This window comes from Mytilus trossulus, chromosome 14 (genome assembly GCF_036588685.1).
Source record: "Mytilus trossulus isolate FHL-02 chromosome 14, PNRI_Mtr1.1.1.hap1, whole genome shotgun sequence".
NCBI lineage: Eukaryota > Metazoa > Mollusca > Bivalvia > Mytilida > Mytilidae > Mytilus > Mytilus trossulus.
In genome coordinates this window covers 54,524,893-54,669,071 of record NC_086386.1, presented here as the reverse complement: position 1 = coordinate 54,669,071, position 144,179 = coordinate 54,524,893, and the positions used below count along the sequence as shown (strand labels likewise).

General features: G+C 32.0%; 2 protein-coding genes across 5 annotated transcripts; one reads left to right on the top strand and one right to left on the bottom strand.

Moving 5' to 3' along the window:
- Positions 1 to 56,011: 56,011 nt before the first annotated feature.
- On the bottom strand, positions 56,012 to 65,697 carry LOC134695750 (transcription factor AP-4-like). Its single transcript, XM_063557157.1, has 5 exons — positions 65,291 to 65,697; positions 63,307 to 63,460; positions 59,420 to 59,567; positions 58,254 to 58,450; positions 56,012 to 57,067 (listed from the first exon to the last, which is right to left on the bottom strand). Exons 1-5 carry the CDS (start codon positions 65,377 to 65,379, stop codon positions 56,675 to 56,677), a joined length of 981 nt encoding a protein of 326 aa, XP_063413227.1. The 5' UTR covers positions 65,380 to 65,697; the 3' UTR covers positions 56,012 to 56,674.
- Positions 65,698 to 73,408: 7,711 nt separating this feature from the next.
- LOC134695865 (zinc finger protein GLIS1-like) lies at positions 73,409 to 125,905 on the top strand. 4 transcript variants are annotated; one of them, XM_063557322.1, is made up of 9 exons: positions 73,409 to 73,480; positions 77,588 to 77,646; positions 96,648 to 96,809; positions 110,698 to 110,788; positions 115,445 to 115,577; positions 117,103 to 117,506; positions 118,018 to 118,253; positions 120,521 to 120,639; positions 123,554 to 125,905. In XM_063557322.1, the coding sequence occupies exons 4-9, from the start codon at positions 110,777 to 110,779 to the stop codon at positions 124,234 to 124,236; spliced, it is 1,587 nt and encodes a 528-aa protein (XP_063413392.1). In that variant the 5' UTR covers positions 73,409 to 73,480; positions 77,588 to 77,646; positions 96,648 to 96,809; positions 110,698 to 110,776; the 3' UTR covers positions 124,237 to 125,905. The 4 variants fall into 4 exon arrangements, with proteins under 4 accessions (XP_063413392.1, XP_063413393.1, XP_063413390.1 ...); XM_063557320.1 differs by having other exon boundaries at positions 73,416 to 73,506; XM_063557323.1 differs by lacking the exon at positions 96,648 to 96,809.
- Positions 125,906 to 144,179: the final 18,274 nt, after the last annotated feature.

Genomic DNA, 144,179 nt, shown 5'->3' with positions numbered 1-144,179 from the left:
GGAGTTTGCAGTTGTATGTGATTCTGGCCTGTTTTGAGCCTAACCAACACAGGGGTGGATGTAAAGGGGTAGCAGAAGCCACTAAAATCAGTAAAACATTTAAAACTTCAAAAACAATTTCACCGCAATCCGCATGACAATTTTATGCATAAAGTGCCTCGAGTTCTACAGTCAAATTCTATATCCACTCCTAAGCTTGTAACGTGTACTCTTTTCATGACTGCAGTCTTAGTCCTGACTTTCTTTGAGGCGAACCAAATTTGCACAATATAACTTTGCATATATGTTAACTGAACAGTCACTCGTTAAAAAAATGTTCTAAAACTTTTGACAGTGGTCTGGACATTAGTCAATGGCGAGTATGCATGCACCGTCTCTCCCTTCTCTCATACAAATATCTACTATACAAAGAAAAAACAATGAAGATCTCATTACAGTAATGGAATGTCAATATATATACGAAGGGCAGACATACTTGAATATCAATTTGTGAACTGGAGCGAACACATTGATGATGTTTACAAGGTGAACGACATTACTATTATATATATAAATATATATATCGCCAGATGTCCATTTGTTTATTTGTGTGTATACATCTTAATACGTTCTGAAAAGTAGCTTCTAGTATATTTTGATGAATGCAAGCTAGGTCCGCAAATTAAATCAAATAAATGAAAAGACAAATTTTAGTTGATTTATGCTAGCTAGACCGTGTTGAGGGACTTGATGGAGTTCGTAGAATAGAGAATAAAGGACGGTGCTTCATAAAATGGGCCCAAACAAAAAATAGAGACAAATAGGACAAACAATTAAGGAAGAGAAACAATTGGTGCAAACATATGAAGATAAGAGAATAATGGGGTAATTAGATAAAGAATAGAGAAAATGGACTAAAAAACGTAAGAATACAGAAACGAAGGAACCAATCCAGACTCATGTGCTGTTCGTTGATGTTTATCTTTCTTCATCATAGCAGTCGGTTTTTGGGGTTAGTCAGATCTTTTGTACTGTCTGTTATTTTTTTTAATTCCTGTTATTCATAATGTATTAGGGTAAGGAAAATATGAAATTGATATTCGTACTTATTTGTCAAGGACAAACATGTTTGCAAGTGCATTTCAGAAATTCAAGTTTGTCTCTCAGCCTACCTCTAACAAATTGTCGTTGTTTGCAAAATATTCTACATTTTATAAAGAAATCAAAAATATTTAAAAACAATTGTTGTCGATTCCTATATCTAGTTTATTTTTGATTGACATGTTAACTATCAAATTATTGGTCATGAGAACATTCAAACCTATAAGACATTAATTGTGTTTTAGCTATGTTGCCTGTTAACTGCGGATTTCTTCGAATTAAATAGTGCTATCCAGAGGCGATTGTAGGGGGGACAGGAGGCCCGGGCCCCCCTTTTCTTGAAAAAAATTTGGTTGCTCATATAGGGAATCACTTAAGCGTGACCGGAGCGGGCCCCTTGTAGGCAGTCAGTGGGCCCCGACTTATCAAAATTTCTTGATCCGCAACTGCTATCAGAATGTATGTAGCGTCTTAGAATTTACTTTACAGTATTTTCTTTGCTTATAATTGCAGGTCGTACAGTGATCTGTTTATTTGTTTACATCAATGAAATTTGGTCTCTGCATGACGGATAGTTATCTCATTTGCATACATACCACATCACTTTATGTTTACTATAAAAAAAAAAAAAAAAAAAAAAAAAGAAGATGTGGTATGATTGCCAATGAGGCAACTATCCACAAAAGACCAAAATGACACAGACATTAACAACTATAGGTCATCGTACAGCCTTCAACAATGAGCCCAGTCCATACCGCATACTAGTATATCAAAGCAATAGTCCACCAAAAATACTAACATCGGACTTGCAAGATGCGATAATTTAGACCGTGTATGCGGTAAACGAGTTTAATAAAAAAAAAAATTGGTCATAAATTAATTAATTAAATGAATGTGACTTTTATATGTATTATGTCGCCAGAGGGGATAAAGTTGAAGTGACAAATCTCGTGATCGTCTTCCACTATCGTCATCATTCGCGTCATACTTTGCATGTGTTTATCCGCAACTCCGACATAAGAGTTCATGCATTCTAGTACCAGCTATTCTATGATTTGATCGAAGTGATTTTGGGGATTTTCCACACAGTAACATATTATACCCTGTTTGTGCTTATATTTTTTTTAGACGATAAGCGACACTACGGGGCGCCGAATGGGACTCTTGTGGTTTTGTACTCAAAATTCAATTTTGTACGGACAAAAGTGACTTTTGTTCAACAAAAATGAGTTCAGTTTAACAAAATTTGTATCATACTACAAATTTGAAATTTTTTCATACAAAATTATCTATCAGCGGACAAAAGTCACTTTTGTCATGACAAAATTCATTTTTGTTACACAGACTTGACTTTTGTTACCTAATTTGAAAATTGAGCGACAAAATTCAATTTTGTATTTAAATTAGTTTAGTTTGGTTTCTGTGAACTAATTTGCATACAAAATCGACTTTTGTTACACAAAATTGACTTTTGTTACACAAAAATTACTTTGGTACACAAAACTGACTTTTGTTACACAAAATTGACTTTTGTTACACAAAATTGACTTTTGTTACACAAAATTGACTTTTGTGAGACAAAATTGACAAAATTGACTTTTGTCTCAACAAAATTAACAAAATTGAATTTTGTCTCAACAAAATTGACAAAATTGAATTTTGTCTCAACAAAATTGACAAAATTGAATTTTGTCTCAACAAAATTAACAAAATTGAATTTTGTCTCAACAAAATTAACAAAATTGAATTTTGTCTCAACAAAATAGATTTTTGTCTCACGAAAGTCAATTTTGTCTCACGAAAGTCAATTTTGTCTCACAAAAGTCAATTTTGTCTCACAAAAGTCAATTTTGTCTCACAAAAGTCAATTTCGTCTCACAAAAGTCAATTTTGTCTCACAAAAGTCAATTTTGTCTCACAAAAGTTAATTTTGTTTCACAAGAGGCTTTTGTCATGACAAATATGAATTTTGTCTACAAAAATGAATTTTGTCATGACAAAAATGAATTTTGTCTACACAAATGAATTTTGTCATCACAAAATTGAAGTTCTCACAAAACAAGTCTGTAGCACATAGTTTTGTAAGACAAAAATGATTTTGTTATGACAGAATTGAATTTTGTACAAAACCACAAGAGTCCCATTCGGCGCCCCGTAGACACACGTATTTCATTTTCATTTGAAACTGCAAATACAGTGTTTTAACGCCACTTTTAAGCACCGTTTTTGGACTTTTTCGTGGCAACCACTTTTTATTGGTGGAGGAAAACGAAGTGCCCGGAGAAAACAAGCGACCTTCCATAGGAGAACTGTCAATCTTAGATCAATAAATATTGGAGTTGAGTGCACCTGCACGGGCGAGGTTCGAACTCACAACACCAGTGTTGACTGGCTAGTGATTACATAAGTAACTTCAAAGACCACTCGGCCACCGCGGCTCCATAAACTAAGTGTTTAGGCTAGTAAAGACATTTAGCTAACGCTTTTCGAACACAGACATTTCGTAACGTTTTACTAACTTTAACGTTTAATTTCATCGCATGTTATAATGAAAATAATTAAAGATGCATTGCCTAACGAACCAAATACAAGACTGTCCTACCGATATGTCATTATACATCAAGCTTGTGTTGCATGGCTAAGGTCTGACGGCGACCTTAAGGTGACTGACACTAGTATTAAGCAAACATGTCAAGTTTCCTATGATTTACAGCAATGTTTGGTACTAATGACCTATACATGGAGTTGTACTTAGGGATCTTTTGCTGAGAACATTGCACTCGTAGTTCGTATGTATGTTTGTTTTTGTTTTTAAATTTGATAAATACGAATGGCAGCCAATATACATTATGTTTGTCGAGAGTAAAGTTTCAAAAGCATTTTGTTTAAACATAGAGCTTCGGATTCATATCAAATTGTATAAATAAAATTTGTATATTTAAGAAAAATGCTAAAACGATTTTTTTTTATCGAAATGATGCTATCGCTTGTAATGTTTGTTCTTTGAACATTGTAATGTTTTTGTTATATTTTAATGAGATTGTCTTTAGATATCTGATATCCTTTTGAAATCAAACTAATCTTAAGTCTATGTGAATTTTGAGAAGTGTTTAATGCAAAGAATAAAGAGAATTTGAAACTAAAAAGATGCTACTGTCAACTCTAAATCTCTAGATATCTTGATGTTAGACATTAACTGTAACAAGAGTTAAGAATATATACTTCTTTAGCTTAAGCATAACTTAAATGTTTCAATACCAATCTGTAGAACGTGAATTCTGCAATACTAAGGCTATATACATTAATTGTAAGATATGAATTAAGTTGCTTCACTTCTTTTTCCATTTCCTTCTCATAATCTGTGTATAGCACATTCCTCAGGCAAAGTTGGTTGTTCTCTTTCAGCATTTTTGCGCAAAGCATATATGGAGTAGATCGTAATGGTATTATCAGTGGACTGGGAACTGATTGAGCTAACGAAAATGAATGGATGTGGCTAAGATTGACTCTTATGTGCTTCTGATAAAAAAATATCCTGGGACAGTTAAGTATAAAAAAGAAGATGTGGTATGATTGCCAATGAGACAACTGTCCACCAGAGACCAAAATGACACAGACACTAACAACTATAGGTCACCGTTATTTGTATCGAAAGTAGGACGCATTGATATGCGCAGTCATCTTTGATGTTGGCATCGGTTCAGGTACAGATTGAACTTCTTGATATAATATATATAGCAACCCGGAACACATATCATATTTTATATACCGTAGTGATACCCTGTATTAATGAGATGCAGTATGAAAATAGAGTGGTATGAACATCAATGAGACACCTCTCCAACAGATACCAAACTGACCTAGACCTTATCAACTTTAGGTCACTGTACGGTTCTCAACAAGGAACACGTGTTCCCCTTGGTAGGTTTTAAAGTATTTACCTTATAGAATGTAAACAGTAAACATGGAATACCTAAAACAAGCTCGGTCATCGTACCCGTATAGTATTAATTTGTAAAGTCAATGACAAGACAACTATTTGTATTGATTTCATATTTAATAAACAAACATGACAATTAACAAAAACTTAACAAAAACTGAAGTGTCGTGCTAATAGATTGTAAATTAATTTTGATCTTGATGAATGCCACTATGCTTATTTTAGAAAGGTTAATTTATCAGGGTCAAGTTTCTGTATAAAGGTGATTGACCATTACGTCTGTTTCATTGAATATCTATTTACAAGGGTATTGACCTAATTTTTTTGCTAATCGGTTATCATCTAATATTTATGTTATGATTTCATAAAAAATCATCGATATATAGATATTAATTATTATTTAGGAACTCTCCTTCTTAGTAAAATAGTAGCCATGGCGCCATGTTAATCCATGTTTAGTTTTTCACTATTTGTATTTATGCTTTCTGGTCACTTTTGATGGTCTTGCGCATAAAATGTAATCATAAAAACAAAAAATAGTTCTTTAACATGATATTTTGGAAAACAAGATTATAAGGAAGTTAGAATAATTTATATTTTAAGAGGGGCGGAAAGACCTTTTTTCGCGACGTCGTGATTTGGCCTCTGCAGTTTCGACTGGAATTCGTGATTGTGTTAGAGCCCTGTTTGATTTATTGTCCGACATGTTAATGACGGACGGACGGACGGACGAACAACGATAAACCATGATCAATAGGTTCCGTACGATAAAAGGGCGTTTCAAAATAAGAAGATGTGGTATGATTGCCAATGACACCTTTCTCCACCAGCGACGAAATGACATAGAGGTAAACGCTTATTATACTTTAGGATAAATTGAGAATGGAAGTGGGGAATGTGTCAAAGAAACAACAACCCGACCAAAGAGAAAATAACAGCCGAAGGCCACGAATGGGTCTTCAATGCAGCGAGATGTTCGCTACTGATATATATTTTTTGTTAACTTTTCCTTCAAATTTTTATTTCCACTTTTTTCGTGTATTAAATACAACAACAACAAACCAACTAAGCAACCCATAAATTATTTAATATATTTTGAAACCTATACATGTAAAAATATAAAGCTTGAGGTGAAATGTGTTTTTATACAGTTTCTTAACAATAATTTTTCCAATAATCTTATTTGAAAAATCAAGAAAGACGTTAAAATCTTTTTCTCCTTATTCTATGTGCTTTATCCTAGGAAAACGGATGTCATTTATTAAAATATCTTTTTTTCAATATCTGCAATTACCATCTTAATCACTTTCGAACACAACTGGGAAAATCAACTCTTAAGATTTTTAAATGAAGATAGATTCGTAGTGATGAGTAAGCAATGTTCTTTTGAATAAGATAAAAACTAATCTGGACTAATCTGATTGTTTTTTTCTCCATTTTCTTTTCAAAAGATTAGATCTGATGCAGCATACAGGCATTATCCGATAACACCTGTAGGGAATTGTCTTTTGAACGACAGGGTATTAAAAGATTTATCAAAATAGAGCAGGTTCGTCAGCGGAATTTGCATAGATCTGTCAACATTTGTTGCATATCGTTTTCGATCAATCAAATGAAATACTAAATAAACTTTAGTCAAACATTCTTGAATTCATCCGAGCCACATTCTATTAAGTTAAGTCAGTAGATGATTGGCTGGTGTAGCTCAATTTCTTAAGATTTTACTTATTATGTATTTGTAATTTTGATGTGTTTGAGCTTTTGATTTTCACATTTGATCAAGGCTTTCTGTTTTAAATTTTCCTTGTATTTCGCTATTTTTTTATTTTACTTTTTAATCTCTTTTATTGTTATGTGGAACGATTAAATTAGATTGGCACTTCGGTATTTTCCGTTTCTTTACAGCAGAATGCATTGAGTGTATAGGTAAAGGTAGAATCTTTGGTTAGCTTGCTTTTTAGCTTAACCGTGAAGTCATTATTAGGTTAGGTATACTTCCCCTTTTTGTATTTGTATCGTTCTACAGAAAGATAGATTAGTTTTCTGTAGGACTAGTATACTCTTAAAGATAGTTTACCTAACCTAATAATGACATCACGGTTCAGCTAGCAAGCAAGCTAACCAAATATTTTACCTTTACCTACACACTCAATGCATGCTGCTGTAAAAACAGATTTGGGCAACGAGAACTTGTAAAAGTCTTGCCATGAGTGTGACTGAATAAAAGTACACAATCTGTACCTACATTGTATATTGATTTGTAATTCGATAATAACATTTTCAATGGTATAGTTATACTGTTTGTGGTTGTCTAAGGAATTCGAAAACTATAAGCCGAAAGGACAGACCGTGTCATGACCAAAAGATAAAATACTTGTTTGCACAGATACCTCTAGATTGTAGTGAGTAGACGAGTCACATCAAAAGTGGGGTTGACATGAGTTGATCTGAAAGGGTAACCTTTTCCAATAATAGCTACCTTGATGTAACTCTTGACAAATTAAAATCCGGTGATAAAAAAAATCGTTTATAGCAGGGTCTCGATAGCGGATCCATGGGGAGGGTTCCAGGGGTTGGACCCCCTTTTTTGGACGATCAATGTATTTGAATAGGGAAATATAGTTGGAACACCCACCCCTTTTTGTCCTGGGTTGGGAACCCCACTTTTTAAAATGGCTGGATCCGCCACTGGATCCATTATTCCTTTATCCTTTTATTTTAGACAATTGTTCTCTCTTTTTCATTGGTATATTTTGCCCCTGCATCTCTTTTCTTCATATTTTAGCACCACGCTGTTCTCTTTTCCTTAAATATTTTTCTCGTTTCTTTTTCTTATTGTTTTGTCCTTTATCTGCACTTTTTTCATTATTCTTGACATCCGCACTGATCACGTGTATGTTTCAACCTAGGCTATCAATTTTTCTAACAACCAACGGAACATATCCGTGTATATATAGTGACAATATACAAATCTGACGATGTCTGCTCTGAACAATAATTATTGATCAAAACACATTCATAAAGGATAAATACGACTCATTCGTTTCTTTTTCATTTCAAACTTGTATGATTTGAATATAATGGGAATATTATTTACTCTCCATAAATTTAGTACAATGTTTGAAACTTTGCTAGTCTATCCACTAACTTAACCTCGAATAGATAAGATCTATATTGGTATCATTACATAATTTGTGTTGTCAATGGCACAGTGACATAATTTTAAACGCATGACTTTGGTACTACTTTTTGATTCAACATTTTGCTGTGTATTTTTTGCGTGATAGATCATGATTATATAGAGACTTTTAATTTCAGGCAACTTTCAATTCTTCACGCCGCTTTCAGTGTACTATTGAAATAAGATACGGAGTCACAGGAACTTGTCTCAGAATGCCCCCTCCCTTTATACACCTTAATATAAAGTTATGGTATTATAGAGGGAAAATTCTGAGACAAGTGTCTGTGAGAGATGTGGTAGGATCGAGCTTGAAACAAAACACAAAAGAAACATAATGACGCGAATTGAAGCAGCTATAGATACATATACGGACTTCAACAATGAGCAACACATATACCGCTAAGCTGGTTCTCGGTTGACTACTACACTTTGTTCATAGACGTTTGAGTGAAGCGAATACAAGCGGATTCCAGTTTAATATACCGCATATTAGTTTAAACATATTTTATTTTCGAATTTCCAAAAATAGATTAGACACAAGTTAGTATAAATATCGCCTTCCGATATGATACAATATTATCCAATAGAATTTCATAATATCATAGTACTCTATTACAGACCCCGACACGACTAAATGTGAACCAATTCAAACGAAAACAGACTAACTGATGCCGAAACAATAAAGAAAAACAAAGACTGAAGACATGAAAGCAACACAACCCCTGAATTTCGGGTTCGTTACCTAGGATAGACCCTTATGCAATATGTCGAGGTTAAACATGTTTATAAGTGCTGAACCTTCCACGAACTCTTTGGACTCACCCTCCACCCTACTGTCTGACCCCCTCCCCTTTTCCCACTAACTATTCTTCAACTGTCTCCATCTTTGCATGATCGACCGTCATTGTACATGTTTATACACAGCGTTACTCAGCGTTATTAGAATGCCAATCGTATCCATTATAAACCTAACTAAATATTGTTTGTTTTGTAAAATCATGCATTATTTTTAAAGCTATATCTCTTTTTTTCAGGTGACTAATTAATTACAGATCAGACGCTAAGATTTGTATAATCCATGTGGTTTATTAAATATTCAGGTGTTCTGTTACCTTTGGCAAGTAACACCAAGGCTGTCTTTACTCAACTGGAACACGTAGTAAAATCGACCGAGGTTATCTAAAGTTAGGTCTGACGCGGAGTCGCCACGTGTTAATATGCGGCATAAAAGTGCATACTATATATTAATAAGTGCTAGACCTAATTTTCAAATGAAAACCTTCAAAGGATTAACAACAATGATCATTCTTTAGTCTGGATAGAGACAATGCATGGATCAATTATTTGTTTGGAAGCATAAAAGACTTACTAGTACGGATCAAAGAGGCGATAACAATACATAGATATTGTAATACTATACTTTAGAATCCCGCCTAAAATCGCTTCTTAATGAGCTTAAAATTGTCGGTGAATTTAATCGGCTTTTTAGGGTGTTGAAAGCTAGACATAAGGTGATCCTACGCGTTTTGGGGTGTGGGGTATATAGGCGTTACGAAAATGGCGATAATCATGTTGGAAAAACAAATTTTGGATCTTGGTAAAATTACAAAAAAAAAGTGAAAAGTGAAAAAAAATACAGAAAAAAAAACGAATTTTGGAAATAAGCCCCCCTTGGCATCCCTCCTGCAAAGCAATGCTCGTCAATGGGCTTGTATTCTCAAATTAATTCCCTAGCTAATCTTAAGTGTAAAATAAAGCGCCAAGAGCTGTTGACATTTTATTATAATGACACATGTAACATTATTAAAAAGATATCTTCTTCTTATAGATAACTTGAAGGGTACAACGACTTGAAGTGTCCTTCGTATATAGTGATAACACTCAGTTGAATTGTCACTTCCAGGAAGTGAAGGATCAAAGTCCTTATAGGAACCCAGAAGTCGGTTATGCCTTTTTTCTCATGAAGTTATTATTTATCAGATCACTATACGACTGCCTGGTTCTTAATATTGCATGGCATTGATTTTGACAAATTAAATCGAATTTGCGATACTTTAATTTAATTAAAATAAATGTATTAATAGTGGATTGGGAAACAAGTTCTTGCAACTTATATTAATTCCTTCCACTTTGAGGGAGCGTGTGCTGCCTTGTAGCGATATTAGCCTGCTCTTTTCCAAAATCTATAAGAGTGTCTTTAACGTGCAAGAGATGTGACTCTTTCTTAACAAGGGTCAGCCAAATATCGTCTCCTTCCAACGGAATTTCATCATTTCTCAAGACCATACTCGCAAATAGTACAAAGGGAGAGCCGAAAATGCAGTCCTTGAAATTTTTCCCCGGAACAGGGATCGTACCAGGAACCTTTGAATTAGAACACCATGGCTTGCAATATTTGTATGCAGATAATATTTAGTGACCAGACAATCATACAATTGAATAGGACATTGAAACGGGTATAAAAGAAGATTTTCCCTTTTATGGTATGTCCTAAGAATGAAAATAACATACAGGGGCGGATCCAGCCATTTTAAAAAGGGGGGTTCCCAACCCAGGCCTAGGACAAAATGGGGGAGGGGTTCCAACCACATGACCTCATTCAAATCCATTGATCGTCCAAAAAAAGGGGGTTTCAAACACCCGGACACCCCCCTTCCTGGGTCCGCCACTGAACATATCGTTTGAGTTATTACTGTAACCACATGGTTGTCTCGTGGAAGAGTGCTGGTACTACTAGCCTTACATCGTTGGGTTGATCACCGTATGTGTCAAAATAAACAGTCCTAGATTTTATATTTTATGCTTAACATGCGACATTTAAGAGTTATACAGACTGATCGGCTCTGAGTCAGAATAGGTCCAGCGAGGGTGACAGACTTTCAGTAAGTACAGACTGATCGGCTCTGAGTCAGAATAGGTCCAGCGAGGGACAGACTGTCAGTAAGAACAGACTGATCGGCTCTGAGTCAGAATAGGTCCGGCGAGGGTGACAGATTATCGGTGCCTTCCTGCGTACTGTTCCCTTTCAACTAACCCGTTAAAAAATCAAACTCGGTGTCAATATATTAACAGAGTTAATGGTTTACTTTTTTTTAAATTGATATTGGGATGGAGAGTTGTCTCATTGGCACTCACACCCCATCTTCCTATACCTAATTAATATTCATATCGCATTTTCAGATGGCTGTCTGAATATGCATTTGATTAACCAATGCATGTAAAACAACATCATCTTTATAGCAAACCGGAATTGTTTATCAGTGTACGTGTACTGATCCGAAAAGGCAACGAAGCAGGTGTTACATGTATAGGAAGCAAATATGATCATCTAATGTTATTGATCAGGTGAAGATGTTTCAGATCCAATTACAAAAACGTATGTAATAATATATATAAGAAACGATTTATCACTTTAAAGACTACCAATTTGATATTTTAATTAAAACCAACTAAAAACAATATTTGTTTTATAGCTTTCAATTTATAAAGATGATATTGATGCCAGGCGCTACAACGCGTGTAAAATGACCGTTGAAGTTCATTATATTAATGCAATTCCCAGCACCTCCAGTTGATTTTTTTTGTGGTTCTAATGCCCTTATGTGTTTGACAGTTATATTTGAAGCACTAAAATTGAGAATGGAAATGGAGAATGTGTCAAAGAGACAACAACCCAACCATAGAAAAAAACAGCAGCAGAAGGTCACCAACATGTCTTCAATGTAGCGAGAAATTCCCGTCTCCGGAGGCGTCCTTCACTGTATATTTCTTACTGAAAATGCGTTAATCGAATTATTACTCGATGTTTACTGGCTTAAGGAACACGACGGATGTTATAGGTTGAGCATAGACTGCTCATCTTTCGGAGAACCCGAGTTTAACCCTGGATTTTGTTGATGTTCGTGTTGCCGAGTATTTGGTATTATTTGTAAAAAAATATGTATTGTTATTATTGGTATTGTCTGTTTTGTATGAATTATGCAGTGGCGGATCTAGAAGTTTTCATAAGTGGGGGCCCAATTTTGCCTAAGAGGGGGCCCGCTTTAGTCACGCTTCAGTGATTCCCTATATGAGCAACCATTGTTTTCCCAAATAGCCCCCCCTCCCTAAATCCGCCTCTGTTATGATTTTCAAATGCCCCTCTGGTTTCTTTTTTTAATATGATATACACAATATAAAATCAAACAACAGATTTTCCATGCTATTTTTCAACGTTGTGTACTTTTACCTGTTTCCTTTAATATGCATCAAACATGGTTATTTGCACACTGCAACACCTGCCAATTCAGTGCAAACATGTATTTCCTTTGATGTAGGCGTGTAATTTAAACATTAAAGCATATTGTTTTAATACAACAGGTACTTGTGAGTCATTAGTAAACTATTTTAATGCTGCATATTTTTTATGCTGTTATCGAACAATTCCATAGCTTGACTGACTTTCTACATACTGGCATGTCTGTTGCATGTATGAAAACAACACCTTGCATTATTAGAGAGTTTATACAAATACTGAAGAATGTGAACTTCGCATAAGAGAAAAAAACAACTTTCTTTTATTGTGTGCGGAATCGTTATTGTGATATATAAAATAAGAAGAAGAGGTATGATTGAAAATGATACAATTATCCCACAAAGTACAAATGGCGTAGATTTAAGAAACTGTAAGTCGATGTACGGCCTTCTACAATGAGCGGCCTTTAACAATGAGAAAACGCCATACCGCATTGTAAGTTGAATAGGTTTCGGTGTAACACAATGAAAAGCATTACAAATGGGAAAACTAACGGCCTGATTTATTTCGTCATGTGGTGTTTTGTGGAATTGTTTTTCATTGCGTCGTTTGTTCGTTTTATTTACCATTTCTTTGACATCTTTTCTGACTGATTAGTTTTAAATATTCCTTTAATATCTTCCAGTTGCGGATCCAGTGGAGGGAGTTCCAGGGGTTGGAGCGCTCCCTTTTTGGAAAAATCAACTTCTAATTATTACACGACTGGAAATCGAGCTTACGATATTTCGCATTCGAAGCAAGCGCGATATCATATCCGCTACACCACCGATCTGTTTTTTTTTAGTACAATATCTTTATGAAATGTGCGTCCATCCAAAACCACTGTAAGCCGAATATTGAAACTCTCTCCTCTATACACGGCCAATAAACGTGATATGATAAGATAAAAGTTCGAAAACAATGTATTGACGATTGAATTCTGTAATAATTTGGATCAATTTATCGATGAAAATGTCAGAGTGATCGATTCAAAACCTAAATGGCTATTTAGTCGATCCCTATCAATGCAAAAACTATGAATATTTTATGTACACTCTTGGGGCTGTTTATATAATTACAACGCATACCCTATTTAGCGTATCTTAGTTCCATCTAAGAAGATCAGCCTCCTGTGACACGATAAAACTGGTTAGTAATATTTCATGACGCTCTTGGGAAAAGCATTGCTACTATTTATGAAAGAAAAGAACAGCGTCGACTATATTACAAAGATGATAATAGTGAAAAGGACGAAAAAAAGGAATATGGCGCATGTCCGTAATTTTTGCTAATCCTATTGAAGATAAAATTAATAATGTATCGTATGCACTAGATTGACCGATGGGTTATTCTTATCCGTATTCCTTTTTTTATTCCTATTCTCTTTCTAATTGATTCTTATTATCATTTTTTATTCCTATTCTTATTCTCATTCTCATTCCTATTCTTATTCGTATTCCTATTATTATTCTCATTCTTGTTCTCATTCTTATTTAATCTATTTCCATGAGTATGCACTTATTGACTTAAAACACAACTTTCATTTGGCCTCAAAATGCATAATATGTACTTAGTGCAAGTAGGTTGATTTATGCACCAGTAATAATGATGAAGTATTGAATGATCCTCAATTATGTAATATTCATCTATTTTAAGTAAGATTTAAATTAATTGGTTCTCAAATAGTATTGATCGATGATTAAATGTTATACAGTATAAAACAAGTGCGACCGACTAACGGTAAGAACATGTCTTCATTTGAATGATTTGGTTCAAGTTGTATATCTAGTTATCCGCTTTATTACTTTATTCCTGGCTGCCCATTTGTACCATAAAATACAATATTTCACTTTATTAACTGCAACCAACCTCTAACATATCAACAAACTTAATTTTAAACAACAACTGCATTGTTCACCGAGCAACAAAACAAGCATGTCATCGATAAACGGAACCAGAGCAATCGATTGTCTGGCATTAATCGTTCTCTGTACAGACTGTATTTCGATGTTATGTTATTTGTAAAGGTATGTGTATTTGTCGCTCCTGTTACGCAGGAAAATTGCGTCTGAGTGTATTTTGAATAAACAGTTAAACAGTAAATAGTATGTTAGTCTCCTGTCGATGTTACCTAACTTTAAACAGGATTTATTTTTTGAAAATTTAGATAAACTTAATTCGAAGCCTAAATTTAAAAAAACGCAGCAATGTACATTTTGTCGTTTACGCATTCAAAAAAATATAAGAACCCCAGATTGCTTTTAACATGATTTGTACACACTTTATCTATTATCGGCACTGTGACCAAGTGGACCTCTACACGGATCACTAGTCTATTACATGACACCAAGGCTTCAGTGGCGGATCCAGAAATTTTCACAAGTGGGGGCCTGTTGACTGCCTAAGAGGGGGCCCGTTTCGGTCATGCTTCAGTGATTCTCTATATAAGCCACCAAATTTCCCCAGAAAAGGGGGGCCCGGGCCCCTGCACCCTAAATCCGCCTCTGGGCTTTCAATTCGAATACCGTTCGTAGAAAGGTGCATTCGATTATTATCATAATTAACTTGGATCGCCAGTTCGGTGGTTCTCTCCGGCTACTCCGACATTCTCAACACAGTAAGGACTAACCATCATTAAAAAACCAAAACAGCTGCAAGTTGTGTTGAACACAAACAATCAACCACTCTACATAAGCTCAAGGGTTGGCCGAACCTCGGGGATCGAACTGATCAGTCTGTAATTGAAGCCAATGTGATGGCGTTTCAGACGTTTCTGACCTAACCAACCATATCTTTTTTCACTGGTGACGGTCTTAATGTTCATCCCTTCATCCTGACAAGGTTACCTCACATATGTATTGCATGTTTATTTTGGCATATATATATACATGAAATATTTGTCAATGGGTATTAAGCAAAAAAAACAACACATTCCGATTATTAAACTAAAATACAAAAAAAATCGAATCCTACCTATCTGCACTAAATTTAACACACTGGTACAATTTAGAGACGGTATCTATTGCTGTATACTGGCATTATGCAAACATTTTTAAAATATTTCTATATTCAGGAAGTTTTTTTCACCTTGGACTTTATCAAATAATGCTAGTTTATACAATACACGAATAATGACTATTTTTGTGACAAATAATCTATAATTTCAAGGCTGTTGTTACTCGGGCTGAAACGAGAAAACAAACACGACCGAATTACGGTAAAGTACATTTTGCAGACGACAATCATAAAAATTCAGATTTATGTCATTGATTTTTATGCATGTGATTTGAAACAAAAACTTTATGTCAATATTTGTTAAGCTTTTATTTGAATTTCGATCTCGCGTTACCTAATGCATTTGACAACCTTTTAAAACAAAGTAAACAGATTTCTTGATGTAAAATAAACGATATAATATTAAATTGATTTAATGTCTAGAAAATTTGTAATTGAATTAAATTTTGTGTGAAAATAAACAATTAGACCGTAGTGACATGGAGATATTTGTATAACACATTTATCCATCTCGAGACCTAGACATATCATCTCGAATTTTCAACATTTTATCTAAAACTCTTGACATATATTTGGAGTTCTACTGCACTCCCAATATTAAATCTAGAGTACGTTCGACTTTTCCCTGCGCACCACATAATATCACAGTGATCGACATCTAATCGCCGGCGTTTGATTTTAAAGAAATGTGGTCCTTTATCTAACTTTAACGAAATAATGCAATCGGCCATCCTCGTGAAATTCCGATACTCGCCTTTTTTCTGTGAGATGGTAGAACAGAATCGACCGAGTTCAGACGAGTGCTTGTTAATATTTCGACCATTTGATATTTCATTTAATTAAAATAATTTCAATGCAAAAGATATATCTTCAGCAGTCCTGTGTTAGATAAGAAAATATATTCAAAGCGAAAAATAATAACCACAATCTGTAGTTTACCGAAATAATCAGGGATTCTACCACGATCATCATTTCTCTCTCTTTTTCTGTTTGAATCTGCAACAAGTTCAATATTGATCACGGTGATAACCATATAACGCGGGAATGGGGGACCGAAACAATAATTTTTGCTATGAATGCAACTAAACGTTTGACTTTAAAAATTTACTTAAATTAAAATTCTAGGCATGCTGCTGAGAATTGTATCCAATTTTAACAGTGCATTTTCACAAGTGTTACCAGGATGCATTTTATGGAAACAAATTAAAGTGTGTTTACATGAACTGTTAAGTGCAAACGTGTATAGATTGACAGTTTTGTAACATGATTTGCGATTGGTATTGCATTATTCACACGGTTTGAACGTTATGTTTTAACCAAAGGAAGAGAGGACGAATGATGGCTAATTGTTTTATTTTCTTTAAAAAAACATAAACAAAACTTATTTATCAGATTGATGTTATCATGTTCCATTTTTACATACCCAACAAAAGAACTTTCTAATGAGAAAATAAGATTAATAAGTTGGTCAACTTAATATAGACAATCTGGGCATACTTAACCTTTTTTTGTCTAATAACTAGAGTAATAATTTGTAATAAATGGAAACGTTGCTTCGTCTTTAAGACCAGTGTCAATATATATCAATATTCTTATCTTCGATCTATGTTGTTCAACAATTTATTCCTTATCTTCGATCTATGATGTTCAACAATTTATTCCTTATCTTCGATCTATGATGTTCAACAATTTATTCCTTATCTTCGATCTATGATGTTCAACAATTTATTCCTTATCTTCGATCTATGTTGTTCAACAATTTATTCCTTATCTTCGATCTATGTTGTTCAACAATTTATTCCTTATCTTCGATCTATGATGTTCAACAATTTATTCCTTATCTTCGATCTATGATGTTCAACAATTTATTCCTTATCTTCGATCTATGATGTTCAACAATTTATTCCTTATCTTCGATCTATGATGTTCAACAATTTATTCCTTATCTTCGATCTATGTTGTTCAACAATTTATTCCTTATCTTCGATCTATGTTGTTCAACAATTTATTCCTTATCTTCGATCTATGATGTTCAACAATTTATTCCTTATCTTCGATCTATGTTGTTCAACAATTTATTCCTTATCTTCGATCTATGATGTTCAACAATTCCTTCTTAGTCTGCTAGCTCTGCCATATACAGTTCCTACACTTAGGTTATATTTACCATGCATAGTTGAAAATATTTTTCGTTTCGATGCTTTCAGTAAACAATATAAAAAAGAAGATGTGGTATGATTGCCAATGAGACAACTATCCACAAAAGACCAAAATGACACAAACATTAACAACTATAGGTCACCGTACGGCCTTCAACAATGAGCAGAGCCCAAACCGCATAGTCAGCTATAAAAGGCCCCGATAAGACAATGTAAAACAATTCAAACGAGAAAACTAACGGCCTTATTTATGTAAGAAAAAATGAACGAAAAACAAATATGTAACACATAAACAAACGACAACCACTGAATTACAGACTCCTGACTTGGGACAAGCACATACATAAATAATGTGTCGGGGTAAAGATTAAATTCATGATGATCAGTTAGTTGCATTTAAGGAGACTATAGATCAACTAAGACCATATACTGAAACTGACTGCTGACTGACCAAGTTCATGATTGACACAACGGGTGCCACTTGTGGAGCAGGATCTGCTCACCCTTACAGAGCATAGTAGATCACCTCAATTTTTTTGATGGGTTCGTGTTGCTTTGTCTTTAGTGTCTATCTTGGGTTTGTGTACAATTTTTCGTCTGTTGATCTTTTTTCTCTGGTATATTTCGCCTCTCTTTTGTAAACACGCATACGCAAGACACAGATCGCAACAAGAGATGACCTTGACTTATATAGTTGAAAGCACCGAGTTTAGTTTGAAGCACTATTTATATGAGAAATGCATATACCTCACAGATAACGAACAATGTGTGTGAAAGTGTTTTTAAAACGCAATTGAAAATGAATTGTGCAAAGTACATTTTAGTTAAGGTGGTACCCAACACTTTTACTAAAATTAATTTTGCTCGTTTTATTTTCATAAAATTTTGTCAAAGGCACTTTAACAAAAACATAAAAAAAAATAAAAAAATTGAACCAACCGTTTTGTCAAAATATTTACATTGGTTATATAGCAATTTGACAAACACCAATTTTGATCATTGAGAAGCTTAATATTCCTTTTACAACACAACTTTATTAAAACGTTATGCTTCACTTTAAAGAGTTATCTCCCTGTAGTGTTAAGTACCACCTTAATACAAAAATAAACATCTTGGTCTTATAGAAACCGTTTGTCAATTTGTTAATACCTGTATCGTATTATGATCTGCCATCTAAAACATATATAAGAGGCTAATTAATAATACACTCATTTGCTAAAGGAAGACCAGCATGTATCACGTCTTTAGTTTTTTTTTAGTATAATAGTATAATCAGGGATTGGCTGAGGTCATGCCGACTTCTTGATTTTCAAAAGAAATTCCATTAAGTCTTCTGGTGCAGTTTTTAACCCGGTTAGTTATCCGGTTGATGTTCAATTTCATCAATACATTCACAACAAATTTCAAATCAAAAACAAAAAACATGAAGCTTACGGAAACGGATGAACTCCAAAAGGAACCGAGACCGAGTTCATATACGGACTAAACGTCTTCTGCTATATTTATCATTTCACATTCGCCTTACAATTTCACTCTTGTACTTGTATTTCAAATGTAACAAATGTGAAAAAGACATACTCTACTAATTTACAGATCAGACGACATTTTTCCATGTAATGCATTGTCGATATATATCATTAGATCATGACTTGAGGGTCCTACTACAATGCGCCCGGGAGCGCCCGGGTGAAGAAAATGCGCCCAAAGTAAAGAAAAAGCGCCCGGGGAAGAACAAATAGCGCCCCTTCCTGAGAAAATGAGGTCACCGACGTTTTTGGAAAGACCGTTAGTGGTGCTCAGTCTTATGTTTTTGCTCAGTCTTCAGTTTTCCATGCAGACTGTTATTTTTCTTTCTGTCGTGTTTGTATTATGCCATGACGTTGTCAGTTTGTCTTCGATCTGTTAATTTGCATATCCCTTTGGTGATGGAAGTGTTTAACGACATTGACCTGTTATACAGCCCTCGCATAGTCGGATCCCTTTGGTGTCTTCCTGTCTCTGTTGTGTAGCAAAATTAAGGTCTTGTTTGGTTATCTTTAGAGTGGGTCTCATTGGGGTCTAAGCGTGACGCGGGATTGACGATTTTTTGTAAGCGTGCCACGTCAATTTTTTGTGGCGTGAAAACTGGATAGGAGATCTTTCGGGACCCGGGAAATGACAAAAAAATAAGAATTGCTTTATACGTACATAGAGTAAGCGGGATACGGGAATCTGACAAAACAGTAAGCGGGATCCGGGATCGGAACCCCCCAAATGAGACCCCCTTTAGACGGGTGATTTATGAGATGAGTACTACAATTCTCTACTGTCTTTTCTATTATACAGAAATAAACTTCCCAAGGCTTTGATGAATTGATGTATGCATTGTTTTGATTCCGTTTGACATTTGCAATTATTATTAGTGATATTTCAGACTATCAGGAGATTAAAGATAGCACAAAACAATTAGATCACATTAGTTTTAATAATATTGAAATCGATCTGTATCAACAAAACTATGACAATGCTGCATCGTGGATCCTTTATTTCAAGCTGATGATTGTTATTCTTCCAGTTTACTTATTTTTAGTTAATTTCATTCGACAAATGGTTTTAGTCGGCATGTATTTGGAATATAGCAAGGTGCTCTCGACCGATGAAATTGTTGTAGGATTTGATGTCCTTATATACTAGTAGTGAATATAAATAAGGAGATTCTATTACCAATGAGACAACTCTACATCCGAAGTAACAATATATAGAAAGTGAACAATTATAGATCAAAGGACGACCTTCAACACGAAGCCTTGAAAGAAAGCATATAAAAGAGGGGCATAAGATACCAGACTGAGAGGTACAGTCAAACTCATAGATTGAAAATAAACTGACAACACCAGGTTTAACAAGAAGAAGACAAAAGACAAATTACAGTAAAGCATGCTTTTAGTTAGGGATTGTCCTATTGTGACGGTCGATTTACAGTTAAGACAAAGAATTAATATTTTTGAAAACTAGGCGATGTATAAAACTAGTTTAGAAGTTACAACTTCCCAAAGCTTGTTTATTAAGACAGCTAACGCTCGAAGCACATTTATTGAGACAAGACAACTAACATCCGAAGCACATTTATCAAGAGAGCTAACACTTGAAGCACATTCATCAAAACAACCTACACCCGAAGCACATTTATCAAGACAAAGAACACTCGAAGCACATTTATCAAGACAGCAAACACTCGAAGCACATTTATCAAGACAGCGAACACTCAAAGCACATTTATCAAAACATCAAACACTCGAAACGCATTTATTTAGACAGCTAACGCTATAAACACATTTATCAAGACCGCTAAAACCTGAGGCACATTTATAAAGACAGCTAAAACCCGAAGCACATTTATCAAGACAGCTAAAACCCTAAGCACATTTATCAAGACAGCTAAAACCCGAAGCATATTTATTAAGACAGCTAACACTCGAAGCACATTTTGAAGACAGCTAACACTCGAAGCACATTCATCAAGACATCAAACACTCGAAGCACATTCATCAAGACAGCAAACACTCGAAACGCATTTATTTAGACAGCTAACGATCTAAGCACATTTATCAAGACAGCTAAAGCTCGAAGCACATTTATCAAGACAGCTAAAACCTGAGGCACATTTATCAAGACAGCTAAAACCCGAAGCACATTTATCAAGACAGCTAAAACCGGAAGCACATTTATCAAGACAGCTAAAACCCGAAGCACATTTATTAAGACAGCTATAACCCAAAGCACACTAATCAAGACAGCTAACGCTCGAAGCACATTTATCAAGACAGCTAACGTTCGAAACACATTTATCAAGTTAGCTAACGCTTTAGGTACATTCATCACGACAGCTAACGCATGAATCATATGTATCAAGCAATCTATTAAGACAACTAACCCTCGTTCTTAATCACAAAGAAACAGATCACCCATCTAACTGTTTTATTTTGTAAATTTAAACAAAATGATAGTTATCCGTTTTTTTAATATTACATTTAGTTAAAAACAATAACTGTAACTGTCAAAACGATGAAAACCAGAGGTCCAAATAATGATATTGGCCTACGTTATGTCATCAGTAATGGTAATGAAATAAAAAAAAAATATCACATTAGTTAAATGGTTTTGAACTTCTTGCACGGAAACGATTTTAAGTGTCATCATTTCTAACCAATCAAGCAAGGACCATTACTCTTGAATGACACATTTTAAACTCATTAATTTCTATCTTGAATCAGAATTTGTAAAGCATTTGTTGAACGATTTAAAACAAATTGCGTGATACGAATGAAGTGGAAGAGGACGACTAAGCCTGGCATATTGGTTATCCTAGTTCTCGGTACTAAGTTCAAGGTATAATAGCTGATAGCCATACGTTATATTGGTATATATATGTGTAACATACTGAATATTGCGAACGGAACCAGTTTTCATGCTGAGGAAAACTGATCTGGATCAACTATGGGTTTTATAATAGTCTCATATATGATTTATTGTCAAGTTTCGGTAATCATTTCTAGAGTGTTAAGAATATAAGGTTCCATGCAACTACGGTGGGTTCATTAATATTCATTGAACACCATTTTTTTTGGATATCGTGGGTACAGAGGAACCACAGATTTAAATGTTCAACACATTACGAATTTTCTGAATGAATGCATGAAGACTTTGCCAAAACCACGAAATTAAATATACATGCAGGAATATGCAAGTTTTCCTCAAACCACGAAAATTGGTACCCACGAAAGTAAACGAATCCACAGTATCTCATGCAACATTTAACAAAGATTATTTTGACTATTTGTTGCAGGTCCCTTTTGGTCATATAGCTATTTTAAAACGTTTCTGCGCACTCAAATGTTTGGCTTTAAGTGTTTCATTTGAAGTTACATTGGCGGATCCAAGGGGCATGGTTCCGGGGGTTGGACCCCCTTTTTTTTGCCGATCAATGCATTTGAATGGGAACATATCGTTGGAGCCCCCCTTTTTTAAGATGGCTGGTTCCGTCCCGGAGCTCAATCCATTGTGGTCCGACGCAAGAAATCTATAAGCGTCCTCCCATGCATTTTTAAATGCAGGTTATGATACGAAGTCATATAACTTAATTGCAAAAAAGTGAAACCCTGACGGTTTAAAATGCAAATTAACATAACGAACCTTTGTAACATTAGTTTTAGTTCATTGAAACGTTTTCTGTAATCATTTCTAATGATTGTAGTGAAAAAGTAAACTCCGAAACAGCGGTTACGTCCTCTTTACTACGCTACGTTGACTTTGATAGTTTAACGAAGCAAAGTCACCACTGTTTCGGAGTTTGGTGAAAAAGTTCCAGTTCAGCCATGTTCCAAAACGTCAAAATCGCGATTTTTATTAAAGGGACATCACTCTAAACGGAGAACCACGTCCCGCAGGTCATTGACATGTACAAGTCCGTTAACAGTCGCTTTTCTGGTCCGGTTTTTTTCTGTCAAAGAACGAATGTCATGTGGCCCCTAGTTTTCCAATAAGAGAAGCTCATCCTTAACCGATATGAAATAAAACAGGTTTCAGTACGTTAAACTTTTACAATATGTTTGAAAACAGATTCGGCATATGTGGGAGATGCTTTGTGTTAGTGTGTATTTAAAGCGAAAACATGGAAATTTGAGTGCTTTCAATGAAATAAATTGTATACTGTGTACTGTTAAACATTTTAGACACGTACACTGCATGCGCAGATTCATTTGAATATTCGCTTCCTGTGGGATTAGCCTTAAATATACTAGTACGTCATTCCAAATCCCTTTTTTCTTGAGATTACCTACATGTACCATATTAACATTTGTCCTCATGCATATACTGGGAAATGACTCGTTCTGTATCCTCATATAATTACAACTGGAAATTATTAACGCCCCCCCCCCCCCCCCCCCCCCACCCACCACCCACCACCAAAAAAATAGAACACAAAAAACAAGTTAAACAAAAAGATACTCAACCAGATATCTACTAATCATTTCTGTAAAGGTCTTAACATAATGTCGGATCTAAAGCAAGGTTTAACCTTCAAGCGATATTCATTTTTTGTCAGTGTAATTGTCACATTCAAAACAAATAAATCAGATTTGCATTTTCCTTGAAGACAATTTTGTAAGTGCAAATGTATCCAGCACAAGGTGCTGAATGCACTGACTTTAATTCTTTGATTCAATATTACGCTTGCACTTTTGGTTTTCTTCCAAGATGAAAAGATATTTATTTGTTATAAGATCTACGTCTGGGGTTGTATTGTTATGACAACTGCACATCGATTTAGATCTAAGAATAGGAAAAATACTTTCATCAATATGATTTATAGTCTCTTGTGTGATGAAATATGATTCCTATAAATGTTGTCGCCTACATTTGCGTATGATATTTCGAAATAAACTTTTAAAAGCATACCAAAGAGCTATGAGCAATCAAATCTTGACTGGAAATAGAAGTTTGACAGATAAAATAGAATTATTAAGTCTCGCTGTAATTCAAATCCCATGTTAATCACGTTTATTATTTATTTTAAGTAAAATGTGTTTATCAATAAAATAAAAGTAACTTAAGCTTTACGACTGAGTGGTATCTTTCTTTTTCTTGAAACACTTTTTTGTTCTTCTGTTTTTGGTATAACATTCTAAAATTTGTAAGAATGTTTGGGCATAACATGATCTTTTACGTTATGATTTTGTCTATGAAAGTTCACGATTTTACCATCAAAAAGTTGTTAATGTTAAAATTTTGAATTGTGCAAGATACAATTGAAATATAGCATATTTATCGAATTATGAAAATTCAACATAGATATATACCAGCTAAAATTGTGTTCGACAAACGCGCATTTTGTCTTTGGTAAAATTTCAAAATCCAATATATATGTCGTGTACAAGTTGCGTTTTTGTACAGGTTATAACATGTACAAACATATTGTACATGTTATAACTTGTATAATGCAAAAATACAAGTTATAACATGTACAAAAGTACCTCATACATGTTATAACCTGTACAACATATTGCTTAAAAATGGTTCTAATTAACTTGTACAAAATTTAAGATAAATCTTAATGAAGTAAAATACACATTTAAATTCACCAATGCATAAAGAACAACAATAAATAGGCCATAACTTGTCTCTTTCTGTAGAGGACAATGATCACATAGTTACCGAAATATATGTTTCATGACTTATGTTGACAAACTGTGTTTTCATGTGATTGAATGTTTCATGTAGTCCATCATGGCTTAAATAAGTGTGACACTATTTACTAAAAGCTTGCATTTTCTCAATGACAATTACATTAGATACTAGTACATGTAACTAATTTTTAAGAACGATGCCTAATAATTTTGGGTAATACTCCTCCCTCTCGTTTTATAGCATGCAAAGACTAAAACAATGTCTTATATATGCTTACTCTGTAAAATCAAGAGAGAGCTGAAATAGTTTTCATTGGACCATGGTAAATATCTTTGGATCTACTCTTCAACATTTTTGGCCTTCAGCATGACTTATGTAAATTTGTAACTCAATTTTTTTTATAAACTATAAGATTATTTCATTAGGCGAATGTCATTTTTATGTTTTAAATATATATCCTATACTTTGAAAGCATGTATTTGTGTCCATTGGATATTGTCTGCTCCATTTAGGCGGGTTGTTATCTTTTAGACACATACCCCATTTCCATTCCCAATTTTAATTTGTAGGCACATCTGTCCTGGCTATCCTCTTATTTTTTTTTAGTGTCAACTAGAATGAAAGTATTTGACTATTGCCTTGAAAGTGGACACTCACATTTATAATTCATCAAATGAATATATGTCCATAGATAGTCATAAGAGAATCATAAGACACGTCCTAAGATATACATGAATCTTATGACAAGTCTTAGGAATGCTTCGTAATACCGACCCCTGGACATTAACTGTATCAAAAAAGGACAAAATACACTAACATGAAGGAATAATAAAAAAGTTATGAAAATATCATTGATGTCAATAACATCTGTTGTGATAAAGAAACATATCCTTATTTTTCGATTTTGTACAAGTTAAAACCATTTTTAAGCAATATTTTGTACAGGTTATAACATGTATGAGGTACTTTTGTACATGTTATAACTTGTATTTTTGCATCATACAAGTTATAACATGTACAATATTTGTGTACATGTTATAACCTGTACAAAATCACAACTTGTACACGACATATACATTCTTAAAATGCATATTTCAACTAAATTCCAATATTTGATTTGGCGTTCGTTTTTTCCTATACTTTGGGGCAATACGTTTTTCGGTCTGTGCGTCCATTCGTTTGTCTGTCCGTTCGTCCGGCAGTTCGTTCGGTCGCTCGTTGGTTCGCTCGTTAGTTCGTTTGTTCGTCCGTCCTTCCGGCCGCCCGTGGGTTCGTCTGCCCGTCATTCCCACTTTATGTTAAAGTTTTTAGCTAAAGTTTTTGTTCAATGTAATTTTTGATGAAATTGATGTCCAATCAACTTGAAATTTAGTACAAGTAAGAATGGAAAAAGTTAGAGAGCTATATATATATAGGAAGATGTGGTGTGAGTGCCAATGAGACAACTCTGAATCCAAATAACAATTTAAAAATAAGTACACCATTATAGGTCAATATACGGACTTCAACACGGATCCTTGGTTCACACCGAACAACAAGCTATAAAGGGCATCAAAACTACTAGCGTAAAACCATTCAAACGGGATAACCAACGGTCTAGTCTAAATAAAAAACGAGAAACACGTATATATTACATAAACAAAGACAACTACTGTACATCAGATTCCCGACTTAGGACAGGTACAAACATTTGCAGCGGGATTAAACTAGAAGATGCCTAAAGATATAGCCAAGTCCATCTAATGTCGACTTTGCCTGATTTTTTTTTTTTAACGTATTACATACTTACTGTTTTCAATATCAATGTGATTTCATATTATTTCTTTGTTTTCGATTTTTTTCTCCTTAACACAGATTTATATTTATAATTATCTATCTATATTTATTTATTTCTAAACAAACCAGATTACATTGGTTTTAAGATTATCTCGATCAGTTATATGCGTAAACCGACAAACATTATGTAGGTTCAAACAATATTTATTTTATTCAAATAAAAAATTATTTTTATCAGTTCTTTTAATGATCGCGTGACTGGAATGTTTCTCTAGTGTTTTAAGTGGACTGGTATTACTTTAAATAAAGAGACACTAATTTGTGATTATTATAGCCAGCAGTACTTTAAATTATTTAGAATTATCAATTATCTCTAACGTTTAAAATTGTTAACATAAAATAATCTTGTTGTCACCCTATCCCTTCGATTAGCTGATATTAAGCTATTGTTGACCTTCTCAACAATTCATCCGGAAACGATTCGTGTATCGTCCGGTGTTGTTTAATTAATGGCTGATCACGTTAAAGACAATCGTTAATGATTTAGGTTGTTTTATTGAATTTTAAATGTGTGAATTTTAAATTCTTTATTATGAAGACTGATTAAAATTTGATAAATGCCATAAATTTTCTTCATTAATCTTTAAAATTTAGTACATTTTTTAACTAACCATTGATGCATTTATGTTTAATTGGCCAACGTTATAAATGTTTATAAAACCGTGCTTTGAAAAAACGTGATATGATATCCTCCGAAGAATGATCAATAGTTGGTTTAACGCAATGAACACGTGGACAACTTCAGCAACTGGCCCAAAAATTATTTTGAGACCAACGTTTCTCTCATTTTCATGATTGTAAACATTCGTTCAGTGTATGTTCAATTGCGTTAATATGCTTTTTGATTGAGTTAAGCCATTCCAATTGATATTTTACAGTGTGTTGTGATGTTACACTGACTAATATTGTTTCAGGTAAGGGTGAATGTTGGTGCCTATTTTAACATTTAAACCCGCTGCTTTGTCCTAGATCAGGATCCTGGTGTTCAGTGCTTTTCGTTCCTTACTGTCGTTCATAAGTGTTTCTCGTTTTTTTATATAGATTAGACCGTTTAGTTTCCCCGTTTGAATGGTTTAACACTGTATGTTTTTAGGCCCTTTAAAGTTTGCTGGTCGGTGTGAGCCAAGGCTCCGTGTTGAAGACCGTACTTTGTTGGAGAATTGTCTCATTGGCACATAACACATCTTCTTATCTATTGCTTGAAATTGAAACATTTAATCATCAATTATGGACATGAATTTAAAACTGATTAACCAAAGAGAAAAGAAACCAGAATTATTTGTTACTTCTATTTCGGAATTATATGTAATCATCTCGTTTCTTCGGATCGTTGCTGACACTACTCGGATATGAGAATACTCTATATCTAATGCATACAACCTCTTCCTGTACAATTTGAAGGCGGGTGTTATATTCCTACGTACTGTGCCAATAGATTTTATTTCAATTGTTTAAATAGGAATTTTGATTGCCAATTATTACACCCACGCCATCATAATAAAACATTCCTCGTTTATATTCAATTTGTCTATCATAATGCATTTCCTGTATATAATTACTTAATTGTATGTAATAAACGTTTTTCTGTTTAATGCTGCTAAAACACTGTAAGTTCACTTTGAGTGTTAAATTATTCGGTAAACAAGAACTGATATAATATTTGTTGTGCTTTCATTATTTGACGATTTAGAACTGCATTGATATTGAAGAATACAATATTCTTATATAACCCGTCCGCTCTGAGCAACATCAACATAACAAATACAAAAGAACCGAAGTCGGCATACTAAATGCCAATCGGAAACAAACTGTGTTTTTTGTTGCATGCACTTCTTATTTTATTTATCTTAAGTTAAACCTTTTGTTTTAACGAGTTTGTTTTTACGTTTTACTGTTACACCAACTGTCCCATGTTAGGAGAGATCACACTAACATGATTAACCCCTCAACATTATGTATGTATGTGCCTGTTCCAAATCAGGATTCTGTTATCCAGTGGTTGTCGGGTTCGCTATCGCTCAGGGTAAATATTTGTCATAAAGGGCCAACCCGTGGTAAAATTGCGATATATTACAGCCCTCATGAATTATTTCTTAGTTAAACCGTTATAGTTTTCTCGTTTGGATTGTTTTACATTTGTAATTTTTGGTCTTTTTATAGCTGACTATATATATTCGGTTTCGGCTTTGTTCATGTTGGAGGCCGTACGATGAACTATATATCTGTTAATTTCTGTGTCATTTGGTCTCTTGTGGAGGGTTGTCTCTTTGGCAATCATACCACATCTTCTATATGTACTCATAGGAATTCAAAAAAACTTTACTATATTTTTTTCCACGAGTTAGAGAACTAAAGTTTTATACACAAAAATACCACGAAGTCGATTGAATAATATACTGAAGCGAATAAGGGACGACATCAAAAGATCGATGTAGGATAAAAAAAAAAAAAAAAACTTAAATCAAATAGTTTGGGGTGGTGGTTAAAATTCTGCAAGTTTTGTATATCTAAAATCGATTTTTACATATATCTCTATTGGTAAATCAATTTTTCCCAAATTAAGTTAAGAAGGGGGAGGGGGTGTCAGTGAAAAAACTATGTGAATTAAGTTTTTTTTTATCCTACATTGAACTTTTGTTGTACGTATTACAATGATCAATAAGTCAGTTGAGCCCAGGAGAAATAATTGAAGCCCAAGGGCAACAATTCATGTGCTTTATATAGAATACAACCATAAATGTTCAATGCAAAATGTCACTTTGTATCAAATTCCTGCAAATGGAAGTATGACTCCACAATAAATGTCTACTGTTTCAATTTCTGTTAAACTTTACTTGCTTTTTACCCATTTATTGATATGAATATCCAGGCTGTGAATTTTTTATGTATATATAAATTTTAGTTTTATGTAATCCCATGAACATAAACATATTTCTGTGTCATTTGGTCTCTTGTGGAGAGTAGTTTCATAAACAATCACACCACATTTTAAATATAACAAACTGAAAAATGTACATTTTTATATAAGAAGGAGCTAGAAAAATATTAGAATGAAGGAAAACGAAATTAATAAGTATTTAAGAAGAAAAAAACTCGTTCTTCAATTCAGCAAAATCTAATATCAAGAATTAAACAAGAATGTGTGTCCATAGATACCATTACCCGCTCAAACATGTTCTGTAAACTGCAAAATTTGGGTCGAAACCATTGGCCGACATTTTGTTGAAAACACACATCAAAATGAACATGCGTTCTAAGTTTTGGTCGTTTCAACCCCAACCTGATTTTAAACTACATCTACTCTTAACCAACTATTTATCATATGAACCCACTTCAATATAAAGCCTTGCAACGACTTTGTTTTGTTTCCACACTGTAAAAATGGTGTTTAGATCCTAAACACAATACTAAGCACATCTTTTCCGCACTTTTTTTTTTACATGTTTAGGTCTAAACGTGCATGTATCACGACAATGTGTTTAGGATTGTGTTTAGAATCGTTTAATCTTGATAAAAGTAAAAAGAAAAAGTAACGAATCACCATTAGGGAGCTACCATTTGATTTTTATGGGGGGGGGGGGGGCTAGGATGAAATTTGAAAAAAAATAGGCAGGACAGGAGTTCTGAGTAAAAAAAAAGGCAGGATGAGCATCTTGGCAAAAAAAAAAAGGCAGGATGACAATTTGGGTAAAAAAAGTCAGGATAAACTAGTAAAAAAAAGGCAGGACCGAATAGAGTAAAAAATAAAAAGGCAGGACAGAGATTACAACTAGAAAAAAAAGCAGGACAACATTTTTCATCCTAGCCCCCCCCCCCCCCCCCCCCCCCATAGAAATCAAATGGTAGCTCCCTTACTCATATCCCTGAGAATATTTGATCTACTAGTATATGATCTACATATATTTTATTTATGGTATGTTTATTTATATTATTGTATTACTATTCAAGGTTACAACTTAATTAATGATTTCTTACCTGATTCATCTTGTAACAGACACGAGGAATTTCATGTTTATAAGTATATATTTTTATATAAGTATAATCTTTTACTTTACAATAACAAAATATTTAAGGGTTTGACCATGATTTTTTTTTCAATCTTATTTTTTTGATGCAAGCAAACCATTTTTTTTTTTGTTTCAGCGCAACGTCTTTTTGAAATTTTGTTGGTTTTCCCGTTTGAATTGTTTTATACTAGACATTTTTTGGTGCCTTTAAAGCTTGCTGTTTGGTGTGAGCCATGATTCCGTGTTGGCCATTCTTTGATCTATAATGGTTAACCTTATAAATTGTGAGTCGGACTGACTTTGATGGAGAGTTGTCTCATTGACACTCATACCATACCATACCATATTGTTATATCTATCAACATTATATAAATTGTTTTACGACCAAACCATGCCCCCTACTCATTATCATATTCTCTTAAAACGAAAAGCGTTCATGCATTGCTACAAATAATGAACAGTACAAAACTATAGACTACAGACAACACATAAATAAACTCATGACCAAAAAGACACATACCAACGATCTCAAACTCATCGAATAGCACATTGTCTAGTTATAACCTGACTTGGTTCAGAAACAAGATGTTGAAAAGTTAGATATGTGCCCAAAAGCCGACACCTTTATGTTCAATGAACTTTGATAGGATGTATAAATCCTCAGACATGTCCGGTCGAAATTGGGACGTCGAATCTTCGGATGGCGCGTACCATACTATCTGTACGTTGAAAAATATGACGATACAGGCATGTGTCTCTAAAAAATTGTCATACAAACCTTTATATAGCATAAAGGTATTTTTTCAGATTATATATATACCTTAATCTAACATTGAAGTGTAAAAAAAAAAAACAGTTTGTGTCATTTATGAGCTCCTAGATTGCATATACTCAGAAAGGCATATTCCAACATACTCTATTATTTCCAAAGGAGGTATATGCAATCGATTAATGGTCAAATTGTTCTTTTCCGGAATAAACATGAAAAGTTCGCCACTGGACATATATACAGTATTTAATCAATCAACTGTGTGCAAACACGAACTGTACAAATGAATCTATATACTTATAAACGTGGTCATAAGCATGCATGAAGTATTTGCCACTGGACGTTAAACAACCTACAATCAATAATTCATGTATACATGGAAGACGGCGGCCAAGAAAACAAAACTGCATCAAATAAAAATGGGCGAAACCTTGAACGAAAATTACTCCGCGACACCTGCTTTGATCTTATATGATGGGATAAGATCAACGAGATGGGGTGATTAAGAATGAAGCAAACTTACAACAAAGATAAATATAAAGATAAAAGAAAAAGGAAAGACTGAAATTAACAATTTAGTTTTATACTAATTCTTTTATCATTTTCAATGGGGTCAAACGGGGTGAAAACTGTCAATGTCCGGTCACATTTTCTTAAGCAGACGACAGATGGGATGAGTGTTTCTATTTTTACGATTGATTTTCCTCATGATCAAAACATAAACTGATTAACCTTACGATTTAATTAGTTTTACCTGAAACAGGTGATCGATTTTCATTTCTTCTAAGAAATAATCGATACAGCCTTTCAAAGGAGCACCACAAAGGTCTTAAAATGTCTTACAGGTTTTAGCATTAATACAGAACCTGATCAGTACTAATATTCAAATGACTATACTTAACTAGCTTGTATAGAGTTTCATGAGGAAATTAAAAAGATTTAGCCAGTACGAAAGACAATAATATACAAAAATATAGAGCAATAATTGCTACATTTTCTTAAGAATCGAGGTAAAGTCCAAAGCGTCTTTTTTTGTAATAAGAAACGACCATAGTCTGTTTATAGTATTAATAAAACATTGAGTTTAAATTAGGAATACGAAATATTATAGTTTCGAGGACGTCTGCTCTGAACTAGTACATATTTCATTTAGGCGCCAGCTGAGGACCACCTTAGGTTGCGGGATTTTCTGGCTGCGTTCAAAATCCATTGGTTGCCTTCGGATGTTATATGATGTTTAGTCTGGTTGTTGTCTCTTTGACATATTCCCCATTTCCATTATCAATTTTATCTATGTTATTTGAACCCAGAACCCAGGTGTGTCTAGCAGAAATTCGATCGTATTGCCCTAAAACAATGAAAATATGTTTCTTAAACTAAATCACGTTCTTAAAAGATGCTATTTTGATTAATTCCAGGAATCTAGTGCTTAAACCAATTTACAAAAAATTTACATATATCCATTATCTGGTACAGCTTAGAACTAGTGCAAAATTTGCTTTTTATTTAAATCTGTAGATCAATGCATGGTCAAAGAATAAACATATTTTTTGTTGTTTCCCTCACATTAAACGTACGTATATAAAAGCTGTATGTGTATTTCAAATCATCAACAGTGGTTGCCTTCGTGTCGTTTAAATGAATAACTTAATATTTGCACCCTAGGTTCATAACATAGTATTGTCACCATGGTCACAGTAACCACCAATTTTTCTTCATAATCACAGAGATCGGCCACTGTACGATTTTAATGCATGATTATTTAGTTACGGTGCATGATGGTCATCTTTAATGTTGCTTGATTTGGAAGTTTATCGAGTTTCCTTTGCAGTAGTATGTTGAACTATATAGAGACACTCGAAATAAAATAACACGCAAATGTCCAATTATTTCAAAAGCCTTTGTGATCGCTTCGTCGGGGGTATATTACGGGAGATGGTGTGTTTGGTTCCGATCTGGGTCGAGGTGTGTTTGATTCCGATCTGGGTCAAATCATCGATCAAATAACAATTAAAGCCAAAGTTATCACAATCGCTAAAACAAATTTGTTCAAGTACAGTGACAAATCTTTAATGTAGACTTAATAATTCATTACGTATAGTGTTGAATTTACAACTCGGTTTACTACAACATAATGCATGCAAACGTTCTCGGCCTGAGTATTTTTCTTGACATATAAAGCAGCTACCAATTAATCAAAGGTCGGTGACGTCATAATAATCGTATTTTCTAAAGCATTGCCATTAATAATGAGGCATCCAATCCAATAGTTGCTTAACAGACACAATGTTGTAATCGTGACAACTCGGCCGATTCCGTACCTCATCTAACGAAGGAGAGAAGCGGAGCCACCCGATGATTGCCGATTGATAATGTTGCTCATTTCCCAAATTCCACCTTTTGTAATTTGTTCCTACTTCCTATCCATTTCCCCCAGATCCTACGTTTTTGCCAAATGTATCAAACATGATCCCGACTTTTTACACTTTATATCCAGCACCCCCTCCCTTCCCCTCCCCAACCCCCAATACTGAATATCCCACATACCAAAAAGCGTGTCACAAGCCACATTTGTAACTCATGTAGGAAGTCAAATTAATCTGAATCTACTCTTCATTTGAAAATTCCTTAACTCATTTCTAGAGTTGTAATATTGTATCGGCAACTCAAACCACTTAATTTGAATTTACTATTTATTGTCCCTTATGATATTTATGACAACAATTAATTTAAGCTACCCAAATACTATTTTTCTGACGTCTGTTATATTAATTTAATAAGAGCATGAATGATTTTAATTTCAATTCAATAGAGAATTTTATCTGATAATAAATTGCTTCCTGGAAAAAAGCTAATAGAACTATTGACTATTGCGCAGTCTTCTGCACAACTATATTCAGATTATGCAATGTCTGCCATCGATTTGGTTCCCGTTGGGAATTTGATTTAATTTGTAGTAAAACTGCAAAAAAAAAGTGAGAAGGCGTTATTTGTAGCAATATCGACCCTTGGCAAATAACTGCAATGAAACGTCGTATTTGTTGACGATGCAAAGTGCAATATCCCATACATATCAGAAAATTGGACCAAAAATCCATAATAAAATCATTTCAAATTACAATTATCATACCCAATATTTAATTTGACCATATTCCTATAATAACACTTTATATATCAAATATATTTTTTCCAGTAATCAGAATCGATAATAATGCATTATGAGCTTCCAAACCTTTTACTAATGTATGATTATTGATAAATATAGCTTTTAGAATAGTCGTTAGCGCTATGCCACATGTCAAACGGTCGTTCCATGCAAGTTCAGACAGCAACACAGATAATGGTTTACTAAACAAACATTATCGAATGCACTCTTAAATGCATTTCAAACGGTCGCTCCAAGTTCCGACAAACGCCGAGACAAAGGTCTACCAAATATACTCTAAAATGTTTCTGGTTTATAAATCCATGAACACTTATCAACGTTAAAGCTGTTTACACATATAGCTTCGATGGTCAAATTTAACGCCGTAAATGGAATTTCATCCTGTTCAAATAAATCAACGTAATATGTTTATATGCAATTTCCAGTAAGTTTATGAAAAGTAAATATGACTTAATTCGTTCACTATTATCAATATTTACTTAAGATTAAATCACAATTTGTTCATTATATAGATATACTCCAAATATTATATTATACTGATACTGACCACTCTTCGTTTTCAATCCGGGCAATAATGTAATATTTATTTGTCACTTGACAACTTCGTTAGAAACTGGAAATTCCAGGATTTTTTTGAAGTCATACGAATCGATACAAATATCTATAAAAAAAGAATTGAAAAGCAGAGGTCAAAAGGGAAAGATGAACGAAGCAACATTAATAAATAATACACAAGTTCGTTGGTGTGAAAAATAAAAAAGGGGCGTATGACCACAACTTTTCATTCTCTGTTTAGGCTGATGGTACATTGCTTCAAATAGACACCTGTGTGAGGTCAAGACCTTTTGTAAAAGGTGTTTGATTATGGAATATAGATTACCATGCATTCAACTGCTTAGTAATTACAACTGTAGAGACTTCGGTGTTATATAGGAATGATAGTCAGTGGCTTAGCTTTCATTACCAAATTTTTGATGAAATGAAACAAATTTTTGATGAAATGAAAATTAAGATCAGAGGTAAAAAGTACAACGTGTATTCATTACATTAAAGTAAAGATGTTTCCAAATTGTAATATTGATTCTGCTATCCTTTACACACGTATTTCTCATTATTTACAAAAGCTACTTAGTCTTGAAACTTTGTTTTATCAAAAAGTATATAGGTAGATTTAAATAATGTGGGTTTGGTGTCCGGTCAAATGATACCTTGCACAAGTATTTCTCATTATTTAAAAAAGCTACAAATTAGATTTGAAACTTTGTTTCATCAAAAAGTACATAGGTAGATTTAATTTATGTGGGTTTGGTGTCAGGACAAATGATACCTTGTAAAATAACTCAGTTTGAAACAAGAGAGCGGAGTGATACGTTGGGTGGACGCGATTGTAGACAGACACAGGGCATTCATATGGGAACTAACTGTGCCTCTCTTTCGTCTTTTTTTATATTCATATGAGGCGATCCTATCATTTTGTATCATGGAAAACATCAATAAACGTGAAAAGTTTCGGAATTGTATCATGGAAAACATCAATAAACGTGAAAAGTTTCGGAATTGTATCATGGAAAACATCAATAAACGTCAAAAGTTTCGGGAACATGTTTTGAATTTTAAAATCACCTTTTTTGTATAAAAGCGCTAAAAAGGTAGCCATGATTATCTATATTTTTATACGGGCCTGTCTTCATTTAAAAACCAAGAAATGACGTCTTATCCAGCTGTTTACAGCAGATTTCAGTGAGTATGTAGCTAATGGTAATATCTTTGGTTAGCTTAGTTGTTAGCTGAACCGTGAAGTCATTGTAATGTAAGGTATACTACCCTTTTTTAAAGTATCTTAGTCCTACAGAGATATATGGTTATCTGTTGGGCTAGTCTACTATTAAAGGAGGGGAGTTTACCTAACCTAACAATGACTTCACGGTTCAGCTAACAAGCAAGCTAACCAAAGATATTACCGTTAGCTACATACTGAAAGAAAACGTTGAACAATTCAAATTAAAACAAATCGAAAACAAACTGACAAAGCCACAAACGAAAAATAACCAAGAGACAAACAACAGTTAACCAAACACAACATAGAAAACTAACATGAAAGAACGGTTTATTATCAGGTGCTACGGAATGGCTAGCAGATCCTGCTCATCATGTGGCACCAATAAATAATACAAACATCCTGAAGAATATTAGTCGCGAATTATGTCACTGGGTACTTGAATTGTTTGTGTTACGCCCTCGAACCTTTTTTTTCACAATGAAAATAGTACACCTGTTTCTATGGCATTCGGCAATCCTCGGTAGATTCCGTTACTCTTCTTCTATAGATGAGGGTACGGAATCGGCCGAGTTGAGACGAATGGTTTCTGAGTGTCTAAGCGTTTTGAAACTGTGAACTTGTTCCGGGTGCTTTGAGTTCAATCAAGGTGTGTAAGTTGAATCGCATAAGGTTGAACAAACATATATTTATCATATGAACAAATACTCGACTTCAAGAGAAAGAAAGAAAAACAGTCAATAGCAAATAAATGTCTGTGCCAACTTTGCTGACGTAGATGTTTTCGGTTAAAAACTGGTGTCAGTTATGAACTGGTGCCCTGCCATTGTGTTACTGCCGTCTGGAGTTTCTTCACTTACAAATGTTTCGAAAACAAACTAAGTACAAAGTCAGCATATGGTATATGTGTTACTTGTACACTGACGTAATCACATCAATGATTTTTAGTTCACACGTACTATAATTATATTACTAAAACGTATATTATAATCAATTTATTATCAATGGCTATAAATGGATAAATAGATTGTTAAAATCTAATTCAGCGCTCCCATTGATCGGATTTATGGAAAGTAAATATTTGTCGGCACAGATAAAACATTTGTGGTTCGGTGTAAAACGTCATGTGTTTTAGACATTTAATCGTGATCTGGCCATATCTATGATACATGTTGACATAACCTCATATAACTCAACTAAGCCATGAATATGGCTATTTTTGTGAGATCAAAGTTCTATTGACCGTATTGTCACATTTCTTAAACCACCCACACAAAGTATTTATAAGGTAATAAAAAAATACAGTAAATATTTTTCAGATTTTTATAATTTAAACAAAAATATTGGCATTGATTACTATATAATTCTTTAAAAAGTATAACTGTGAATATGAAATAAACCTTTCTTTTCGTGTAGCCCACATCCGTTTTTTCTCTCTAAAGTAAAACTGTCACATCTAGAACATTCATACACTGGAATCCAGGCTCACTGCTCGACGAATTACATTCATTTCAAGTTTAAACGTTCGTATGTTTTTACAGTGTCTATGCTTTTCTCAATTTCTTAAGAAAACTCTTTTTGCGACTTGACCAATAACCGGAGAACAAAACAGAATTACAGGATACCATCATAGTACCCTTTGTATCAACATCTTTATTTAGTCGTCAGTAGGCGTGAATAAATATCTATATAACAACACCTATGTAACTAAAATAGTTGTTGTCCAGGTCATGTGCATCCTAAGGCAATATTGGACAGACAGGTAGCAAATATATTGACACGTCTTAGCCACAAATATGTATATATATATATAGACATATCTCGATTGTATTGATAAATACAAATATGTTATATAATCATATTTCAATCTTTTTTATAATATGATATCAAAGAAATTTTCTATATTTGATTGTTGAAATGAAGTTTATTTTTTTTTCTCGGTTTCACATGGAGGAAATTCCAAAGTTGTCGATGAAAGATATACTTACATGTTGATACTGACCTGATTTATAACATGCTTTTCTTAAATTAATTTATGAATTATTTAAGAACTAAGGTTTCAACTTCCCAATGCAAAGTTGACATTAGAGTTTTTTATGGTATATTTTGTTTATAAAGCTCGTCACATTTCCATGTATTTACAATATATACACCTTAGACTTTTACAATTTTTCGGTTTTACTGGTCCTTATGAATGGAAAATCAAGAAAAGCACTTATGACGAACCCAATTTTAAGTGTTGTTTTCATTTGATAGTAAGTATGTTGTTTAAATATAAACCGAGTGTTTATTTTCATGCCATAATACTGTCATTTCATCTTCGCTAGCGAAGGGTTACGATCCACTCCCGCTCTGAAGCGAAGATGCTGTCATATAGACCAATCTCATTTTTAGCAAAGCCTGTTCTCAAGAAAATTTCTAAAGTAAGTTTGCATACCATTATCCATGCATGGAATTTGCACTGTGTCTAAAAAAATAAAAGCGAGAGTGCATATATACAATATATGTACATTGTTAGAAATAATCAAATTTACTTGTGAGTGCTTTAGAAACAGATTAAGAAGCAAGGCTCGCCTAGCTTTTCTCCTGTTTCGAAGCCAGTTCTCTGTTATGTTACTTTAAAATATAGTACTTCTTTTGTGATACCTTGTGATATAGGGATACTGTTCTCGTGTGTGTTTAAGACTGTTGCTTTTCTAACTTTTTTTTTCAAATTCCATTTTGCTATAGATAAGCATGAAAATAAATACGTAGACTCTGTCTGTTTGTCTGTCTGTCTGTTTGTTTGTCTGGTAATGCTATAGATAAGCATGAAAATAAATACGTAGACTCTGTCTGTCTGTCTGGGAATGACACTCTCGTATTGTGAATGACACTCTCGTATTGTGAATGACACTCTCGTATTGTGAATGACACTCTCGTATTGTGAATGACACTCTCGTCTTGTGAATGACACTCTCGTATTGTGAATGAAACTCTCGTATTGTGCATGACACTCTCGTATTGTGAATGACACTCTCGTATTGTGAATGACACTCTCGTATTGTGAATGACACTCTCGTATTGTGAATGACACTCTCGTATTGTGCATGACACTCTCGTATTGTGAATGACACTCTCGTATTGTGAATGACACTCTCGTATTGTGCATGACACTCTCGTATTGTGAATGACACTCTCGTATTGTGAATGAAACTCTCGTGGCATCAGAATAAGGAAAAGAATCATAAACCAGAAGTTGAAGAAAACCATATAACATGGATAACATCTGCTATGTCGTTTTAGTTAAACATTTTTCTGTTGACTTCAGAGCATACTGTTGCAAAACATGTAAACATGATGTTACCCGTGCGAATTTGTGTTTCCGAGTTGTGATGAGAGCCTAGTAACTGTATTTATTTCTTTCTTATATGGTACCATTGTCCTTATATAGTCATTGGATGCCATCTTGCTGACTAGATGACATGCTTTTCCTATGCAATCGTTATTGTGAATTTTGTAACATGATTTGTTTGTTGATATGATGTTAAATTCTTATACTCTCTTTAAAGTTATTAAAGACTGAAATTCTCGTGTTTGATAACATGCAGGAGACATTTATTTTCAGTATCAAGGAAAAACAAGGAAATCAAGTTGACTTTGTTTTCATAAATTTATAGATTGTCTCTTAAATGTTGTTAGCTATAACAATGATGTTTTCATCGGGTCTTGGTGTTCTTAAGTTGTCAGTAGAAACTCATCTTTCATGTTTTTCTTGTAGTCAACAGATCCGATTTCTAAAATTCGAGACGACGCTGACTACATGTGCACTGCTCTACAGAGTACATTACACTGCAAATTGGTTATGTAATTCGAACAAAACATTGCTCATTCTGACGAATCAATTATTCCATAACTTTGTGATCAAGTGGAGTTCTTGGTAACATATAGAAGAGTATACAACGCGTCGGAAAATACCATTGCACAATTATTATCTGAATAAACATCAACATTACTACCATATACTCTTTCAAATTTGTAATGAATTGACATTTAATTCGAGTCACGTGGTCAATAGAAATAAAAAGGTTTTGTGAACGATTTTAAATTAGATTGTGTAAACGGAGAACTAATTACGGGCGACAGAAACTACTGAAAGTACAAGTACATGTGCTACTTATCATTCGGATTATGGACTTTCATTTGTATTTTTAAACGTGGTCTGATGTAAATAGATCATAAAAGAAGAAATATTTGTCTTTTCTAACGATTGATTTATTGCTCATCTCTAACACCACTAAAGTTGCGGGCCAAGATTTATCAGTGGAGTGTGGCACCGTTTAAGTTCACAATTCATCTAATTATGTACACAGCACCGCTATTTTGCATAACAGAAATTGATCTACAGAGAAAACCGCCGACCTTCGACAAAAAATTTCTTTCCTCCAGCGGGATCTCTCATATTATTTAAAATTTGTACTTTAAAAACAACCCTGTCTTTTGATCCTCCTTTATTGATACTTGTCACATAATATTATCTTTGTCTATTGTTCATCGCATTCCAAATTATTATGAAAATGTTTCGGGTTATTAGACGAACAATTGGAAAATATTCGAAAAATGACAAAAATGCGGCTGTACTGAAAAAGGTTTTTTAAACCATTTATCTTAATGTATGTTTTTAAATTATATGTAATAAAACATTTGCTTACAAAAGCATTTCGTGTGTTTTTACACTAATATAAATTATATAATCCTTATGTAAACAACTAAACGCAAATATACTGCTTGGCTAGTTTGTACTGGATTCAAACATGTACTGATATAACCGGCGGTCAATAAGATCAAATATAGTCTGACCGCGGTCAGTGGGTCATTCGAGTAGGAATATATGCATGTTATAAATGGTTGACCACGGACTTCCATTTTCACATGAAATTAATCAATTGATTTAATTCTATGCGATGTATGTGATATTAAAAGCTGTGAAAAAGAAATTAAAATGTCAATTCATTCTTACGTCAAATGCTCTCATAGTGAGAAACTCGATCGATATATCTAACAAGACACTTGTTGTAACTCCATTAGTCGAAAACGAGGTCAATGGCGTGGGCGTAATGATGCAGAAACTACAAGCAGCAGGAAATGAATAAAAACTTGAACAGATGTTTTCAAACAACCTGTTCTATCATTATATTTGAACTTATTCCAATTTTAGTTTTTCCGTACTCTTTTATATTATCTTGTTAGAAATGAATAAGAGGATGTGCATTTCGATTAAAGTGATTTTAACTAAATGGCAAAACTTCTATACTCTTCGGTAAATTGAAAATATAATTCTTTTGGATTTAAAACGCAAAAATTTAGACACATTTTTAAATGTACAGAAAATAAAAAAAAATAAAAAGCCTTTTGTTGTATTCACACTTTTCTTTTTCTTTTTTTGGAGGGGGGGGGGGGGGGTCGGGGAGGCCGGGTAGGTAAGGGGTTGGGGATTTAAGGGGTTGGGGATTTAAACGTAGAAGGAAAAAATGGCATTTTGCACATAGTTAAAGATCTTGGGTCCTACTAAAATGCGCCCGGGAGCGCCCGGGTGAAGAAAAAGCGCCCGGGGGAAATAAAAAGCGCCCGGAGAAGAAAATATAGCGCCCGGGGAACAGAAAAAGCGCCCGGGGAAAATATTTAGATATTTTATTGGCATGAGACAACTTTGTTAAGTTATGGACATTGATTTTTTTTTAAATTTTAGACAAGTAATTTGCAAATTCAGATAATAGACATTTGTTATAAAGCACAAAAACAGTATGAATATTTTAATTTTAACAATACTATATGAATACTATTTCGAAAGACTGATAATAAAATTAATGGATCACAGTTTATGCGGCAGATTTATAACATGTAAGACATCAAAAGACATGTTTAAACATGCAGTTTCGAAAATAATAGACCTCAAGCACCGATTATTTTTAATAACCGGCAATCATGATTCTTCTATATACTCTTATTTACATTTACTTACTTACTTATATACAATTTTGAAATTTAAAATGTAAAAGTACAACAACACTTTAGATGTAGCATCGTACATATCCCCATTTTTATTACTTAGGACAAAACAAGCAATGATTAGTTATTTTTTAAGGAAAAAAAATATTGTTATGAAATACTGTTATTTTCTTCTCCCGGGCGCTTTTTCTGTCCCCCGGGCGCTATATTTTCTTCTCCGGGCGCTTTTTCTTTTCCCCGGGCGCTTTTTCTTCACCCGGGCGCTCCCGGGCGCATTTTAGTAGGACCGAAGATCTTTGTAAAATAGGTTTGAACGTATCTAGGCCTATAGACTCCGATTTTTTTCACATCAAATAACAAATTACGTCATCAAAACATGCAATCCCCCTTTTTATCTCATCTTGCCCTATGGACCAGGTGAACTTTCCTCATCACTTGGCGTCCGTCATCCGTTAAACTTTACAAAAATATTCTTCTTAAAAACTACTGCGCTAAAATTAACCAAAACTTGGTGTATCTAGTTGTTGAGCCTGCGACTTTTGTCGCAGAAAGCTCGACATAGTGATTGTGATCCGGCGGTGGCGGCGGCGTTAGCTATCTTCTTAAAAAGCATTATATGTAATAAGGTGGAAGACCTGGATGCCTCATACTTTGTATATAGATGCCTCATGTTACAAAGTTTCCGTCAGTCACACGTCCAATGTCCTTGACCTCATTTTCATGGTTCAATGACTACTTGAAAAAAAGTTAAGATTTTTTGTAATGTTAAATTCTCTCTTATTATAAGTAATAGGATTACTATATTTGGTATGTGCATACCTTGCAATGTGCTCACGCCCGTCAAACAGTTTTCACTTGACCTCGACCTCATTTCATGGATCAGTGAACAAGGTTAAGTTTTGGTGGTCAAGTCAATATATCAGTTACTATAAGCAATATGTCTAGTATATTCAGTGTATGGAAGGCCTATCAGGTGTAAGATGTCCAACTGGTAGGTGTCATCGGACCTTGACCTCATTTTCATGCTTCAGTGGTTATAGTTTAGTTTGTTGTGTTTTGGTCTTTTTTTCTTATACTGTATGCAATAGATCTACTACATTTGGTGTATGGCATGATTGTAAGTTGTACATGTCTAGTTGGCAGGTGTCATCTGACCTTGACCTCATTTTCATAGTTCAGTGGTCAAAGTTAACATTTTGAGTTTTGGTCTTTTTTTCTAATACTATATGCAATAGGTAAACAATATTTGGTGTATGAAATTGTTTTATGATATTTATGTCAGTCGCGTAGGTTTCATTGGAACTTGACCTAATTTTCACGGTTCATTGCTCCGTGTTAAATTTTTGTGTTTTTGTCTGTTTTTCTTATACTGTATGCAATATATCTACTATATTTGGTGTATGGTTTATTGTAAGGTGTATATGTCTAGCTGGCAGGTGTTATCTGACCTTGACCTCATTTTCATGGTTTAGTGGTCAAAGTTAAAATTTTGAGTTTTTTTTTCTTTTTTTCTTAAACTATAAGCAATAGGTCAACTACATTAGCTGTACATGCCTGCCTGGCATGGTTCATCTGACCTCGACCTCATTTTCATGGTTCATTGGTCAATGTTTAGTTTTCTTGGTTTATGTTAAGTTTTGTGACAGTTGTGATAAAGCTTTATATCAATGATTAGTAAAGAAGGCGAGTCATTTCAGCGTGTGCACTCTTGTTTTATAAATGTGTCCGATGACCTGTCCAACCAACCAAGATGGCTGCAATGCCTAAAAATAAAACATACGGGTAAAATGTAGATTTCAACTTATATCTCCGAGACCAAAGCATAAGGAGCAAATTTCACATGGAGTCAAATTGTAGTTCAGATCAAGATCTATCTGCCCTGAAATTTACAGACAAATCGGACATTATTTGTTTGGTTGCTGCCCCTGAATTGGTAATTTTAAGGAAATTTTGCATTTTTTTGTTATTATCTTGAATATTATTATTATAGATAATTAGCATTAATTTTCAGCAAAAGTAAGATATTAACATAAGTCAACATGACCAAAATGGTCAATTGACCCCCTTAAGAAGTTATTGTCCTTTAGAGTAAATTTTTTTTAACAAGTTTTTGTATTTTTTTTATGTCTTTTACAAAAGTTTTTTCCTCTTGAAACAACTGATACAAATTTAACCAAACATGACCACAATCATTATAAGGGTATCTTGTTTTAAAAAAAATGTCCGATGACCCTGCCAACCAACATGAACGACATGTTTAAAAAAAAAAAGAACATGGAATAAAATGCAGTTTTTTTGCTGTATGTATCTCTGTAGCTCAAAAGTTTTAATAGTTACATTACTTCATGTATCAACTGTAAACAAAAATGTCAGGTGAGCAACACATGCTCCCTGGAGCCTCTAGTTATTTATTTGAAAACTTGTGAGAATTACACCCGTTAATACACATCTCTTTCATGGAGATTAGTATGAAAAATCGATTTTCTAAAAATTGAAGATCCATTGAAAAAGTTTAAATTTCCCATTCATAATACCACTTGATACGACCCAGTAACTTTCTTTCATACCAATGAGGCCATAGTTCCGTTATCTTACTCGTCTTATAAACTAAGTAAACATAACATTCAACTCTCAGGTGATTTTAAAGCGTCAAAGATTTTTAAACTTCACTTTTAAAATTGATTTGAGACGATTTACTCCTTTAGCAAAACGCAAAAAGGATTATTTAATGTGTGTTAACACCGATGCCAATCCCGTTCCTGGTTTGAAAATGCCATAAAAGTATTAGGTTCCCAAAACGCGTTGGAGTTAATAAAATTTGTGTCTCAAAGGGAAGCTGAATCGTGACCGAAAAACATATTTCAAACGTCTGAAATGTCATTATCATTAATAACTTATCAAATGGGGAAAATCGTTTATGAAAATGGGTTTTCAGCACACTTGCTTAAAACCGACAATAATTTCTTCTCAAATAATTAATATTACCATATATACAGTTACGTTTTTCCGACGTAGTAAACTAGGGAAAATAAAAAGCCAGATTAAAATATTAGAGAAAATCAATGATAATAGACAAAAAGAATATTGTTGTTCCACTGATCGAGATATAAAAAAAGGGGGATGGGGCTTATCTAAATAGTAGCATAAAATTGCAGGAAGATTTATCGCGGCCAAAACGTTATATTTTGACCTGACAAGGCTAGCAGGATCATGCATGTGCATTACTGTGCACAACTATATCTTGCATTTTGTGGGGCAACATCCAGTTCCATCCTATCGTTAAAAACTTTTTTTCACTTCTTACTGTAGGTCATCATATTTATTATTGAAATCCTGGCGTACCCCTCAAGAGAGCCAAGTGGTTGTCCACTTATTATTTTCCGCTAGGCTGATTCGTTCCTCACCACTTCAAATTGTTACTATGATATTATTTTCATATTCTACATAAAAATATATAGTCAACACATAAATAGAAGCACAACTTCCATTTTAAATTCATCTTTTCCCAAACATATTTATACAAACAACCACGGTCACTGTCATTCGATGCACACTGTTCAGTGCAAAACAATCAATGTGACTAATTATTCTTTATAATATATATATTGTGATTATACTAATTTTAGAAAATACCGTGACCCCTTATTTATTTTTAAGGTTTTTTTTTCAGAGATAAAAAATATATGTATGCCAATTTCTTTTGAATTTTGTGATGTCATTACAAGTATATGAATTTGGTGATGTCATTAAAAGTATATGAATTTGATGATGTCATTACAATTATATGAATTTGGTGATGTCATTACAATTTTATGAATTTGGTGATGTCATAACAATTATATGAATTTGGTGATGTCATTACAATTATATAAATTTGGTGATTTCATTACAATTATATGAATTTGATGATGTCATTACAATTATATGAATTTGGTGATGTCATTACAATTATATGAATTTGGTGATATCATTACAAGTATATGAATTTGGTGATGTCATTACAAGTATATAAAAAGAGTCTGAATACTACAATTCAACAATGTTAAATAAAACATAAAAATATATTTAGCGCTACTAATGCCTGATATCGCCGTTGAAGTCAGATTTGATATAATTTTGCAAATTTTCCGTGCCATGCTAAATGTATTATTTAGCATGAAAGCAATGAATATTAGCCTGAATTCATTCATATACGGTATTTCATCAAATATTAGTTTTGGCTATTCTAAGAGTCTTTTCCTTCTTTTTGAGGAAGAAAAATTCAAGCTTTGTCTAATTTCGATCAAAATTGCGATAATGTTGAGTATATATCCGGTTATGGTTAAGGACTTTATTTGTGTGTCTTTTTGTATTTTCCATTCATGTCGGCTTAAAAACAACTAGGTCAGTCAGTCATTTTCTATCTTCTTGACCCTAAAAAAACAAATTAGTACCTAGTGTCACCTCCCATAATCCGAGTTTATGAATGAAAAATCAACGAGCCAGAAAATGGCGGCCAGATTTGTATCACATCTGCTTGGTTCATTTTACACCAATCATCATAATCAACGAACTGCAAGATTTGTTGTTAAAAGAACTTTCTTTTTACTATCTGATTGTATCTATTTTATTTACTTTGTAACTACATAAACTGTACTTTTTTCTTTGGAAATTGTTTATCTCGTGTGCACATCGAGGATTACTCAGTAAATAGGATGTGTTTACCCTACAGCTATTTTTGTACTACAGGAAGCTTTTTCACTGTGATACTCATCTCAGGAACATAGAAATACAGTTGCGGATCCAAAATTTTGATCCGGAGTGGAGTTGGTGGGGGTAGTGGTGTTGAAACCCCTTTCACGATCAAACCTTTTGAATGGGACCTATGGTTGAAACCACCCATTATCCATTATCCTGCTTTGTAACCCAATTTTAAAATGACTGGATCCGCCCTTTGCATATATACAAATGTACATGTAGATTGACAATTATTTTTTTAAGTAAAAAAACTCGTATTGACTTGTAATGCCATGGCGAATCCAAGAGGAAAGGACTCCCAGTGGTAAAGCCACTGGAAACGAGTTTATCAGCAGGGGTTGATTGAGGGAGGGTGGGGTGGCAGCTAACTATTAGCTGAACGATAATAGAAAAATTCTTACAGCAAAACAAAAAATATTCTTCACAACTATTTTTAAGTATAATGCTGCACTAGTGCTACGACACTGGCTCGATCAGCCCCCTCTCCGTATGGTCGATAATGTATTACATTTGTCTGACTTGTGACTGCATGGTTTCTTCGCCTTCACCATTCAAACATATTTCAAATACCTGTAACACAGCTGCGCGGATGATGTACCGGATTTCATAGAAAAATTGTGAGCTGTAAGTGGTAAATACATTTCGACATCCTGTATATGAGAGAGCATGTAGTTGTTTCTAATTTTTCGAAAAATTATGAATGTCCAGTATACTAGTACTTGAAGAAATTGGCTTTATTCTGGGAAATGTTTTTTGTATGTTGATTAGTTTTTTTATTTGTTAGGAAAGTAATAAGTAACCGGTACTTGCAAAAATTGAAGTCTTGGTTGAAGAACTTTTTGTTGCTTAACAGCCATGGTCAGTGGCAAATAGTTCATGCATTTTAAAACTAGATCAACAATTAGATATTATAGACAGACTCTTCGGAATTGTCGTAGTCGATTGAAACGACACGCGTGCACGACAATTTGGACGGCCACTAAAAATGGAGAGCATGTTTAAAATTGTAGGGGCCTTTGATCTAATTATATAAGCAGCAATTGATATTATGATGTTTTGCTAACTTATAATTAAAATATGAAGTTTATTCAATCAAAAACAGTCAAAACAGCATATAAAAAATGAAGAAAATATGTTTTAAATGATATGCGTCCCAAGCGCTAAATAAATGTCGTCTTTGGAAACAGAAATCCTATAACCTTATATATGTACAAAAGAAATCTATAGAGTTGACCTTGAAATTGAGGTTTAAAATGTATATATTACAGCGCGATAAGGAGATGGTGACCTGACAAGACAGGGTGTTGCTAAAAAAGGTGACCCTTAAAACAGGTTTGATTGTAGAGTTAAGTAAGGCTTTTAAAGTTGTCTTTAGAACTATGGGCTTCCAATTATTCCCCTTAAAACACTGGCAGATTCAGAAGGGTGGTTCTGGGGGGTTGGAACACCCCCCCTTTTTTTTAGTATCAATGCATTTGAATTGGGACATATGGTTGAAACTCCTCTTTATCCTGGGTTGGGAATCCCCCTTTTGAAAATGGGTGGATCCGCCCCTAACATAGTAGTAAATGAATGAAGCTGCGGCTTTGGTCTACTCGACAAAAGGGAAGAGCCGCGACTACCACTTTTTGTTTTACTCATTCGACAAAAAGGAAGAGCCGGCTACCACTTTTGTTTTACTCATTCGACAAAAAGGAAGAGCCGACTACCAATTTTTTTTTTACTCATAAGTACTAAGGGTCAAAAGCTAAAAGACTTTTTTTTTATGATAGAGTTGATACACAATGCTTTAAAACAAATCGTCAAGTTTAAAAAAAATCCAATCTGAATATCCATGAAATGTTTGCCACTGGATGTGTAACAAACAGCATGTAATCAATCAAAGTTTGCATCAATGGATTTCTTTTGAAATAATATTGTACTGAGAGGTGTTCGTTATGTTCGGGGATTTGCAAGTACAGTTTTCGAAATAATGACTAAAATGCGCATGCAGAATTGCTTTGGTCATTGTTGAGGGCCATACGGTGACCTTAAGTTGTTAATTTCTGCGTCATTTTTGGTCTTTTGTGGAGAGATGTCTCATTGACAATCCGGCATACCACATCTTCTTTTCATTCTTATTTGGAAATCATACCTGGACTTCCTCTTTGTATGAAAATAAACTCACCATATACACCAGCCTCAAAATTTAAAGAGACGTGGAAAAACTACTCTTAAGTCAAATCCATTTGAATGATCATGCATTTTTCCATATAATGGTTGTTAACAAGATTCTTCTTTTTATTTGTGAAATAAATGTGTTCCTCTAAAAATTGGGGTTTAAATTATCAACGCCTATTTTAAACAAAATATTTGCCTATCTTTCAATATAACTGACCCACTAACCATATTATTACAATTAGATTAGCAAAATGAACGACATTGGCGGAAGTTTTATATTCAAGGTCAACAATGAAATGTTTACACGTCTCACAGCTGATGTTACCAGTCGATTTAGGTGAAGCGTTGAAGTTATTTGGTTCATTTAGCCAAAAATAGTGCGGCGTTATATGCGTTAGTCTAGGATAAATTACATAATTCTCGTTAATGAAGTTTTATTCGCTATAATGTTATGTGTGTAATGTAAATATTTGGAAAATACAGTTTTATAAAACAAATATTTAAAAAATATAAAAAGGACTAGGGCCATTTTTCTTATAATTTTTAAAATACAAATCACGTAAAAAATCGATGGAAATTAAGATGGCATAACCCTTTTTCCAATTTATATGCGGCCATAGAAAAGGCCTTGAAATGTCCTTACAAGGACAAGGATTGGAAATCAGTCATATAATCATATTTTAACGGTCTGGTACATATTGACCACAACACGTTAATTATCAGAGATCGTCTGCCGGCGGAGCATCTTGCAGACGACAGCGCAACTCAATCAGACGATAAAACCGTCTAGCGACTAACAAGCCATCTGCCCTATTGTGCTTTTAATATGGTATGGGAAGAATTTAATAATTGTTTACCAATATATTTTTCAATAATCAATATCATGGACGAGTGCCAGACGAGACGTAATTACTAAGTAATAAATTAGATACGTAGATATTGACAATAAACGTCCTTTCATTAGTTTATGTTCGTTTCTGACGGGACTTTATTGTTTCCTAAGCCCTTTCCTGATTGGGAGATTAAGAGTTCTAATGCTTCTCGTCATGTAAACAATTAAGGGGCAATAGTTGCATGTATTTACTTTAAGAAGAGTGTACACAGACACATTTATAGATGACTACGAGATTCATTACCTTTAGAAGGGGCTTATAATTTTGGAACTAAAGATATGGTTACCCCCCCCCCCCCCCCCACATTTAAAGTCCTAGGCAGTCTTTCCAGTGCGTTTTTTTTTGTTACTGAGGATGTAGATATTATTTAGATAGAAACCGGGGGACTGTTGGCAAAATTCAGTTTTTGCCCCTCCCCCTTTTTTGGGGTGATTTTTTTTATAGTACTAAAGATAATAACTGCTGTAAAAAGTGTTCAGCATGAAATTGTGCTGGGACACAGCTGCTACATCTGTCCTTTAATATTGGGTTATGTAATTGAGACTATGATACCAACTGTTTTTTAATCTTTCCTTTATATCCGATGCTTTATTCTGCGAACTTGTTACTCATGAGACTTTTTTCCCCTGTTTTCAAATAGGTATACTTAGTTACTTTGTTGTCGCTTTGACACATTCACCATTTCCTTTCTCAATTTTATACTTAGTTCCTTTATATTTATTAAGCCCAACATTGTCCGGAACATGTATTTCAGTAGTTGTAGAATATCATATTTGTTGTTTACATATATCTGGCACCCAGTTTTCTCGTTTCAGCTCATTGAGATTTGTTATGGTCGCTCCTTTTTAAAGCTTTTTAGGCAGTATAGATTTTGCTCATTGTTATAGACCATATCATCTTATTTTTATAATAAAAATTTAAGTTAACAAATTGTTGATTTATAGAACCTCTTTGGTCGGGTTGTTGTCTTTGACCTATTCCCCATTTCCATTCTCAATTTAATTTAGTTGTAGAAAGTCTATCTCCCCTATGTATGGCTCTTAAGACCACTCATCAAACTTTCAATCCTTGAAAATTTAAATATAGGCTTTTACAAAGACTGTTCTGTCACGAATTGTGAAAGAATGAAGAATAACAATATTCTCATAACACATTTTTTATTCATCCACTGCAAGATTACTCGCAGAAGATTATATAATAAAACATTTGCCGTATTCATTCAAATCTATGTTGAACAAACACCAATACTAAACAAATTAGCACTATTTGATACACATTTTCAGTGGCCTACAGTCATTAAACAAGTTGTGGCACACATTTTTACAACCAGACAATAAAAATCCATTACTGGTCAGTCATTTTAAAATTTTCTGTCATCTCTTAATTTTGTGAAAGAAAATTAAAAACAGAACACTTGCAACAATGCAGGTTTCCAAGTACAAATTAAACTCCAAATTTGTAGAACAAGAAACAAAGTCCAAATTTAATGCCCAACTTTAAACCTAGCACCCCCCTTAAAACATTGTCTGGTTGTAAAAACATGGAACACCTTAAGCACGAATCAGATAAGGAAAAATTCTGGAATATGGCAGAATGTTACACACTAGAAAAAAATGCTGTTTCATGAAGTCAATCTTATAGAGTCGATGTAGGGGAACAGAAATATAACACCATATAAGAATCAGGCAAACATAATGTCCGCACATTTGCATAAAAATTTGAAGTAAAAATTAATAATATTTTTGATACAATGAACAGTTATTCAGAGATTTTCTTTTCAAAAACTATTTTTTCATAATCTATAAATATTATTTTCTTATATCCTTATATTTCTAAATAGTCTGGAAGCATAATGCCCCCACCCCACATTATATAAACTCATCCCAAATGTTTAAAAAGAACAGAAAAAACATAAGTATATTCATTTTAAGCTATCTACCTTCCAGATTCTTAAATGGATTTTTTTTAACAATAGACCATGCATGGTATTTGATATTATGAAACACATAACTAAAAAAAACCCAACCAGTTTTCAATTAACCAGAAAACTTAAATCAAAAGCTTTCAGTACTTAATAAATTACTTTAAAAGGGTGTGCAGAAGATCCACTTCAAATTCTTTTGCAACTTAATTACATTAGAACTTCCTTAGAAACTTTATACCGTAAAAAATATTTCATTTGATGTATTGAAGGAAATGGCCAAATAAGGAAGAAAATTATTTAGAAATCACCATGATCTCATTTCGATTTTTAAACTAGGTATTATATAATTCTGAAAGTCCATCTACTAAAAGGAAATTTCCTTTGTAAGAAGTTATGTAATGGAGAATGGATTTACCCTGATGTTAAAAAAAATCCTTTAAACATATATGGAATGGAATTTTAATCTACAAAAATTTTGAAAGGTCAAATACTTGAAACAATATTTCTCTGGGTCACAATGAAAGAGAGATTTTCAGGAACAGATAAAAGTTATTACATTATATAAAATCCTAAGCTTTATATAGAATGCCTTTCAAAAACTTTACAAATTCTTTGTATGAATTTGTATCTATCCAATATGAAGTTCCAAACATTTTTTGACGTAGCAAAATTTTGTAAAAGAATTTTAAAAATTGAATAAGGTTTATAAAAGAAGTTCATTTGAAAATGAAATCAGTCAGTATGTCGCAGTTGAAATGGGAAGTTTCCAAATGAAATCTTTTGAAGATAATATACATATATCATAATATATATAACACTTATATATACTTTTTAAAAAAAGAAATGCATACAAAATTTATAGCATGTACAAATAAAGGGTAATGCTAGCACACTGTAGTTTCTGCTGCCTCCATTAGCAATTTTAAAACCTTGAATTGAGTCCATATTTTATTGTGTGTTCCAATGCCCAGATATTTTAAGCTATGAATTCAAACCCCTCTTATATGCCATTATCTGAAGAAAAAAATAGTAGTAGATTTCCCTCTCACCATATCCCTCCCAAGAAAAAGGTATTTATTTTTCATTTCATCAAACTACTTTCTCTTTTGTTCACATTTTCTTTAAATGCACCCCCCCTTTTTACTCTAAAAAAAAAATCAAACCAAATTAACAGTTTAACAATAAAATATGGACATATATTCAAGGTGTAATGCATTTTTTTATAATTACAATTTATACAAAATTATACACAAATAAACAAAGTAATTTTCTAAAAAAAGAAAACCATAACAACTGATAAATGAATAATTAATAAATAAACAGATATATATACAAAATGAAATATGAAATAATATAATGAAATCAATTACAATCAAAACAAATGTACATTTCAAACTGAAATTATCAATTCTCTCATATATTCAAAACAGAAAATTATCACAAAAACACTAATAAAAACTTATATAATGTAGGAACACAAAATACATATCATCTTCTTTAACATGTATAAAAGAAATATTTGTAATGTTGAGTTTGACATTTAGTTGAGTTAAGGAAGAGATGATTTTTGTCAGAATTATATTTTTTTTTGAAAGAATGGTCGCATTAAAAAACTTTGGAGCAGAATTTTTCCTTACAGTAACATTGGGAAAAATATCCAATATTGAAGATTTTGTGAGGAAATAAACTGGAAAGAAAAATATGAATTCATGCAAAAATTTATAAACTCGATGATCAATTCATTTCAGTTGCAACTTTATAGAAAATGCTTCTGGACGAAAAAATCTCTTTTTATTTTCATGCTTTGCTGAACACTGATAAAATATCAATGAATTTTAAATGAAGACCGGATTTGAACCCAGTGTTGACATTAGAACATCCCGATCAGCTGTTCTCACAGAAAAAAACCACCTGTGACATTTACTAGTTTTGTTTGATATTTTTCAATCAATTTCGTTGCATGTTCGCATGATCAATGGCTGTTTCCCATCAAAGCATCCTGGGAGATATATTTTACATTTGTCCTTGGAATTAATGTGCATTTATATTACAAATAATACAGTACAAGATTATGCAGTTAACTTATATTACATTAAACCTGTTTTATTAATGAATATTTGACACCAAATGTTACGTTTTTCCACTTACAAAATTACATGTCAGAATTGAAATCTTAGAGCATAAAATTTCACTATTTTGCAAAGTGCATAAAGGTGAAAGTTTGTTTACAATTATAAATAGTAACAATCAAAATTAAGGGGATTTCCAAAAACAATGCAAATTACATAACTTTACAAGAAGCACACCTTAACATTAAAAACTGCACTAACAAGTTGACACATGTACATAGTTTATAGGATTACGTCTTTTTACTTTAGGCTATTCCATGAAAAAGGAGAGAATTACTCATGGATTTTTTTTAAACAATTTTATTGTTGTCAAGGATCAACTAAAATTTTAACAATTTTATATTAAAATTACAAAATTTCAGTTCTCTAAGAGCGAACAGAAAGTGTTTAATTGAAGATTAAGAAACTTTTTACTTGCAATATAGATATTTTTTTTTTATTCAATTCTCTTAGGAAAAGTGACTAAAGACATAGGAACCTAATATTAACCCCAAATTTCAATCATTTTCTGGAGTAGCCCCTAAAACATAGTAAACATTTACCCCTTATAAGCTTATCATTTGCATATTTACCAATGAAAGAATGATACTGGAATGTATTAAATTTGATGATGATGGCTGAAAAAGTGGTACATGTATTATAGCACAACTGCTGAAACTTATAGAAGTCTTCAATGTACAACAGTGCATATCTTGTTCTAATTTTTTAACTGAATTTATATTTCAAAGTGAATTAGCAACAATCAATAGTGAAAATTACAAGATGTTCCCAATTACAAATTGTAGCAACTTATGTGTATGCTGGTTTTTCAAATTATAAATCAACTTTGAATAATTATGGCACCCTCAACGGAGTTGGGGTGACATCTTGTTATTCTACGTTTCTTTTTTTTCTTTTTATTTTTATTCTTCCACACATTTTGTCCATGCTATTTCTCGGAAATGGCTTGAACAATATTGATGAAACTATGCCATAATGTAGTCCACTATCTGAAATTGTGCAAACGGGGTATGGCACCGTCAAGATGGCTGCCGTTACCATGGAAACGAAACAAATGTGAAAAAATCCAGTTTTTTGTTTTGGTGAACTATTTGGATACTATTTAACTCAGAATCATTATATTTTAATACAATGTAGGTGCCCACTATATACAGGTTTTGGATGATTTTGGCACTCATTGGAACTACTATGTTGCCATGGAAACTACTCCAAAAAATTCGAGAAAATCTCAAAATGTTCCAAACTTAATGAAACTTCATAGTAACGATGAGCAACATTGGAAGATGTGGAATTTGGCGTTGGAATTTCCAAAATCGCTGTTGTTACCATGGAAACAATGCAAAAAGGTCAAAACTTTGAATTTTCACAGAACATTCTAGAACATCAATGTTTAATTTATTCTAGAGACATTAAATGGTATATGATTGTAGAGGGAAAAAATTGCAGTGGGGGTTTGACTTTGGAATATTCAAAATGGCCGCCGTTACCATGGAAACAGCAAAAATACAAAAAACTTCAAAATGCTTCAAATTTATTTAAACTTATAACAAATGTTGCAGAGCTAATGTAGACTTGACTTTTGAGTTTGGAATTTTCAAAATGGCCGCCGTTACCATGGAAACAGCAAAAATACAAAAAACTTCAAAATGCTTCAAATTTATTGAAACTTATAACAAATGTTGCTCAGCTAATGTAGACTTCACTTTTGAGTTTGGAATTTCCAAAATGGCCGCCGTTACCAATGCTACCGCTTACCTGGCAATAGGGGAAGGGTGCCATCCGCTATTGCTTGCAATGGCAAATCTAGTTGTCATAACATTTTCAATTTAAAGAGTACTGATTTAATTTTACAAATGTTATCTTCTTTAAATTGTTCACACCAAAAGCACATGTTGAAAAAAACCTTAACAAAATTAAGAAAGAAATGGAATGAAATGTCACACTGATGATAGTTAAAGCTATGAATGAAAATAGTCCTAGATCACAAGCATTTAAAAAAGAAAAAAACACAAGACATATATGTATGTACACATGTAAACTTGATCCATCAAATGTTCTACTTTTCAAATGTAATTCAGACAGTCTATTTTACACACAGCACTGTGATTTTTTTTTACCTTTGAACTTCCATGATTTCTATTTTATGTATATTAGTCAGACTTGTACATCAAATCTTTAAAATTAAAAAATGTTTATTTTACAGTAATTCCGTAAAACTGAACTCTATGTGCAGACAAGTATAAAAGAAGCATTTTATAACACTCTATTTATGTTTTGTAATTCATATGATCCAGCCGTCAGAGGTAATCTAGGAGAAAAAATGTTGAATCAAGTTCATTAAGTGTAATTTGAGCAAAACTTCCTTTTTCTTATGATTCAAAAATGTACAAAAAATGACAGTTAGCAACAGAAATGAAAATGAATCGGCAATGACATATTTACAAATGAAAACAATGAGGTGGATGAAGTGATCCTAGGATTTCTGAACTATAACACCGGGACGATATACATAATGTTCTAAATGGGGCGAGTGTAAAACTTCTGTGTGGTATTTAATGTCTATATGCTGTTGGGGTCGGTACGACATCGGTGAATCACTGTCCGAATTCACCATGTCTTCTTGGTCACTCGTAACACTGCTTTCTTTCTCATCCTCTTCGCTATGGGGAATGGAATGTTCATGCCGGTGTTCCTCAAAGCCTAGCCGATCACCTTCCAGATGACGAATAGCTTCTACAATCGTAGCAATGTTTCTACTTGACACAGATTCCTGAGAATCATGGTCTTTTCCAATAAGAACTGGTTTGTCCTCGTCTGTTTTCATCTCTATTTCCTCTTTCACATCCTCTGTGCTATCAACATAAACCTGGGAAAAAATAAAAACATGACCTTATTAAAATGCCTTAAATAATTATATCTTGCTGAAATGTCAGGCATTCCTAAATTACATTGTTATATCGGGGCCTTTTATAGCTGACTATGTGGTATGGGCTTTGCTTATTGTGAAGGCCGTACGGTGACCTATAGATATTAATGTCTATGTCATTTTGGTCTCTTGTGGACAGTTCTCATTGGCAATCATACCACATCTTCTTTTTTATATAAAATCTGACACTCGTCTGCATTAGTATATCTATATATAGATCCATTACAATGACTGACAGTTCAGTTTGCAGCACATTCAAAATAAAAAAAAATTTGACAGCTGAACATGTGCAGTAGTTGTACTGTACAACAAAAAAGTATGGTAAGGCCAAAAAAAAATATATGTCTGTTTCCTGCTTCCAATGCCAAAAAATCAGGGTCGGTAGGTCGGGATTTTTTTTTTGTTTTTTTTTTGCACTTCCTGTTTGATTTGCAGTCGGTTATATGTCATGTTTGGTTAGGGTCCTGTACCCTAAAATGATTTAATCCCTTTAAAGAAGCTTTAATTGAATAATCCTCCAAGTGCTGACATTTTTAAACTCGTTTATTGTGGCACATTTGTGCTGGGAGCAGCCATTCTTTGTTTGGGCATAGTAAAATACGGATCTGGATCGGAACCGAATTTTTTCCGGATTTGAATAAAAAGATCTAGGATCGGAAGTACAAGTATGATTCCTTTTAACCATATAATAATATACGCCCACTACTGTTTATTTATTTCAATATTCCAGATATTATAAACAATTACAGATTATCTCACAATCAGCTGACTATAATACATGTACATTGTATCTAAGTGCAGAAAGGTTATGGTACTCTTATTAAGCTTATGTACTGCCTAATTGATTTTGTTTATGATAAATAAACATACAACTAGCCATAACAATACTCTAATAACCATTACCTATCAATAGTGATTATCTATTGGGTCTGTCAATAAACAATTTACCCCTAGGCAAAGGTCACAGGACATTTGCCAACAAGCTATTTCCTCTAGATCTTTTTCATGGGTGGGTGGGTTATAAAAATAATAAGGAATTAAGGAACTGTATTTCAAAGGATGGTAGCCAAAACAAAACATAAATCCTCCTAGGAGAAAATTTGGATGATGTGATATATATACATACCACATTGTCGGTCTGCATTTGAACTATCTGCACTTGATTGGCAAGCTCTCTAATGTTGCTTGGGTATGAATGTTTCTCTAATTCTATGCGGAGTCTCCTTTCCCTTTCAAGCTGACATTTCATAGCCACCATTTCCCGACGGACATCATCAATGGACAACTCATCATAGTCAGCTGTGATGCCTTCATCTGAAGATTCTGAAAAATAAATGTACAGGTCTATAAATCTGGGATAATATTTATTAATTACTGAAAAATCATTTAAAAAATTCTATCGAAATCTATTTTGCACATATTAGTTTTAAATTTTGTACATGTATCATTATTTTCTTACGAGTGAATTTATCTTGCAGATTTGTCCATTATTAAACGTTGCAATAATAAATGCACACAAAAAAGAAGGTTCCATATTTCCATCAAGTCTGAATGTCATTGATGTCAATTCATTGTAAGGAATCAATGTCTGTGTTAAGTGCAAAATATTCCCGAAACCTAATTGTAGTTGCCCTAATTGTAGTTGCGGTATATCAAAAACATCCTCAACTTATCTTTTTTAAAATACAAGTGTCTACTACATTAATGTTTACATAAAGATGTTTTCAACCACACTCTATTGTTAATACAATGTAAGCATTTCCTTGTCGGTCAAGTATACAGTTTAATACAATGTAAATATTGTACACAAGGAAGGTAAGATAGAGTGTCAAGTCATTTTTTTTGTCAGCTACATTTTGCATTAGAGCTAGAGTACAAAATGAAGGTCATACTGATATGTACATGTTAACAATGAGAATGTATTTCTTCCCCTGGAATGCAAGCTTGAAAAGGTTGATTGTGAGTTTAGTGTCACTTTCAGCACTATTAACTCCATCACAAAGGGAGGTTTTATTAGTGGCCCAAGCCATATAGTCCCCCCCCCCCCGAGAGCACCACAACATTTGGCACAAATAACTGTAGTCAATAAAGATTGAAGTAGCAAGCACTTAAACATGCAGGCTTCAAACTCACAACCTCAGTGTTGACAGGCTACTTAGATCACTCTGCACTTCTTTCAGTAGACATTTATAAAAGTTTACATGTTATGGAATCTTCAGAAATATAATTCTTGATTGTTCAGTTCGGCATATATAACTTTTATGAATTCTGCAGCCCTTTTTATTTCCTTACCTGTATCCCTCTTCCAGCGCTTCCGAGGTGGAGAGCCAAATGCACTTCCAGTCAACATTTTCTGGAGTTGAGAATTCTCTGATTCAAGCCTGTCCTTCTCTCTTTTCAGATTCTGGATGAAGTCAGCAGTATGCTGAAGAATAGCAGCCTAAAAGAAACAAAAATAAATGAATGTATGATGTGTCAATTTGCACACACGATTAAATACTTTTTAGGCAATATTTTTTATAACATGTAGTTTTTGAATGTATTATCATTATTTTTACTGAGTTGTCAACATATTTGCCAAAAATAAAAATATCAAACATGTAATTTTTTTCAGTTTCTTTTATTTTTAATTTGAGGGGTGTTAAGAATGCTATTTAAACTTTCTTTTGATTTTCCTATTAAACTGCATGTGCACATGATAAAAAGTCAAACAATTGAAACATACACAGGGTTGGCAAAGTATTACCCGCCCGGGAATTCCCGGGTGGGAAAACCCGGGTTTTCCCGGGCTGGGCAATACTCCCAGAAATTGTTAATAGTGGGCAATACTGGGCAATATGATTTTCTATGCTTATTTTAACACTAAATAGTAAAGACTTGGTACAGTTTCATAGTATAACAGCTAAATATATACTATTTATATAGATAACCATTGACAGTCCTTTCTAGAAGATTGAAATGTAAATTTCATTCTCTTCTCTATTAATTCTATATATGTAGGCAGAACAAAAGATTTGTACATTTAAAGATACCTTTTTAATTACCAAGCATTGTTTTAATAATCCAAACTTAGAAACATGCATTTTATTGCAGTGTTTAAGTGACTTGTTAATTTTATTTGTTATACATTCATATTGCTCAGTGATATTGTTTGCCTTAAATTAGTGGAGAATAAAGGCTTTTTCCCCTGGAGAAAAATCCCAATTTGAAAAAAAAATGGCTTAAAATTATTCCCAAAAAGACAACTTTTTTCCCAAACAGTGCAGTCTTTGTAGTAATTGTGCATACATTCAAACTGAAAATCACTCATTTAAACATTTGTGATGCCTAAAATGACTATATTTGCAGATTTGAGGGTCTATTTATGTATAATCACTGACAATAAAAGGTCTTATTTCAAAGCAAGGGTTGACTCTTGAAAAGGAGTCTGTAAATTGAAGTTTCAGTCAAATTTGAGGTTTGTTTTTAATTTCCCAATTTGATGAAAATGACGCATATTTTCCCAATAAAAAAGGGTAGAGGTAGTTTTGAAAAAAGCCAACAATATCACTGTTGCTAAATAAACACCCTAAGGGGTCATGCCAATAAAACTTATAGAATTATAAGGGCTGATTATTGTTACATAAACAAATGTGTTCTAATCTGAATAATTACTAATCAATTAGTGACATTATTTAAATGTAATTTTTCTTACAAGTACAATTGTTAATTCTTAAACAATGTTAGATTAGGAGTTATATTTATTTGGAGAAAACAATTTTTTTTTTGCTCTATATTTACCATGTTTACAGTTTGCCAATCTAGACAAATGCTAGACAAACAAAATAGGGTATAAATATCTTATTATATGTTTAACATTTGTATTTATCACTGAATCCTCTTAAAAATTCAGACAAGTATTTTATATTACCCAGTATTACCCAGTATTACCCACTAAAACCCAGTAAAACCCAGGTTTTCCCAGTATTTCCCACTGGGCTGGGCAATACTCATAAAACCCGGGTTTTTGCCAACCCTGAACATACATGTCATGCATGTATATATTTCAGATTTTATAAAATATACATGTACAACTTCAATGATCATGATACTATGTATTTAATTTTGCCAATATAAATTGACATCTACATACAAATGTACATGTAGACTTAAATTTCTGGCTTTTTTGATCGACCCTGATTGCAACTGACATGTTAATTAAACAAGATAATATAGAGTAAGACCAGCTGTCAGATGATTAAATCAGGATAGATTTTTGTTTCACCTGAAACAAGATATAATCATAAACCGGTCAGGGGTCAGGTGAAACGTCTGGTCACTTCAGGTCATGTTTGTTTACATTTGCATGTAAATAAATGCACACAGACCAATATAATTCTGCATGCTAAATTTTATGTTTGTAGACATGCAGCACCCCTTTTGCTTTGTTTACATGTACGTTATGGTATCATCAAAATCTAGGCAAGCATCCTTGAAATTTGAAATTTGTTTATTGTAAGTTTAATTTTATTTATTTAATAAAATACAAATATATACATGTACAGTATCTACTAATGTTTTCAATTCCTATCGGGTTTTTTTTGCCTTTTATTTATGCACAACTTTATAAGTATTAATAAGTAAAACACAATTTTGCACATGATGCAGCAATTTTCAACATATTAAAAAAAATCTGCAACTTTCAGTTTTCGTTGTTTATTGTATATTTCCATTTAACATAGCTTTGTAACAGACAAAAGAAAATTATGCAAATACGAAATTTGTTAATTTCATTCAGTTTTTTTTTTATGTCCATATGTATTTAGAAAAAAAGTTCAGCCACCTTTTCAATTCCTTTTTTTATTACCACAAAACACATAACTATGTAGGAGGTAAACAAAAATTATGCAAATGATGTACAAAAATGTACCTGCATATGACTCTTCTACATGCATGGGTGGTTTCTATGTGTGTTATTACACCACAAAAATGTCAATTATGTTGAGCTACCTGAACACTCCTTAAAAATGTGACCTCAATTTACTTAAAAACAGCTGTTTTATATTTATATCATTACCCAGTTAATTCATAACAGTTAAAAAACAAAATAAAGAGACTCTTTAAAATTTTCATACACTGATTCACTTGTTAGAAAAGATTTATAATGCATATTGATAAACTTCCGGGATTTGCACTTAAGAACCGTTTGATAAGTGTAAATATAAACTTCTCCGTATATCTGCTGACCACAGATAAAATTTACCTATGTATATATGTATATATATATCATGTACCTTTTACCTTAGGAATTCAAGGAGTGTCAATAATCATAGCGTCACATGATCTCGTGACCCACTTAAAAAAATCTAATCAATGAGATTTAATATCAGGTCAAATAACTAAACCCTCTTACAATACAACTACAAATTGTGCAAAGCGAATGCAGAGAAATTTATAGGGATCAATAATTGGTTTTATTCTGTAGACTAGCCAATAACTTAAGCAGACGAATTGATCATCAGAAGGGACTGATTGTTGTGCACCGATCAAGGTTTACCACTGGCAACAGATGCAAAATTTTGGCAAGCTGCCAACAGAAATTCATTTCTCATACTATAAAAATGATCAGCTGATCATTGCTATTGATATTGAACAAAATCTAAACATTAGACCAAGTCAATGATCAAGGGTTGTTATATAAATTATTGATAATTGACTCCAATTTTTCCGCCCAACTTTTTTTTACTCTATAAATATTCCATTGACAATTTCAATTGCATTTTGTTTGTCAATAAATAATATGACCTTTTATAAATTGACACAAATATATGTACATACAGTGTACATGTTTGATAGTACTTATCTTGTTATTCTATTTATAAAATCTAATATTTATTTTATTGAAATTTTTCAAGTGGTCCCCCCCCCCTCTTTAATACACTTTTACATTTGCAGTTTGTTTAACGTCGCTTCCTCATATTTAAAAATAACAGTGGAAATGGAATACATGTAGGACAATTACTGTTTGAAGAATAAAAATTGTCATGTTGAAAACACATGTACAGGACTATTCAAAAAAATTTAATTTAAAGCTTCAGCATCAACAAATTAAAATAAATATTTAAAATATTTATGTGTGCTGAATCCTCCTTGTGCGCTTTAGCATACTAAAATGAAATTTATACAATAAGATACATTACCTTGCTCAGTTTTTCTCCATCGCTATGTGGTATGAGCGTTTTCAGTGACTGAAATCCAGCATTAATGCTTTGCATTCGTCTCCTTTCATTGCTGTTGGCAATTTCCCTTCGTACTTTCTTTTCACTTTCTAAATGACCATGGCCATCCTCCTGACTGTAAAAAGATCAAATACAAAGTTAAAATTTACATTTTACACATAAAATAACAAACTATGAACATGGCTAAATCTCTGTCACTTTGTGATGACCCTTAGTAAATGACAATGAATTTATCATCCTAATATTTGATATTTCACAATTTATACAATTTTTTTCATTTGCATATTTACCTAATATTATATTGTTCATAAACATACATGTACAAAGTAATATAACCATAATTTTGGAACTGACCTACAACTATGACAAACTTTTAAAGTGACTAGAGTACATTGTAAAAATTATCATTTCATTGTTTTAGCAGAAAGGAGCATGTGTCTCTCAGTAGCGGATCCTTAAATCTGCCTCTGTCTCTCTTACATGTGTATTTTAAAGGATCTCACCAGGTCTCAAGCAAATCTGCTTAAGGCAATATGTTTTCTAGAAGATACAAGTCTGAAGAGGTCATGAACTACAAAACTGTACTATTATCAAGATTTTAACATGCAGAATTATTAATAAATCGTTATCAGGTCTTTCTATTTAGACACATTAAAAAAATGTGTTGGTGAACAAATGCTTACTTTAACACATTTTATTTTTTAACTGAACGCTGATGTCTTTCAGCATCAAAATAGCAATTTGTATACATGTACTTGACATAATTTTTAACAAAACATATTGTTTTACGTTATTGTTAAGTCACAATGGTCTTCCCACTTCCTTCATTTATAACATGGTCTTCCTGTTGTTTAACGCTTTTGTGCGATAAGAAAGTGTGTTAAAGTAGGCCAAATATGGAGCAATATGTATGTAATCTTATCAGTAAAACATGGGAAATCAAACTGGTTGATGATGAGACGACTTTAATTTGTCAATTCACATGATTCACATGTTTTTTCTAAGGTTAAAGCAGTTAAATAAAAACACTTGAATCAATTGTTGAAGATGTTGATTTTTCCTTTCTTAACTTTAATGATAAGACAAATGAATTTCGAAATGTACATGTATATTTGTCTATTGAAACTTTTTCTTAAACAATAAGTTATTCATATTAACAGGAAACATGGACAATGCAGACCAACTTCAGTACCACCTTTGACCAATTTTTTTTTAACAAAATAATATTCCTATATATTTTTTTTTTTATTTCAACAGTAAAAATGTTAAATTCAACATTCAATGCATTGTCTGTGACCAATAATTTGTAAAACCTCCAAAATATTTTTAAGATAAAAACATATTTTTTTATATGTGTCTATGAACATATAATCTTTTATGTATATATTGCCGCAAAATGCAAGTGTTATGCTCATTAGTCCTGTGATTAAATTCCCATTAACGATTATCACAAGTTACAAATTGCAAAGTTTCAATAATCAGCTGATTGCCAGACATGAATGAGACAACTAAACCGACACCATATGGAAAGCTAAATATCTCGTAAAATTAAAATATCAAACGTAGAAAATTAACTCATGTCAAACAATATCATTGTCATTTACATAAATAACTCCGACAAAGATGTTATCAACTGCTTAAAGCAGTTTTGTAATTGACATTAATACACGTAACGCTAAGTAACACGAGTTATGTGCCCTTTGTTTTCTAAACAAGCCATGTGACCTGCCGGTCATAGACAAAGATGTATTTTCATCAAAATCAATGAAACAAACAATAAACATGAAAATCAGGGTATGCATTTCGAAACTATAGTATATTAGCCATCTTATGTCAGTATGTTCAAATACTAGGTCTAAATAATAAAAGAGAAATTTACAAAACAAGCACTGGTTACTCACGTCTACGCCAATGTTTATATTTAGCAAGCGTGCGTACAACTCACCTTCCATAACATTGGGAATATTCCTTGTCTTCGTTGCAATATTCCGGTAAAACTCTCCTTCTTTCACTATTCCTTGAATAAACTGACATAATATTCCACTTTTTGTAAAAATCCAATTGTAAATATAGGTTAAACTTGAATTATTTGTGATAGTACACCGACAGTTCACGCTCGGGTCGCCTTCGTTGAAGAAGAATGAGTAATAATTGGCGGGAAACAGCTGTAGGTCGATTCAAGGTGCGAGGCGACAGACATAAATTTTAATACACGTTACTTTACAACCAAGAATTTATTAAGATCGTACTGGATTTTAAGTTTTGAATCATTTGGGAACAAGGCGCACATTTGTTATTCCTTTATTTTGAAAATATTTCATAAAACATGGCGGATTATTTTACGACGCGGAAGAATCTAAAATTCCCAAGCCCATTCACTGTATGGTTGGCAAGACGCGCGAAACAAATCAACAGCTGTTTGGCAGTGTTCCAAAATGACAGTTGGGAGAATTAGAAATATTAAAACATGTTTTGCAATATCACACAAAAACTTCTTGTTCTAAACATATTATTAGTATCAAAATATATCGATTTTGTTGCAAAGAATCCTATGATATCACATTGAAAAGACAAAACTCACTTAGTATTCTATAAAACCAATAAATTTTCCGCCATGACAGCTATGAGGCTATTATGTCTGGAATGCAGACAGCTCCATGACATTACCTTATTCGTTGTTACTATATTTAAATGTCATCAGCTGGGAGTAAACGTTTTACAAGATCTGCTGATCTTTACCAGAAATGTATTTAATATAAATATTGCATATTTTGTCAATTTAAAAGGTTAAGCATGTCTAATTGTTTTTCACGTCATGTTAAGCATGCTGAGTGCACAGGATTAATTTGTCAAATGAAAAATATATATCCGGGAACAGTATTATAAATGATAGCTTTAATTATTATTTAATGAAAGGTCATCAAAGTAATCATGCTAGCTATTTGGAATATATTCACCGACTTAAAGTGTCAAATTGACCTACCGATGATTTTGCTGTCCGGGAAGCTGATATAGAATAATTTTAAATAGCGACAGTCGTCACTTTTTACTGTCAGGCGTGAAGCATGGCCAGAATTAGATGTTAGGGGACGGTGTGAGGAAAAGGGAATTCGATGACCTTGTTATATGTTGAAACAAATTTGACTGAATATTTTTCCTTGATACTTATTTAGGTGTTTGTTTTTGTTATCTTTTCTGAGTATCTTTTTAAGGGAAGAGGAGAGGAGTCGGAAAATCAATAAAAGAGAAACGGTTGTATGCATTCGTTTATATTTTTGTCAATTTATATCGTTTACTTATGCGTTGGAAGGATGCCTACCAAAATGTCACAAAAATGGCATCTTCGTTTTTTCTCTAAAATACTGAAAACAAGCTAGAATTAAGTTGTTACAAATCTTTAGAAATAAAGGAAAACTATATAAGAATATAATTGTTTAGAAAATTTAAGCGATAATCGAAAATTCTAAAACCAAAGGATACACAGACCATAAGATATTTACGAAATACTTGACATTTAACATGCATATTAATACTATTACAGATAGTTACAAAAAAGTATAGAGGAATGTAAATGTCAGCTTGTAAGTACACACATTTTCGTAAATCTACACGTTTAAGTACCCAAACTGAGTTATGGTGTTCGAATTGTCTATCGGAGGTCTACTACGGCTATAAAGTGATCATTGCTTCAGGTACAGGAGGTCGTGGGTGACGCCCCCCCCCCCCCCACCCCCCAAAAAAAAACACACACAAAAAACCCCTGGTATTTGCAGCTTCTCTGATAAGCACCTGGCATCAAGAAATAATTTAGCAAATAATGGCAGCATTAGAGAATCAGAAAAGTGTACATACGGATCCGGGGGGGGGGGGGGGGGGGGGCTGTGCGTATTATGTGTGCTTATTTATTCCAGTGGCGGATCCAGTGGGGCCCGCTCTAGTCAAGCTTCAGTAATTCGATCCCTATATAATCAACAAAATTTTCACCAGCCCCCTGGTCCCCTAAATCCGCCTCTGTATTCTGCATTTATTAGCTAAACTTTGGTATTGGAAGGGTTGAGAGCTCACAAAAACTTGTTCAACCCCAACACCGTCATTGATGAGCCTGTCCATAGTCGAGAGCCCGCGGTCTGGCCTTTGCTATAGTCTTCCGTATATTCTTTTTTTTATTTTGGTTAAATTATGTAACGGAGTTTAGTATGACGTCAGGTTTAACTGAACTAATAGTACATATAATTTAGAGGCCAGTTGAAGCCCGCCTCCTGGTGCGGGAATTTTTCGCTGTATTGAAGACTTTTTGGTGGCATTAATCTGCTTTTGCTCAGGTTGTTGACTCTTTAACATATTACCAATTTCCACTTTTATCTTTTTTTCTGATTTTGCATTTAATTTTCAACTGGACAATATATACAGTCCGGCATTCGTCCAACCATCCATCTATATAAATAAATAATCTGATTTTTTTTTATACCCATCAATATACCTACCAGGGCCTTGGTGACCGAGTGGTCGGCTATGAAGTCAAACAACTGTATCAATAGCTTGTCAACACTGAGGTTGGGGATCACATTTTGCACTTGACAGGTCGCTTAATGTGTATATATATATATGAATTGACTATAGGACTTTTCCTACCGAAGGTTGTTAGCTCTGTCCTGTCACTCGGTCTTCCTTCACCAGTAAAAAATTACCGCTACAAAATAGTGCATAATGATGAAACTGACCAATCAATCAATATATCGTATAGAGTCTTTAAATAAAATTCGGCTCTATATTATCAAGAAGTCAACTTGTCTGAATTTTGATTGCTCATTTCTTTCGTTTCGTATAACTTAGGTTTACCACATCACTGTAAATCTAAGTGTTAATAAATAGAACACTGCTTGAACGCTTTTTTGTAACACTTTTTGAACGTGTAATGGTGTTCCAAATGATTACACCAGTGTTCATCAATTAAATGTGTGGTGTTCAGTTTTTAATGCCTTTGTGTTTCATTTTTGAACACTTGATGTTAAAGACCTTAACATTAGTGTTCAACGATTTAACGTGTCCGAATGTTCAAAATCTTAATACGTTGACGCGTTCAACAGCCATGTAACACTTTTTGAACACACCGAACATGTTCAAAACCCAAAATGTTAAGATTCAGAACACCAGACGTTAACATTCAGAACAGTTGACATAGGTGTTCAAATTGATGGTGTTCAAATGTGGTACATGTTCTATTGTTAAGCGTACATAGTTTTCCATTATAAGTACTAAACTTAATTAAACTGTTATAAAAACTATATTGAATCAGGCTAAATACAACAATAAAACATATTTTTACAAGTAATTCTTTATATAATCAAATGAGTATATATGTAAGAAAAGTGCACAAGAATACCTTATAATATCACAAGTAACAGTCAATAAAATCTCATACATAATGTTTTTAAACCGACACAAATATATCACAAATAATTATTTTCTTTTACATGACAAGATATAGTTGCTACATCATGTGTATCCTAACCAAAAAAGCATGTCAATGTGATAAGTAGATAGTTTATGATATAGATATTTGTAACAATGAAAGATTAAAAGTTTGCAAATTCCAACAGTTCTTGTACGATCACACACAATGTACGATCAACTTTTTCGTGCATCTTCATTTAAAGCTATCAACTGGGTGGCGTTTTATGTGTTATCATCAACTTCCAATATCAAAATTCTCCACAAGTAATGTCTATGAGCCTATGTATCCTGCAAAATAAAAGTTAAAATTAATAGAAGAGAGTTTCTCATAAAGCATCAAATTATGAAATAGTTGTGCTTTAATTTCGATATATACTAGATATTCTGTGGCAGCGAATTGCAAGTTTTGACATTATAAATTACATAAGTCGATTTCTTGACCTAAGGTATACAGATATAGAAATGACACACCTACATAAGCTATACATATGCATATATTGTCATACCTTTATATGACATCTTTCTTTTTTCCAACACTTTATAGCATGCAGAAATGACCTTCGTGGGCTAATGGGCTACCGGCTTCTAATTCAAACATTCCAATCTAACGATTCCTGCAAATAAAAAAAAACGCATTTTCTAAGTCAAAAGTGGTGTTCCATATGTTTACACTAGTGTTCATCAATTTAATATGTGGTGTTCAGTTTTTAATGCCTTTGTGTTTCATTTTTGAACGCTTGATGTTAGAGTTCTTAACATTTAGTGTTCATCAGTTAAATGTGTAGTGTTCATTTTTTAATGCCTTTGTGTTTCATTTTTGAACGCTTGATGTTAGAGTTCTTAACACTTAGTGTTCATCAATTGAATGTGTGGTGTTCATTTTTTAATGCCTTTGTGTTTCATTTTTGAACACTTGATGTTAGAGTTCTTAACACTTAGTGTTCATCTAATATACGTGTCAATCTATTCTGTATTTAAACAGACAGACGATAACAGACTGATGAATAATCTGAAAATCTGGTGTTATCTGAAAATCACCAGAACAAAGCTTACAGTTATTTACGTTAAATACTGTTCTTTAGTTCGTCTTTTATGTTGAATATTGAAAATTTGGATATAACAGTTATGAATATTTGACAAATATATCTGACATGAGAAAATGACAAGGAAGCCATCGAACTATATCTATGGAGATAACCCTAACTTATACTCACTTCTTTCGTGTTCATGTGAGATAGAAGTCCCTTCTCCAGTTCTCTTCCTTATATGTATTCATTCTTCGTTTAACCGCCTAAATCACCGGCCGATATCTGTTTCCGGTATTTGGTACCCTGGTATATTTTTTTTAACGCGAGGTGTTCAAAATTTCGAGCGATTTGAACACCGATTGAACATGTAATGTTAATAAACTGAACGGATCATGAAATAAGATAAACATCGAAATATTTTTATTACGATATTATCATAACAGGCCTCATTGATATGCATAATTATGTCACTTATAAGTAAAACTAGTAATGATAATAAAATAAGTTCATAAACTATACATATATGCCAGCTTGGAAGTTTAATATTTCACAATTACAAAATTATTTGTCAAAAATTCACAAGATCATCATCCTGCATGTACATTCATATTTTTAAAAGAATTTCTTTGTAAATTTGCCAATTAGAAGGATAGAAAACAGGACAAACATCTATTCTCTTTTTCAGATCAGAATTTGAACACCGGTGTACACTGTGTCTAAACACACATGTTAATATTTTTAACACAAACGTTAAAACTTTGAACACGTCTCTAAGCATGAACAGATGACGTTGAAATATTGAACAATCGGTGTACAAATTTTGAACGCGTCCGGACGCGTCAGGCGTCAGGTAGATTCAGTTTGGATGCTCGGCTTTGCCCTTCACATAACTTTTGAACTTTGTAGAATTTATGTAAGCAAAACTTGGTGAGAGGAAGCATCTTGGCTTGGTGGTTATTCGTATGTCTGTCATGTAACCCTGACCTTAACTTAAACCTTTGATTCAAACGATCCTAAACATTGTCTAAATTTTGTATGCTGCACGGTTTCTTTACACTTGCATTCAAAAATTAAATGTGTGCAGAAGCACTACAGTGACCTTGAATTCTGATCCCTAGGATAGTAAAAAGTAGAATTACAAAAATACTGACCTCCGACGACGGAAATTCAAAACGGAAAGTTCCTAATCAAATGGTAAAATCAAAATCTCAAACACATCAAACGAATGAATAACAACTGTCATATTCCTGACTTGGTACATGCATTTTCTTATATAAAAAAAAATGGTGGATTGAACCTGGTTTTATTACGCTAAACCTCTCACTTGTTTGATTTGTGTTAGGCTTTGGTCTGTGTCTTTTCGGGCCATTATTACTATTTTTCTAACTGTCGGTGCCTATCTATTTAATAAATGAAATAATAATAGGTTTAAAGTAAATATTTTTGTACATATGATTCGACTTAGAAAATGTCATAGTTGTCAGAGCAAGATATACATTTCAAGTTTAGTTGTTTTTTCTTATCTTTTATCAGTAGATTCAGAGATGTATATGTGTACATGTGTCGCTGGAAGATTGAAGTCTCGATTAAAAAAAAACCGGAAAAATCCATTATACCTTAATATAAATAAAGGCAACAGTAGTATACCGCTGTTCAAAACTCATAAATCCATGGACAAAAAACAAAATCGGGGCAACAAACCAAAACCGAGGGAAACGCATTAAATATAAGAGGAGAACAACGACACAACACCGAAACGCAACAGCACACAGAAACGGACCAAGCAACAGACAATACACCACGAGAATAACAAATATAACATCAAAACCAAATACATAAATATGGGATAGACAAGTACCGTGCCACGTCTTATTACATTAAGATGTATAGGATTTTTTTCAGAGACAAGTGCCTGTGATTAAAGTACATGTATATCAAACTATATACCGTCACATCCGTTATGTCGAATGGTCGTTAAACATTGATTTGAAAAAAAGAAAATTTGTGTTTGTTTGTTTGTTTTTTGTGTATTGTTTTGCTTCAAAATTTTATAGTAATAATTTGTACTTGACTGAATAATAATTATTATATCAGTTAATTGATTCCACTACAGTCAAAGGTAAGTGTGTATATTTAAAAAGATAATTGGACTAGCCTAGTGATATAATAAGTGTAAAAGTGATTGACAAAGGCATGTGTATCATAAACTACAGGTTTCAAGTCCAAATAAAGGAGGAGAGAAGTCATTTTTTTTTCTATTTGGCGAATTCGTATGTTTTATTTTTGGCGCAAATGATACCATGTAATTTTAAAACAGACGATCATGGCGCAAACGTAGCATTGCAGTATAAAAGGTTGTGGCGCAAAAGGACGCATTTTTGGCGCAAACGGATATCTCCCCTCATAATAAACAAATCAACTTGTTATTTAATTTACTAGTATTCATTTTAAAAAAGTCTGTCACACCTGAAACTACTTTAATCACATGACAGAAACTAACAGGACCAAAACGGCTTCATGACTGAAGCATCTTCTTTCCTGTAATAATAAGTTTACCCAAACAGTTTGGTATTCTGTTGTATCATTGGCTGGTGTTGTTGCATGGGCCAAAGTCAGTTCACTGTGATCAATTTGATAGTTAAACCAGGTCTTCTTCTTCTTTAGTTACGGAATGCCATCAACTTTTTGAGGACTACTTTCCGGCGCATGCCTGTATGAGGTCGCTTTAAGTTAATTTCATTTTTTTTTTAACTTTTATTTATTTATGAAATTTACAATTTTTAAGGTTTAAACCGTTTACATAACATTTTCACCGTAGAAGTTAGGTCGAACTAACTCGGCATGTCGAATCATATGATACGGCATAGCTGTGTTCTATTCTGGAGTTTGACCTTAGAACACTATGATAGTAAACTATTGTCTTATTTGCGTTCTATGGCTTAGATTGACGAAATTTTGTATGTCGAATCGTCAATGGATCGGGACACATGTGTCAAATGGCAACAGCAGATTACTCTGACATTTATTTATTGAGCCTTGAATATTTCAGCGTTGAAATCCAAATATATCAAATATATATATTAAAAAGTCATTGTCTCAATACTGAAATTCACAACAGCAACATGTTTAATATCCCCCTGGACACCTAAATGTATTTGTTCTTGCATGTACTAATTAATACCCCAAAAGACACACATATGTATACGACTTTCATATAAGTGAGAGCCAGTTTAGCTAGATATAGAAAACCCGGTTTAAATTCAACATGTTCTTTGTTATTATGTATAGGTCTATATATATGCAACCCGACTTTGCATAAAGATTACTTTACCATTTTTAACATTAAAAAATGCCTGTTCCAAGTCAGGAAGTGACAGTTATTGTCAATTCGTTTGATGGTTTGAGCTTTTTGCCATTTGATTAGGGACTTTCGTCTTGGGAGATCTTGTTTCATTCCCTCGGTGTTCGAATATTTTGTTGTTTTATATATGTATGTAAGAAGAAAAATAACTCTTAAGAAAAATAAATATTTTTGGAGAGAAGATCGATTATTTCCCTTGTAAAATTATACGTCACGACGACTGGGTTCCGACTTCGTTTTTGTTTGAAGAACCAGAAGAAGTTTTATTTTGACTTGCAAAGAGTAAAAGCATGTAGGTCCATATATTTAAGTTGAAAGGTATGATTTAAACTTCATGACAAATAATTGAAAGTTTGTTTTACCTCTAAAATAGCAATAACCTCAATGACTAACTTTAAATATTCTTTTGTACATGTTCAAAACGAATAATAACAGAAAAAGCATAGCACTTTTTTTTAGAGGTACCATGATTTTTTGTGACTTTACTCTCTATTTTGCCAATATTTGGGACATTTGGAGGCTGATTTATTTGGATGCCCTCTTATACAGATCTAATCTTCAAATCCCAATATCCTGATAATGCGAGGATACCCAAATTTCAATTTTTCTGACAGTTTTTTTCACCTGTACACAGTCACAGGCACTTGTTTCTATCAATGGGTAGATCAACTATTAAAGTATATTTCTGAGCATATATATGTTGATAGTGGATCTTCCATGGATAGAAACAAATGTCTGTGGCCTTAAATCAGGAGAATGGTTGAGTGGCAATGGTTGCCTAAATGTCCAACTCGAATGTTTGTTATGGTGTCATTATCATATGATTATCATGAATAACATTCATTAATTTCGAATTGAGAGTGAGTATGCCAACAGCTACTATCATAAAAGTGTTTTACCTAAGTTACTGAACTGGTCGTAATAATGACAATGCAGTGCAACTGTTTTCAAGTTGTCATATGGGAAGCAAGTTAACTCGTACCAACGGAAAGTCGTACCATGTTAACTCGTACCAAAAAAGTTAACTCGTACCACTGGGAAGTCGTACCACTTCATACTCGTACCATCAAAACTATATTAAAAATTACGAATATTTTCTGGTATTTTTTTGTAAACTTGATAAAACTTATGTTGAATTACTTGAATTTTATACTGGATTTTAATAGACAAAAATACGAATGTTTTTCTAAAAGCTTTCTTTTTTTCTTTTTTCAAATTAGTTATTATCCAGAAGAAAGTAAAAACATTGCTTTAACTGTACCTTAAGTTGAATATCTGTATCCAAATTAAACTAATTAATGCTGTAATCCACGATCACAAATCGAATACTATGTTTACAATTGTTGAAAGCCATGTGCTTTTTGGCGGGAAAATTCGGAAACGAGAAACAGTTACATTTCATTGTAACTTGTTATTTATAAAAAGTTTTAAATTTAAATTCAATAATTATCAGTAAAAGTTTAAAAAAGAGTCTATTCAAAGGAGACAATGCAAATCTGCTACGGTATTTTCTATCGGGGAACATTAGCTACATATTGGTCATTGTACTATAAATGATATACATTTTACAGGCTTGAAATGTATTGAGGGAAAGTAAATTATATACATCAGTAAACACCATTTAAATGCATTTAAATAAGTTGGTACGAGTTAGCAGTGGTACGAGTTTGCATTGGTACGAGTTTTTGTAAAGTGGTACGAGTTGACGTTGGTACGAGTTTACAATGGTACGGGATAACTGTAATTCGTCATATGCATAGGTTACAAAATTTGTCTGCCAAAAGAAAACTTGTATAATACATATAATATCTCAGAGGATGGTAAAGGGGGGAGTCTGTACACAGAATCATGAAATAAAAATTGCAAAAACATTGCATGGAAACTTAAAATCGGGAAAAAAGAAGCATGAGAAATAAAATGATTAATATTACGGAAAAAAGTTATTACTTAATTAGCCTTTCTTGGAGATAATGCAGTCATTATTAATGAACATGAAGATCCTGTTGTTACCTTTAAGCGTCTGCTAGTTGCATCTGATTTGAAGAAAAAAAATATTACTTCTTATTGTTTGGGTATACTAGTCTATGCATATCAACAGGAAATTATTATTATTTTTGTTTTGTAGGAGTTATGTCCCTTTTTGGTCTAAATATACATCATTGTTACTACTGCAACTTTTTATCATTACAACTACTCTTAAAGACACAACAGAATTCAATGAAACATTATTCAATTTTTATGCCCTCACCCTAGAGGAGGTGGCATTTAGTTTTACCCTTGTTTTTACGTCCAAAAATTGATTTCTGTTTTCTAACTTTTATTTGCCTCAACCAAATATTATGAAACTTGTACACCATAAAAATTGAGAAAGAAAATGCTTACCACAAAACACAGATCAAGGTTGAATTTGGGTGGCGTCTCATTTACTGCTCTAGATTGAGTTATGCCCCATTATAAGATAAAAAATTCCAGAATTTTTTGTTTCCGTTCTCTTAACTCAACAAAATGTTATAAAAAACTTGTAAACAATGCTTAATAAGTTAATACCATAAAAACTCAGACCAAGTTTGAGTTTGGGTGACATTGCTTTTACTGTTCTAGAGTAATGCCCCTTTAAGTTAACAAATGAAAAAAACTGAATCTTTTGTTTCTGTTCTCCAACTTTTGTTTGCCTCATGCAAATGTTATAAAACGTATACACAATGCTTATTACCATCAAACACTGACCAAGTTAAAAATTTTGTTGTGTCACTTTTACAGTTTTAGAGTTTTGCTCCTTTACAAATGGAAAAATTGCTGATTTTTTTGTTTCCTTTCTCTAACTTAAGTTTGCCTCAACTAAATGCTATGGAACATATATACAATGCTTATTACTGTATAACTCTGATCAAGTACAAATTTGGGTAGCGTCCCTTTAACTGTTTTTGATCATGAGTTATGTCCCTTTATCATGTTACATATAGGCCTAAGATCACAATTAATTCCCTTTGTTCGTGGTCTAGGAATATAGTTCCTAATTATTATATGGGGTATTTCTTCCTAGGTAATATGTCTACTGTTATCTTTGAAATGTTTACTATTTAAGTGGTCCTCACAGTTGCATATATATTGAAATAAGTAAAACATGTGGAAAAAAATTATTGTTGAAAGTGAAAGTAGTGATTTGGCCAAAATGAAAGTAGGGTAGAAATTAGCCTTCGTCATTTATTCAAGATTCAAATCCTACCATAGGCATGTCAATACGGCTTTCAAAAGAAAAAGCACTTATGGATTGTCCTGGGACAAGCATATTTTATTGGAATAATAATGGTCTATAAGCAGTTAAATTTATTTCATGTTTGTGGCGGTGCAAATTTTTTAATTTACTTTGACTTTAATCAAAAAATGCATTGTAGCCAAGGGGAAGAATAATTGTGTTCTGAGGCCTAGGAAGCAGGGGAATCATCTTTGTCCCCTGGACACATTCCTCATTTTTTTCTAGGAATTATAACCGTATAAAAATGCTCGCTGTGAATTTGCTCGCATAGATCCAATAATTTCTGACAATTTTCTATAATTTTATAATTTAAATTTTTTATATAATTTAAATTCAAGTAAAAAAAATATCTGATCATTTGACAAAGATATACATTTTTAGTAAATGATTTTAGACAGAAAAATACTTTATCATTGGAAGTTTTAAGTCTGATCTTAATTAATGAATGTAGATTATAAATATAAAAAATTTGGTATGATTGCCAATGAGACAACTCTACTGAAGCCATTTTTCCAAATGAAATAGCATTTAACAACTTAAGCATTAATAGTTTTTTCCTGCTTTTACAATATTTACAAAAACATTAAAAATTGTGAGTCCATGATAGTTTCTACTAAGCCTGATCATGACATATCTGATAAATCTTATACATGTGGGTTATTTTCTTATGGTTAAAGCATTCAAACGTTTAATTTTAACTTTCTAAATTATTGAAAGAGGTGAATAAACAAATTTAAATCTGTATACATCATAACATGTATATCATATTTAAACAGAAAATACATGATACTTGTAGCCTCCCTTTGCCTTTGTTCTTGTTTCAGCAGTAATTCGTACACCAAATAACACTAGGACCGATTTTTTGTTTTGTTTATTAATTTATCGACTTGTTGACACTAAATGTATTGAATTTAAATATTGTTGATTTAATTATCTGAATCTGATTATAAAGGCGGAAAGCTATCCTTAGATTTAAATATTTTGTTTTTATTTACCTTTACACTGTTGGGGATGTCTCAGCTGGGGGTCTGTTTACCTGTAATTATCAGCTCAAAGAAGTTTTAATTATTCCGCTATTGTTGAATATTGACAGAAGAAAGAACATAATTTGGAATAATTATCAAAATTTAAAATATTTTTCAGAACATATGATTGATAAGTTTGAAATGTACGTGTGAAAAGTATTTCTTGATTGAAAACAGGTAAGTTTCACTGTCTGATTTTATTTTATTTAATTTTTGAATGAAGAAGTTTATAATTGAATTTCTCGGAGACGTAATGGTTGAAGTACCTAGGACTTTTTTTTAAAGTACTTTTTAATATAGTCTGCACTGTTAGCCAGTAGTTTGATGTCTCAGACTAGTAAATATTGATTCGGACTGGTGAAAAATGCAAAATTTTATATTTTCCGATAAGGACAAATTTTGATATTAAGTTTCCGAACTGGTAGATGAAAAAGTATTTTTTTTAGCGCAGACTGAATATATGGTTGATATACCAAATATCAAGTTATTTGCTTAAAGATACTGTTACATTTTAGTTGCAAATCATGCTTTGAAGCTTTTTGTCCCTTGATTGTAGCAAACAAGTAAAACTGAGGCGTCATATTTTGTGGAACAATTGTCTTTTTGATGTATCAATATGCACTAAAACCTGATTATCTGAACAGATATTTAGTCTTTTTCTTCTTCCGTTTTAACACCCATTTATCACAACCGCTGATAATAATCATACTAATAAATAACAAAAAAGAGTAAAGTGCAATACCACATGACAGAGCCGAGGGCTGGTTTAATAACAACCATTTAACAATGTTCAATATTTTTATTGTATACAAATTTCGAATCAGAACGAAAAGTCATCATAACTCGTCTAAACATCAACCCAACAATGTTAGATCTGTAAATTTGCTTTCGCAAATTTTTTGTTCTTCCCTCGGCGGGATTCGAACCCATGCTACAGAGATATTGTGACACCAAATCGCCTGAACTCCAACCGTCCTGCGAGATATATATATATTATATATACTAGTATTTCAATACACACAATCATTTGTAAATCAATCAATCTCTTAATGCATGATACAAAATATCAAATAGCATTGATTTAAAAATTAACGAGACCTATCGAGTAGACCCTGTCGTGCTGAATGGTTTAACCGCCAAATCACACAAACCACTTATCCTAAACGCCTTCTATGGGCAGACAATTCAGAAGAAAATAATTTCATTCTAATTCATAAAATCAACCGACTGAAATTATATTTATGCAACAAATTAGGTTCTAAAAAATTGGGGAACTATCTGCTTGGACATTACATGAATGTTTTGTCTTCAATTGATTTTGTATCTGCATGATGTAAACACACATATTTGGTAACATAGTTTTATCTTTTTGATTTTATAAGCAAGTTAATTGATTCATTGATTTTTGGTTGCTTATTTAAAGTCCAGTGGCAAATATTTCATGAACAATTAGGCCGATAAGCAAGTTGAAGACAGATGGACATGGCATAACAATGTTTTTTTATTTTCCAATTTGTTGATGCCAGATTTATGAGACTGATTTTAGTCAAAAAAAAGAATTCCGACACATATTGTACCATAACTTGCATGACTTGAGCTCGATGTTGAGGTGACTTGAGCTTGATATTGAGGTGACTTGGATTAATACAGTTGAATGTTTACATAATTATTGGAATTGGTTCATGTAACTGTTCTATTTTTAAAGAGCAGTATTGTCAGGTATTCTATTGGCCTTTGATTAAATCATTTTTGAAATATCCCACTTTACAGTACTCTTGGGAAAATTTCAGTATGCACTATAAGGATGTATGGTGTGCTCTTGATGCAGCTGTTTTGTTCTCTTCTTTTTGTTTCTTCCAGGAGTAAACATATTTGGTCATAGTTTTGTCAGCTGTTTATCATGTTTATGGTATAAACACATTTTGTCATAGTTTTGTTAGCTGTTTATGGTGTAAACACATTTGTTGATAGTTTTGTTAGCTGTTTATTGTTTAAACACATTTGGTCATAGTTTTGTCAGCTGTTTATGGTGTCAACACATTTGGTCATAGTTTTGTCCACTGTTTATGGTGTAAACACATTTGTTGATAGTTTTGTTAGCTGTTTATTGTTTAAACACATTTGGTCATAGTTTTGTCAGCTGTTTATGGTGTTAACACATTTGGTCATAGTTTTGTCCACTGTTTATGGTGTCAACACATTTGGTCATAGTTTTGTCCACTGTTTATGGTGTTAACACATTTGGTCATAGTTTTGTCCACTGTTTATGGTGTAAACACATATGGTCATTGTTTTGTCAGCTATTTATGGTGTAAACACATTTGGTCATAGTTTTGTCAGCTGTTTATGGTATAAACACATTTGGTCATAGTTTTGTCAGCTTTTTATGGTGTAAACACATTTGGTCATAGTTTTATCAGCTGTTTATGGTGTAAACACATTTGGTTATAGTTTTGTCAGCTATTTATGGTGTAAACACATTTGGTCATACATGTAGGTTTGTCAGCTGTTTATGGTGTAAACACATGTGATCATAGTTTTGTCAGCTGTTTATGGTATAAACTCATTTGGTCATAGTTTTGTCAGCTATTTATGGTATAAACACATTTGGTCATAGTTTTGTCAGCTGTTTATGGTATAAACTCATTTGGTCATAGTTTTGTCAGCTATTTATGGTATAAACTCATTTGGTCATAGTTTTGTCAGCTGTTTATGATATAAACACATGTGGTCATTGTTTTGTCAGCTGTTTATGGTGTAAACACATGTGGTCGTTGTTTTGTCAGCTGTATATGGTGTAAACACATTTGATTATAGTTTTGTCAGCTGTTAATTGTTTTTTCAGAGTGTAAACATCCGTATATATACCTGTCACAGTTTTGTATTCAGTTTCTGTTTTTCTCCTGGTGAAAACACACATATTTGGTGATAAATTTGTCCTCAGTTGTTTAACTTGTCCAACATCCTTTATTTGCCATCCCTTAACTTTACCAAAATGTTCTCAGTTCCTAATGAAGGTAAATCAATAAAAGTGCTTGAAACGGCATGACATTTATAAAGTGTTGTTCTTTTTTACAGCACTCGGTCTATACCACTGCTGGTGGACTATCAGTCCCTGAGATTATCAGTCCTTGAGATTATCAGTCCCTGAGATTATCAGTCACTGTCACTGAGATTATCAGTCCCTGAGATTATCAGTCACTGAGATTATCAGTCCCTGAGATTATCATACACTTAGTGGTCAGTACCAAAGTTAACTGACATGATTTATAATAAACAGTTCTCAAATTGTCAGTTAATATTATAAATTTATAAATTATTAGAGAGTAAGATTTCACTCCCCTAGGTCAAGTTGACCTTGGATGGATTTGGCTTTTATTTAATGTCCGTTTAAATCATATAGACATTAATCATACGTTTTTGATTGAGTTTGATTGATGTTTTTCTATGTTGTGATGTTATGCTATTGTTTCAGTAAAAGGGAGAAGGTTTGGATCCATTGAAACGTTTAATCCTGCTGCAAATGTTTGCACCTGTCCTAAGTCAGGAATCGGATGTACAGTAGTTGTCGTTCGCTTATGTAATATATACGTGTTTCTCGTTTTGTTTATATAGTTGGTTTTCCCGTATGAATGGTTTTACACTAGTAATTTTGGGGCCCTTTAATTTGTAGCTTGTTGTTCGGTGTGAGCCAAGGCTCCGTGTTGAAGGCCGTACTTTAACCTATAATGGTTTACTTTTTAAATTGTTATTTGGATGGAGAGTTGTCTCATTGGCACTCACACCACATCTTCCTATATCTATTCAACTGTTTTGTGTCTTCTACATGCTTGTATTCAAATATCCACCTTTAACAGTTCCAGATGAAGGTTTCATATTTTGAATTATGAAGAAACATTTATTTTTCTCGGGTAATTTTTTTTAACACTTGTACTCTTGAAATGAAGTAGGAGTTGAACAAGACAAAGAAGTGTAAATTTCATAAACAAAAAAACACCTGCCTGACTTGGCATTTTATAACCTCGAACAAAAATTGACATTTTATAACCTCTAACAAAAATAAAAAGTAGATATGAAAATTAACACATGTGCTTAATGCTTGCCTCTGCTTTAAAATATCAATCATGTCAACTGAAATTCAGTTGAATAATTGGAAATAAATATTAATTTTTAATTTATTTTAATTTATTATTTTACAGTTTGATAATATTTTTAACAAATTGTTAAAGTGTTAATAATTATAGTCTTTGAATCCTTTAATCATTCAATCTTAGGTTAAACGTTTTATCTTTTAACATCTAATTTGTCAAAATTAAAACAATGAAATCGCTGAACAGGCTAATTGTCCTATTATGAATTATTTCTTTAACACTTAATTAACAATTAAACACATTAAACATTGTTTGAAAAACACAATGAGACAAATTGCAAGCCTAGTTAAGTTTTAGCACAAAATTTGTTAGTCTTGATATATATATCAACTCGTCTAAACTTCAACCCAACAATTTTAGATCTGTAAATTTGCTTTCGCAATTTTTTTGTTCTTCCCTATAGTTGAAAATTCAGAAATTGATGAATGCGTTTATCATTGCAATTCGTTTTGTTATTTAAGACTAAAATTTTAATTATTGTGATATTGAGACGTTACAATTCTAGGACTGCATGTTTAATTCATATAAAAAATTTCAAAACATGAGTATTAGTATTAGCGATTATAGGGCCCCAAAGCATGAATTTTAAATTAAGATCTCCATCCTTTCGCAGAGATAGAAATTCAAATTTTGGAGGGGTTCCCCAGCAAATGGGTTTAAGGGCTCTGTTTATTCAAAAAATGATATTTACCTATCTTTCCTGGATTTGGTGTCTTAGAATAGAATGGAAAAGATTTTTCACTTTTAAGGTCAATGGTCAAAGTTACAGTAGCATGCAATCAATAAGACTGAAATATTTAGGCCAACTTCATGCTTCCGAATTTATAAACATTAAAAAATAAATTCTACATTGCACTGTAAGGTTAGGTGTTTCTTTACTACATATATGAGGTGGGATAGGACCTTTATCGTGACACTGGGATCCCTGGCCCCTGGATCGGGTGTTTTTAAGCTTGGGAATTCTTTTTTTTCGGATTATAGGATGTTGGGATTTACTTTATTTAAATTTGGGACCTCGGGATATTGTGTGTTTAAGCCTGGGATTTCGGGATCAGGACCCCTCCTATCCCCCCTCATATATATATAATTCCAGCATGCTATTTCCAGAGCCTAAATTAATATATTGTTTGTTTCCCCAATCCCGACCCTGCCAAGCCACGGGTGTTGGTAGGTAGGTAGGGTAATGATTTTATTTTTACAAAAAGCTTGAACAATATCGTACACTCCGGCAAGCCAGGAAATTGGAAATGAATATAATAATATTTGACTTAGTTTTGACAATAAAATTTTATGAGTAGCACTGTTTTCCAGGGTCGGTCGGGATTGGGGAAACAAACAATATTTTATTTTAGGCCCAGAGGTGGCATGAAGCTTGTGTCTATGATTCAGTTTTTTTATGGGTATATAACTAGTAGTGGTTAGTTTAATGATATTTGTTGTATAGGTGTATTGGCTAAAAATGTGATAATTTGTTTTTCCGTGTAAATCATGTTAATGAATTACTTTGAAGGTTTTTAGGGTAAAAAACATTTGTGTAGGCACATATCCTTTGTCAAAAGACCATATTTTGCCCTTTAGATGCCCATCATGCCCTTTAGATGTTTTAATATTTGTTTTGGGGTTAAATTCATATTGGAATGTTGAGGATTGCTGTTTCATTGACATTTGGTTCACATATCACCTTAAATTTTCTAACTAAGAATTAAAAAAATAATCCTAAATTATTGGCACTGATAATAAAAGCCACTGACCAAAAAGTCATTGAAACAACAGACTGTTTTTACTTATCCCTAGATCTAAATGATTATGTACCCTTGTGTTGATTTATAGAAAATCCACAGCCTTAATTCCGCTTGTACTCTCATCTTTTGCAATACGGTCTTCGATAGATAAAGGATTATTGCAAGCAGTGTATTTATATATGAGAAATTGCGTTGTAGGTTATTGCATGCTTACATTTCTAGTAGCATATTTATGAAACATTAAAAAGAACCCTGAGAAATGAGGGGGGGTAGGAGAGGTCCTGATCCCGAAATCCCAGACTTAAAAACACGAAATCCCGAAATCCCAGGCTTAAAAATTCGAAATCCTGAGGTCCCAAAATTCAAAAAAAGAATTCCCGGATCCCAAAAGGGACAATCCCCAAATCCCGAGCTTAAAAACACCCGATCCCGGAGTCCCGATAAAGGTCCTTTCCCCCCCTATAATGGAGTTATTGTCCTTGTCTGATAGGAACATAATTAAATTGTAGTGCGGTTCTTTTTTTCCACTGGTTTATAGAAATGCAGAACAACACTAGTTTAGTGACTACCTTGATCATCCATTGTGATCAAATGTCTCAAAATCAAGATTTGTGGCAACAGTATGAATACTTAATTATTAGAACTTTAAAAAAATGTTGTTTTTTTACCATTTATGAACATGATGATAGATATAGGAAGATGTGGTGTGAGTGCCAATGAGACAACTCTCCATCCAAATAACAATTTAAAAAGTAAACCATTATAGGTTAAAGTACAGCCTTCAACACGGAGCCTTGGCTCACACCGAACAACAAGCTATAAAGGGCCCCAAAATTACTAGTGTAAAACCATTCAAACGGGAAAACCAACGGTCTAATCTATATAAACAAAACGAGAAACGAGAAACACGTATATATTACATAAACAAACGACAACTACTGTACATCAGATTCCTGACTTAGGACAGGTGCAAACATTTCCAGCGGGATTAAACGTTTTAATGGATCCAAACCTTCTCCCTTTTTCTGAAACAATAGCATAACATCACAACATAGAAAAACATACGATGATGAATATGAATAAGTTTCCTAGTTATGAATTGTCCAGAATCAAAAAAATATGTTATAAAAATTCTTTTAGATAATCCTCATTAAATCATGCAGTTATATAAATTGACACTTAAGGGGGCTCCGTGTCTAAATCAATTTTTTTATTTAATATAGGATTTCTCTAAATTTTTATAAATTAACTTTATCTTATACCTAATGGAAAAATGAAATAAAAAAATGGGGTCACCGTGCATTTACGCTCACAATCTGCCTTCGAAAAAAGCATACATTTTTGTAAATGTCAGTTTTTTTCTGTTGATCTAATAGGAGAAATATTGGTAATATCGAAATAAAAAAAGAACTAAATTACAGAAATTGATTAAATTTTACAATTATTCAGTTTATGTACAGCCTATTTGAAAACAACAATAAAAAATATAGGTCACCGATGAGTTGAAAAAGATATTTCATTTTCAGAGCAAAAAAATGGCATTTTTGCACCAAAGGGAGATAATTTGGAGCTTTATCAATGATATCTAAATTTTAAAAGTCACCTTGGGCCAACATGTATTGATTTTTTTGAAAAATTCTTGTACCATAAGATAAAGTAACAATTACTTAAGGTAATTAATAAAATTTGTAAAGAAAAATGAATGTTTGATTTTTTTCTAAAAAACTTATACCCACGAGCCTCCTTAATAGAGTGCTAAATAAATATACACATGAGATAGTTGGAAAGACGTCATTGCCTCATTATCAGTCTTGAGCAGTTTCTTCCTGAAATAGTACCGCTTGCATTGGTATTTGATCAGCAGTATCATTATTGACCATTTTTGAACGTAGGCTGAACAATTTGAGTGGTATAAAAAAAACTAACGTCTACTAGCATGACTAGGAGATAGATCAATGGATTTTGTGTGGTGTTACAGAATTGCCTGGTCGGTCTTGAACTTGATTTGTGTGGTCAGTGTTGAACTGGATTTGTGTGGTGTTACCATGATTTTAGTTTTTGGTCAAGTTGTTTTTGATGAAGTTGAAGTCCAATCAACTTGAAACTTAGTAAACATTAGACCGTTGGTTTTCCCGTTTGAATGGTTTTACACTAGTAATTTTGGGGCCCTTTATAGCTTGTTGTTCGGTGTGAGCCAAGGCTCCGTGTTGAAGGCCGTACTTTAACCTATAATGGTTTAATTTTTAAATTGTTATTTGGATGGAGAGTTTTCTCATTGGCACTCACACCACATCTTCCTATATCTATGTTCCCTATGATATATGATCAAGATTTCTAATTTTAATGCCAAATTAGAGTTTTGACCTCAATTTCATGGTCCACTAAACATAGAAAATGATAGTGCGAATGGGGCATCTGTGTACTATGGACACGTTCTTGTTGTTTTTCCATCTGTGCTTCCCATTGTTCGTCTGTTTGTCAGTTCATCAGATTCCTGCTTCAGGTTAAAGTTTTTGGTCAAGGTACTTTTTGATAAAGTTGAAGTCCAATCATTTTGAAACTAAATAGTACACATCGATGACGAAGATGTTCCTATGATATGATCTCTCTAATTTTAAAGCCAAATTAGAGTTTTTACCCCAATTTATGGTTCACCGGACATAGAAAATGATAGTGTTGGTGGGGCATCCATGTACTATGTTGTTTTTTACTTCAACTTCTGTCTGTCTTCATCACTTGTTATCATGTAGTGATTTACCAAAAAAAATGATTCTCTGAAACTACTTGGCGAATCAGAATCAAATTTGGCCACAATCATCTTAAAAAAGTCACAAATAGTTAGTTGACAATTGTTTAAATAAGTAAAAATAACTTGCATACTTTTTTTTTATTCAAATATTGATTTTCAAGTTTAGTAAATTGTTCATATAATTAAATTTTAATAGTGCAAAGGATATATTTCATGGCATCTTATTATTAAGCCATGTAAGGTCATCAAGCCTCTTTGACATTTTGATTTCCTAACAATTATTTGATCATTATTGATATTTAATTAATAAATTTTAATTACAAACTGGATTTATATATAATAGTTCAATTTTTATTATTTTTAGAAAAGTTCTAATAACTAAATTGTCATTTGTCCGTGACATTTTGTCTTTGATTTTTGTCTTGTAACTTTCTGCCCTACATTCTTTCTTGCATATTCTATTTCTATTCTATAGCTAGTAAACTTTGTGAGGATTTATTTTCATGATACATGTATTGTCATTTACATAAGGGAAGCTAGATCCAAGTTTTACAAAATATTCTGGACATAATCATTTTTGATTTCAAGTTATTTTTCTAATCACGAAAGTTAAAAGTCGTGAACATAAATCGCTTGGAAAAAATGGTGGTTTGAAGTACTTGATTTTACAGATGTTTCTCTAAAATTTTGATGTCTGCAAACTTGAAAACTTAATACTATTGAGTTAATACATGTATGTAAATGATAACACTTAAATATTTTATGGGCTGGGAAAATTCACTTAGCTTAAATGCACTTTGTAAACCTATTGTTAAAATTGATGTTTTTACATGTTTTAACAGATTTTTGCATGTTATGAAGCTGAAAGTTAAGTTTAACAGTACATGGGAATCAAATATCCTATTGTGAGAAATGAAATAAACGTTTGTCTACAAAATTTAATTTTAAATCTCCAGTCTTAGCAAGTTTTATTTATTTTCTAAATATATAATACTATTGAATAGAATTTCGTATTTATCAAAATGTCTACCTTTTATTATTGTACATGTATTAATTTCATTTGAACCAACTGTAAAACAGATAACCATTGTAAAATTTTAAATGGGGATGGAATTGATTTGTAGGAATAGGCTGAGAAAGATTGGTGGCCAGGGGGGGTTTAGGGGGGGGGGGTGTTGCATCTGAAAGTCATGACAAGAAAATTTAGAAATTTTATCAGTCTATATATAATATGTAGCTATTTAATGTCGTATCGTTTAGTTTTTAATTTAATATAACGTTTTTACCCTACCACACAATCACCGTAGAAAGTGTTGGTTCACTTATAATTTTAAAATAACAAAATTAGTAAAAATGGGAAGGGGAGAGTTGGAAGGAGATTAGTGTCATTTCCCTCATTCCCCCCGGCACCAACACTAACATGATCGACTAAGAATCTTTTTTCTGAAAATTCTAAAAATATTGAAAGGCTTTTTTTTATCCTGCTGCATCAAATGGTATGATTTTTAGATATTAAGGACATATACTATGCAGGTGTGCATATCTACAGGAAATTATGATTCAAATAATTTTCTGGGAGTTACACCCCTTTGAACTTATTTACTTCAATATACTACTGCAACAGTTTGTCATTGCAACTCCTCTGAAACCACTCGACAGATTTGATGAAACCTTTTAGATAATAAGGACATACTCTGTAGATCTGCATAACAACAGGAAATTATGATTCAATTTTTCCTTCTTAAAGTTATTTAATTTGTCCAGTGACATTGTGCGGACGTGAGGTATGTGAGCACGCTCACTTAGGTTCTTTAATTATTTCTTGTTTAAATGTCTTTAAAGAGCATTTCAATTAAAGGTTTTCTTGATTGGGAAAAATGTGCAGCTGGAGTTTCACCAGAAATGACATTTGATTTGACATACTGACTTACATGAGGATGAGTGCAGAAATATATATACTATAAATTTAGATGTTATTGCACACATTTATTTTTGTTGAAAAAAACAAAAAAATCTGTTGCTGGCTGGACCTGAATTTCTTAGAAAGCAGGCCCGTAGCCAGGAATTTTCAAGGGGGGGTTCGTTGGACTCACAAACTCGACTTTAACGGTCACAATTCGAACAGAACATTGACTTTAACAGTGCTTATTTGTGTTCTAGGGGGGGGGGGTCGTCAGAACCCCCCTGGCTAGGGGAATGGAAAGGTTACCTGAAAACAGTCAATTAAGGAATAACAGTACTGTAGTTGAAGAGTTGCCACCGTCAATTGTAGATTTGACAGTCGCAAATGCAGGTTTACTGGCGACGCGTAGCGGAGACAGTAAAATGGAGATTTGGGACCGTCAACTCTTCAACTACAGTACTGTTATTCCGATTCTAATGCATTTAAAAAAAAAATAATACGATAAATCTTGGAAAAATGAAAACTTACAAACTGGAGGTTATTACGTTACCTGTACGCTTCAAATTCCGATAAAATAACATTAAAACGGCGAATGGGAGGTAGGTGTTGTTTTATTTTCAATTATATAGTAGTAATCGAACATTTGTTGATTCGATCATTTCAAAATGGTTGTTCCTCCTTGGTTACGCCTGGTCAACTGTGGATTTGACGGCAACTTCCAGCCTATGAAAAACAGTGTTACATACAAATTGCATTGGAATATTGGTTCTATTGAGAATTAAATAAGAAGAAGCAGTCAATGTAAATATGTGATTGGAGCCGTTATTCTAAAAAACAAAAATTAATTCATCTCTTGATGTCCAGATATAGCAGACGTCAGGCTCCTTGTTAAAGACAGTTATTAAATTGACCTATAAATTGGCTTACTTTTACAAATTGTGAACTTGGATTGATAGCTTTCTCATTGGCTCTCATACCACATTTTCTTATTTCTTAATTATTATAATATAGCTGAATAAGCTTTAAAATGTCTTCCATATAGCCATAGATATGAATTGCACTAAATTGAGGCCTAAATTAATTGTTTGTTTGTTTCTCCAATCCTGACCCTGCCAAGCCAGGTGTGGATGTTTGGTAGGGTAATAATTTTAATACAATATCCGTTCATCCAGCGAGCCTGAAAATCAGAAATGAATAAAATAATATTCAACTTTAAGTTTTAACAATAACATTTTGTGGGTCAGACCATTTTTGCAGGGTCTGTCTTGATTGGGGAAACAAACAATATTTTATTTTAGGTCTGACCCAAATAAAGGGATGTCCCAATATTTACACAATAATTTTATAATAGTTACAGATTGTGTTTACGCCAATCTGAAGATTAAAACAACAAATGAGGGCCGGACCTTTTCAAAAGTGTTCAATAATTCAACTTTTCAGACTTTAGCATTGGATTATTTATAACCGAAACGCGACATATTACTTTGTATTTCATAACCTCGGAACACTTATATAAATCAAGTATGAGAATGTAGAGCTTGTTCAACACTTGAATTATTCAATCATGTCCATAATTCACTCCGCAAGTATTTGATAACTATCGCCAAAAACTATCTGTCTTAATACTTTAACACATGTTCAGTCTATTGGCATAATTTATCACACCTTATTTGAAATATTAAAATGCATTTAAGTTGTTGAATGACTGCAATAAATGCATAATACTCTTCTAGGGTCTTACGCCATGACAAAGCGATATTTGTATTAAAGATAATGGGATTGTAATGGAAGCAATTGGGATACCCCCTCGAACGTAGCATGATTCTGCGTATTTCAGTTTTTATTCTTGAATTACGTAACACGAGAGACATTAAAGAGAGATGTGCTTAGAAATAAAATTTGTCTAGGGGGTAACTTAATATCTGTAATAATATGTTTTATAAAGAATTTATTGTTATAAATAAACAATTTGAAATGTTATGGCACTTGTAAATAATTGTTGATTTTTAACCCGATGTTAGTGTCTTCGTCCCACCCAATAGCACAAGTTCTGTTGTATGAAGCAAACATATTCGTGTGAGGAGAATGGTTGATAAATGCTACTGTATTAATTTACTTGAAGAAATAATTGAACAGTAAACACTTATGCTTTTTTTTTCTTCAATTACTGATAGTTGAATATTTTAATATATTTACTAAGATGAATTATTTAGTTTGAATGTGATGATCATGATGATAGGGGAGTCTTTATGTACATTTTACTATTTAATGTAAACAATATTTGCTTGAATCAAAAATACTGGTCATGTATAGGCCAGGTTTTGTTAGCTTGTGCACATTCCTGACTTAAATGAATACAATGATCCCCTCCTCAATGCAGAACAAGAGATATTAGAAATTTAGTGCATGACTTTGCCAATTTTTGGAAACAGTTAGGAAAAAAAGGGGGGTATCAAAAGGAAATATTTCCCTCATATTGCATATATTAGTTGTTTATGCATGCTTTATTCAATTTTTATCAAATATCTCTCTTACAAACATTTTTTTTGTTCTATTTAACCAAAAAATAAAGTTTGTTAAATTTTCATATAAATTTGACAAAATATTTTCCTATTGACAAATTAAAAATATAAAAATTTTAAAATACTTGAACCACACCTTTTATTGAAAAATTTAATTGAATAAAAAACAGTTTGACAAACACTTGTTTTTTTTATCATTGAGAAGGAATCAGTATTTTCTTAACAGAAGAACATGATTAAAACATTCAGTTGATTTTTACAGAGTTATCCCCCTGTGGTACATAGTTCACCTTATGAAGGATATTATGTCTCCTCTGGGTTTTTTGAAAAAAAATTGTCAAATGTTCTGAATCCTCTTGTTTTATCCAAATAGTGCCATTAAAAAGAATTAATAATCAACACCAACTTTTCTATCTTTTATTTGATTAAATATAGTTATTAATATTATTTTTGAAAATATAGTAAAATCTTTTGATATAAAAATAAGGCGTCAATGGTAATGTATAAATTATCTAGAGAACTATTTCCCACCAAATTTTTAAATGAGTTATATCTCGAAAAACCTATACTCTCTTGTAAATATGTCCACAGTATATAGAATATTGAAATGTAATTAAACAAAATTGAACAACTTCAAATTATTTATGTTCAATTTCCTTTGAAATTAAAATAGTATCCCATTAGAGCACAATACTAAAGAGTTCCTGTAATGCCTCACTACAAAAGCAGATTTCCAGGGGCAGGGCCCCCCTTTATGAAGCTTCATACATAATAACTGAATTTCGAAAATATCACTCCCAATGATGTTTTGCTAGTCCCCCCTCCCCCTTTTTTCCAAAATTCTGAATATGCACCTGCACTATAGTGCCAAGGGAGAAGTAGGTCAGAAAAAAAAGTCTTGATAAATATGATTCTCATAGTATTTCAAGGTGATATATTAGCAAGTTGATGTGTCAATAAAACTGCAGATATTAGTCATTATAGTACAAATAATAATTCATTTATATTTAGAGTTGCTTTGTGTGAAATTGTGATAGAAAACAAATATACGCATAAACTGCAAATTAAAGTTTAACTTTAAAAGGTCAAATCTATTCTTAAATTCAAGGATTTGTGCAAATCAAATTTTAAAGTCAACCCCTGAGCTCCATCATTTATGTTTAGCCATGGATTAATAAAATTTTTGATATATATGAAATATATAAAGCAGAATCTTAAAAGGGTCTTTATATATAGTTCATTCGTTCAATAAATTTGGATGTTTGAATGATAAAATGACTAAACACCTCACCTGTCGCTAATAGGAAAAATCGACAGGTAAGAGATTTTCTTATAATGTTAAGAGGTTTTTACGATTTCAAAGAGCCTAAAAAGTAGCTTAATTTTAACCCTCTCCCTATTACTGTCTTGTTGACATTTGTCCTACATCTCCTCTTACTAACATCTCAAACTGTTTTATAGTGTCAATAGGATTTAAGTGATATTTTGAAATGTGTTTTTTTTCGTGCTGAAACAATCATGAAAATATAAATGAATTGATATAAAAGGGGGAGGGTTGATAGGATTCAAATGTTACTTTTGAGGATTTTTATGCCTCATTTATGGGCAAAATGTTTTTTGGTCTTTGTGTCCGTCCGTTCGTTCGTCTGTTTGTTAGTTTGTTATACCCTCCGTCTGTCCCGCTTCAGGTTAAAGTTTATGGTCGAGGTTAAGTTTTTGATGAAGTTGAAGTCCAATCTACTTGAAACTTAGTACAAATGTTCCCTATGATATGATCTTTGTAATTTTAATGCCAAAATGAAATTTTCCACATTTTCATGATCCATTGAACATAGAAAATGATAGTGCCGATGGGGCATCCGTGTACTTTGGAAACATTCTTGTTTCTCAGTGTTAAAAAAATCATGCATTATAAATGAAGTGAAATAAAAAGGGGAATGTTATATATGAAATTTAAAAAAAAAATCAAGATTTTCTTCTGTTTAAATCAGCATTAAATTTCGTTTCATAGATAGAAAGTGGGCTGTTTGAATTAAAAAAAAAATTTAAGAGGAATTTACCTGTTATTTTAAAAGTTTTTCTCCTAGTGTAAGAACAAGGATCAGATAAGTTCATTATAGAGAGAGATAATTGTAAACAGCAAAAATGAGTGAAGTAAGATCTACAAACAAGCCACATGATCAGCAAAACACAATTTTGTCATGAATTCTATTGTGGTCTATAATGTGTGTTCCTTGTTTAATATGCACATAGACCAAGGTGAGCAACACAGGCTCTTAAGAGGCTCTATTTATATAGATCAGACCATAATAAATGGATTCTCTGTTTGAATTGTCTTACCCTAGTTATTTTGGGGCCCTTTAAAGCTTGCTGTTCAGTATGAGCCAAGGCTCCATGTTTTACACTAGTCATTTTGGGGCCCTTGAAAGCTTATATACTGTTCAGTATGAGCAAAGACTCCATGTTTTACACTAGTCATTTTGGGGCCCTTGAAAGCTTATATACTGTTCAGTATGAGCCAAGGCTCCATGTTTTACACTTGTCATTTTGGGGCCCTTTAAAGCTTATATACTGTTCAGTATGAGCAAAGACTCCATGTTTTACACTAGTCATTTTGGGGCCCTTGAAAGCTTATATACTGTTCAGTATGAGCCAAGGCTCCATGTTTTACACTTGTCATTTTGGGGCCCTTTAAAGCTTATATACTGTTCAGTATGAGCCAAGGCTCCATGTTTTACACTTGTCATTTTGGGGCCCTTGAAAGCTTATATACTGTTCAGTATGAGCCAAGGCTCCATGTTTTACACTAGTCATTTTGGGGCCCTTGAAAGCTTATATACTGTTCAGTATGAGCAAAGACTCCATGTTTTACACTAGTCATTTTGGGGCCCTTGAAAGCTTATATACTGTTCAGTATGAGCCAAGGCTCCATGTTTTACACTAGTCATTTTGGGGCCCTTTAAAGCTTATATACTGTTCAGTATGAGCCAAGACTCCATGTTTTACACTAGTCATTTTGGGGCCCTTGAAAGCTTATATACTGTTCAGTATGAGCCAAGGCTCCATGTTTTACACTTGTCATTTTGGGGCCCTTGAAAGCTTATATACTGTTCAGTATGAGCCAAGGCTCCATGTTTTACACTAGTAATTTTTGGGCCCTTTAAAGCTTACTGTTCAGTATGAGCCAAGGCTCCATATTTTACCCTAGTCATTTTGGGGCCCTTGAAAGCTTATATACTGTTCAGTATGAGCCAAGGCTCCATGTTTTACACAGTCATTTTGAGGCCCTTGAAAGCTTATATACTGTTCAGTATGAGCCAAGGCTCCATGTTTTACACTAGTCATTTTATGGCCCTTTAAAGCTTACTGTTCAGTATGAGCCAAGGGTCCATGTTTTACACTAGTCATTTTGGGGCCCTTGAAAGCTTATATACTTTTCAGTATGAGCCCTTAGGCTCCATGTTTTACACTAGTCATTTTGAGGCCCTTGAAAGCTTATATACTGTTCAGTATCATCAGAGCCAAGGCTCCATGTTTTACACTAGTCATTTTGGGGCCCCTGAAAGCTTATATACTGTTCAGTATGAGCCAAGGCTCCATGTTTTACACTAGTCATTTTGGGGCCCTTGAAAGCTTATATACTGTTCAGTATGAGCCCTTAGGCTCCATGTTTTACACTAGTCATTTTGGGGCCCTTGAAAGCTTATATACTGTTCAGTATGAGCCAAGACTCCATGTTTTACACTAGTCATTTTGAGGCCCTTGAAAGCTTATATACTGTTCAGTATGAGCTAAGGCTCCATGTTTTACACTAGTCATTTTGGGGCCCTTTAAAGCTTACTGTTCAGTATGAGCCAAGGGTCCATTTTTTACACTAGTCATTTTGGGGCCCTTTAAAGCTTACTTTTCAGTATGAGCCAATTCTCCATGTTAAAGGCGGTACTTTGACCTACATTTGTGAACTGTTTTATACATTGTGACTAATGGATGGCGATTGCCTCGATGGCATTCATACCACATCTTCTTATTTAAGTTGATGTCCAAATTGATGTAGCAATATTCATTTATTTTTCGGGGGTACCAATTTCGTGGAATGAGCAAATTTTGCATGTTCATGCATGGATATTTGATTTCATGGTTTTGCCGCTTTCTTCATAGAAGTCTAAGGAAAATTAGTTATTCCTTGGAATCAGATATTTGAATTTGTGGTTCACCTGTATCTACGAAATCCACAAAAGTTGGTATTCAAAGAATAATAATGAATCCACAGTACATTTATTATGATCTGAAATACCATTTTACACATTAACCTATTAACAGTATTTTATGCCCATTAAAAGGACATTTACCATTCATTCCCTTTATTGACACATATTTTCAATTGTTTTATATAGGCGAAAGCATCAAACTGTTAAAATTTTATATAAGTTTTTTGTAAAGTGTTAAAAATTATAGTGAATTGAAATGGCAAGAAATGTCAAATTTCATAAATAAAGCCAATTTCATGTTCAGATTAAGAAATCAAACAGATGTATTAATTCACAGCTTTTATGATTGTTATAATAGTTTTTGAAATATCTTTGACATTTTCTTTGCCTACATGTCTTGATGCATATAGTTATTTCAAAAGTGCATGCTCAACTATATTTTGTTCGTGAAAAATCGGTCAATGTTTTTATCTATTAACAGACAAGTTTTACCATTAAAGGGAACAAAATTGGTATAGCTATGTGTGAAAGGAGTAGGTCCAGTAAGACCCCTTTTTGGCCCCAAAATATAGCAGTTTTACAAAATTGTTAAAATGTTAACTTTTAGTTTTTCAGTGGACAGTAGAATGCTTCTGCTACATAAATATGAGCTGTTTTCGACAATACAATGCACATACATCGGGTACTAGCACCATAAAGTCATGCTAAATTACTGAAATCTTCACAATTCTAGCATTTTAGTTAAATTTTACACAGTTTTCGTGAAAAACGAAGTGGCCCCATTCGTGTTCATCCTTAATATTGAAATGTAAGTTGTATTTTATGATAATACAAAACATATATAAAGGTTGAGGATGAACACGGATGCGGCCACTTTCATTTTTGACAAAAACCATCTGAAAATTGACATTTATCGGCATATTTGGTAGATTTTTCACATTTGAGCTTGAATCGGATCGTTTTTTAAGACTAAATCAGTGAAAATCTTTCACATAAACTAATAGATTCAAATGAAATAGACACTTAAGTGTTTAAAAAGTGGTCAAAATCTTTCGTCAGATGAACCTGAAATTTGAGGCCAAAATTGGTCCTTACCTGACCTACTCCTTTCATAACCGCCATCTTTAAGGAGTACCACAATGATGGCTGCCTTGTTTTCATTTTAGCCAGGTGTAATTCAACATAACAAACTGTAAAGGTTTTCATTGTTGTGTTTTGTATGCTGTTTGTCGTCCAATCCAAATTCAGAGCTGTATCAAGCTTGAATTTTGTATCAATACTAACCAGGTTCAGGTTTGGACCTCTGCAGTCGTATCAAGCTGTGTACTGCAGAGTATTTTATAAATATTACATGTAAATAGTACTATATTTATACATTGAATCCATTGTCTTAGACAGAATAAAACAATACTATAATTGCAGAAATTATTGCATTTGATATTGCGATTTTGTCAATTTAGACTAAACATGTGATTTTAATTTTTCTGTTTTTTGAGAAAAATCCTGTTTAGTTCATAGAAAAAAATTCCAAATTCGAGTGTAACTTATTGCGATTATAAAAGACTGTCACATTTTTCGCATAAATTCTGTATTTACAGTATGCTTATGTAGGAAAAGTAAGCATTGGCATAATGATTGGCCAATATCATGTAGGATCTCTCTCATGCAAATTTCAAGCTCTGATTTCTTTCACGGATTTGGCTACAATTTTTTCCCCCTTTTGGATTATAGCTCTTCATCATTTATATATTAGCTATTATTAGCTAATATTTTCAAATATTTTGGCCACGAACATCACTGAAGATCAAGACAGGTATTGTCGAAATGCCCATCTGGTGCAGAAAAAATTGGTAACGTTAATGTTATTCATGAATTATTCTTATCTTATTTTTATTTTTTTCAGATGAATATTTATAAAAGACGAAACGTAAAAGAGTTTATAGAGAAGTTGTGACCATCACAGAACCATTTCATGAAGAGGACCATTGAAAAAATTCAAAATCCTCAGCAGTACCAAATTGACACCTCTTACCAACTGATATTTTACCAAACGTCTAAAATAATGGTATGGAAATTAAGTAATTATGAATAGGAAATACATTTATATAAAAAAAAGAATTGGATCTCTTTGCTTTTATACTATCCTGGTTTTACTTTCTTAATTTTGTTGTTATGATATTGTATGAATATACAAGAAGAAAAATATTTAAAAAACATGTGGGGTTTGTCAGATAAAGAGGGGTGGGGGTGTTGGACATACGAAGTGAAAAATATTTAAGGAATGACTGCAATATTTTTTCTGTCTATGAAGAAATAACATAAAAAATTTGGTGCACACTGAATAACGTGCGTATGTTATTTCGAATAGACAGAAAAAATATTACAGTCATTTCTTATAATTTAATTCTAAATTCCTTTTTAATTCTTAGAAAACCATGAAAAAATGTTGATGACACGGTCACATGACTAAATTATGTCTATGGCTCATAACAAATGGGCTTTTTGTCCTGGGAGTCTAAGTAGTCCATCTACAGTGATCATAGTGATCATGCATATATCCAAATTGGTGTTTTTGAGTTTGAACCCCCACTCATTGCAAGGTGTATTCCACTCCATTGGTGGATCCAGAGGGGGGTTACGGGGTTGGAACACCCCTTTTTTTTGGATGATCAATGCATTTGAATGGGAACATATAGTTGGAAACCCCCCCTTTCTCCTGGGTTAAGAACCCCCCTTTTTAAAATGACTGGATCCACCCCTGCACTCTTATCTTGATTGACTATGATTGATAGTTTTCCTGCAGACTGGTGTTGATTCTCTGAAGTAACCTGGCTTCCTCAACAATAATAAAAAGATGGCTTATATAAACTAAGCCAAGAGATGAGTTAAGTGCTGTTAAACACCAATCTGAATGATCAATCAATTCATGTTTAGTGTACACAGAAATTGGAAATCCTGTCATTGCCTCATGTGTCTACTAGTCCAATGAGTCTATTACTGTAAATTCAGAAATTAATGCGAGGTTTTTATTATTGCAAAGGAACTCGCAATTTGAAATATTTTATATGATTTTAACAGGATTTTTCTCAAAATCGTAAAAATTAAAATCGCATTTAAGTCTAAAATGACAAAATCACAATAATAAATGCACGCAATAATTTCTGAATTTACAGTATTTTAAAATGTATTACAGTTTGTTTTAGTCTTTAATTGATTTAGTTAATTTAGTATGTGCAGCTATCTTTGCTTTAAAGTGCATTTTATACATTTTTGAGGGAAAGAAGAATAATATTTATGCTACCCCACATAGTTTTATATATTTAGAAGAAGAATGTTTCTGTCTTTGTAATATTCAATTAAAAATTGATTAAATTTCGCCATGTCACCTTGAAGAGAAAAATATTGACGGTTTGACAAAATGCACAGCAACCAACAAATTTAAAGTATGAAAATTGTGTACAGACCCCCTAGTTCTAAGTTCATCCCAGTTTGATTTCGCTGTAACCTGGGATATCTTTTATTGTGGGTAAAACAGTACTAAACAACTCTACAAATCAGTCATAGATTTATGCATGAAATCCAAATTTATTTATATATTTTTTGTCGTACATTTCCTTTTAATGATTTCATACCTTTTCCCCACTTTTAGCTATGAATAAGTTTACTTTTATTTAAATATTTTATTGTTATATTTTAAAACCTATTATTAAAAGCTAACGGATATATAGTAAAGATCTTAAAGTACAGGGAATAAAAGAACGATGTTTTGGTCCAGAAATTCAAACAAAATATCGGGACAAGGTATCTATATGTATTTTACATTTAAAAGCTAAATAGAGGAAGTCTTCACAATGAAATTCATAATTTAAACATTTTTTTTTCCTGTCGCTTTAATGTATGTATGCATTTTTAATTATTTAATAGAAAATTATGTAACCACTGAAAAAAGGCTAATATATAGGTATAATTGATTAAAAGTCATGAAAGTTAATATTTATTATGCCAAAAAAATCAGCATATCAAAGAATATTAACTAGCTAAAATTTAAAAAAAAGCATTTTCAATTTAGATTATTTATTCCACTTGTAAAGTTGTTATGTAAAATATGAATAATATATAACATATAAAAAAGAAGATGTGGTATGATTGCCAATGAAACAACTGTCCACAAGAGACCAAATGACACAGTAATCAAAATCTATAGTCACCGTACGGCCTTCAACAATGAGCAAAGCCAATACTGCATAGTCAGCTATAAAAGACTCCGAATGACAATGTTTAACAATTCTAACAAGAAAACTAACGGCCTATTATTTATGTACAAAAAAATACTGTAAACCAACTTATTTTCGCGAGCGATTTAATTTCGCGACTTTCGCGAATAGATAAATAACGCGAATATAAATCGTCGCAAAAATTAATTTTCTTATCTTACTCATAACGTGAATTAGAAAATCGCGAAAATAAATCGCCGCAAAGTTGGCAAGAAATGGCTGAACGCGAAATAATGTATCCGCGAAAATAAGTTGGTTTACAGTAAATGAAAAACAAATATGTAACACAGAATCGACAACCACTGAATTACAGGCTACTGACTTGGAACGGTCACATACATACAGAATGTGGCCAGGTTAAACATGTAAGAGGGATCCCAACTCTCCCCTAACCTGCAGGAATAATGGTGTAACAGTACTACATAGGAACAAACTATAAAAAAGCAGTTGAAAAATGATGTATTTATTAAAAATTGTTGGGTGTAGAATCCCAACAATCTTTTAAGACTAGAAAAAAATGAATTTTATTAAAAAAGGCAAATAATAAAAATTAAAAAAAAAACCATTCATATCCTGCTAATTCCGACCTACTTTTTCTACTCAGTGCCAACCAGTCTTTGCTCTTCATTCCAAATGCTTGGAGCTAAATGTATATGTCAAGTAGAGAAGCATCAGGCACTATTGTTCAAGTCTTTGATTTAACCTGGTGGTTAAAATGAGTGCCATGCTATCTCAGAGTACTAATACTGAAAATTCATAAATTATTGTGAAAAATGCAACAGGGTTATAATTGAAATAAGTTAAACTCGCCTTTTGAAATTTTTCATATGAATTGAACAGGAGTTATCTCAATATCACAAAAAAAATAAAAAAGCATTTCATCTAAATTGACAAAATCGCAATAATTTCAGAATTTACTGTATTCTAAGTAGTTCCGAGGAAGATTTAGGAAAAGGTTTTAGTCATCACAATTTTTTTAACTTTTGTTTGATATGATTTCAGCTTCATTTAGATATATGTGAAGAAAATGTGTATCTTATTGATTTTTTAATCCCAATTTTTTTGTAATCCACTCATTTTAAGTAGTACAGTGCTTATGTAGTTGGTTTCTTTTTGTACTTTTATTATAACCCCAATATTGAGTTGTCTATAAAATGTAGTAGTACTCTTGAACTCTGACCTTATTTGACATGAACAAATCGGAATATTGGAGAAAGCAAATTTAAATTGACATAATATTTTTCTAATAGTATTATATCGTTCTATCTCCCATTTAACACTAAAAAAATATGCCACAATTCACTACATATAATTGTCAATTTTATTGTATGTACAAAACTGTTTATAATATCTTAGTACGCGGAACTACACCTTGAATCAACATACTTCTGAGCTAATCCATGAATTTAAATATTGATGATCAAATAGAATAAATACAAGATTTGATAGTGCAGATTCTTGGTGTTTTGACGCTAATTATGGCATGATTTAGATAATGGTGAATGAAAAAAAATGATAGATTTTATGTTATAAATGGATTTATAATTTAAACAACTGAAAATTAGTAAGTTATTTATCAATATAATATTTGATTTTTTTAAATTTTATATTAAATTAAAGTTTTATTTTAACTTTTTTATTTGGCACAACTTTGTATTGAATATTTGGTGTTCAGTTCTCTTCATCTTTGTATTTATTTAACATTCTGACTATTTTGATGCTTAGACTAAGGAGCACTGCAGACCAAATTTTAACAGAGTGTACTATTATAAATTAAAGCGTGATTTCTTTAATGATCTTTTTTTTATCACCTTATTTATAGTTTGGACTTTTATATAGAAACAAAAATTTTCTTTTTTAAATGTCATGCATGTAAATCAAAATATTATTATATATGCTATTAACAATTTGATGAAAAAAACATGGTCGTACAATATGATTTGATTGGGGAGGGAGGGGTCTGATACCAGTTGTCAAATTCTTGTATCCAGTTTCATTAGGATATAATTGTAGTCTGACTTTGTTTCCTGTTTTCACGTACAATATTTGACTTTCACAAGTTATGTTTACAAAAATAATTGACAATCTCACATCATGCTTTAAGACCTCTTTGAGACCCATATATAAATGAGAGATTCATACTGTACTCATTTCCTATTAAATGTCAAGTTTCATTTTGAAAGTTTTATTTGGCAAATCTTGTTTTGAATATTTGGCTTTATTAGTTCTCTCCAAAGTAGTATTTGATTTGACCTTTCAACTATTTGATGCAATTAGGACCAATGGACAGTTTTGTACATGTGTACCTAAAATGTGCTTTAGTTGTGGTAAATTGTAAGAGTTTTTAAAATGACCTTTAGTTTTCATTTTGAAATAATGCTATTGTTACATAGTGATCACTCCCTTTTGATTGGTCCAGGGAAATAACTCTTTTATTCAGTGATGCTTTTGTAATAGTCAAGTTTTATTAATGTATTTTAAGCATTTACCAGGAACAGATTGAAAATAATCTATGTATCCTAGAAGCTAAGAACATATTAATAAAAATGGCTGACACAAACGTAATGATGATTTTAAGAGTTATTTCCCTTAACCTAGGTCTACCACCTTAAAATCCCAAGAGAGGAACGACTTTGCCATAAATGTAATATACTAGAGGACGAGAAACATTTTTTCAGTGTTCTCCCCAGGATTTTTGGATAGCACCAGGGTAACGCATGACGAAATGAATTTTACAATATTTTGTGTCGCGTTGCGTCGCTTATTTTTTTCTTGTTGGTTTTTGTCATTACCTTTTTGCCTTTGTTTTGTTTACTGTGGTACTGTGTTGTATGGACTTTGGGTCAGAACATTATTGGTAGAAAAAGTAAATCAATAAAACAGTTTGTATACTTTAATATCTTTGAAAAAGAAAAGAAAGCACAATTAGTCTTTAAACTAAAGTCACTTCTTATATTTGGATCAAGCCATTTTGTCCCAATACTTGTAGTTACACTACACATTTCCAATGTTAGATTTGACCATAACAATGAACTTTGAACAAGATTAATTTTTGTTACAGAACCTTCAGTAAATTGAAAACTAATTTCCATTCTTTTTAACAACAGTTTTATTTATTTTCTTATGCATCTAAGTTATTATTTTTAAAATTTAAGTTTATAAATACTTTATTTCATTTGTATTAGTAATTCTAAACTCACATTCCTGTTAAGTTTAGGCACAACATGTTTTTTTTTATCCATGACTAGTTGGTAGACAACAAATGGAAGTTTTTAACGACCTTGACTGGCTATACAGCCCTTGCACGGTCGGCTAGTTGGTAGATATATATGGAAGTGTTTAACGACCTTGACTGGCTTTTCAGCCCTCGCACGGTCGGTTAGTTGGTAGATAATTACTATTTAATATAAAATGACAAAATGTCTGTGTATCAATAAAGGTATCATTCTCTAAAATAATTTGCAAAACATTTTTGTTGGTATGTTCTAAGAATTTTTTTTTATCCTTAATTTAACATTCTAATATAATTTTGCATTCAATTTGTACTTTATTTTAATTTTAAATGAGAAATTATATGTGAGGAGCATTTATTTGTAATAAGCAAAATCAGGGGAAATAACTCCACAATTAATTTCTATAACAGTCAAATTATTTTGACTAAAGACTGGCGTAAAAGAGTTCATTCACAAATGTCTGCTTGTCCCCTATTACAAGTCTGTTATTAAAATTATGATCTCTTTTAAAATTAATTAAAACACAAAAGAATCATGTACATCGATTAAATCCAATCATCAATGTTAACCTCAACAGGTCAATACTGGATTAAACTGGTTAGAACTGGTCAATTTTCATGTAAAATTTTAAACCTCACTGAAAGTTGAAGTCATTTGAAACTTTACCGATTTTAATACGATTTTTTTACCAAAAACTTTAGCACCACGGAGAAAAAATATACATCGCGGCAAGAACGATACCACCGCGGTAGAAAATTATACATCGCGGGCCCGTGGTCCTTTAAGGGCCTGGGGAGAACACTGATTTTTTACTCTATTGTGAGTATAATAAAACTCTAAGAAAGGATTTTTTTCATCACATATGTACTGAAAATAATAACTTTAATAATTTAAATAAAGAAGAAAAAAATTCAATATTTACTAAATCCATCATCGCCTTTACAAACATGAAGTTAGGATCCTTCTTGAAAAAGTCATTAGAACTGAGGGCAGGGGACTCTTAACAACTTGTTTGTTGTTAAAAAAAAATTGATGCTGTTGTTATTGGGTATGTTTAATATGTATGTTTATTGTGTTTATTGTGTTAATATATGTTGGTCACAAACTGTAAAGTTTATATGACAATAAAATATTTGATTTGATTTGATTTGTTTTAATGTCAAATTCTAAGATAACGTTCTGACATTATTAAGTTAATAAAATCTGGTGATATAAACTTTATTTTGATTTTAATAAGAGATTTTTTACAATAACAACAATAACCTAAGAAAATACAATTTTTCATCAATCCATGAAAACTTATCCCTTGGCCATACTTAAAAATATTTTGGTTTTTCCAAACCCTACCCAAAGGTTGAGACAGTGGGTAGGTAGGTAGGTAGGTAGGCATTTTCTTTTTTTCTTCAAAAAAAAAATGGAAGTATCAGATGTTTATTAGTCTTCATTGCCTATATTTAATTTAAAAAAAATCTTCAAATCAGGACAATAAAAGAATTTGAGTAGGCAGCTTTTTTCTGGCTAAGGTAGCGTTTGGGCACACAAACCTATTATTTATTTAATGGCCCCATGAAAATAATTCAATCCACAGTATTGTTTATTTATCACTGAAAACCATTTTGTTGACTTTCAGATGTCTCGACTTATTTTAAATTCACACTAATATATCTTATATTCATATTTACTATTTACAAAGTTAATCTTTTCATGTTGTATACACACTTCTACTAAGGTATAGAACATACAAAATGATGTGAATCATAATTAAGGTGGTACCTATAACACTACAGGGAGATAACTCTGTAAACCTAAACATTTTTATTACGTTGTGTTGTAAAGGGAATATTAAGCTTCTCAGTGATCAAAATTGATGTTTGTCAAACTGCTATATAACCAGTGTAATTTTTCTGATAAAATGGTTGGTTCAAAATTTTTGAAATTTTTATATTATTGTTAAAGGGTCAACGTAAATACTTTGTCAAAATTTTAGGAAAATTAAACGAGCCAAATAAATTTTAGTGAAAGTGTTGGGTACCACCTTAAATGATAAGTTAAAAATCTCATTTTGTGGAGATCCAAATAATTTTATTTCAATTAACCACTGTTGACCGCTGGACAGAGACGGGGAAACATAGGAATCCTCATGTCCATCCTTCAGATTGTTCGTCCAACCATGGAAGTATTATATTGTCAATATAATACTTCTATGGTCCAACTCTCGGGTTTCCATATGATAAATATATAAGTGCTTTTTGAAATTATTTAAATGTTTCAGACCAAAAAACAAAACCATGATCTCTAGGTTGCAGTGTGTTTAGTGTGTGTCGAGGTATCTATGATATCCATGATGACTAGATCACTAATTCATATAGAGGACCATATAAATGCCACAATATGAAAGATTGAAATAAGTTACTGTGAATTCATTTACTTTCGTGGGTTCCAATTTTCTTGGATCAAGGAAATCTTGCATGTTCTTGGATACTTAATTTTGTGGTTTTGCTGAAGTCTTCATGCATGCCTATATATGCCTTTTGGAATTTGGAATTTGTTGAACATTTAATTTTGTGGTTCACCTATACCCACGAAATGAACGAAAATTAGTATCCAACGAATAGTAATAAATCCACAGTTCATAAAATGTTCTCAAATGATTTTCAGTTGATAATTACCATCTTAAACTTAAAGAGATAGAAACTATTTTTGGGGGCAATTAACTTCCATTTGTATGACAACTAATATTATTACCAAGTCCAAATTGAATTTTCTAAATTTAAACAATCTGTTTCAAAAGTATTTTAATTCTATTTTTAATTTCGTGTATATGAGAAAAAAAATATATGATACTTTAGATCGGTTTAAATGGAAACATTTTGAGTTGTAATAATATAACCTGTATGAATAGTTAAAATTTAATTTTCTACATTTAAACATTTGGATTCAAAAGTATTTTCAATTATTTTTAATATCATTCGTATTTACTTGCACTGTCCCTGAGCCAAGATGTAATAGTATTCAATTATAGATAGAGTTTTCTGCAATTTTAATAATGAATACAAAAATAATCGATATTTTTTTGCAACAATTTAATAAATTTTGACGAACAGATTTAGGTGAATTATATTAGCGTTTATTACTCTGTATTCAAACGTGCTGATTCATTTTGATAAATTAATTTCACTAAATCACCTTATCATATTAGGCATGGAATGTATTAATAAAAATACCTTTTAACATATCGTATTGAACTGCAGACAATAAATAATATTTAACAATAATACTAAATACATGTACTTGAAATAGATTGCATTTTATTAATAAAAGTTCACCATTTAACTAAAAAAAAACTTAAAAAAACGATCTTATATTATTGTTGTTTTATTTGAAAGAAAAATATGGTCATAGTTTGATTTAATTTTATTTTTTGTGTTTTAACGCCCCTTTCAAGCACTGCATTTAGGCTATTTGGGTGGTGGTCAGTTTTTATTGGATGAGGATGCCAGAGTGCCTGGAGAAAACCACCAACCTTCGATATGAAAACTGACAATCCTAGTCAATTAAGATTGGAGTTGGTGTGCACCCGCACAAGCGAGGTTTGAAACTCACAACCTCAGTGTTGACTGGCTAGTGATTACAGTAGTAATTAATAAGACCACTTATGGCCACCCAGGCCCCTAGTCAAAATTTGAGTAAATTTACATTGCAAAGTAAATCTTTTTTTTATTCGCCCCTTTAGGGGTCATATTATGTTTAAACGTTCATTATCTGTCCCTCTCTCGGTCAATATTTACAGAAATTCAACCTTAACCATTCTGCATGAAACTTGAGTGAATTGTTTATATCTTATGACATAAGCTCCCTCTAAATTTTCATAAATTTGCGATTTTATATTTCTTAGTTTATGGGGTTTTATTCATTAAATTAGTTTTAAGGAGGGTTGTATTATATCATGTGCTCATGTAGCATCTCTTTATTATTATGTAGGTTAAAAGATGAGAAAATAAAATGTTTTCAATTCATGTGAATATCAGAAAGATACATGACAGCAACCCAATGACACAAGAAAACAAGAAATGGGGAATGTGTAAAAGAGACGACAACCTGACCAAAAAGCAGATAGCCGCCAAAGGCCGTCAATGGGTCTTCAATGCATGAACATTTCCAGAAATTTATCAATGTAATATATGCTCAGATATTCAAGTAACAAAACGATATTACACTTGTCAAAATTACATAACCTTTGCAAGCTGCAGGATTCTAGTATCTGAGCTAATTTCTAAATATATAAATGATGTTATTGTTTTAGAGATTAAAAAATTGGAGTTATCTCCCATTGTCCAGATTTCAACTTCAACCAATGCTTAATTGACAATGCAATATTTAATTTTACTTTCCACTGATAAATTAATGCAACCTTTACCCTTCTGAGCTTACAACTTCAATTCTAGCACTAATTTATAAATATAAATAACACATTTATTTAGCTTTTCCTGCAATCTCAATGATAAATCTCGCATTCTATAATGACGTCCTTATTACGCTATGTAAACAAAGCCGTGTTCTAATGAGCATAAAAAATATGTTTGACACATGGGCACGGACTTACTGGTTATATTTACGTTATTCCCATCGTTATCCTTTAAAATGTATACATTTTAGCAGCTAAAATAAACTTTTATTGTATATTTTTATAAAACAACATATATTTACCCTGCTTGTAGTTTTTAAGCTAATCAAATATGAAATGTAATGCACAGACTCATCGGGGAGGGAATGGGAAAAGCCAAACATTTTTACGGTATTTTCGTACGCTTCGACCTATAAAAATACTGTTTTTGTCCTATTTGAATTGAAATAATTCCTTTGTGTCATGCTCGATGCTCATTTTAACATGAGTAGGCATTATATTTGACCACATTTAACACCTCGCTAACGCTCAGTGTAAAATATTGACAAATATAATGCCTACCCATGTTAAAATGAGCATGACACGAAGGAATTATTTCTTAATTTTTGTCCTTAAGGGATTAAAATCGAAAATAAATGCAAATGTGTGTTTTTGTGTCTTTCAAAACACAAATACTATACAGAATTAATTGCAGGATAAAGACAATAACTGTTTATTGTCTTTAAATATCAGCTGTATTTGTACTCTGCTCAAAACAGAAGTAATGGCTTGCTTTTAGCTTGCATACACCTTGTTTTCTAGCCTCTTACAAATACAGCTGATATTTTAAGACACTAAACAGTTATTAAATGTCTGCACTGATTTATACTTTAATTTGAATTGCACACAATCAGTATAACAGAGTTTTGTGAAGCTCCATAGCCAAATATTTTTTGGGGGCTTAGCTAATGTAGCAATAAATTACAAACTTCCATATGATCCCTTAGACTTTTATGCAAATGAAAAAAATGTTTTAACAACTATAGAATTGGAAGGTTATATATCTTGATAATATAGTTAGCGGTGGAAACATTATAAGTTTTCCCCTTGTCTGTCCATACTTCTGTACGTATATCCCAAAATTGGTTTCTGTTTTTGAACTTCAGTTTGTCTTCACCATATGTTACAAGTACATTTGGGGTAGTGTCACTTTTACCGATCTTGAGTTATGTCTCTTTATAGCATTTAATTACAAGTTGGGGCATCCATATATGTGTACAATTTATTTATACTTTCATTTGCAATTTTTTGATATTTACTTAAAGCATCAAAATTGAAAATGCAAGTGTTGATCAAGAACTAGGTGCACAGTGACCGACATATAGATTACATTCATCACATTTGGTCTCTGACAAATTATTGTCTCATAGCTACGCAATCATACCACACCTCCTAATTCTTTACCACAATTTTTACTCAAGTTTTCACACCAATTTCAGAATTGATACTATGAATGAATCATGATGTCTTCGCACTGTATATAAAAAAATCACACTTTTTTATTAGCAATTTCGCAAGATTCTGACGCAAAGAAACCCACCTTATATATTATCATCAATTGAAACAAATCGAATGACCTTGTTTATAATTCATTTAAAATGTACTTTTTAACAATTTCAAACCAACAGCAGTTTTACAAATAAAATTAGAATTTGTATCAGTTTACATTTGACTTTCATTTGACCATTTACTCAAAGGGCCTGTTGAACTTTTTCAATCACTGAGTCTTTTGTGAAAGACCTCATCATATTCTTTTTCAAAGGTACCGACTCCTCAAAAAATTACTAAGTGAAAGAAATTTTCAGAGAAATCAGGCCTTTTCAGAGATTAATTACCGTTGAAATTATATGTTTATGAAAATTCTTAGTATTTGGTTATCTTAAAAACTATTACAGATAAGGAGAAATTTTAGACAGCAAAAACATTCAGCAAAGCAAACAAAATCTACAAATAAGTCTAAGAATAGAATGCATCAATAGTTTGTTATAATAGTAATTACCAAGTCAGGAATATGACAGTTGTTATCCATTCGTTTGATGTGTTTGGACTTTTGATTTTGGATTTTCCTTTTTGAATTTTCCTCGGAGTTCAGTATTTTGTGTTTTTACCTTATTACTATGCAATCATACTATATGTAATTATCACGGGTGCAGGATTGTCTTGTTACATTGAAGACCTGTTGATGACCTTCTGCTGTTGTTTTTTCTATGGTCGGGTTGTTATCTCTTTGATACATTTCTCATTTCCATTCTCAATTTCATATCTCTTAAATCTTTACAACAAAGTTTTCACACCCCTTTGTATATACATAACTATGAATGAAGGATGAGGTCTCAAGCTAGCATTAGTTTTCTAGATTCTGACGTCTCAAGCTAGCATTAGTTTTCTAGATTCTGACGTCTCAAGCTAGCATTAGTTTTCTTGATTCTGACGCAAGAAACCCAACCTTATTTATAATTGTAAATAAGAAACAAAAAACAGGTGTTTAAATAATTAAACCTCATTACGAACAACAATATTCAACAGTTTTGTGATATTTATAAAAATTAATTGATGATACGTGTGTGTATACATGCTTCAGAGACAAAGAAACTAAATTTATCACTATTGTTGTGTGAAAATCTAGAAAACGTGCTATCAGTTTGGACCTTTTTTTATCAGTATATATGACGATGAAAGTTCTAAACTGAGAGTAAGTCTTTTCAGATATATGCACGTACACAACAATAGTGATAAATTAACAGTTGCAGCAGTATTTTAACTAGCCTCTTGACCTATAGTGGTTGATTTCTGTGTCATTCGGTCTCTAGTGAAGAGTTGTCTCATTGGCAATCATACCACATCTTCTTTTAATACCCCTGCTGTAGCAGAGGGGGCATTAAGTTTTAGCATTGTCTGTCTGTTTGTCCTAAAATTGGTTTCAATTTCTTTTAAAAACAGATCCAAATTTGATTTTGGTGAGATTACTTTCACCCATCTAGATTTATGCCCCTTTATGTATGAAAAAATTGCTGAATTTTTTGTTTCTGTTTTCGAACTTAAGTTTGCATTGTCCAAATTTTATGAAACTTATACAACAGCAAAATAGTGCTGGTCCTTTAAATTTGCTTTCATGTTATTTCTCTCTTCCCATTTTGAATATTTTTACAGTCTATCTTGTAATAATTTCTTGCGTTTATTTTCTTAATTTATCAACTACCACTAAAAGCAAATGACAGTTATTTGTTAAAAGATTAATTCAAATAAATAAAATTTGTCAATAGCCTCATGTACAAATGAATTTTCATTGTGAATGCATTTTATTTCCGTTGAATAAACAGGCCTTTCATTAACAGGAAGACACAATAGTTAAATCATTTGTATCGCAATGAAAGCATGGATTTTAATAAGGACATTGTTAAAGGGATAAACTTTAATCATTCGGGGATGTCGCTATAATTATGAAATGTAGGCTGGCAATTTAAAATAATCAAATTTCAACAGCGGTAGGGGGTAAAATTATTATAACGCTGTTACCCCCTGTGATTTATAATTTTAATATATACATTCAATTGTAGTTGCTAATTAGCACGGCTTTTAGTGTGCATTCGTCTGTAGCTATTAAAAGATTGCAATTAAATGACCTATCCGAATATCATAAAATATACGAATCTAATAAATCGATATCAAATATTTTGCACGATTTTATGTCAAATGACAACACACTTGAATGAGTGACCTCTGACTTAATAAAGTAATTTAATTAATTGTTAATACATCTTTTTAATAGAGGTCTGATTTGTTGAAACATCGTAACAAAATCTTTGCCAAACTACAGGGTATATATTTATACTTACAACAAATACTGCTACAGGGTAAATGTGTGATTTTTTAATGCAAAAATAAATGCCGGGAAGAGCATTGAACTTTCTTGGACGATATACATGTTATTTATCACGGTAAATTGAAGCTGGGAAAAAGTGAGGAAACTGTTGATGTCATGTGACTTATTTTTCGTTCCAGGATTTATTAGCACCTTCTGTGTAGTATAAAAGATGGCTTACTGTCAAACAATAGTCTGTTTGCTGGTTTGCTGGGGAAGATGAAATCTGAGGTAAAGTTGTAAGAATTGTTGGAAATTTTTCCCTCCAATTTTTTTTTTAATTATCATTGGAGGTATTGGAAAAAAAAAATTCTCCTCTTTAAATTTTCTGTTCTATCTAATTAATGATCAGATAGTTTGGAGAGATTTATGCTATATTTGTTGTTTTCTGATGTGATTTCTTCTCTTTTGAGTTTTTTTTTTTTTTTTTTTCAAAAAAAAAAAGTTTTGTATTATTGAAATTATTAGAAATGAAATATATGTATCAACTGAAAACATGCAAAACTTTTAAACATATTTTCTGGTTATGTAAAATTAATTTAAAAATTGTTTATATTTTTTGTTACACAGGGTATCAAATAATTTTTGTTTTAAGTGAAAAGTTTTAATTAGGCATAAATTGTCAATTCAAATTGCAAAACAATTTTACTGTAAAGGTTTACAATTAAAGAATATTCCAATGGATTCATGAACATTTCAGTATTCAGTAACTTTTAAAAAAATCAATTTTTGTCTGGAGATATTTTTGGAAAAGTGTTATAGATTTTTGTCGAGCCTTCGACTTTTGTCGAAAAAGCGAGACTAAGCGATCCTACATGGGTGTCATTGGCAGCGACGTCCACAAATATTCACTCTGTGGTTAAAGTTTTTGAAATTTTCATAACTTTCTTAAACTAAACTGGATTACTTCCAAACGTGGACAGAAGCATAATTGTTTATGATCATAAGATAGTCTCCAGAAGTAAATTTTGTAAAAATAAAATTCTATTTTTTCCGTATTTTACTTATAAATGGACTTAGTTTGTCTGTGGGGAAACATTACATTCACTCTGTGATTAAAGTTTTTAAAATTTTTATAACTTTCTTTAACTATCCTAGGTTTGTACCAAACATGGATAGAAGCTTGCTTATTATCAAAAGATAAATTTTGTAAAAAAATAAACCCTTTTTTTTCCCCTATTTTACTTTTAAATGGACTTAGAATTTCTGCCAGGAAACAACACATTCACTCTGTGGTTAAGGATGTTTGCTCCTCCATTTTTGATTTTTTGCCAGATTTTCGGAATCCTCTCTTTTTATCCATGTATTAAATTGTCATTAAAAAAATTTGCCCACTAATACCTTCTTTTCTTTTTATAATTTTATCACATAAAGTTTTAAAAGCCATATTTCAAATTTTTTTTTAAATTCTTGTTATTTTTTCATAGTTTTTGAAACAAATAAGGTGCCAATGTTAAATATATGAAAAATCTAGAGAGAATTTTTTCCCGCCAAATTTTCAATGGCTTATATCTTGAAAACGAGCACACAGACCCTCCATTTTTTTCTACATTTTTAGTTTCTTTATTGATATACTATCAATTCAAAAGCTTGTTATTTTTTAACAGAGTAGCTAACATCCTTAAATTTAAAAAAAAATTAATGTCTTTCTTATACTTCTTTTTAATTTTAACATATGATTAAAAACTGGTATTAAAATTTGATAGTACTGTATGTATAAAGTCTTTCCTTAAATTACAATGATAAATCTTCGATTTTTTTTGGTCCAATCAGATACAATACCAAATGCACATACACATTCCTAAATTTAGTATTCAACAATCCTCTCGTCGGAGATACAATTTATGTATATTTTTTGTTGCAGTGTGAATAAAATTTATAAAAGTTTGATTTTGAATTCATGCCCACAATGGGAATAAAACTGAATAATGTCAATTCAAAAATTATTGAGATGTTTTTATTATTGCAAAAAATGCAACAGGGTTCTCATGGTTATAATCGCAATAATCAAAACCCTCATTTTGAAATTTGTTATATGAATCAAACAGGTTTTTCTTGATATCGCAAAAATCAAAATTGCATTTTAGTGTTAAATGACAAAATCGCAATAATAATTAAATGCATGTAATAATTTTTGAATTTACAATATTAGTTTCTCTGCTTTAGGAGTACAACACATGGTCATTCATTGCTTATGTAGAATATATCAATTATACACATTGTCCACAATAAGGATGTTTAAACCAGTATTTTATGTCAATTAAGAAATTAAATTAAGAAAGTTCAAAACTCTTTATGTTTAATACAAAGGTACAATAATTAGTTTTCTTGGGCTCCCAATTTTCTTGGGAACAAAGGAACCATGAGTTTAAATGTTCAACGAATTACAAATTAATTATAGGAATGTTTGCAGAATTTGCCAAAATAACAAAATTAGATATCCATGAAAATGCAATTTTTCCTCAATTCTCTCTAGAATTGGTACCCACGAAAAATAATTGAATCCACACCAAAGCTGAAAACACTTTTTTTTTTAATTTAGAACCCTTTCTGGAAGAGCACATATTGTAAAAATTAATTACTGTGGATTCTTTAATTTTCGTGGGTACCAATTTTCGTGGTTTGCGAAATACTTGCCTTTTCATGGATATCTAATTTCGTGGTTTTGCTAAAATCTGCACACAAGCCTATATAAAATTTGCTATTCATTGAACATTTAATTTCAGTGTTTACCTGTTCCCACGAAATCCACAAAAATTGATATCCAACGAATAATAATGAATCCACAGTATATACAAATTTAAGTAAAACAAAAACTAATAGGAGGGTTGATGTAAAAAAAATAAACTTGTAAAGGAACAAATTTTTTTTAAATTGCATATATTATAATATTGAAATTTAAAAATATTTTATAAAATTCTGAATTAGAGGTTTAATTAAATGTAAACATTTGATGATGCAGTTATCAATATAGTGACATCATAAAGCATTATCAGGTTGAAAAAATATTAGGCTTAAATTTAAGGAGCATTTCATTTTATCATACAGCAAAAGCATTATATGATTTTTTTATAGCAGATAATCACAATTTATTTCCCTGAGTGAAAATCATTTATGCCAATAGGTGAGTTATATACAATACAAACATGCATTTTGAAAGGGTATCATTTATGGATTTGTGTTTTAAATTAGTTTTCTTGTTTTCAAGTACCCAGTAATTTTCTTTAAAGGTTGGCATGATCCGAAATTTTAAAATTTTTATTGCTAAAATTTATACATCCACAAAACAAGTTAAAACTCTTAAGTAGAATTCTGCTATTCACAATTTCACATATAGTTTTTCAGCTGTTTGCGAACAGACCTGTCACATAGATAGATTTTCGTAATTTTTCTGCTTTTAAAACTAAACATAAAAAATGTTAAAACTTACTTTTGTTTGTGATTTAAGTTTGAATGTTGCAAATTAAAAGGAAATTAAATGACAAAATATAGATAAAAACGCTGTTAGCTCACAAAAATTTGAAAGCGATGAAAATATTTATTTGTTATTTCTTTGAAAAAATTATTTAGAATTACTGGTACACGATTTAATGATTAGATTATTTAAAATCAATGACAGAATTATATATATGTACACATTATCTATAAATGTACTTAAATTCAAAATTGTATTAATCGTCATTTAAATATAAATGTCCTGGACTTTAGTGTTTTTAAATGTACTATTAAAAGTTTCTTTTAATTGATTTATGTTTACCGGTATGCAAATTTCAGTATGCAAATTTCGGTTGTAAAATAATTTTCCAAATTTATTCAAATATTATTGTGTATTTGTTAAAATAGAATTATTATGATGAATGCATTATGGTTAAACTTTGATTAATTTTTTTATCCTTAAATATAATATATTTTTTTTTAAACTTGAATTATTAATTAAAATACTGTTTTTTTTCATTGCTGTTGCCCTTGGCAATATTTGTCCAAAGATACATTCAATGTCAATGTTGAACCTTTCCTCCATAATGACGCCTTTTGACGCCACCCCCTTTACTCCATAATGACGCCTATTGGCGCCTGTGTAGTACCTCACTTAAAACGCTTTGAAAATAAAATGTCTGCATCTGACTTAAAAAGACTTGTATCCAATATGAAAAGGATATTCATTAGATTATCTGACTTGAATTTCATTGATGAAATATTCGTTTTTACAATGCATTAATACTTAAAACCTGATTAATTTTTTTTTATGTTGAAAAAATCTTATGCGATATTAAGAATGTTAAATTAATGTTGAAAAAATCCTATGCGAATTAAGAATGTTAAATTAATGTTGAAAAAATCCTATGCGAATTAAGAATGTTAAATTTATGTTGAAAAAATCCTATGCGAATTAAGAATGTTAAATTTATGTTGAAAAAATCCTATGCCAATTAAGAATGTTAAATTTATGTTGAAAAAATCCTATGCCAATTAAGAATGTTAAAAAAAGAATTCACAGTTTCTTTTTATTAAATTTGCTGTTTTTGTCACAGTTTGATGTGTTTGTTCTACTGAGTATAATGATTTGACCTATTAGTCTCTCAGTCCATCTTTCAGTCTGTCCGTAAGGCCTGTTCTTGTCACTCTCTGAAACCACACAACATAATTTCCAGACGCTTGGTAGATAATAAGGACATACTATGAAGATTATGAGGCATATCAACAGGAAATTATGATTCTATTATTTTTCTATGAGTTATGCCCTTTTGAATATTCTTATGCAACAGTTTGTCATTGCAACTCCTTTACTTACCTGTTTATTAATAAAGACCAATTAGTGTTTAATCAAGAATTATCTGCTTTCATATTTATAAGCAATAAAAATCATATTCTTTGTTGATTTTTCAGGTCATATTGAGTACCTTAGCAAGGAAAAAGTTGTATGTAAAACATCATGTTACAAATCAGTTTCAACAGGAAGTGACATCATCAATTATGATTGACTCTGGGTCACCTGATCACAATCAACTCAGTCATCAAGGTATGAATCAATCTGTATTCTGTAATCATGGGCGGATCCAGTCATTTTTGATAGGGGGTGTTCCAACTATATGTCTTTATTCAAATGCATTGATTGTCCAAAAGTAAAGGGGGATTTCCGACCCCTTGAACCCTCCCCTGGATCCACCACTGATTCTGTAATTTACGAATTAATTCGTGATGTTTAAATGCAATTGTTGAACCAATTGATACAAATACAAGTTTAATTATTGCAAATTTTGGAAGTCACTAAAGTTTCTTGTAAGTACACCTGTTTTGTTGCATTTTTCATGTTAATAAAAACATCCAAAAAATGTATCAAATGATTACTCTTTTCTATGCAACCTCGCCCTTGTGTTTTTTCCTAGCAAAATGTTCATAAATTGACAGCCTTCAATTTAATGCCACTCTTCTTCTTTGTATAAGCTTCCTATGGTCAGGAGCATCTCTAAAAATATATGGGTGTAAGGTAATTTTGTAAAAAAAAAATGAATAATTGTTTTTGACTTGAGTGATTATTTTTTGTTGTTTGTCTACAAAAAAAAATTCCTCAATTTCAAAACAAAGTGAAAGTGGGAAAATACCCCAATTTGTTGCTGTTTACAAATTAAAATCAAAAAATTTCTTCAGTTTCAAAAACAAAGTGAAAAAGGGAAAATATCTGGATTTGTTGTTGTTTACAAATTAAAATCAAAATTTTTCCTCAATTTCAAAACAAAGGTCAAATGTCTCCTTGCATTGATTTGTCCTTTGAGGGAGACAACATTCAACAAGCTGTTGACGATAATCAGAGAGTGATAAACAAAAGAATATAAGTGTCAACAAATTACAATTCAAGGCAAACCAACAAATACATAAAGTCAAGGATAAGACGCACGCCCAAATAACCTTTAAATATTTCTTCCTTGGAGACATTTTCATAGATTTTGTTTAGGTCATTTTGAAAACTGTTGTGTTTTGTTCAGCCAATTTGTTTCAAGGAAAACAAACAATTATGTAATTACAAGGATAGAACAAACACCTCAATAACCTTAAAAAAAATCTTCCTTGGAGAGAATTTGTTAGACTTTGTTTAGGTAATTTTAACAACTGTTATGTTATGTTTTTTTTCCATTTTGTTTATTATTTATTTATTAATATAAATTATTATGTGTAAAATTTATTATTTTGTAACTAAAAAACAAAAATACATGTTAAAAAAAATAAAAAAATATCAAAAATTTAAGAACTCAAGATCGTTTTAGTTTTTGTAATGGTGGGTAAAATCATGATTTGTTTCGAAAATAAAGTTTTTATCTAGTATTAAAGCCACATTTTTTCCACAAGTTTCACCCCATGACATAATTTTTTTCCCTACATTTCACTGTAGAACTTTGTTCATGGTTTAGCCTGTATGGTCAGCTATAGCTTTTAAAACTTCTATGAGTATCGCAGGTGGACAGTTGTCTCATTGGCAATCATACCACATCTTCTTTTAAATTGTTTAATGTCAATAGTAATCTTAATATATTTTCTTTAATTTTTAGGAAATTCTTCACTATTGATACATAATAATAATAATCAAAGAGATTTCTCACAAGAAGTTAATGAGGAAAAGTCACCTTTGATCTCCAACAGTCGCAGTCCAAATCACTCGCCAGATCGTGTTCAGATGGTACCGATAGAAGCTGAACCCATGTCGCTAGAAGTTATGAAGGGTTCCATAACAGAAATGCGTCCATCTTTCCAAAGTGTAATCACTTATGGGCCAGGACTATGTGGAAACTCTCCACCTTTAACAAATGGCACATGTGGAGAAATGTTTCCACGCACAAGTTATATGGGTAGTGTAGGACTTAACTTGTGTACACCATCTAGCATGGATTCTCAGATTATCTCCCCTGTTTCAGTTCCTGTGATGAATGATATTACACAAGAGCATAATATGCAGGTAATGATTAATACAGTCGAAAAAATTATTCATTATTATTTGTTGCGCATCAATTTTTGTAGAATTTGAGAATTTAGACAAACCATGAATTTAATGTTCAACAAAGTATAACTTATTTTCCTTATAAGGCTAGGTTGCATAGAGACTTTCGCAATATATGTACTTAAAAATCATATGTTGACTAAAAGTACAATTTATCCTCAATCCATGAAAATAACATTCTAAAAACAGTAAATTTACAATTATATTCTCAAAGAGTAAATTTATAATTACATTCTAAAACTGTAAATTTACAATTACATTCTGAAACAGATAATTTAAAATTACATTCTGAAACAGTTAATTTTTTACCATTACATTCTGAAACAGTAAATTTACAATTATATTCTGAAACAGGAAATTTACAATTACATTCTGAAACAATAAATTTACAAATATTTATTTCTGAATTGTTCTATTATCATGATTATAGCATTTTATAGACTTCTAACTAATTTTTTTTCTATTTCAGTGTTCTCCGTCCCCTCCAAGTCAGAATTCAGAATCAGGCTCATTTTCAAGTTCTAAACAGTTGTCTCCACAGATAATGTTTGACTGTCACTGGCTGAAATGTGATCAAAGTTTCTCTAATATGGATGACTTGGTGTCACATGTGAATGACCACCATGTCAAGGTCGAGCGACCAGATGTCGATTACCAGTGTAAATGGGATGGTTGTCCTAGAAAAGGCAAAGGGTTCAATGCAAGGTATTTCTTAAATTTTTTTAATCAGAATCTCTGCTTGGTTATCTACCCTTAGTTATCTTTAGGGAGATAAGTTTCTTTTGACTTAAACCAGTAATTGGTTGGTTGTCTCCCCTTCATTTCAGATAGCTTTAGTTATCTACCCTTAGTTATCTTAAGGGAGATAAGTTTCTTTTGACTTAAATCAGTACTTGGTTGGTTGTCTCCCCTTCATTTCAGATAGCTGTAGTTATCTACCCTTAGTTTTCAAAAGGGAGATAATTGTTCATAGTTATTTGTTGGTTGTCTCTCCTTGATTTTAAATGTTATAATTAAGAAATAATTCATGGAAGCCATAGATTTGTTGGAAATTTACACATGGCCTGGGCCTTGATATTCATATTTTATCCTGAGCGTTAGCGAGGGATACAATTAACGAATATCACGGCCCAGGCCATGTGTAAATTTACAACAAATCTATGGCTTCCATGAATTATTTCGATTCTAATAGGACAAATAAGTTAATTTAAATACTGAAGCGAGGGTTGGTATGCCGTGTGTGGAGCTGTTCTTTTTTACTCCTTGTTAGATAAACCGGCTCAAATATTCTCATACATTTTTAACTTGCATTAATTATTTCGTTAATAACCGCTAGAAAAAATATGTTTAAATCTCAAACCTAATATTTCCGATTTTTAATTTACATGTTTTCTCGTAAGCTACCGTCAAATCCAAAATTGACATTTCGTAAAGAAGGAGCTGCCATGTTGACTCGCTTAATTTAATACAATATTATACGAACTTCGTTGGTTACAAAAAAGTTTTTATTTTTGTGATATTGACTAAATATTGTTTTTATACTGCAACTTAAATTAGTATATTGATATTTTTTTAAATCGTAACAATGCATCCCTTAATGAACCCCTCATTGTAGAGAAAGTGTTCCATGATGAAATTGACATTGCACAAAATATACAGTGTTACTATATTTAGGAAATAAACAAAACTAGTTGCAATACATTAATTCTTTTTATTATGCATCTGAATAAGAATAAAAGTTCTGTAATGTTTTTTGTTTAATTAAGATAAGTAATACAATAAATTTGGCAAAGCGTTTGCAATGTAGGTTCAAATACATGTGGATTTACGTGGGAGGTATATTGTAACATCCATTATTATGTATATCTCTGAGTCTGCGCTATAAAGTATAGATATATCGAGAATTTTCACACAGTGTTGTTTACAAAGCGAAAGAAGCACGTCATATTAGAATATGATTTATTCATTGACATTGCTTAAAAGAGATAGAAAATGATAAATTGCTTGATTTTATGTTACTATATGTATTCTTTACATTTCAAGTTGCATTCAATTTAATCGAAAATACACAAAAGTAGACCCTGTTACAATTTAATAATAATGAAAATTGATAAAGCCCCCCCATAAAGAAAAAAAATACTTTTTAACATGTTTAAGGTGATGAGCATGGTAATTTAAAAAAAAACAAATCAAAAGACAAAAACAAAATCATAAAACATAAATTCTAATGCAATTTGGATGTTACAAATTTTTTCATTGGCTAAAAGTTGCCGTCAAATCCAAAGTTGACCAGGCGTATCTAAGGAGGGACCCGCCATTTTGAATTGATGAATCAAAAAATGATTACTACTATATAATTGAAAATAAAACACACCTACCTCGAATTTGAAGCGTACAGGTAACGTTATAACCTCCAGTTTTTAAGTTTTCATTTGTATGACGTCACGTTTAGCCATGACGTCTTTGTGCCAAAATCTTTCATGAAGTTTCACAGATTTTTATTATTTGACAAATTTAGACATTTTTTCAAGTTTTATTGTATTTTTCTTTTTGAAATGCATTAGAATCGGAATAACAGTACTGTAGTTGAAGAGTTGCCACCGTCAATTTTGATTTGACGGTCGCAAATCTCCGTTTTACTGTCTCCGCTACGCGTCGCACTAAAACTGCATTTGCCACCGTCAAATCTACAATTGATGGTGGCAACTTTTCAACTACAGTACTGTTATTCCTTAAACATACATTGAGGAAAATAAGGAAGAATTTTTTTTTACAAAAATGCCTACCTTAAAATAAAAGATAAGTACGAAAATACATGTTTAAACAAAAAGATAAAAAAAATAACAATCTAGGTTAAAAGCATGCAAAACAAGCAAAAACCCTAAAAAGGAATACAAATAGTACTTTGCCATCTTTCTTAAATCATAGAAAAAGTGTTCATTGGAAACCTAATATGTTGTATTATCTTTCAGGTATAAAATGCTGATCCACATTAGAACCCATACAAATGAGAAGCCACACAGTTGTAAATTATGTGGTAAATGTTTCTCCAGACTGGAGAACTTAAAAATCCACTACAGATCACATACAGGTATTTATATTGCAAACTTGTGTAGATGTTAAAAGATGTGGTATGAGTGCCAATGAGAAAACTATGCAAGCCTCTGGCCTTTGTTAGTCTTGTATTATTTTAATTTTAGTTTCTTGTGTACAATTTGGAAATTAGTCAGGCACTCATTATCACTGAACTACTATATATTTGTTTAGGGACCAGCTGAAGGACGCCTCTGTGTGTGGTAATATCTCGCTACATTGAAGACCTGTTGGTGACCTTCTGCTGTTGTTTTTTCTATGGTCGGGTTGTTGTCTCTTTGACACATTCCTCATTTCCATTCTCAATTTTATTTCATTCCAAATGTTCTTATATCTATTTTATGAAGCCTGATTGCAAATTTCATGAAATTCTGATTTCTAGTTTTTGAGAAAAATATGACAAAAATTACATACAAAGTAAAATTTGGTAAAAATATTATATTTCCTTGTTCTTTGAAAAGGAATTTAAAGAACTAAAAAATCTTAAAATGCTTTGTACAGTATAGCATACTAAAATGAAGCCAGTGTCCAAATTTCAGAACAATTTTATTTCTAGAATTAAATTTTAAGGATTGAATTTCATATTTTTTGTCTTTTCAAAATAACCTCTGTTATAAAAATGGGATGAAATCATGAAAAATGCCTTTCTTTGCTGTTAAAGGCTTAGTGGTAGTGCTTTTATGAATAGCTTTTAAAAAGTGTGACATATCAATCATTGAGTGTTAAAAGGAACGAAAAAATGGGATGAAAATTTCATAGGATTGACAGAAGGTTGGACATAAACCGATAATACTTCCTAATTTAAAAAAAAAAGAGAAAAAAAAATTGTGAAAAAAATAGGATGAAAAATGCCTTTTCTTGTTGTTAAAGCTGTGACTGTAGCGTCACTGCTTACATCTTTAGTTTGATTTAATAATCATTAAGTGTTAAAAAAAAATCAAAAAGTGGGATGAAAATTTCATTAGGATTGACATAAACCGATACTTCCTGATTTGATAAATAAAGAATAAGAGATTAACACTTCTCTGAACGTTCAATGATTCTTGAGAAAAAATCATTGATATTTAGCCATAATTTTTTTTTTAATTGAGCAAATGTCATCATTGATGTTTAAATATTTGCACCTGCTGCTTAGGTGTGGATTATGATTTCTTTTGACATTTTACACTTGCTGGCAGATAATCCTATGAATGTAGACAGAAATAGATTTGAGGTTAATATCAAGTTTTCATAAAGACTGTGTGAATTTAAGTTATTTAGCAATCAAATATTAAAAAATTCCAAATTTGAAGAAAATTTCAGGGATTGGTCAATACACCTTATCGCTATTTGTCTGCCATTACTGGATATCACACAGTTTCCCGTAAAATTTTGACGTCATAAAACAAAATATCTGACGACACAATGGAAAAGTGATTGTTGTTTGCGTCAAAAGGTCCAGCAGCTGTGTCAGCCGGCCAAGTAGGCTAATACCGATAAGGTGTATATTAACAATGTTAATTTTGAAAAGATTTAAGGGTTTGTTTGCTGAAAGTTTTGTTTAACCTACATCGATTTTACATGTATCCATATGGCTATCATTTTTCCCAAATTAAGTTAAGAGGGGGGCAAGGGGATTCAGTAAAAAAACTATCTGAATTAAGTTTTTTTATCCTACACTGAACTTTTGATCTTGTCCGTTAATTAAAACAAATTTAAGGGATTGGTCAATATAAACAATATTAATTTTTTTTTTTAAGGGATTGGTCAATATTAACAATGTTAAAAAAAAAATTTAAGGGTTTGTTCAATATTAACAATGTTAATTAAAAAACATTAAGGGTTTGTTCAATATTAACAATGTTAATTAAATATTTTTTTTAAGGGATTGGTCAATATTAACAATGTTAATTTTTTTTCAGGGATTGGTCAATATTAACAATGTTAATTAAAACAAATTTAAGGGATTGGTCAATATTAATAATGTTAATTCATTTTTTTAAGGGATTGGTCAATATTAACAATGTTAATTAAAAAAAATTAAGGGTTTGTTCAATATTAACAATGTTAATTAAAAAATTTTTTTAAGGGATTGTTCAATATTAACTATGTTAATTTTTTTCCCCAGGGATTGGTCAATATTAACAATGTTAATTAAAAAAAGAATTAAGGGTTTGTTCAATATTAACAATGTTAATATAAAAAAATATTAAGGGATTGGTCAATATTAACAATGTTAATTAAAAAAGAATAAGAATTTGTTCAATATTAACAATGTTAATTTTTTCCCCAGGGATCGGTCAATATTAACAATGTTAATTAAAACAAATTTAAGAGATTGGTCAATATTAACAATGTTGATTAACAAAATGTTAAGGGATTGGTCAATATTAACAATGTTGATTAACAAAATTTTAAGGATTCACATGCATAGGGTGTCAATGTTTTATGACAAAATCACACATAAACTATTGATTAGTAGTGGAAATATACGGATAACCTATTTATATCCTGAAATTTCAATATTGTTCTATCTTGTAAAAGAGAAACCAAAGATACAAAAACGAAGTTTGAACTCAATAGTTAAAAAATAAATTGACAACAAAATTGAAAAAAATGGAAAAAAATACAAAAGACATGACAGTATACCAAACACAGCATTGTAAACAAAAGTTAAAAAAGTTATGTTAGTTCTACTTTGGAATGAATAGTGTGATCTGGACAATTTGGTGCAAAAAAATATGTTGTGACATCACTATGAACATGATGAAGTCTAAACATGTTGAAAGTGACACAATTTACCTTCAAAGGCCATTTTATTTATAATTTTGGGCAAAATGCAATGCTTAACATATCATATAAAAATCAATACAGAAAATGTTTTGTGGGTATTGAATAACATGTTTAAAATAATGGTGATTATTTTTTTCCAGGTGAAAAGCCTTATATTTGTCCTGTGGAGGGCTGTCAAAAGGCCTATTCTAACTCTAGTGACCGATTCAAACATGTGCGAACACATCAGGAAGAAAAGCCGTACATTTGTAAAATGCCAGGATGTAATAAACGTTATACTGATCCTAGTTCTCTTAGGAAGCATGTACGGACACATGGACATTATTATCGTGAAGAAAATGGGAAACAAAAATCTTCGAAAGTTTCCAGTACAATGCCACAGCAGCAGCCCATTTTCCCATCAGTGCAGTTACAGATTCCATCAGTGACACAGTCGCCTACTTCGCCCGTCAATCCTCTAATGAGCATGTCCCCTAACAAACTGATGCCACACAGCATGCCAACACATATACATCCTCTCCATAACATTTTACATGTGTCTAACTTTACATCAAATCCCATGTTATCATCAACTATTCTGACACCGTCGTCTGCTACGCATTCAACTTCTACTCAGACAGAAGGGGTAATTATTTCACTGTCGCCAAATTCACCGCTCAAAATGGACATTGCTGGTGAAAAACTTGGAAATGAAGAAGATGATAAGATCCAAGATGGGCCTCTGGATCTGTCGACTAGTCCTTCAGCAGAATCAGATATCTTAGTTGGGCATAGAGAAAGCTCAACATTCTCGACAGGGAAATGGGAGCTAATAAATTCCTAGCATGAAGACTCAAATTGTTTTGTTATTGATTTATTTGACTTTGAAGTTTCATTCATAAAGTTAAAAGGATAAAATTCTCAAATTGAGAATTAAAAGTGCTAAAGATATTCTGTTCACTTATTATTATTTTGTTATTCTCAATTATTGAAAATACAATATAAGATTTCGTGTCTTTGTATCTTCATAAGTACAATATTGTTAAAAAGCAGTTAAGAATTTGAATAGAATTTAGTTGAGATCTCAAATATGTTTTGGAGAACAGTCTTTTTATCTAATCTTTTTCTTTTTAAGGTAGATTTTAATCATAAAATCGATACATGTTTGCACAAATTTTCATTTAGGGTGAAAATTAAAGTTTTGAATTTAGAACTTTTTTCATTTGATTTTTAGCTCAATTAACTTGATGATGATATATCAGGTGCTTTGAACTGTACTATCATTTAAAAAATAAATCATGCATTGTATAATTAATGTAAAATATGAAAGTTAAGGGAGCTAACTCTTTTAAAATTACTTATATGTTTATTATTGACAGTTTCATCAGTGATTTTGAAGCAGATTTTAAGTTATCTGTGTTACAAAGAAGCTTAGAATATGTATTTTGAATAAGGTTGACATAAACTTACCAATGATTTTTTAAGAGTTGTGTCTCTTAACTTAATTTTACTTCCTTCAATTGTAAATTTAAAATTGTTTAAACTTTTTGTGGCATAATATTGAGAAACAGATGAGTTCTACAAAAGATTATGAATAAATGGCAATGTTTCAGGTCATTTAATTTCACTCTTACAGTTTTTGCCAAGCCAACAAAGATAAAAGTAGTGTTTTCTACTGCCCTTTCTAACTTTTCATGCTTGCACTTAATTTTTTATAGACATTTTAGTTAACTCAACAATAAAGTTAACTTGTATGATTTTTTTTTATTTTGCTCAGAAAATAATAAATCTGTAAAATTTTAGCATGAGAAAGTTATTTATTCAGTTGATAATATGTTAGAAAGTAATTCAAGCTTTGTCTGGGAAAGTGCATTTGGATAAAAAAAATATAAAACCTTCTATGTTAGAGGTATTAGTTTATTTATATACTCATATTGGGAATAATTTGTATGTTGTCTCATCAGATTTTTGTTTGTAGCTCGGTATTGACTACTGTAAATTTGGAAATTATCGTGATGTTTTTATTATTGCTAAAAATGCGAGTGAGGGTTATAATTGCAATTATTTAAACTTGAAATTGGAAATTATTTTCAATAATGCAAATATCAAAATTGCATTTTACTCTAATATGACAAAATCGCAATAATAAATTCACGCAATAATTTCTGAACTTACAGTATTTTAATTGTTATTATTACGGCAGATCATTCTTAACTGATACATAAAGAAAGAAAAATATTCAAACAATATAGTTAAAACTAATTTTGTCTTTGAAATGCAACTATATGGTTGTAAAAATCTAACTTATGAAACCTTAAAATTCAAAAGTTTTTGAAAATGGTAACACTTTGTAGGAATTATTTCACACATATTTAGATCCATTGTGATATTTATTCTGATATAACCTTATGCCTTATTTTCCTTTAAGGATGTAGTAAGATGACGTGAAAAAAGTCTGAAATTTAAAATTGATACTATAAATCAGAAGAACATTAGTCAGGGAACAATTTAAGCTAAATACATTGATAGGTTATGGAAATTTTTTCAAAGATATATGATTTTGAAAAAAATGGTTGACTCACACTTTTACCTTAAATTTTGTATTCTTTGTATTAAAACATTATTTGTTTCCAAAATTTTAAGAAAAGAAGTCTAGAATCTGATTAAATTTTGGTAATGAGCTATTTAAGTCTGCTATGAAAAGAATAGTGGGTGAACTATTGCAAAATATTATACCCTGTATCATATGTAAAAACCAAAGGAGTTCCAATGATTTTTTTTTTGGCATCATTTGTTTTACAGCTTTGTCCTAGCTTGGACTTTCAGTCAAGCCTGCTATCTTTTCGAACCACAAAGTGGGAGAGTTCCCTTTTTCTACAAAGCTTAGATTGATTAGATGAACTGAACACAATAGACCGCTTTTGAGTCTGTCCGTCACTGGAAAAAACTCGTCAATTATGTGTGCCTTTATCACATAATTTACCAGATAGAGGGGATCACCTGTATCCCTGCACTATGAGTTTAAACATATTTATTTATAGTAGATTGGGAAACAAGTTTTGCAATTTATATTAATCCCTTTCCATGCATAGTAATTATGTGTGCCTTTATCACGTCCTTTACAAGATAGAGGGGATTGCCTGTATCCCTGCAATATTCACCTTCATCAAGCGTCTTAGTGATCGTCATTGTGCAGGATAAACTAGAAATAATATTTATTCTGGTTGTACTTAATCACAATTCCCTAATGACACAAGTGCTGATTGTCAATTATGAGAATTAAATTTGCAGAATTTGCAGAATAATAAATGCAATATAGTTTTCCAACCACTTGCTCAACATGGGAAAGGGAGTGACATGGCCATTAAACGAACAACTTATGTTCACTAAATCCAAAATATTTGACAGAAATGTACCATACTCGAAAGTTGTCTATTGAGTTTCTGTAATGTTGGATGATTTTACTGCCTTGACACAAACCTCTGTGATATTTGTTATTGTTAGATATGGTACCGCTGTTTTGTTTGATTCTTTTTGTTTTAAAAAAGTAGTTACATGTTGTTATTGTCATGCATCCTCAAAAATTGATTGCTTTTGAGCTTTTATGAATAATGGAAACATTTTTCATATTACTGTATAACCTGCCTCATTGGACACTTGAGTATTCCAACATCCTGCATTAGCTGACTTGATTTTCATAGTTCCAAAATATACCTATCCTTGCAGAAAAACCCTGAGTGTTCAAACACCCTGCTAAGTCTGACATTTTTTCCTCGCCAACCCCCCGGAGGCGTCCTTCAGCTGGCCCCTAAACAAATATATACTAGTTCAGTGATAATGAACGCCATACTAATTTCAATACAATGCTCATTATAAATGGATAACTTGCTTGCAAAAATTGAAATGGGACACTTAGCTTATAATGTTAATAAAAACAATTATGCATAATGTCAATTGAACATGATTCACAGAATAGATGAAAATGGCATTAAAAATATTTTCAAAACTTAATTCACAAGTCTAATTCAATTTTTCATAGATGATATTTTTGAAAGAAAATTTTATTCAAAGTCAACATTTTTCTATAAAAACAATTATATATGAAATATTCACATAATTTTTTTCAATTGTAAAAAGATTTATGCAATACAATACTTTAAAACAATTTATATTTGATTTATGAGCTCAAGTACAATTGAGATTTATTTGTTTGTATGAAAAATGTCATAAATCTAAAAAAATTAATTTTCATTTTGTTGTTAATGTTTACAACATGATGTTACTGAGGATTCATTTATTTTCTTGGGTACCAATTTTCGTGGATTAAGGAAAACTAGCATTTTTGTTGATTTGTTTTGCTTTGTTTTGACAAAGTCGGCATACATTTATTTCTTTAGAAAACTTGTTAATCGTTGACTATTTTAACATGTATAATTTGTGGTTCTCCTGTACCAGTGAAATTAACGAAAATTGGTATCTGAGTAATAATAATGAATCCACAGTACATTATTCTTATATTCAAATGTTATTGTTTTGAGACCACATTAGGGTATCCATATTTGAATACAAATATATATCCCTGTAAAAGAAAACTAAAAATTCAGAAACTTTTGAAATTATTTGTACTAATGCAAAGAATAGGAGAGTAGCAGATTTGCAAAATAATTGAAAATTAAACTCACATTCATGATTTCAGTACTGAATAAATGTTGGCGACCACCATTACTTAATATTTTTTTCTGAATTTCTGAATTTAAAGTATTGTTTCTTTTTTTTTAAGCATGTGAAATAAAGATACTCAACAAGATATTTTTGTTGGGATTAGTTTTGTGAATTTAAAACTTGATATAAAAATATCAATGAAGCAGATGAGGAAGTATCTTTTTTGTCATTTGCATAAATTGTTTTATTCATATTATTTTTAATTGTAGAAATAACAAATTATTTAACTCCAGGGGTTGTTCTCCCTGTCAGGTAGTGCTAGATCACATTTATAAATGGTGCTCATTATGAAATGCATTTGAAGCTCACATGTTTATTTATTGGTGCCTCTTGTTTATAAATTGTGTACACATCAAAATGATCATGAAACATCATTCAGAAATATTATTGGATCTGGAGATAGATCTTGTGTGAATAATTTTTCCTATTTCATTTTTCATTTAGTTTATGATAGGAGTTATAGCCACTTTCTTCTGTTCATTTATACAGTTCTTGGTGGTGATGTCATCATGTTTGGGTTTTAAGATGGGCCCTTAAAGCACATTTCCTTACAAATTGGGATTAAGACTTTTTATTATATTGATAGAATTTTATAAAAGTTACTGTAATTTGTAAGAATATATGATGACAAATACATCTTTTTAAAAACAAATTCCTACTAATCAATTTTAAAACAGATTTCCCCGAAAAATTAATCTTTAACAATATTTTAACTGCATTTCCTTAGGGCTATTCCATTAAAATGTATATGAGAGGGTAGAAAGGAAGTTTAGTTATTGAAAGTGGGCCATGGGTCTTTTTTCAGTATGTGTCTTTTACCGTTGTGCAAAATTCCATAAAAAAAGGTTATTGGTTGTAGGGATATTTAAAAAGTCCCATCCTACCCTCCCGTATACATTTTAATGGACTAGCCCTCATCACTTTAAAAATTGAAATCTGATGAGAACAACACTTCCATTTTGAATTAACTCTTTAACACAATCTTGTGTGATTTTTCCTTCATTATCAAGTTCAAAGTGTTTTATCTTTCATCCTTTATATAAATGCAAAGTTGAAGTAAGTGACAGACAAACACTACTGGACGAAAAAACGTCTGTCCATACCAGTAACAGTCGTTCTAAGACTGATAAGGCCTGTTAAAGTTGTAACAGTTGTTAAATTTCACTGCTTCAGTTATTTTGTAACTGTCCCAACTTTAAAAGTGTTTGTCTACAACATAAATCGACTGCAACAACGCAAGAAATAACTGCCACAGACATTAAAGGACTGATACAACTATTTCAAAGTTGTAACAGTTGATTTACAACTGTCCCAACTCGAAAAACGTTGCAACAGTCATAAATAAACTGATTAAACGCCTAAAGAGTTGTCACAGTCGTAATAAAACTGATGCAACTATTTGAAAGTTGTAACAGTTATTTTATTACTGTCCCAACACGGAAAACGTTGAAACAGTCATAAATAAACTGTTTAAACGCAGAAAAAGTTGTAACAGTTAAAATATAATAGCTTCAACCATTGTATAGGCCTAGCTAATTTATAAGCGTAGCAACTTCCAAACATTGATATTCGTGTACACTTAAAAGTCACGGATACAAATTGTCTGACAGTCAGGCCCGGGATAAAGGTTAAATTATTTGTAAAACAATTTTACCGTGTGAAATATAAGGTTGTGACAAAGAGAAACAACTTTCATTCCCATTTAATACATTAATTTTAGATGTATATTGTTTTAAAAAAATAGTTTTTTGAAATATTTGCCGCTGAGCACATTTTTGTATTCCTCGGTTATTTAGTGAATGTGCTGAATTTATATATTTTTTTAACACTTCCTCGCCATTATCTCTTCGATCAAATTAAATCGGAACCAGCCATAGATACCTGCAATTTCACTAGATAAAATATAACTGCTAACAGAAAAAGCGAAAAACGTTACCCAATGTATTTGTAAACCAAACGTATCTTTATAACTGAATTAACAGTTGACAATTTTTTTTATTATTAAATTAGTTAGGTGTGAAATCATTCATGCATACACAATTGTTTTCAATACCCGTAGTTTTACGAATCACATTACTTCATAATAACGCTAATATACATGATATACTCTAAACCTAGCCGGGAACTCCTTATACACACACTTGTCAAACTTATCCCCATATAAAACTGCTTTATATTTTTTTAGGGCTTATTTCAGACACTTATTCTGAGCTTTTATTCGGGGCTACATTTTTTTCTTTTAAAATTATAAATATTGCCGTATTAACCATATTGATTTCTATACATGTAAAACAAATAATCAAAGCTATTACGGACATTTAACACATCTTTAGCGGCTATGGAAAACAAATTTTAAATCTATCTAAATTTGATTTATTTTATTCTTTATCGTTTTTTATTTTAGAATAGTTCAATATTAACTCGACTTTGTACTGTATATTCTTCATATTGTACGGAATGGTCTATGAGTAAAATTGTAATTGATACACATGATACATATAAAATACGTCAGCATTCACGATTGAGGTGAACAAATATTATCACTCGCGAGAAAAAATCATATTTTCACCGGATTTTTCGCAAACAATTTACCATACATATTTTGTACATTTGTAAATACTAGTAGATGGACGTACTGTACATACAAGACCCGACAAAATAACTAGCGCAAGTGAAAGTTCAAATGTTCAAAACAAGAAAACTCGCATTGTTTCAGACAGGAAAATCAAATCTTCTTTTATGTTTTTTCACATCATGGTTTAGAACTTGATGTATTTGGTCAATTCTAAAGACTGACATCGGATTCTCTTACGTGGTTTCAGTTGATCAGATGTCGGACTAATTACGTTTATTCAAAATATTTTCCCATTTCAATTGTTCAAATTCAAATTATTTAATCTTGTAAATGCTTGTACAATAATGACATACTATTTAATTAGTAAAGAAAACTAACAATGTTACTAGATGTAGACAATATTCTGGGTCCCTTAATATTTTTTTGGTTCGGTGTGAGCCGAGGCTCCGTGTTGAAGGCCTTACATTGACCTATAATGGTTTACTATTATAAATTGTTATTTGAATGGAGAGTTGTCTCATTGGCACACACACCCAATCTTCCTTTATCTATGACAGTACAGTAATGGAAATTTAAAAAAATGGTCACATTTATAAATTACGAAAATGGGTCCCATATTCTGAATTCATATATACACCTTAGAAAAAACAAGTGAAACTGCGAGCTACTGCTCACTGATGATACCCCGCCGCAAGTAGATAATATAAATAGTGTAAAAATATGCAAGTGTTCGGTAAACAGGAAATTGTCGAGTGATGAATCTGAAAACGCATCGCACGGTATAGCTGACTTATATAAATCCTGAAACCAAATTTCAGAAATCCTTATATTGTAGTTCCTGAGAAAAGTGTGACGAAAATTTTCAACTTGGCTTTCATGTGTAAAATCATACAAGTGTTCAGTTAACAGGAAGTTATCAAGTGATGAATCTGAAAACGCATCACACTGTATAGGTGACTTAGATAAACCCTGAAACCAAATTTCAGAAATCCTTGTATTGTAGTTCCTGAGAAAATTGCAACGAAAAAATAAATAGTGTAAAATTATGCAAGTGTTCGGTAAACAGGAAGTTGTCGAGTGATGAATCTGAAAATGCATCACACGGTATAGCTGACTTCGTTAAACCCTGAAACCAAATTTCAGAAATCCTTGTATTGTAGTTCCTGAGAAAAATGTGATGAAAATTTTCAACTTGGCTATCATGTGTAAAATCATACAAATGTTCGGTAAACAGAAAGTTGTCAAGTGATCAATCTGAAAACGCATCACACGATATAGCTGACTTAGATAAACTCTGAAACCAAACTTCAGAAATCCTTGTATTGTAGTTCCTGAGAAAAATGCGACGAAAAATATTCATGGGAGGGACTGACTGACGGACGGACTGACGGACGGACTGACGGACAGACAGACAGAGGTAAAACAGTATACCCCCCCTTTTTTTAAAGTGGGGGTATACAAATACACAGATTCAGTGACTTGTGACTCGTTTCATCCCGGATGGCAACTATTAAAGAACCTACCAAGTGTATTCATTGTAAATTGTTTTTGTCCTGAACATGCATGTAATATTTGCTACTGGACAATAGCAAATTAAAACCCCAAAAATATGCTTCCAAACATAAATATTATAATTAAATTACAACAAACAGCTCACTATTAGTGCATTATACATGTATGACTTTGTAATGCTTATTGTGTTTATGGAAAACAATGGGAAAATGTTGCTGAACATCTTTGGTCATATATTTAGAAGGCATTTATTCAAAAGCAGATAGAATAGATTTGTAGAAAAAAACATGAATAAGGGCAGACAATCACCTATTTAAAGTACAAGTCTTTGGTTAAACACAATATATTTGTCATCATTGGTGTATCAATGTTGCTTTTGTGTACATGGTATAAAAATCAAACTTGGGTTTCTCATCTAAACTTGTTTACATTGTGTTACATCATCCAATATGGCTAGGCCTGTTATAGGTTTTTCATTATCACACTTATGCGGAACTGATTTTGCTCATTGTTGAAGGATGTACAGTTACTAACAATTACATCACTTGGCTTACGATTGATGGTCGTCTTATTGAAATTCATACCACATCTCCTTATTCTGGTTATCATACAGTATTCATGTTATACAATACCTAGTATTATCAAATGAATTATAACAATTGTTAATAATGTAGTTGTCAGACTTTTGTTATCAAAAAGCAGCTACATGTGTATAATCTTGCTTTTCCTACATGTATGAAGGTTTTAGTACATTGTACATGTACAGGTATCACACAAACTTTCCATTATAAATAACCTTTGAAAAAGAATTTAAGTCACAGTAAAATTAACCATGCCAGACAGATGATGTACACCCTACAAACTGACATTCCATACACAAAATTTAGTGATTTATACTGTCTGTGGAATAGACTTAACATTCTTAACATCCAAACCATGAAAATTAAACATTGCCCAATGAAACATGAAATGAGGTCATGGTCAGATGTAAAGCCTGCCAATCAAACTTGTACATGTTGTACACCTTATGAATATATATCCAATAATACATTGTATGCCAAAAATAGTGATCCTATACATGTCATGCATGTACAATACTACATGTAGTTTATACTGTAGCACCTGAGAAACATTTGGAAATAGATCAAACAACAAAAACTAAGCATTGTTCAATGAACCATGATATTTTCATTGAGGTCAAAGTCCGATGTAAGTCTTGCAATTAAGACATTTTTTCACCGCACTCATTTCATACACCAAATATATATAATTGACCTACTTTTCCTACTGCTTGTAGTATTTAACATGTGTGAGAAACAAACTTGACAAATTACATGTAACTGAAGTAACCTTAATCACTGATCCATGAAATGAAGTCAGGATCAGGCCAACCTTGCCTGACAGACAATGAGACATACAATGTAGACCTTTCGAGATACCTATATACATATATAAATGGGTTTACCTAAAATTAATCCATGTTATACATGTAAGACTTAGAGTGTATTCCACTGTGACTGTTCAAACAGTAATATTTTTTTCCAAACAGTTACATGTTCATGTAGCTTGATGTAGTGTACCATGCAAACTAGGTTACGTGCAATGTACAAGTCACTAACAGAAATGTCATAACATAAGGAAGTACCCAGGCCTTTCAGCTTCTAAAATTTATCTGGTGAAGCTCAAATACAAAACGGTACGTTGTAGTCAGATTGTAATACCAATTTCTTGCATGCATGTACTTCAACTTTTGTTGCAGGTGGAATAATAAAATTATACTTTAAAGTACATGCATGGTTTATTTGTTTCAAATACTTGGCCACTAATCATGCTAATTAAGATATTTATTTAATTCAAATTCAGACTTTAATAATTTAAGTACAGCAAGCAGTCATTTGACACTAAACAATTGACACAGACTGCACGAGACCCTCATAGTTGGTTGAGATCTGTTTACACACCCTGGACACGCTGGTGGTAGTTAACAATTGCAATGCCAACATAAACTTCAGATGTGATATACATGTACTGTTTTGTAAATTTCACTGAAGCCAGAAATTCACATTATCCATATTCATGATATTGTTATTATAATAAATCCACTAATTAAAAGTATTCATGAATTCAGATATGATGCACTATTATTAGTAGTATTCACTGAAACTATGAATTTTCATTATTCCAAATTGCTATTTCAAATGAATAATTATCCTGGGTATTCATGGAACTCAGAAACAATGTACATGTATGATTGCAGTATTAATATGCACTACAACTATGGAATTTTGTTATTCCAAATTCACAATTGATCATGATTGATGATAATCCCAGGTATTTAGTCCTCCAGTAATGTGGTCCTCCTTTAATACAATATATTAAGTTTCCTATTTGTACAAGGCACAATTTTCTTCTTGTTCAATTTAATCAGAACATCACATCATCATCATTGAATAATGCTGCAAGCCCTATTCTTTATTTCAAAAACAATAGATAACTAGTATAAAATAATGAATTAATCCATTGTTTCACAATTTGCAGCTATGAGAGCGACTCAGTGACGTCTACATTTCCTATGCATCAAAGTGCACATGTTTCCTATGCATCAAAGTGCACATGTACTAGCAGGCATCATATTCTAAGTGGGAATCATGGTCAAACCAATACATTTTCAGTATGATTCTACAAAATAAAATATACATTAAGACTCAAGTACAGTAAATGTTTAACTAATAATAAATATATATAATACTACAAGTACATGTATATACATTGTGCAATAATAAGAAAGTTAATTACAATAACTGTATTTACCTAAAACTATGGCACTCATTGACTGAAAAATTCTAGCACTAATACAATTCTATTTTCAAGTCACTATTAACAAGAAAAATAAATCTGTTAAGGGGGTCTAAATTCTTTATAGTGTTGTCTTTTTTTCCTGCATTAATGATTTTTTAAGTGTGATTGTGTACTTTCATTGAAGGGTTACTGTCTTATTGAGGCTCACACCATACTTTAATTCATCAATTCTTTAAAACACAACAGGTTATTTCTTTTGTTCATTTTAATTATGTTTATAATTTAATATGAAATATATTGATACTACAAACATGACAAAGAAAAGTTTAAGGAATGAAAAAATAAAATAAATAAACAACTTTGCACTGTTACTATATACATGCACTAGATAATATTGACTTTACCTTTGTCCAGTGCATATAATGAATAAACTTTTGTGATGTAAATATATTGTTCCAGGCTTAACCATCCCAGTTAATGTTTTAAATCCTTGAGTTTAATATTTTTTACATCTTTTGTGTTACCCTGAATACTTTTTACTTATTCATTTCTTATTACAGCTTGCATTAAATAATGCTTTGCAGCTCAGACAACACTTTTTGTTTATTTAATTTAGTCATTTACCCAATTTTATTTTAATAAATCAATATTCAAATTACTTTTAAAATTTGAATTTTTATATCCAAAATAATAGTATATCCTGCTGTTTCATATTATTTAAAATTATAATTTGTTTTGAAAAAGTTATCAAAATTTTAATCATGATAATTTGTGAAGATTATCATAAAATTATATCATTATACCAATGACAGATTAAATATCATCCCCAGGGCAATAAACTATTGTGTCTTAATTTGTATATTAGCTACATCATGTATATAATAATTTCTTATTAATACCTATCAGATATCCAGTGTTAACATCCTGATTATTACCTATTTTAATGTCACATTTGCATGGTCATATTCAGTAAATACAAATATTTTATTTGTTTATTTTTTTTTAAATATGTTGAGCTTCATAAAATACTTTAAAAAGGTTTATACCATGTTAACATAAAAAAAATGCATTCAGACCTGACAGATAGATTGTTTTGTTATGTTTTCCTGACATATTGAATTTTAACATAAAATAATTATCATGATTATGTAGAAAATGCAAAAAATCAGCAATCGTTTGTGAATGCACATAATCAAAGGAGGTGTGGGATATATCAATGATGCATCAACCCAACAGTTAGGCAACAATAAAGTAACCAAAACACAATTGAATGCGTGTCAAAAAATATGACTCATGATTAGAAGGTCCTTAATAATTGTGGGAATAATAAAAAGACCATTGAATGTTACTACTTGTAAGTTACATAACATGTATTGCACAAATGAATTTTTAAAAACAATGCTAACAGGGCACAATTTATATAAAAATTTCACATGAAAATATATAGTTTAGGTTCAAAGTATTAACAAATTATAGTGATTTAATATAAATTCTATGTTAAATCTAAAAAGAAGAAAATTATGATGCTAGCTTTGCTCTTTTAATATTTGCTTTTTAAACAATGCAGTACATGATAAAACAATTACTAATTGAATTAGCACAATTTGTTTAATCAACAGTGTTTAAATGGCAACTGTTTATGACTCTGTGCCTTGTTTCAGGAACATTAATTTAATAATATTGTTTTATTTTGATGATTAATGCTATTTTAAACCATTTCTGAAATACCTATTCACTTTCAATGCCTGCTATCATGTATTATCAAAAATATATATTAATGTTTTGTTGTCCATGATTTGAGAATTATTTAAAATCTAAATGAAAGTGGACACTTGCTTAATAAGTCACTATTTAATCTTAAAGTTTATAGTTTTCATAACATTTTATGATCAAATCATATGTTTTTGTACTATGCATGTTTTTTTTATGGAAATTGTGACATCACAATGCATTCCTTATTGAACAAAAACTATCAGCTGATAAAGCAAAATCAGGGAAACACTAGTAATCCAGCATAAGTATGATAAGAAACACATTTTTATGGATACGTACATGTAAAGATCGGTTGGTTGTTTGTTATAAAATGTCCAGTGACAAGTATTTCATGCAAATTTATGACCCGAGTTAGCAATACTTTAACATTCAATATGTACGATACATGATGTATAGGTCAGTGGCACATCCAGAACTTTTCATAAGGGACAGGGTTGCTGACTGCCCTTAGGGGCACAGATCCAGTCATGCTTGAGTGATTCCCTATTTAATCAACCAAACTTTTCCCACAAAAAAGGGGAAGATATAGAGTAACCTTTTCTGTATTCCACTCAGGGTGATGTATGCAAAATAATTAAGGTAATAAATGGCATACTGTTCACACATGATAATAGGGGGAGGGGAACGGTGTCCTTTATGACTTTCAATGATTTATTATGATGCTCAACTTTAACATTGAAGCTCAAAGCCTATATTTTCCCTGGAATATGCAACTTTGCACGAGTGTGTTAATATAGAACATTGATTCATAGCAATAGCCTATCGGAGTATCTAAATACATAGATTCCGTAGGATCAGTGGCGGATCCAGACATTTTAAAAAGGGGGGGGTCCAACCCAGGACAAAATAGTGGGGGTCCAAATATATGTCCCCATTCAAATGCATTGAGCGGCCAAAAAAAGGAATGGGTTCGAACCCTCTCCCCCCCCCCCCCCCCCTTTTGATCCGCCAATGGGAACAAATTGTAAGGTCTGTAAGCCGACAAATGTGCACATCCATGATTATTCGATAGACATGCTATAAAATATTGATAATTTCTACTCACCGATTGTAATTTCCAGCTAAGATTATTGAACATGTGGTCTAACATCTGTAGTTACCTGTGTAAAAATATAGTTTGCCGACCTGAGGTCCAAGGTTTTTTGCCGACAAAAAATTAAAGAGGGTAAATCGTTTACGGTGAAGAATTGTTTTCCGTTTTTAATGCAACTTGACAGATTTTGCTAATTATTTTTTTAATCATCGGAAATGTCCTTGTCTTGGTGAAATTCGAATTAAAACTGTTTTATTATGCTGTACAATATTGGTAACTGAGTCATAATCTTTAAATTTATTTCAAGTACACCCTTGTACATTTTTCTATTGCGCAGAATTTATCAAAACTTTTTTAAGTATAAATTTGAATGAATTCATTGTCATCTTCTTATTCTTCTGCAATAATATTAAAACTCTATTTTAAACGAAAGCTGCTGGTTTTTAAAACCAGTTATGAACGAAAATGTTATAAAACAGATATTATAAAATAAAAAGTAAGGATATCAGAAGGATTATTTAAAGTCAAACGCACATGACTGTCAAAAATGAACGGACAATGCTACGGCAATAAATAGAAAACGACAAAAGACAAACAACGATCGCAAAATAAATGAATAAACAGCAAAACAAGTTTACAATCGCACAATAGACGATAATAGTATAAGTAAAGACTATTTCACAACAAAATCAAATCTTGAGAGCCGGGTGAGACGTGATTTTTTTACACTGATGGCCGACTACCGTTACGCTAAAATATTTGTATTAAAACATTTACCGACTGTATCAACCTATGTAGTGTTTGTTTTAAACATTTAACGACTGTGTCAACCTTTTATAAGTTGTTATAAACATTTAATGACTGTGCCAACCCTTAGAAAGTTGTAACAAACATTTAACGACTGTCCCAACTCTAAAAACGTTGTGACAAACATTTTTTGACTGCATCAACGTCTGAATAGTTGACACAAACAAATTTTAACTGTCTCAACTATGAAAAGGTTGGGACGGACATTATGCAACTGCCACAACTATTAGAAAGACTGTAATAAATAGATTTTGACTGTGACAACACCGTAAACCACTGCAACAGTTCTGAAATGACTGATGATAGCATTTTTTGACTTTCACAACCCGTAGAAAAGTTGGGACAGACATAAATAAACTGTTGCAACGAAATATGACAAATTTGACAGTCATTACTGGTCTTTTACAGACTAAAACAGTCGTACAATGACTGTTACTGGTATGGACAGTTGTTTTTTCGTCCAGTAGTGAAACTACAGCCTACGTAAAAGAAATGCATTTGCATAAATGGTGTTTTACTTTTTTATAATTAAAGATTTTCCTTCTCACATATCAGAAAAATATAAATACTTTTATTAAAGGTGTAAATTCTTACAGAACTATTTAACAAGGGAAGTGTTCTTTTCATTAGAAATTCATTCACATATATATATTTCAAAGAATTGATTGTGCATTCCACTTTTTGGTAGCAAACAATGTTTTGAAAATAGTTGGACAATTTTTACATGAAATTAGAACATGAAGATTTTTTCTGTCTTTACATTTTTCAAGAAACGGTCTCACCTTCCTCAAATTATTGTTTTGACCAATCAGAATCTCCTACACGTCAACTGGAGCAAATCAGAATCTCCTTAACAAGGTGTGTACCAATCTGAATCTCCAAAAACAGTGTTGTTCCCATAATGCATCATCCCTTCTGACTGTAAAAAATAATACAAACATGGTGTATTTTTTTTTTTTTAAGTTAAACAGAAGACTGATGGTTTAATTATCATATGCTTTTTTATTTGCTCAACATCACTGCAACTATCTGGAAAATATTCTGTCTATTTGAAAATATATATAATTGAACAGAATATGGTATTAAAGTGTTTTTTTCATAACTGTGAGCTCAATTTCATAAGATTCTTATCAGATCTGTTACATATTGGTTGTGTAATATTTTTGTATGATTTATTTATTAATAAAAATGCTCAGCATATATCAATTAGCTTTTATTTTATTTTGTCAAACGTAATTGGTGTGTTTATAGTAATATTTTTCTTTTACATGAACACCTTGTGTCTGCACCTTCCACATCTATAAAAAGTAAAATAACAAAAACACTGAACTCTAAGGAAAATTTGAAAAGGAAAGTCCCTTATTAAATGGCAAAATCAAAAGCTAAAACACATCAAACGAATGAATAACAACTGTCATGATTTGACTTGTTATATACGTTTTCTTATGTAGAAAATGATGGATTAATTCTGGTTTTATAACTAGCTAAACCTCTCACTTCTATGACAGTCACATAAAATTCCACTATATTGACAACAATTTGTGAACAAAACAAACATACATAATATGTATAAATGTCAAAATTAGCGGTACAGCAGTCAACATTCTGTTATTATCTTAATCACTATAAAAAACAAACAATTATGAATTTAAAGCAAACATCTGTGCATCATTGATTTATAGATATGAAGGTACATGAAGAATACTCTACATCTTTCTTAAAAATGAATATTTTGATAATAATCTTTTAACCCCAACAGTGAAGGGCCATGTTAGCTAGAGTGACCGAAGGAGCAATTCAGAGACTTTCATCACAAAAATATATTTCGAGAAACATTTGTAAATCAGAGAACATTTAGTATAACCTGATTAAATTTTAGTCGAACGAATTTTTGTGGAAAGAGCCACAGGCTCCTACTAGCCTCTTGTTATTTGGATTTGAATTATTTAAATTACCTCTGTCTACCAAAGTAGTACAAACAAACACTGGTCAGAAAATATATTTCGAGTAACATTTGTAAATCAGAGAACATTTAGAATAACCTCATTAAATTTTAGTCGAACGAATTTTGTGGAAAGAGCCACAGGCTCCTACTAGCCTCTTGCTATTTGGATCTGAATTATTTAAATTACCTCTGTCTACCAAAGTAGTACAAACAAACAATGGTCAGATAACTGGCTCGAAATTATATGTTAGTCAATATGCTTCAACGAGAAAACAATTGAACTTCAACAACAAAAAATGGTTGACAAATACATTTAGTCCAAAAATGGCCTAAGTCCTTAACTGACCACATTTAGAGAAAAAAAAACTGACTACATTTTATTGAAACTATCAACTGAAAAATATCAAAATATAACAAAAACCATCCGTTGAGAATAGCTTTGGATAGACAGATGAGCATGTGATAGGTTAGGTTATTTTGATATTAAAATCCTACCATTGCTCAGTGTTATGGTACATTCTGAAAGCAAGGATATAACGGATTTATATTGATTCAACCACTGTATTAAGTGTGCTACAATATTTATTCACTCGAGACCCTTAAATTTTTATTTTTTTTCAAATAATTTAACTTTTGAAAGTGGATAAATATCGTAGCGCAAAAGATTTGATGCTGGAATCAGTTTCTCTAATGATTTTAACACGATATGCAGACAAACTTAATTCTTCCTTTTGAATTATCTACAAAAAAGAAGCGTTCTATCTATGTGACGTCAGGTGTGGTCAACTTTTTTCATGACGTAACTGTTACGTTTTTAGCTCACCTGGCCCGAAGGGCCAAGTGAGCTTTTCTCATCACTTGGCGTCCGGCGTCCGTCGTCGTCGTCGTCGTCCGTCGTCGTCCGTCGTCGTCCGTCGTCGTCCGTCGTCGTCCGTCGTCGTTAACTTTTACAAAAATCTTCTCCTCTGAAACTACTGGGCCAAATCAAACCAAACTTGGCCACAATCATCATTGGGGTATCTAGTTTAAAAAATGTGTGGCGTGACCCGGTCAACCAACCAAGATGGCCGCCACGGCTAAAAATAGAACATAGGGGTAAAATGCAGTTTTTGGCTTATAACTCAAAAACCAAAGCATAAAGAGCAAATCTGACAAGGGATAAAAATGTTTATCAGGTCAAGATCTATCTGCCCTGAAATTTTCAGATGAATCGGTCAATCGGTTGTTGGGTTGCTGCCCCTGAATTGGTAATTTTGAAGAAATTTTGCTGTTTTTGGTTATTATCTTGAATATTATTATAGATAGAGATAAACTGTAAACAGCAATAATGTTCAGCAAAGTAAGATCTACAAATAAGTCAGCATGACCAAAATGGTCAGTTGACCCGTTTAGGAGTTATTGCCCTTTATAGTCAATTTTTAACCATTTTTCGAAAATTAAAGTAATCTTTTACAAAAATCTTCTCCTCTAAAACTACTTGGCCAAATTAATCCAAACTTGGCCACAATCATCTTTGGGGTATCTAGTTTAAAAAATGTGTGGCGTGACCTGGTCAACCAACCAAGATGGCCGCCACCGCTAAAAATAGAACATAGGGGTAAAATGCAGTTTTTGGCTTATAACTCAAAAACCAAAGCATTTTGAGGAAATCTGACATGGGATAAAAATGTTTATCAGGTCAAGAACTATCTGCCCTGAAATTTTCAGATGAATCGGTCAATCGGTTGTTGGGTTGCTGCCCCTGAATTGGTAATTTTGAGGAAATTTTGCTGTTTTTGGTTATTATCTTGAATATTATTATAGATAGAGATAAATTGTAAACAGCAATAATGTTCAGCAAAGTAAGATCTACAAATAAGTCAGCATGACCAAAATGGTCAGTTGACCCCTTTAGGAGTTATTGCCCTTTATAGTCAATTTTTAACAATTTTCATTAATTTGGTAAATTTATGTAAATTTTTACCAAATATAGTTCTCTGTTACTAATGGGCAAAGTTCATGATAGATATAATTGTAAGAAGCAAAATCGTTCAGTAAAGTAAGAACTTCAAACACATCACCATCACCAAAATACAATTTTGTCATGAATCCATTTGTGTCCTTTGTTTAATATGCACATAGACCAAGGTGAGCGACACAGGCTCTTTAGAGCCTCTAGTTTTATGTTATTGTTACTAACAATAGGAAATTCAGAGAAAAGCAAGAAAATCTGACGTCATAATCAAATTTTGACCAATGCAGAACAAATCAAAGAAACGACACGTTGATGAGATAAAAGAATCAACAGGTCGGGAAATGCATTAATTAAGAACAATAAAAAGGCTGGTTATATGTCAATTAAGATTTAAAAACATTTACTTGTTAGCATTATGACAAAAATATTACACTAAAACATATGAAATACCAATTTTTATTGAATTCTTGACGATGAATTACATAAAAACGTCTATTTTTTATTTAGTAGCTGTTCGTCTAATATATTATATCTATATTTCCTCTGTAATATGTTTTAGGTATAGTATGTGCATTCTTACAATGTCACTACTATCACATTGAACTCACTCCGAAAGAAAAATCGTATTTGGAGAGCTTACAAGATAGTCTTGTTGTGTAGGGTAAAATCGCATTTTATTAATCTGAATATGAATGTTTGAGATTTTTGGATTATATACTACTTTCTTACAAGACGTGTTTCTGACGTTTAAATATTGTTTATATTAAACCCGAAAGAACAGTTGTGTCTCATATTTTTGAAAGCTCACTTATTTTAATTTACATGTACTTCTCAAAATTTTATAAGAATGAAGATTCTGAATTTTACTAATACGGACTGAGTTTAGGTTTTAAGGCTCTTTGTTTCAATATGTTATGTCTCAACAAAGATAATAGGATTCCAATATGTGAACGGTTAATATGCTCATCCGTTCCTTATATTAGTTTCAGTTTAATGTAGTATTCATTCCTTGAAGTAGTGGTAACATTACCTCGAAACTTAAACCCGCACATGTAATAAGCTAAGTAACTAGTGCTATTGTGCTGCCATGATGTTAACCATACTTCAATTGTTTTAACCGTCCGCTACTAATTATTAGAAGTAGGAGGGCAAAGTTGACCCTAGATACGCATAAATGTTATTTTATAACACAAAAGCACATCGGAAGCAAACACAAAAAAGTGTTTACTTCTGGGTTGGTTTTTTTTATTGCTCGTTTAAACATTTTTTCTTGAATACTCAAATTTTCTTGCGACATACATTCTTTTTTCCCTTTGTCTCTCGTTGATCCCGAAAAGTGCTGAGTTAGCACAAATTTTCATTTTCAATATATCCTCACTGGGAGATGATATAAACATTATTGACAGTCTGATATTTTATATGATACAAATAAAATCAAGAAGGTGCTAGAAATAAATTAATGACAAACGGACTAGACTGTACGAACACACAGGGAGGCAAATAAAAAATAAAACGGCAATAGAATATTCATGAATAAAGTGTGACAATAATATTCTCAGCATTGGTTCATTGTTTATAAAACGTGTTGCTCTAATGATTTTTTTTTATTTCCAACCTAATAAACACTAAAATCTAACATTCGGAAAATAAAATCCTGAATTTATAGT

What these genes read in the sequence shown, in the direction of transcription:
- LOC134695750 (XM_063557157.1), bottom strand. Translation starts at nt 65,379, where the DNA reads ATGTCAGTTTATTCAAGGAATAGTGAAAGAAGGAGAGTTTTACCGGAA. An exon ending in ATGGAGAAAAACTGAGCAAG is followed by an intron (nt 59,568 to 63,306) that starts GTAATGTATCTT and finishes TGTTTCTTTTAG; the next exon opens with GCTGCTATTCTTCAGCATAC. An exon ending in GCGCTGGAAGAGGGATACAG is followed by an intron (nt 58,451 to 59,419) that starts GTAAGGAAATAA and finishes TTTATTTTTCAG; the next exon opens with AATCTTCAGATGAAGGCATC.
- LOC134695865 (XM_063557323.1), top strand. An exon ending in CAATCAACTCAGTCATCAAG is followed by an intron (nt 115,578 to 117,102) that starts GTATGAATCAAT and finishes TTTAATTTTTAG; the next exon opens with GAAATTCTTCACTATTGATA. An exon ending in GGCAAAGGGTTCAATGCAAG is followed by an intron (nt 118,254 to 120,520) that starts GTATTTCTTAAA and finishes ATTATCTTTCAG; the next exon opens with GTATAAAATGCTGATCCACA.